The sequence below is a fragment of the Vicia villosa genome, linkage group LG6, assembly GCF_029867415.1.
Source record: "Vicia villosa cultivar HV-30 ecotype Madison, WI linkage group LG6, Vvil1.0, whole genome shotgun sequence".
In the NCBI taxonomy this organism is placed as follows: domain Eukaryota; kingdom Viridiplantae; phylum Streptophyta; class Magnoliopsida; order Fabales; family Fabaceae; genus Vicia; species Vicia villosa.
The window spans coordinates 129,164,580-129,308,758 of record NC_081185.1 but is presented as its reverse complement, the minus strand read 5'-3'; the positions used below and the strand labels follow the sequence as shown (position 1 = coordinate 129,308,758).

At 34.0% G+C, this 144,179-nt stretch overlaps 6 protein-coding genes and 1 long non-coding RNA gene across 8 annotated transcripts in view; 4 read left to right on the top strand and 3 right to left on the bottom strand.

The window, feature by feature from the left end:
• Positions 1-925: 925 nt before the first annotated feature.
• On the bottom strand, positions 926-10,460 carry LOC131609985 (4-alpha-glucanotransferase DPE2-like). Of its 2 annotated transcripts, none has more exons than XM_058881833.1 (23): positions 10,265-10,460; positions 9,799-10,154; positions 8,777-8,894; positions 8,606-8,664; positions 8,318-8,445; positions 8,073-8,199; positions 7,787-7,983; positions 7,402-7,480; positions 7,271-7,309; positions 6,263-6,382; positions 6,021-6,122; positions 5,863-5,946; positions 5,528-5,770; positions 5,301-5,426; positions 5,101-5,175; positions 4,891-4,962; positions 3,856-3,975; positions 3,100-3,197; positions 2,691-2,850; positions 2,418-2,516; positions 1,881-2,078; positions 1,632-1,725; positions 926-1,361 (listed from the first exon to the last, which is right to left on the bottom strand). In XM_058881833.1, the coding sequence occupies exons 2-23, from the start codon at positions 10,150-10,152 to the stop codon at positions 1,144-1,146; spliced, it is 2,910 nt and encodes a 969-aa protein (XP_058737816.1). In that variant the 5' UTR covers positions 10,153-10,154; positions 10,265-10,460; the 3' UTR covers positions 926-1,143. The 2 variants fall into 2 exon arrangements, with proteins under 2 accessions (XP_058737816.1, XP_058737815.1); XM_058881832.1 differs by having other exon boundaries at positions 10,243-10,459.
• A 28,253-nt stretch (positions 10,461-38,713) lies between these two features.
• LOC131609983 (uncharacterized) lies at positions 38,714-44,411 on the bottom strand. Its single transcript, XM_058881831.1, has 5 exons — positions 43,927-44,411; positions 41,843-41,958; positions 41,384-41,752; positions 39,495-40,245; positions 38,714-39,203 (listed from the first exon to the last, which is right to left on the bottom strand). The coding sequence occupies exons 1-5, from the start codon at positions 44,165-44,167 to the stop codon at positions 39,133-39,135; spliced, it is 1,548 nt and encodes a 515-aa protein (XP_058737814.1). The 5' UTR covers positions 44,168-44,411; the 3' UTR covers positions 38,714-39,132.
• Positions 44,412-68,212: 23,801 nt separating this feature from the next.
• LOC131609982 (transcription elongation factor SPT6 homolog) lies at positions 68,213-77,533 on the top strand. Its single transcript, XM_058881830.1, has 17 exons — positions 68,213-68,414; positions 68,520-68,618; positions 69,081-69,207; positions 69,660-69,732; positions 69,822-69,972; positions 70,229-70,364; positions 70,461-70,710; positions 70,805-71,149; positions 71,231-71,350; positions 71,451-71,837; positions 71,923-72,027; positions 72,102-72,881; positions 73,413-73,557; positions 73,638-74,812; positions 75,685-75,894; positions 75,974-76,472; positions 76,763-77,533. Exons 1-17 carry the CDS (start codon positions 68,384-68,386, stop codon positions 77,335-77,337), a joined length of 5,208 nt encoding a protein of 1,735 aa, XP_058737813.1. The 5' UTR covers positions 68,213-68,383; the 3' UTR covers positions 77,338-77,533.
• A 10,482-nt stretch (positions 77,534-88,015) lies between these two features.
• LOC131612364 (nascent polypeptide-associated complex subunit alpha-like protein 1) lies at positions 88,016-90,092 on the top strand. The gene is made up of 4 exons (XM_058884160.1): positions 88,016-88,173; positions 88,647-88,728; positions 89,309-89,439; positions 89,545-90,092. The coding sequence occupies exons 1-4, from the start codon at positions 88,114-88,116 to the stop codon at positions 89,875-89,877; spliced, it is 606 nt and encodes a 201-aa protein (XP_058740143.1). The 5' UTR covers positions 88,016-88,113; the 3' UTR covers positions 89,878-90,092.
• Positions 90,093-97,836: 7,744 nt separating this feature from the next.
• On the top strand, positions 97,837-98,974 carry LOC131612363 (calmodulin-binding protein 25-like). Its single transcript, XM_058884158.1, has one exon. It carries the CDS (start codon positions 97,959-97,961, stop codon positions 98,685-98,687), a length of 729 nt encoding a protein of 242 aa, XP_058740141.1. The 5' UTR covers positions 97,837-97,958; the 3' UTR covers positions 98,688-98,974.
• A 29,990-nt stretch (positions 98,975-128,964) lies between these two features.
• On the top strand, positions 128,965-129,791 carry LOC131612362 (uncharacterized). Its single transcript, XR_009287359.1, has 3 exons — positions 128,965-129,020; positions 129,331-129,401; positions 129,631-129,791. It is a non-coding gene; the product is annotated as an uncharacterized LOC131612362 (long non-coding RNA).
• A 12,354-nt stretch (positions 129,792-142,145) lies between these two features.
• The window catches only part of LOC131614651 (uncharacterized), a 2,427-nt gene continuing 393 nt past the window's right edge, over positions 142,146-144,179 (bottom strand). The window contains exons 1-4 of the mRNA XM_058886212.1: positions 144,086-144,179; positions 143,780-143,998; positions 142,817-143,674; positions 142,146-142,723 (exon numbers count right to left, since the gene is read on the bottom strand). The exon at positions 144,086-144,179 is cut by the window's right edge and continues 393 nt beyond it. Of these exons, the coding sequence (XP_058742195.1) occupies positions 142,146-142,723; positions 142,817-143,674; positions 143,780-143,998; positions 144,086-144,179 (1,749 nt within the window). The remainder of the gene's footprint in view (positions 142,724-142,816; positions 143,675-143,779; positions 143,999-144,085) is intronic.

The window sequence follows — 144,179 nt, the reverse complement described above, 5'->3', positions numbered from 1 at the left end:
TTACGTGACCCTCCGAGTGAAGGGGATGACCAAACAGAACCGATCTATGAAAGAAGATGGTTCGAGAAAAACGTCAAAAATTTGTATTGTAGGCACCAAGAGAACCAGACCCCGACCCTTTGATCGGGTGGGAGTACCTCGGTCGCAACAAAAGAGATGAAAGAAAAAAACTGTAGAAGATGTTCCCTTCAGATACTCACACCAAACTACAACAAATAATGCTTTTTATGACGAAATTTTCACCTCAACCAAAAAAAAAACAAGGTATAATGTCAAGGCACGTCTTATTTTATTTTTAAACACATTTATATTTTTTCATACATTAAAAAGTTTATTGTTCGGCCTTCTTTATTTCTTATTCAATTTTAGTGAGACTGTATTTCATATAATTATTAGAAGGCTAACTTCTATTGCGGCTCCAACCAAAAAAAAAAACTACAAAACAAAACCAAAATTTCACAGCATATAATCTAACAAACCTCAAGTAACTAGATTCACCTTGAAGATGAGACACTCCCTTGTCCACAAGCTTGTACAAACATGATATTAAATAAATGGATTTAAAATCTCTAAATTTAGAGGTAAAACTACCTTAATAATTGGTGTAATGAAAAAAGAAGAGAAACGCCACAGAAGCTTCATAATGGTAAAAGAAAAGTTGCTAAAACATCACCTTGGTGTCCCCCTATGGAGAGGACAAAATGATTTAACAAAAGAGAAGTTAAAGATAGATGTTTTATGGATGAAGAAGTCAAATTGAGAAGATATCCTCTCAAAAGAAAAAAAAAAGTTTGAGAAAATGCCAATGTAAAAAGTTTGAGCAAATGCCAATGTAAGATCAATTTTCAAGATCTATTCTCAAACACTTGTGTTATAAACTGCAAATAAGTTGTGTTATAAGCTGCAAATAAGTTGTATATCCAAACAGAATCAAAGAAACCCCAATTCAAATCTTACATCACTATTCTTTAGAAAAAAGATAATTGAATATTTTATTATAAGAGCTTCAAGTTATAGGCACATATATGCCTAGATAGATATACATACTTTTAAGTGCCACAACCTGGATGAATCCTTATTGTTTTATTCATTGTTCATTGTAGCAGGTTATATAAATCTTAATTAAAGAACAGGTACATGCAATCAACTGACAGCCAAAGGATCCTTCAACGAAACTCCATTAGATTCAGAAGGATTACGGATCTTTACGCCGGTTGCGACAAACTGTTGCTTTTCAGAGACAGCATCTTCAACTTGTGATTCCTCTGGAGGAATTGATCTTCCGCCCCAACGTACAAGATCTTTAATGATGGTTTGGAGTTCATTATCTTTATTTAATGACTCCAGAGTCACATGCGTACCTGAAACCAGTTCAAAACAGTTATATCATAATTCTCCATGAAGAATTTCAATGGTCATAGATTATATTGCTTTTGAAAGAGTTAGCTTTAAAATCATTGGAAAAAACTCGAATCTTGCATCAGCGATAGAAAACCCAGAAGAAGAAAGTTTATAAAACATGAACAATCTTCACTTTGCAATTATTTTTAAAAAATCATTATAATCATATTATCCGGGCCATATCACTAATCAATATATGATTCCTAACAAAGACAAAGCACGATACTTACGGTATCTCCAATAGTGCTTCGGATTTGTAGGGTCGTTGATTGTCTCTTCTGCTGCAGGGCGTGTTGTATATTCTTCTTTTAATGCTAACAAGTCCTGCCCACCAGATTAAGAGTGACGTGATTTTCATGTGAAGGGAAATAACAAAAGTGGGCGAAACCCCGAAAGTTATGGACAAATTAGTGAGATCTGTGGTAGGAAATTAAACAGAACTTAGAAATCATGGTTTTCGAACATGTCGGTCAAAATACCTGAAGAGGGAAAATTGCCCACATCGATGGAGATTCAATATGTTGCCTTATAATATAATGTGCAACTTCTGGAACGCATTGATCAGGTGGCAACTCATCAGACTCCATCACATTCTTGAAAAAACGTTGCCTTCTTTCGTCGTCTTCTTCCCACCAAGCACGCAAGGTGGAACTGTCATGACATGATGGAGCACATACCTGCAAGTTGGTTGCTAAATCAAATGACGATTTTACATAATCCATTTAAACACAGAAACTACAAACACCACACAAGACCAGTAACTTTTCATTATGTGAAGCACAAAACCAGAAAAAACATTTGAGTGTCGCGTAGATATAACCCAATCTGAGCTATGATTTCGGGAAGCTTAATAGAAAGAAGATTTTCTCAGAGTATTTATCATCCGTTGGATTTTTTTTTTAATACGAAACCATGAAGTCTCAATAAAGAGTAAAGAATATAAATATTCTTCCTTTAGTTCCACCATAGGCGGTCCAAACTAAAATAAGGATAAACATGGTACATAGAAACTTTACCGTCATGTAGCTGTATTTAGAAGGAATGCCAAATTCCAGATCAGATTCACTGGGCATCCGTTGGATGCGCAGCCCAACTAATCCGAGTTCTTGCATAACCTGCACTAACAAATTTAAAGTTAAACTTTTCAATGTAAGACCCCCATCCAAAATGAAACAATTCAAATCCTTTTGTATTCTTAAGCATAACTCTGAACATGTATGTTTTGGGAGCCCTGCATACGAGTGAGAAAGAGGTTCTTATTTATAAGAGCTTGAGTATAATTGACATACAGGATGCACACAAGATGGAATGAGGCCCAAATCTTCCCCGCAGGCCAGCATCTCTGATGAATTTAGAAGTGCAGGTAGAGTCTTAAGCGCATTTTGCCTCCAAAGATTCTCTTGACGTTGGAAATAGTAGTCGTAATACAATCTTTTGAGAACATTCTTGCTGTATTGTATGATAAACATTAAAATCTCGTAATATTACATCTCAAGGAAGTCAGAAACAAGAATATGAAATGAAATAATTTTGGTATTAGATGGAGAACAGTTTTCACTGAAATTATTTTCGTATTATACCTCAGCGCTTTTTTTTTAACAGTCCTAGTTTTCAGCGCCAAACAATGATGAAAAAGCAGCATAATAGCTGGAACCATTCCCAGTGGTTTATCCACGTGCACTAATATTAATAAGGTACCTGTGATCATCCAAAGCCTGGAAACTTGAGGTATCTTCAAGGTTGAAACGAGGATAAAAATCTTTTGGATTCTCTGGATCTCGGATAAGAGCTATATTCTGCAAGACACAATAACAAATAATACAGTGTTGGATTTGCCAGATTAAGAGGACACGGATCACAGTTCAGAAGACAGAAAAAGATTAAACATAGATTAAACGAAAAGCCATATAAATACTGAAGTGTGTCAATTTGATCTATTGTCTACTAATAAATAAGAAAGTATCACATCATAGAAATTAAGTTTTCACAAGCGCTGGAATCACAAGTGTAGCTTAAAACATCAGATCTATTTGGTTTACTGATAGGAGGATATAGAATAACGGCTATCTATAGTAGTTACTGTTGACTAGGGAAGTTGGTTAGTTAATGGGGTAGTTAGGATTGTCATGTATAAATTGGGAGGTTTTGGAGTTAGAAAGGGTACCATTTGAATATTGTAAAGTTTGCGAAAAGAGTAGCAACTCTATTGTGAAGGGGAAACCCTAGGAGGAGAGATTGCTCTCCTGCTCTTTTCTATTTCTTAATACAATTGTTCTCTCTTTGGAATCCAATTTTGGGTTTCTAACAATTTTTAATAATGAAATACCCTTCTACGAGTGAATCAAAGTTAAGTCAAAATAATGATATTTACCTTTCAGTGTAAATATCGATATAGAAAGATAGTGGGTGGAAGAGAAGAAGAATATGATCCATGAAGCAAATTTGATAAACTACCTGTATAAGATCGAACAGACTACGCCGGATTTTGTCTTCACTCTCCAACAACAGAGAACTTTCTGCAGAAGTTTTCAGTTTGGAAACAATTTTTTTCTCTGTGTTGCTATCCTCCTTGAACTATAATCAGTCATGAAAAATAAAATTACAACAGCATATATATTTAATGGTCGCAACAGAATTTACAGTAAACTTATGAAAGAAATGCATGCTTAGAAATAACCAACATAAATGAAATTTCGTTATATTTTCACATCTTACATTATAAAGTCCCTGAACCTATCTCAGATTGGTGCCATTAAATACCAAGTTACATTGAGTAGAAATCTTTAATAAAAAGGCAATAAGATTGATACTGAGAATGCACTCTTGCCTAATTACAAGTAATCAAGCAACTCATAGCTGTACTTGCTTGATCATGAAAAAATTTCAACAATCAATACATTAATAAAACATCAAACATATCCTTCTTCATCTACTTAATTGGGAAACAAGTACAAAATACGCGATCAAATTCTACTAGCAACCCCAGCCAAGCCTTATCCATAGACTATAGAGGCTATGAGCTATTACGAAGATTAAGTATTCTTTGGATATCTAAAATAGGATTTGAAGCAATTCATTAAGTTTATATGGTTTACTCATGAAATTTAGAATTTAAATACACAGGAACAAATAAACAAAATGGGGAAATGAACTGAAGTAGGATAGAAAAGATCAGTGACAACTAAATTTTAAGAATCAGTATATTCTCAAGCGGCTAAGTATCAATAGGATATTTATATGATTATATAACTAGCAAAAGTGAAGAAATAAATAATTAACATATATAGAACATGACTGTGTTGAAACCAAGCACAGTTCGTTCATGAAAGTTTATATTCAAATCAAAAGGTAGCTGGTTAGGTTATGCTAAAATTAAAGAAGTGCTTCTCATACACATTTTAATAAGTTGTACCCTTGGCATATGGAATATATGCTTTATGAGAATATATGGGAAGTTAAAAGAAAACCGGCACGGAAAAGTATGATCACCTCATAGCAGTTCTTTTCATATTCGTTCAGAAAAGTTGTTGCAACAAATGTCCAAGCAGATCCAAATTTTTCCTGAATCAAGAATGAAAAAAATATGGTATGACTAAGCACATCTACAAGACATATGAGAAAAAAACCAAATGTATCTTTAAGGAAAATTATTACCACATTATTAAAATTCATTCATTGCGTAAAAGGTACACTTCTAACCTGTAATATTTCCTGTCTAATGTATGGACGGCTCAGGCGATTAAAGTCCCATATCCCTTCTCTTTCAAGTTCTTCCTACAATAGATTTAACAAAATTATAAATTGACCAAAAAAAATAGTTTCCATTGCCAGTTAGAGCAGCTCAGCTCATATTCACTGAATCAAGCGCCCTTTAGATTTATAAAAGAGCATAATGATACCTGACTTAGAGGAATAGATGGTCGGAATTTTCCGACTAGACCTGTCACGGCATGTTCTGGAAGTTCCCAGATTCGGAAGAATCCCAATATGTGATCAATCCTGTAAGCTGTGAAATATTTTCCCATCTGCCATGGACAAAAGTAAAACTAATCTTCAGCCTCTGTACTAAAGTTTGCTTATTATTTTCCAGTTAAAAACAGGGAAAACGAGAATTCTAAACCAAAACCTGTGTCAATCGAGCTCGCCACCAACCATAGTTGTCTTTTGACATCTCTTCCCAATTATAAGTAGGAAAGCCCCAATTCTGGCCATTTTTATCAAAATAGTCAGGAGGTGCCCCGGTAGAAGTGTTCATTCGAAACAAATTTGGATAAACCCAAGTATCCACACTGTTTCTGTCAACTCCGATGGGAAGATCTCCCTTTAGAATCACTCCCTTCTTTCTTGCGTATTCTGAAGCTTCAGACAACTATCAGAATAAGATGAAAGCAAACAGTTAGATATTGTGTTACATGATTTAACGACCGTGTAGAGCTTATAGTAGGGTTCAATATAACTAACTTGTAAATGCAGATGATATTGAACATAGTAGTGGAAGCGAATTATCTCGTAATGCAGACTTTCCTTGGATACAAGTTTCTCCAACTGTAAAACAATGGGAAATATACAGTCTTAATAAGACATATTTGGAAATTGAAAAGAAAAGCTAAGGCACATACCTTATCTTCAGAATAATTAGCAAAACTGCCCCATTGACTTCGTTCCGATGTCTCAAAGAAATCCCGCAGGAAACAGAAAGCAGCATAGGGTTTCAACCAACCCTATTACCATCAAGAACAAAGCTGAGTCAATGTAGCATTTTAAATAAAATTAAAATTCATTATAAAGAAGAGGAAAAGATAAGAAAGATAAAGCATCTCTTGGCAACATATTAATCAGTCGTAATGTGCAGTAGTAAAACCTCATTCTCAGAAAAGAACTCCTGAAAGGAACTCGAATTAAGTATCAAATCTTTCTCTTGATTGAAAACTTTCTTCGCAATTGAGAGTTTAGTAGACAATGTAGCTTCATAATCAACATCCTGTAAAATAAAATTAACCAACCATGAGGAAATTGTCACTCACCAATATGTTTACAGAAAATATAGCCAACAACAATACAATAATAACATCAACCAAGTCTTTTCCCACTAAGTGGAGTCAGCTATATGAATCATTTGACGCCAAAGTCCAATCACGTACTGAGATTTGGCCCATAGTTTTTCTTGATCTCCCTTTATCTCTAACTATTGAACATTCCTCACTCTAATCTACTCTCTTTACTGCTTCTACAAATCTTTCTCATAAAAGTTGATGTCACCTAAGGAGAGATTCTACCATCTCTATTATAAAGACTCCCCCAATTTTCTCTCTAATAAATGTATTTCTAGTTCTATCTTTCATTTCTTTTGCAACAACACATCGAAGGACCATTCTCGTGACTTCAACACTAACCTTATTTTCTAGTAGGTTTATACTTCCCAAAAATCAGTTCCCTACATCATTATGGATCTTATAATAACTGTGATAAAAATTTCCCTTAAATTTTAGAAGTACTTTCTATAACATTTCACACCCAAATAATTCCACCTGTTGAGTCTTGCATTGGATGAGAAAAGACCTGAAAAAGTGTTCATAAGTAGGAGGCCTCTCTCACCTTGCAATTTTAAGGAAATGAAAATTGAGTAGTGACTTTTAGACTGAAAATAGTTCACCATGAATCTTCTCAAACTTAGTTGCACATCCTCTCTAATAAGCAAATTATAATCAAAGTTATAATGGCATTTGTTCAAAACACTAGCAATGTTCTGGCTGTCTAAAAGGACTAATTATTTAGATTTCGTAACAGAATTTTATTCAATGATGCATATGTATAAATTAGATAATGTTTCTTGATGATTTCAAGATACATATAAATATTTGATCATTACCTTCCCATCTAATTGTTGTTTTGCCTTCTCAATCTCTTGCTGTTTAAAGTAAATGCAAAGCATTTCAAAAGTTAGCATTTTGAAGTAGCTACAAATGCTATTCATTAGAGAGTCAAATTGCTAAACATAACCTTGATCTCCTCTGGTAAGTTCTCAGAAAGTGCCTGTACTCTCAGGTACAATGGATGCAGCGCAAATACTGAGAGTGAACTGAAAGACAAACATATGAGATGACAAAGTATCTCAAAATCAGTATATGAATTGTTTGAGACAACAATCAAACACGTGAAGCATTTTTTCCATCAGAAGTATGATAATACTAACATCAGACATATGTTGATATGATGTGTGTTGTTAGCATCTTATCCAAATAAAACTTGACATGATTTTAAACCAGAAAGAAAATATCAAACTTCAGTTATTGCAGAGTAAAAACCATGTTCGTATTTATGATATATTAAAAGGTAATTATAAGTTTATCTAATATCTATGATGATTTTGAAGGTGCTGTTATACCTGTATGGATAAGAATCCCACCACATCTGATGAACAGATGTATCATTGATTGGTAAAAGTTGAACTAAATGGAAACCAGATGCTACAGCCCAGTCAACTAGTAACTTAAGGTCAAGAAACTCCCCAACTCCTAGATCAGAGTCCGACCTAATAGAGAACATAGGAATTGCTACGCCAGCACCACGCCAGGGCGTTTCCTTGAAAAGCAAACCACCAACATATTAGAACCATCAAGTTCTAGAAAACCACAATCTCTACTAGCAGTAGTGTAAATTTAGCTACTTACTCGTATCATGCCATCTGAAAGAAAAATATATTTTGCTTCTCTTCTTGAGGAGTTAATTGAGACTTCTCGATTTGGACCGTTTTCTATAGAAGCGTTCCCAGACCTGTCATATTTACAATATCTATATGTGGAAATAACTGTTAAGGAAGAATGTAAAGTTTGACCAGGGTATTCGTAGCAACATATGAAAATAATAGTCCCACTCTTTCATCTATGACTCAAAATGAAAAGTTCAAAATGGATATCTTATTGGAAAATCACTCCTTTGCATCACACATTCAGCTAGCCATACAAATTCACCAACATAGCTGAGTTTTAGGCCATTTTCAACTTTCCACTGCCCCAACTTTGTATCGCTACCTATCACGTATATCTGCAAAAGTTTGGAAGAAACCACTAATTCATGGAAATTTCTTTTAATCACAAATTTTTGAAGTATCGTTAAATGTTAACAAGCATATATTTTTAAGGCATTCTTAATCCAGAAAATAAACAATGTTAATTGTAAAGGATATATAGATAAAAGGCCTTACTGATGTGTCTTTCTCAATAGTTGGGCAGGAAACTTTGAATTGGATGAGGATGGACTCCGCTGGTCATCAGAAGTCAAAACACATAAGCTATCAGCAAAATAATAAACGGGCATTATATTCACTATAAGAGCCCTAAACAGTAGGCTAAACATGTAATTTGCAAAATTTTACCTTCTGGTTCAAAAGTGATGTGGTTGACTCCTGTGGTTGTGATGGTGCTCGAATCCCAACTTTGCCGAAAAATGACATCTCGGAATGCACTTCTGAAAGGGAGAGCATCTGAGCCTGTCTGAACTTGACGATAAACAAGAACAGATCTTGAGAATATATTTTAACAGAAAAAATAAAACTATCACTTTTATCCAAACTAAAAGCCCATCAAATTATATTAAGAAAGATAATTTATATCCAACTTCTCGATGTAATTTCAATACCGACAACTTTGAGAAGCACCACATGAAGCATTTTGGCAAAACTGAGTAAGAAGAACAAGAAAAAACATATATGCAAGAAGCAACTCAAGCGGCCATATCCTTGTACTAAGCAAAAATGTTACAGCTTACAATCTCATAGAAAATACACACTACAACAAAAACAAAAATGGCAAGTTAGCAACAACAATCAAGCCTTATCCCACTAAGTCGGGTCGGCTGCATGGATCAAACGACATCATGATGTTCTCGTATATCATATCTCTATCCAACTCATCAATCTCCAAATTTTTCTTAATAGTTCTTTTAAAGATTTACACGGACTTCATCGGACTTTCCTAATTTGACTATTATGCTTTCCTCTAATCTACTCTCCTTACTACGCAATCTACAAGTCTTCTTTTGACATGTCCAAACAATTCAAGTCAAATTTCCACCATCTTTTCTTTGATAGGTGTTATCGCAATTCTCTCCAATGTTGTCATTTATCATCAAGTCTTACCATGCATCCAATTGAATTTCTTTGGTTCCTAACAGATTACAAATGCGCTCATAATCGGCACAATTTGTTTAATATGATCCAACCGCAATTTTTTTTATAAATAACGATTGCACTGCAAATATCTACAACTTTATAATTTAACAAACTGTACCTAAGCCTATTATTAGGAAGGACAGCAAAATAGGACATATTTCACATAATCATCGAACAGAAAACTTAAATAGAACTGCTTGAAACTTAAAAGAGAGAAAGGAAGCAACCTGCCAAAGATCACGAAACTCAATCTCCTGACCACTCTGAACACTTTCAGGGAGCCTCACTTCATGTTTCTTCCCCATCTCCCATCTTACAATATTTCTCTTATCGTCCACAACATAATAAGTATACTCACATTGAAACCCTTTCGGCACAGTAATACTTCCACTCCAAACAAGCTCAGAACCTTCATGAAAGGGAGTGAGCAACACACCTTTCTTCACATTCCAAGATCCAAGCACTGGTACAGAGCCAGACACCAGCAAACTCTGACCCCATTCAGTAAAATACGGTACGCGAAAGCTTATCTTCACCGAATTCACAGACTTATTCCCCGAAACCAGTCCCGGAAACACCATAGCTACAAAAATAAATTTGACACGATAATTGAAGTAAACTTAATTTCAAAGAAAGAATGCAGAAAGAGAAAATGAATGGATGAAATTCACCTAGAGAGAGAGATTGAAAGACCTTTGCTTGAATTAGAATAGAAACTTTAGAGAAGTAAAATGAGTGATAAAGAGAGTGAAGAAGACAAGAAGTAGAAGAGAGACGTTTCTGGCTATGAACAAGAGGTGTGAGGTAATATTCAGATTTTTTTTATTGTTAATATGGTCCGTCCATGGGCTCAAACTTTTTTGTACGTGTTGCTTTCACATTTCTAAGGAAGAGTGCTGCCATGATTGCGATGATTGATTTTTATTAAAGGAAACTTTGTATTTTTCTCCTTTTTATATCCCTTTCCTAAAAATATATTTTGTTTTTGTTTTTTTTTATAAGTTAAGATTTTTTTTATTATTTGTTGTCACAATATTTAATCTATCTCAATTAATTCAAATGTGAGCTAAAGTTGCCGCTAATAATTCCATTAAATGGGAGATGTTATTATTAAATTGTACATTCCCATATTATTATATTAAAATTTTTAAATTATTGATATGAGATGGATGAATAATTTATTCCTATTGATTGACTGTATAAAATTATTTTATACTAATTTAGAAAGTCATTTTTGGGATCTTACTTTTATTTTATTTTTTGAAAACTGAAATATCTAATTTTGGGTGGTGTTTTGATCATAATTATCAATTTAAATTAGTTACCTAAATAAAATTTCGCAATTAGAAAAAGAAAATATGGTGTAGGAAAATCAAATTGTTACTACCTCTAAATCTTATTACAAACAAAATTACTTTTAATATATTAAGTAATTAATATATCTTGTTTATAATAATTTATATATATATATATATATATATATATATATAATATTATTCAATATATTTAAAAATTAAATTTCTTTTTTATGATAAGAATTAGAGAGGGTAAGAGATGGGAGAAAATAAGAAGAAAATATGATTCAGTAGAAAAAAATTAGAAATTTAATAGAATTGTGAAATGAGGGCATATCATGTGAAAATGGATATGTTATATGAGAATGTGAGAATGTAATAACAACCATTGAATTTATATTTAATGGTTGAGATTAAAAGATATTTTTTAAAATTTGATTAATCATTTTTCTTTCCTCTTAATGACATATGATTTATTAAAGATCATAATTTAATCTCAAACATTCATTTTTCAATCTAATGGTTCTTATTCATTCTTACATTCTCATATAACTTATTCATTCTCACTAAATATGTTCTCATTGTAAAATTCATGTTGACTTTGATATGACATAAATTATGTTAAAAATGACCTTTTTCATATGTGATATAGAATTTCCAATCTCATTCTTTATTTATTATTCTTTCTCCGCGTATCAAATTGCAAAATTTTAATAAGCTTTATATATATTCCATTCAAATATGAGATGTGTTTATAGCAGATTTAGAAGATAGGTTCATCCAGTTATAAATACAAAAAAACACACGGTTATTAATACTAGCTGGTTATAGGGTAGAATACCAATTGTTAGTTGCATGATTAGCCCGACAATAACTTAAACCAAGAAACACACCCACAGTTTGCCTTCAACCACCACCAAGATATGACTTTGATAATATCAACAAGTAAAATAGAGTTGTTTCTTTGTTAATGAAAATTTGCAAACTTCTTTCTTTTCAAGTGACTGAGATACTTGCCTAGCAGATGATTTGATAACTCTAGCAAACTACCTTTCTAAAACAATGGATTATGTAAAATTTAAGGGCATACACTGATAACATTTATAAGGACACTAAAACCTCTAACAATGTTGCTCCAAATATGCTAAAAAACATATTCAAGGAAAAAGAAGTTGAGTGTTCTCTTTTTTTCATCTACTTATTCATCCTATTGACCAAGTCGCTAATATTCCTCGTCTCTCTAGATTTTTTTAGTAGGGAATTTATTGTTGATCAGCTACCACATAAAACAGAGACATATTCGTAAATGTAATTTTGTTTCATATGATCGTTCGGGTTAACTCAATCTTTCTCATCATATTATTTAAAAACCCTAATTCAAATGAATCATAAGTCTTTTCTAAATTTACTTTATACTAGGATCAGTTATCTCCCTTTTTTTGCATCATCTATGACTTTGTTTGTTTTAACAATACTTTTTAAGATTTTTTGATCATTCACAAAAGCCGTTAGGGCCTTAAAAACAAATATGCATTCTCATCTGATTCACTGAGACCTTAGATAACACTTTATACATACCCTCTACTAGATAATCAGACAACCTTTGAAGATTAGAGATTGTAGGAATCAAACGATGAAGGTGAAATTAAATCATTTCGCTAATAACTTTCCATTTTAGAAGTAGTCTACTACAAATATCATGAAATCAAATTTAACACGTGGCCAAAAATCTTTGATAAAACTGAAATTGACTCCATCAAGACATGGACTTTTGAAAATATCATTATCTTATATTGCATTCTTCACCTCCTCCTTTGAAAATGAACTTTCTAGTTAAGACACCTCACTAACTATAAATATCTTGAAAGTAAATTTATTCATCATGTATCTTTAAAAATTAACGAACTTGAAATGGTTAAACATCATCTCCCTAATTTTAGGGAGTGTTCGGGGAATATTGATAGCATCAATGGGCTAAATATTGAAGATCTAAAAAGATCTTGACACGCATATTCATCCAAAATATTAGTAATTATGTATATGAATCACCTCTTTTATATATCAAATATTTCCTCTATTTCTAGTATATATGGGACTTTCACCACTTACATCACCAACCTGCTGAAATTAAACTCAAACCTTTGAGTAACTCCCTATCACTACATAATGACAATGAAGGAAACAAAAAAGAAAATTTGGGAAGCAAAGAATTAGGTTTACGAAAATAAAAGGAAGAAGATAATGATTTTCTACAGAGTTCCTTTCTGCCCACAAACTATGGAAAATCTCTTATTCACTTGCAACTACAAATTCTGTGAATACTCAACTTCTTACAAAATAAGGGTTACTCCCTCTATTTATAGTTTTAAGTTAGCTTGCTCCCTAAGCCAAAGTCCAAAACTATAAAATCCCAAAATAACTATTCTAGACCCAAGTCGAAATCTGTGTGTAGCAACCTTCTTACAACACTTCGACAACTACATACAACTCGACAGACTAAGTTTTTCGACACAAGAAATTACAATTTGACACAACCATGATCCATAATAAGAGTCCACTTCTTAACCCGTCCTAACCAATGCGTTAATACTATCACTAATGGTCAAGAGTAACCACACAAGTGAGAGAGACACTACATATTAACCTAAAACCTTATGGTTTTTAGGGGATATGTAAAGTCAATGTCTCCTTGGGGCATATATTTAGCCTGTTGATGTTCCAGAAATGTCAATAGGATAAAAAAAAATTATCTATATGACAAAATCAATTCTTTTAGGTTTTTTTATTGAGTTAATATGAAAAAATTAATGTATTTGTATTAGTTTTGTTTCTTAATTTTAGCTTCGTGTTTTTAATAATTTGTCAGTTGGTGAACTAGTGTTGTCTTTATAAATTTTTATATGATGAAACGCACCTCCATAGTTTTAGTAGATTCATTACCTACCTACTTTAGCTTTCTTAAATTGGCTTATTTTATTTTTACAATTTTAAAGTTGTTTTAGTAGTGTTTTGAATTAACATTAAAAAAAATCATATTGATAAGTAGAGATGTCAAAATGAGCTCGATCTATCAGACTGATTTATAAGTTCAATAATTTAGTGCGGGTGGGACCGTAAAATACTTAAAAAAATAAGACCCTATTTTTTGGGTCCAGTCCATCGGATTTATGTTTTTCATGGGCCGGACTGGGCCATGCGAGCTTCGGACCATTTAAAAATGATTTTGATAAATTTTGAGGAAAAAATTGAAATAAGATATGATTGCATAAATGTGTTTTTCAAGTGATAAAGAAAAGTTAAAGAGGATGAACATATATTTTCAAGATGATATGATCAAGGAAATGGTTGTGAGATGAAGAGAAAATTTGATAAGTACTGGTGATAATATTAAGTTACTTTGTTCTTACATGGATGTTGATTTGATGAATATTTTAAATATCACTTAATTAAGTTTATGATGACTTTCGACTTATGTTATGTAACTTTTATCTACTACATCCCTTTTTATAAAATAAAAACTATAATATTGAAATACGGGTCGGGCTGGCCTATTGGGCTGCACAAGCCTTTGAAAACGGGTCGGGCTCGTTTTTGTAGCCCATTAAACACTCGGGTCGGAGCGGGTTAACTCATTTAAACATTTTAGTCCACTAGATCGAAACGGGCTGGATCAGACCGACCTATTTGACAGCTCTATTGACTAGGCAACCCGTTTATATTATTCAAATACAATTTTTGTTGCAAATTTTACAATTAATAACTAATATTTTTGTGTTTAATTGATGGGGACAACTTCTCTATCCATCACAAAAGGTTGGATAGTGTACCTTCAACCAATCACAAAGTTCCATTTAATTTTTACACATTTAATTAATTATAAAATAGTACAATTTTTTGTTGTTTCCAAGAAATTTTACATTAAAGTTAACTTTACTCAACTTTTTGAGTTTGGTAGATAAGAATTCACCTTAATTGATATACATTTTCAATGTAAAAAGTTTTAGGCTATTAGAACATCACAATTATTTAGGTAGCTCTTGGAAATTACGGGTTTTTTCCTAATCACTTAGAATTCACCCATATTTTTACTCATATTATTTAATTTGTAGATATCCTCCTATCAGACTCAATACAATTAAGTTTCTTCATTCACAACCTCGTCACACACTCCTATATGATGAATATTTACTCATAGATTATAGATCCTAATTATACCTTTCTCCCCCTTGTCAAGTCAAGATACCTCTAAATTTTGAGAGTTATTGTCATTGGGAAATTAAGAATTATCACACTTTTAATGAACATTTATTGTTAGTTTGTTATGTCTGTTGGATCTCTTCGTAATCTGATTATTTCTATCAATATAAAAATTAAGAATAGAACTCTAAACTAATCATATGAGTAAAATATCCTTTCAACTTGCTGCCCTTAAATTCATACCATAATTCAATGAGAATAAAAGCATAAGAATACCTGAATTTTTCACTAAAATTGTTAAAGGTCTGCGGGTATGTGATCTTCGATTTATAGAATTCCTTAAGGTTCCTTGAATCTCTTTTGATGGGGATGAAGAGATAATCCTAATGAACCGTGTTTTTCTATGTGTCTGCAAATGGGAATTATAACCCAAATAATTAACCCTAGGGTGATTTCTTAGTTTTCAATATTCTAATTGGTCCCTCCTCAAATTAGATATTGACTTATGTATCTACACAATAATCTTTCATGACATATATGCCCCTAGCCATAGACTTAATATCAATTAAACCACTTTAGTTTTAACTAATTAAATAATGGCCCTAGGACATGTAATATTACATTTATGATCCAAAATTCTAACAATCTTCCACCAGTCACATATGTAACTTTACACAGGTGTTAGACTTTATGAGCTCAAAATTTGTCAGTATATTCATTAAGCATATCCAAATTATCTTGTCCATTATGTTAGAACAAGATTTGTTCTGATCAATTATCTTAGTTTTGATGATAACAATAATATGAATTTTGCTTAAGATAATATGGTACTCTAATCCATTGCAATTTCCTTTTCAGGAAATATATAAAGAGTACGCATAATTCAGCGCTCAGAAGCTTTGTCTCAAGGGTTCAGCATGCAACATCAGAACATGGTCTGGCAAGACATCAGAAGATGGTCGAAGCAGAATCAGAACATGGGTCTATGGAAGCATCAGAAGAACAAGAGAACAGAAGCACTGAAGTTCTGATGGTATCACGCTCAGAAGCACTTCAAGGTCAGAAGATCAGAAGATGCTAGGCACCAAGCTGTTTGACTCTGATGATATTCAAACGTTGTATTCACAAACATCAGATCAGAAGGAAGTACAAGTGGCAAGCTACGCTGACTGACAAAAGGAACGTTATAAGCTATTAAAGGCTACGTCAGTAGACACAGCGTGAACAAGGCTCGAGGTAGTTGACAAAAGCGTATAACATTAAATGCGATGCTGTACGGAACACGCAAAGCATTAAATGCATTCAACGGTCATCTTCTCCAACGCCTATAAATATGAAGTTCTGATGAGAAGCAAGGTTAACGATTCTGCACCAAAACAATTCAAATTAACTTGCTGAAACGCTGTTCATATTCAAAGCTCAGAATCTTCATCTTCATCAAAGCTCACTACATTGCTGTGGTAATATATTAGTGAGATTAAGCTTAAACGATTAAGAGAAATATCACAGTTGTGATTATCGCTTTTTAGAAGCATTTGTAATACTCTTAGAATTGATTACATTAAGTTGTAAGTAACTAGAGTGATCGTGTGGATCAGAATACTCTAGGAAAGTCTTAGGAGTGAACTAAGCAGTTGTAACTAGAGTGATCGTGTGGATCAGTAGACTCTAGAAAAGTCTTAGAGGGTATCTAAGCAGTTGTTCCTGGAGTGATCAGTGTGTGATCAGAAGACTCTGGAAGACTTAGTTGCTGACTAAGTGGAAAACCATTGTAATCCGTGCGATTAGTGGATTAAATCCTCAGTTGAGGTAAATCATCTCTGCGGGGGTGGACTGGAGTAGTTTAGTTAACAACGAACCAGGATAAAAATAACTGTGCAATTTATTTTTATCTGTCAAGTTTTTAAAGCTACACTTATTCAAACCCCCCCTTTCTAAGTGTTTTTCTATCCTTCAATTGGCATCAGAGCGCCGGTTCTAAGGTGCAAGCACTTAACCGTGTTTAGAAAAGATTCAGGAAGAGAAAAACGCTTCAGTAAAAGATGGTTAATGAAAGTGAAAAGTCTACACCTACACCTGCATCTACATCTGGCTCTGCTGAGCAATACAACGGTAACAATGGTTATACTAGACCGCCGGTATTTGATGGTGAAAACTTTGAATACTGGAAAGATAAACTGGAAAGTTACTTTCTTGGTCTAGATGGTGATCTATGGGATCTTCTGATGGATGGTTACAAACATCCAGTAAATGCCAGTGGCGTAAAGCTGACAAGGCAAGAAATGAATGATGATCAGAAAAAGCTTTTCAGGAATCATCATAAATGCAGAACTGTTTTGCTGAATGCTATCTCTCATGCTGAGTATGAGAAGATATCTAACAGGGAAACGGCCTATGACATATATGAGTCCTTGAAAATGACTCATGAAGGAAATGCTCAAGTCAAGGAGACTAAAGCTCTAGCTTTAATCCAGAAGTATGAAGCCTTCAAGATGGAGGATGATGAAGACATTGAAAAGATGTTTTCAAGATTTCAAACTCTTACTGCTGGATTGAGAGTTCTTGACAAGGGATACACCAAGGCTGATCACGTAAAGAAGATCATCAGAAGCTTACCCAGAAGATGGGGTCCTATGGTGACTGCATTCAAGATTGCAAAGAATCTGAATGAAGTTTCTCTGGAAGAGCTTATCAGTGCCTTGAGAAGTCATGAAATAGAGCTGGACGCAAATGAGCCTCAAAAGAAAGGTAAGTCTATTGCATTAAAATCAAATATCAAGAAATGCACTAACGCTTTTCAGGCTAGAGAAGAAGATCCTGAAGAATCAGAATCTGAAGAAGAAGATGAACTGTCTTTGATCTCCAGAAGGCTAAATCAACTCTGGAAGACCAAGCAAAGGAAGTTCAGAGGCTTCAGAAGTTCAAAGAAATTTGAACGTGGAGAATCTTCTGATGACAGGAGATTTGACAAGAAGAAGGTCATGTGCTATGAATGCAATGAGCCTGGACACTACAAGAATGAATGTCCAAATCTTCAGAAGGAAAATCCCAAGAAGAAGTTTCATAAGAAGAAAAGTCTTATGGCAACCTGGGATGAGTCAGAAGATGATTCAGACTCTGAAGATGAGCAGGCCAACTGTGCGCTGATGGCGACAGAAGATGAAGGATCAGAATCTACATCAGAATCAGATTCTGAAGAGGTATTTTCTGAACTTACTAGAGATGAGTTAGTTTCCGGTCTAACTGAACTTCTGGAACTCAAGTCTCAGATTAGTCTCAAGTACAAAAAGCTGAAAAAGCTATTTGAATTTGAAACAAAGAAACTTGAGTTGGAAAATTCTGAATTAAAAGAAAAACTTTTAAAATTATCCAATAATGTTGGATCTCCTTCTGATTCAGAAAAATCCACTCCTAGTCTAAACCATATTCTGAAAGAATATGATTTAAGTTTCAGGAAGTTCTTATCTAGAAGTATTGGCAGAAGTCAGCTAGCTTCTATGATATATGCTGTGTCTGGAAACAAAAGAGTTGGCATTGGTTTTGAGGGTGAAACCCCATACAAACTTGAACCTGTTGATGAAATGAAATTTACATACAAGCCATTGTATGATCAGTTCAAGTATGGCCACTCCCATGATATTAGGCACACTTCACATGCTCAAAGTTTTCACATAACACACACCAAAAAGCATGTGACACAACCTAGGAAATATCATGAAACTTACATTAAAAATTATCATGTTGTTCCTCCTATTGCTCACAATGTTAAACCCAAGTTCAATCAGAACTTGAGAAAATCTAACAAGAAAGGACCTAAGAAAATGTGGGTACCAAAGAAAAAGACTATTTCTTTTGCAGATTCTCTTGGTGACAAAGAAGATAAAAGTCAACATGACATGTCTCCTGGACTCAAGTTGGTCTCAACACTTGAAGGGAAGAAAGACTGCCTTCCAAGTTCTGGTACTTAAATCTGTTGAAGAAAATTTGTCTGAAGGAGATCAGAAAAGATAGTGTATCAGTCTTGAAATCATCTGCTTTGTTTGTTTCTAGAGCAATGATGTTTCGTTCTTGAGTATTCTAAATGCTCTAAATGCTACAGAATATACAATATTGAAATATTAATTGTGGACGAATCAATAAATATCTGGTTCGATGATAAACTTGTTTCTGATGAAACAAAGCGCTTAAGAATTTCTGCAGATACATTTTTGTCGTATCAGAAGCTGCAGAACAAAGAAGTGAACCTCCAGAAGCTTTGTATATCAGAAGTAATGGATCAGAAGATCATTCAGATTTATATCAGCACACTTCAGAAGGAGTGTTTCCAGAAGAGAAAGTTGATCAGATCAGAAGCAGTGATCAGAATCTGAAGGCGTAAAGTCTATTCTGAAATTTACAGCTGTCATCTATTATTTGATGGTGAACGCGTGTCTGTACGGTTAGTACAAAGCGTGCAGTTGAAAAGACGCCGACCTAGGTAACTGTTTTAAATCATTTCATTTACCACGTTCTCTCTCCTCACGTCACTCATCATTTAATAAAATTGATTTCTTTTGATTCTGGAACTGTTCAGTTTATATTTCTTATTTTTTCCTTTTCAAATCCGTCTCTATATATTCTTTTCAAATCATTTCTTACACTTTTTTTTCGCTCCCTTGTCTCTCTCTCTCCTTGCATTCTCTCGTTTGAAAAGTTCTTAGCCGTTTTCTAAAAACCCTAATCGAAAACCCAGTTCGCTCTTCTTGTTCGTTTTTGTTCATTCTGCATCCATGGCTGCCTTCTCATCCCAAAATGCTGAGTCATCTATTCCTCATCATCTCCAAGAAGAAACTTTGCAACTCACTCCTGTTGTTGCATGCTCCATTCCTAAAGATGAATTGGAAGTTCTGTGTGAACTCATGGTTGACTTTGACAACATTGAAGAAAACCAATTTCACCTTAAAGAAGACATCATCTTTCAAGGATGGACCTCGTTGTTCGCTGAGTTCGTTGGTCCAGTTTATCCGGATCTTGTCAAGGAGTTCTGGGTACATGCTGTGGTTGCTCCAAAATCTATACTTTCTTTCGTCCATGGAAAGTTTGTCGTTATTACTGAAAACATCCTAAGAATGATGTTTGATCTGAAAAACCCTGAAGGGGTTTTTGAGCTTGATCAAAGGGCAGATATGGGAGATGTCCTATCCACTCTTTATCCAAATGTCAAGAAAACAAAATACGTCAAGGAATTGAGAGATGTCTACAGAATCTGGACAAAGATCCTTCTTGGGTGTTTCTACCATAGGAAATCAACACATGCTTCGGATTTCATCAGTAATGATCAAAGGTATATTCTTTATTGCATTGCCACTCAGAAAAAGGTTGATGCGATTTACATTATCTTCAACCATATGTGGAAAGCAGTAAAGGATTCCAGAAACGCTTTCAGAAAAGAAAATGGTGGAACAATCATTCCTTTTGGTAGAATTATTACAAACCTTCTGGTGCATTCCAAGATTGTTGAGAGTCTGGAGTCTGAAGGTATTATCAAAAACCTTGCTGTCACCTCTGGAGCCTGTCTGAATGCTTTTTCTTTGAAGAAGATGAAAATTATTGACACTATCCTCAAAGTTCCTAAACCTCTAGCTGGAACAAGAATCAGAAGAAAACCAGTACTAGCTGACTTTGAAACCTTCTTCAATAGTGAGGTACCTGAAGTCATAACTAAGTATCTGAAGTCACAAAAAGAGGATAAGAGTCTTAAAGATCAAGACAAAGGTGCTCCTATTAAAGTGAATCGTAAGAAGGAAGAAAGGACCAAAAGAAAGTTTGATCATCCTGCTGCTACCACCAATAAAGAAATGGTCCCAGAAGAAGTCATTGCAAAGGTTGCTAAGGCTGTCTCTGCTGATTTTGAGAAGAAAAAGAAGGAAGCTGAGAAAAAGAAGAAGAAGTCTAATAACAATGCTGAGATTGTTGGAGTTGTTGAGAAGAAGAAACTCGGAAAAAGAAAGATGATTCTTCAAGAATCTGATGAAGAAAATATCTCTCAAGAGGCTGAGAATCAACCAGAAGTTCTGGCATATGTCAGAAGGAAAGAAATCGCTAGCGGCAAAACAAAGATTTTTGAAGAGCCGAAGAGTAAGAAGCAGAAGAAGACTGAGGATGTGGCCAAAGCTTTTCTGAGAGGTTCCAAAGGTATATGCATTTCTGAACCTAATTCTGTTCCTGCTGTTTGTTCAGAAGCTGCACCAATAGAGGTTGTCCCTACACCTGAACCAGAAAAAGCCACATCAGAATCACCAGTCTTTGTCCATGTTCTTACACCTCCATCTTCTCCTATAACCATTCCTTCCTCTCCACCTACCATAAATCCTGTTCTGGATATACCACCCCTTCAAACTCTCTTTCCATCTCAACCTTCTCTCAATGCCACTCTTGAACATACTCCCCCCACCTCTCAAAACAATCCTTGTGATTCTCCTTTTCCAACCTCTGCATCACATGAGCAGTTGCTCCGTGATTGCAACTACACTCCCAAGCCTCGTCCTGAAGCTGAAGTGGTAGTGTTAGATTCTGATACTGAAGCAGAATCTTCTTATAGGTTGGATAGAGAACCTCATCCGTACTTCACTTCCAACCCTGCCTTTTCAAAAACCCAAATAAAATCCCGCCCTGTATATCCTATTGGTGTAGTTTTTGAAAACATAAAGAGGACTCTCAGAAGTACCTTTGATACTCTCAGAATTGCTGAAAGTTCTGGATTGAATGATGTTGCTATGCGGAACTTCTGGAGGATCTTTCGCAGAGAATCAGATGCTCTGTTTTTAGAACTTCAGGAAGCCTGTGTAGCTGCTGCCCCACGGCCTCGTGGAATTCTGAGGAATTATGAAGACTTCTGGTTTGCTAGTCTCAAAGGAAGACATCTGTTGGAAGAGAAGCCCTTCTTGGATGAGATGGAACAATTAAGATTGGCTGCTGAAATGGAAGCAAATCCATGCAGGGATATTGTTATCTTTATTCCTCAATATCCTGTTCTGCTAGGAGACTTCAAGACTCTCTTTGACTATCTGAGGGAAAACCCGTCTGTGAAAGACCCAAGCTTGGTCATTCCAGAAGTTGTTGACCCACCAGTAGTTGAAGGTCCTTCTTCTCCCAGGAATCTAGCTGCCATTCTTCAGGCACTTGAGAATGGAGACTCAGAAATTCCTGCTGCAGAATATGGAGATGCTTCTATGCAAGAAGCAGATGCTGAAGATCATGTTGCTAAAACTGTTCCTGTTGAGGAAATCCCTGCAAATGATCTATCTATGGAAGCGGCAGATCAACATGCTATTCCTGTGGTTGAAAGCGGTGAAGCTTCTTCTGATGAATCTTCTCGTCTTGCAAGGACTCTGGAAGAAATTCAGAAAAGACAGGATGAGCAAAGCTCACTCAATGCTGAGTATAGCGCTTTCATGGTGAGGCAAGAAGGACACAACAATATGGTTCAAGAGATGCTGACCAAGATCTTGTCAAGACTAGGGCCATCTTAGATTGAGTCTGTGTTGTTTCTTTTTTTTTCGTTGCATCTGTCTTTGTGCATCTGATCTTTCTTGTCTTCATGTACTTCCATACCTGCTGTTTGAACTTCAATGAAATCATCTTCCTTCCTCCGTGTGTTTCGTTTGTTTATCTCTGAATCTTTTTTGCTTTTTTGATGATATGACAAAAAGGGGGAGAAGATAAATGATAAATGATTTGATTAAATCTATCAGTTGCTGGAAGCTCCCACACATTTACTAACAAGAACTGCAAGTTCTATATGGTTTGAGTGTTTTGCAGGTATAAAGAAATGAAGAGAATCTTCAAAGCAAACACAAGAAGCAAAACCATGGAAATTGAAGCAAGCTGAGTGCTGTCAAGCTTCAGGAATCAGAAGCACTGAAAATAGAATTTGATCCATATTTGTCTATTTGAACTGACAAAATTCTATTTGCTCTGATACATTATTTTAGCCTATATGGCTCTGATACATATCATGTGTTCAACTATACATTTTATGTTCTGACTCGTTCATGCTGACTTTTGTCGTTTAGTTTTTGTTCTGTAACATTTCAGGATGTAGAGATGCTCAGATGATGCTCTGGTACATTCAACAATGTTCTGATACAAATCTAGCATGAAGTGATGTTGGTAGAAATTCAAAGCTCTGAAGCTATCCGAGGGAAGCAGAAATCAGTAGCTGCGAATGTTCTAAAGATCCAGAAAACTCAAGTTCTGAAGCTGTCCTAAATGGAAGCAGAAATCAGAAGCTGTGAATGTTCAGAAGATCAAAGAAATTCAAGTTCTGAAGCTGTCCTAGATGGAAGCAGAAGTCAGAAGCTGTGAATGTTCAGAAGATCAAAGAAATTCAAGTTCTGAAGCTGTCCTAGATGGAAGCAGGAATCAGAAGCTGTGAGTGTTCTAGGAATCTAAAGAAATTCTAGTTCTGAAGCTGTCCAATGGAAGCAGAAGTCAGAAGCTATGAATTCTCTAAAGACAAGAAGCTTATATGATCGTCTCTACCGAAATAATCAGGGAAGTCTTTTTATTAAAGTTCTTCGAGTATTTATTTCAGGGGGAGATTATTTATCTCAGGGGGAGATTGTTAATCTCAGGGGGAGACATATTCATATGCTTATGCTATAGCTGTGTAATTTGTCTTTTGCCGTCTATTCTTTCTGATCGCAAATTCATATCATTTATATATGTTTTTGTCATCATCAAAAAGGGGGAGATTGTTAGAACAAGATTTGTTCTGATCAATTATCTTAGTTTTGATGATAACAATAATATGAATTTTGCTTAAGATAATATGGTACTCTAATCCATTGCAATTTCCTTTTCAGGAAATATATAAAGAGTACGCATAATTCAGCGCTCAGAAGCTTTGTCTCAAGGGTTCAGCATGCAACATCAGAACATGGTCTGGCAAGACATCAGAAGATGGTCGAAGCAGAATCAGAACATGGGTCTATGGAAGCATCAGAAGAACAAGAGAACAGAAGCACTGAAGTTCTGATGGTATCACGCTCAGAAGCACTTCAAGGTCAGAAGATCAGAAGATGCTAGGCACCAAGCTGTTTGACTCTGATGATATTCAAACGTTGTATTCACAAACATCAGATCAGAAGGAAGTACAAGTGGCAAGCTACGCTGACTGACAAAAGGAACGTTATAAGCTATTAAAGGCTACGTCAGTAGACACAGCGTGAACAAGGCTCGAGGTAGTTGACAAAAGCGTATAACATTAAATGCGATGCTGTACGGAACACGCAAAGCATTAAATGCATTCAACGGTCATCTTCTCCAACGCCTATAAATATGAAGTTCTGATGAGAAGCAAGGTTAACGATTCTGCACCAAAACAATTCAAATTAACTTGCTGAAACGCTGTTCATATTCAAAGCTCAGAATCTTCATCTTCATCAAAGCTCACTACATTGCTGTTGTAATATATTAGTGAGATTAAGCTTAAAAGATTAAGAGAAATATCACAGTTGTGATTATCGCTTTTTAGAAGCATTTGTAATACTCTTAGAATTGATTACATTAAGTTGTAAGTAACTAGAGTGATCGTGTGGATCAGAATACTCTAGGAAAGTCTTAGGAGTGAACTAAGCAGTTGTAACTAGAGTGATCGTGTGGATCAGTAGACTCTAGAAAAGTCTTAGAGGGTATCTAAGCAGTTGTTCCTGGAGTGATCAGTGTGTGATCAGAAGACTCTGGAAGACTTAGTTGCTGACTAAGTGGAAAACCATTGTAATTCGTGCGATTAGTGGATTAAATCCTCAGTTGAGGTAAATCATCTCTGCGGGGGTGGACTGGAGTAGTTTAGTTAACAACGAACCAGGATAAAAATAACTGTGCAATTTATTTTTATCTGTCAAGTTTTTAAAGCTACACTTATTCAAACCCCCCCTTTCTAAGTGTTTTTCTATCCTTCACATTAGTCATACCAGTATACAGAACCAAAGTGATCTTCGTTATATTGATTATAACTAAAAACCCATCTGTGATTACCAATAGTGACATAACTAAATGACATAGATTCATCATAAAATGTGTAGCATGAAAATCACATGGAGTTGGTATGTACATGTAGATTTTCAATTGACCCTACTTTACTTTATATGGGAGAGACTTGTATCATGTTAAGCCAAATATTCTTAGGAATTGATGAAGAGGCGTATTTAATAGCATAAAATAAATTAAAATTTTAAATGATAAAAAAGTATTCTCTTTTATCCTTTGGGTGTACACTAGAGGTTGACATATTCGAATCACCTTATTGAAACCTGACCGACCCATTGTTTTTTTGTACATACGAGTCGAGTCGAGTTAAGTGTCTGGGTAATTCAGGTAGTATAGGGTTGTTTCTGTCGGACTAAGATAATTATTTTAGACCCGTCAAAAATTGAAATCGACCAAATCTAATTAATATTTATTTTTTATTTTGATTATCATATGACTGACTCAGGATTCTGTATTCACAAGAATACATATGCAATATGAAATTTTGAGTACTATTTAAATTATGGTTTAAAGTATGATAATGGTCAAATTAATGTCAAATGATATTTGAAATATGGCTTAAATAGACCTTTAGTCCCTGTAAGCTAGCTTGTTTTAGAACTTGGTCCCTAAATCTTTTTTTTTGTCAGAGTCCTTATATCTCACTTTCTTAATTGTGTTAGTCCCTAACATTAGAAGTCTGTTAAGAAAATATTGAGATGTCTAATGTCGCTGACGTGGAAATGAGTTTATATGTTCTTTTGTATAGTAAATTACACATGTGGCCATTAAAATGTTCCCGCCAAAAATTTCACTATGTTCAGAAATAGTCTTTTACTTTTAGTCCTTGTAAATTAGGGTTTTGTCTATTGGGAGAAAAAACAAACGGTGACATTTTGGGAGGGAGGTGACGAACGAAGACGATGAGAATCTCTTATGCATGAGCAACTAATGCATCTTCATCAGATTCAAGCACGATTCAGTAAGCGATGAAATTCAATTTGGTTTTTTATTACGTGGGTAGTTTTTTTAGGTAGTGTTTTACACGGGGGGCATGAGCATGAAGTAGAAATTGATCCAGACAGGTGGAGCTTATTTGAAGCAACTGGTATTGTGAAAGAGATAACTGAGCTTGAACATTTAGAATATTGGTTATGGTGGTATAACAATGACGCTGACAAGTACAGTAGAATGCTTAGTGATAATGATGCTAAAAATGTATATCAATACGCCATGGAAATTAAAAGTACAGTGCACATATATGTTGAGCATAAAGGTAATGTTCAAGAAGATGAAGTACGTGATGTTCAAGAAGATGAAGTAGGTGATGTTCAAGAAGTTGATGTATGTGATGTTCAAGAAGATGATGTAGGTGATGTTCAATGAGATAAAGTATGTGAAGTTCAAGAAGATGAAGTAGGTGATGTTCATATAGATGATGTAGGTGATGTTGATACAGAGGATGTGGATGATGTTCAAGAAGATGAAAATAAGGATAATGGTAGTGGTGAAGATAGTGACTTTGAAGTTGATGGTCTATCATTTGATGATAGTGAGGATGAAAGAGCTCTTGGGTTATAATGTAAATCCTATTAATGGACAAGACATGTGTCCATAGGTTGATACAAAAGAGATGTTACCTATAAAAAAAGGACCTGGAAGACCAAAGAAATTGAGGAGGAGAGAATTTGATGAAGACCCTAATAAGGGAAGGACACAAACAAGTTATTGTTATACAAGATGTGGTATACCTGGCCATAATGCAAGAAGTTGTACAAGTCAATTGGTTGATCTTAATGCTCAAAAAATGAAGGTATTGAACATGTCCATACTTTGAATATGTTATTAATGAAATTGATATCTTGCCAATGTTGTGAATTTTATGTCAAGAGAAAACCAAAGAAAACTGCAATAGGCAACCCAACCATCTGGTAATACAACCCAAGAACAAATTCAAGCACATACTCAACCTACTTAAGGACAGCCATCTGATATTACAACCCAAGAACAAAGAAGAAGCCAATCAAACCAAAAGTTTCAAGTAAATTAGAGTTAAGGAGAAGTGATAGGACGAGGGTCCTTAAATGTAAAAAACTCAAAGGAGAGGTAAGTGGTCCATCATAACCTATGGATGTGTAGAAATTAAACATTTTTTATGGTTCTGTCATGGTGTATTTTGTTATGGTTATGTCATGGTATATTTTTTTATAGTTTGATACTTTATTATGATGTGTATTTGTTGTATTTTGAGACAAATTTGTATGCCTATTGGCTTTAAGTAATTTTAAGACATGAACCATCATTATATTATCTATATGCCTAAATGTACTATAGTGTTATGCAAACAAACCACAAACATAAATGGATGACATACAAACAAATCATTATGAAACAGGGATGAAATACAAACAAATCATTATGAAAAAGTAATGAAAACCAAAATGCCAAAAACATAGAGGGCTATACTTCATTAATTTAAAATTTTCTTATCCATTCAATAACCAAACATTACAGGGATGACATTCCATAATTATCCTTCTTCTAGGGACTACAACTACAAAAACAAAAATACAAACTCCATGAACATCAATCTCACTACCATTTCTGGTAAGCAGCGAACAGACACCATGATACAATCAACAAAACTTTAAACAAATTGGCCTTCTTCCTTTCGTTTTTCAACTTCAATCTCATCTTCCCTTTTTTTTTGCTTCAAGGTCTTTAATGATGCAACCTAATTCCTGCACTACCTCTGTGCAATTGTAACTGGTTGAATTTTTAGATTCATTTGATGTTTTGTGTTCTAGCTCATCATCCCAAGTGAATAACTTGCAACTTGACATTACATCCGAATTTGAACATTTCCATAATTGTCGTTTAGGGTTTTCAATTGAATTTGAGATGAACATCTATTGCAACCACAAATTGGAATTTGAGACTGAGAGCAATTACCTACTGATGATGTTGCCATGGATGAATGCGCAACGACCTTAACACTAATGTTGTCTGGATAGGAAGAATTTGCAGAAGGTCGAAGAGAGGAAGAAAATGATGCAAATAGTATACTTTTTTGGATTTAGTCCTTCTTTTCAACCCCCTTCCACTAGGTATTCCACATGTGTAATTTATTATACAAAAGAACATATAAATTCATTTCCACGTCAGCGACGTTATACATCTGAACATTTTTTTAACAGACTTCTAATGTCATGGACTAACACAATCAAGAAAGTGAGATATGGGAACTCGGACAATATATATATATATAGGGGACGACTCAAGTGAGAACACTTGGTTATTATGAGAAATGAGAACAATGAATCACGACCATTAAATTTTGATTTTGTTGATTTTAATGAACTGGATTGATTTCTATTTCTATGATCCTTAATATTTATTTTAAATCAACATAGAAAGAAAAACCAATCCAGTCCATTAAAATCAACAAAATTAAAATTTAATGGTCGTGATTCATTGTTCTCATTTCTCATAATAACCAAGTGTTCTCACTTGAGTCGTTCCCTATATCAAGGATCGGACGAATAATGTAAAGGCTGATGGTTGAATCAATAAAAGAGTTAATAAATATACATATGTTAATTGTCATATTGTTTAAAATATCAGAGTTGAAATAATGAAATACAGAATTATTATTAATGTAGACAAATATGCTCAAAGACATTTTTATTTAAAAACTTATTTAAAAACTTACAAGAGTTCTTGCTCAGGGAAACTACAATTGTAGAACAAGTATGTTCTCCAAATTTCGAATGCCCTAAACAGACTCACAAACCTCCTATATATAGGAGTAAACTAAGAAGTCCGGACTTCAAACTTATTACAACCGGATTTCAAAAGAAAATAAACATACAAAGTGGCCGACAAACTTAAATGGCCAAAAGCAAAAAGTAAAATAAGATGCCAACATGGCTACATAATACATCAAATAACACCAAAATAAATAATGTAGTGGATTCCTTTGAGCTGTAAAGTAAAAATAATGTCATCTTTTTTCAGATAATTCCAACGAAGCTTTATCTCTTCTTATCTTTATCTCTTTTTGGCATAACAACTTTATTTCGTCCTTATCTTCATCCCTTTTTAGGCATAAGAGCCAAAATGACTTTAAAGTTGGACAAAGACAACTCTTAATTTGAATAATAGTAATTTTATCTTGGTAAAAGTGTCTTGTAACATAATAGATTCTCCTTAGAGATCTGGAATTCCATAACAGTCGTCTTCATTTTCCGGGACCATATCAGATGTGTTGGAAGCACTATCACTTTCGGAAAAGGCAGACATAGCATCTTTTAATTTCTCTATGAATTCCCTTGGATCTGTCGTAGAGGATAATGTGGCTAATACCTTGGATTTGTCTGCTAAAAAAGAAGTATCTTCAGAAGTAGATGAAGTTTTACATAATCTTGGATGATCTTTAAACCAGTTTTGTAAGGTTTTAGGTGATAGTAATTCAGGGTTAAACCTAACCCACCATTTAATAGATATCTTTTTGACTAATTGCTGGGCGGGACACTCTGCCCATATTTGTTCAGAGGAGAATGTCCAAGAAGTAATCCAGTTAATTCCAAAAACGGCACAAAAAGCCAATAAAGATTTGTGTTTAGGGCACGTAACAGTGGAAGTAAATTCCCTATAAGCTTTAGCGGCATAATCTGGAAATATATCTTCATTGAGTCCATACACATTGAACCACTGTATGAACCAGTTAGGAAAAGATAATGAAATATTCTTATTAAACCAGATGAACCAGGTATGTTCAAAAGGTTTAACACAGAGAAAATTGGACCAAGCATCCATGTGATCAAGATAGCTGTAATGTTAAGGAGTGTATTGTCTTGAAAATGATTTAACAGTTGTTGGAGGAAGATTCCAATCAGCGGGTGATAAGACCTTATTAATTTTAAACTTTGAAAATTTAATAACTGAGTTATCATATTCATGAGTGAGAGTAATGGAGTCTGAGTCTACTAGAATAAACTCATAAAATTCTCTTGTTTTTAATGTATCTTTTGGCAAAAAGAAGAATCCTTGAGGAAATATTTTTGTAATAACTTGTGTCAAAGAAGAGCCCTGAGGGCAGTAATGCTGTTCCAGAGGAATAATAGGCAATGAAAATTTTTTTGTAATAAAAGTTGTCCTCTCCGTAGGAGGAGGAGTGTAATATGCTAACTTTGATGGCGAATCCTTCTGAGAAGAAGAGGAAGCCGTAATTTTCTGGGTGAACTGTAAAGGAGAAACCAGTTCAGTTTTTACTCCAGACCCCTTTGAGGAGGAACTAGGAGGGCTAATCTTTGATAAGTAGGTGGGTGAACCCAAAATAATCTGCCTATCATTTGAGGGTAATGGGGGGCCATAAGACGCTTTAGTATTCGTCTTTTTGTTGTTCATGGTTACCCTGCAGAAATTCTCCTGTCAAAAAATCAGGTAAAGCATTTTTAATTCCTTCAATATGCATGATTTCAAAATCAAAACATGCAAGTAAAGATTGCCATCTGGCAAATATATGTTTAGAAACTAAATTTTTTACATCCTTTTGTAAGACATTTTTTGCAGATTTACAATCAGTTTTTAATAAAAACGATTTTGAAAATAAATCATCTTGAAATTTCATAATACATAAAACAATTGCTAAAATTTCTTTTTTAATAGTACTGTAATTTAATTGGGCAGAAGACCACGTCCCAGAATAATATCTAACAACTTGTTCCTTATCTGAACCCGGAAGTATTTGTTTTAAAATTCCTCCAAACCCAAGGTCAGAGGCATCTGTTTCAACTATTAATTTGGCACTAGGACATGGGATTCCTAGACATGGTAATTTTTTGACTATTCTCTTTAAATGAATAATACTTTGAGACATAGAGTCATCCCAAGGAGGAGGATTTTTCTTGAGACGTTTAAATAATGGTGCACAAATAGTCCTAAGCTTGGGAATAAAATCTGAGACATAATTAAGAAAACCTAGAAACCTTTGTAGCTGGTTTTTATCTTTTATTTCATTTGGGAATTTACTAACAAATTCTAGAGACCGGCTAATAGGAGTGTACTTCCCTGGCTGATATCAAAACCCAAAAATCTAATTTTTGATTGGAATATTTTTAATTTATTTTCAGATAAAACTAGACCATTAGTCTTAATTATTTCATAAAATTTATTCATATGACTTATATGTTGATTAATAGAATCTGAGAAAACTAAAATATCATCTAAATAAACTATGGTGAAGTGAGAATAATTATTAAATATATTGTTCATAATATTTTGGAATTCTTAAGGTGCATTCTTTAATCCTAAAGGCATAACATTCCATTCATAATGTCCAAAAGGTACTACAAAAGCGGTTTTGTACTTATCTTCCTCTTTTAATTGAATTTGGTAATATCCAGATTTAAGGTCAAATTTAGAAAATACACTTTTATTATGTAATCTATTAATTAAATATTTCTTATTAGGAATAGGATACCTAATCCATTGTAATGCGGTATTTAAAGGTTTATAATTAATTACCAAACGAGGACTTCCTCGCTCTAATTCAGAGGCATTGACAACATAAAAGGCAGAACAACTCCAAGGAGACTTGCTTGGCCTAATTAGGCCCTTTTTTAAATAATCTTGTATTTTAATTTTGCAATAATCCAGATGTTGTTTATTCATATGAATCGGCCTAGCTTTAGTTGGTATATTCATTTCCTTAAAATTAGGTTCATAAGGTAAAGATACAACATGAACTTTTCTTTTCCAAAAAGCGTTAGGTTGTTCTGAACAAAGGTCTTTAACAAATTTATCTTGTATTTCCTTGATTTTTTCTTGAATTTTCTTAGATTGTAATTGTTCATCTATTCTTTTATAATGAATTTCTTTATTAATAAAATTAATTTGTTTTCTTTTTATATCTATTTGATTTACATGGAATATACTTTTTTCTTTAATGGAACTAAGATCCCTAATTTTTTGCTGATTTAAAAATTCAAATTTAATGGTTCTTCCTAGAGCATTTGTAGTTATTGTGGTATCGCTAACAGTAAAAGGATATAATAAGGTTAGAAATGGTTTCCCAGTATAATAGTTTCATGAATATTCTTTACTAATAAAAACAAAGTTTTATAACATATTTGATCTTTGCGGATCTTAGCACTAGGTAATTTATAAGAAACCTATAATTTACTACCATTTGCTCCTCGCAATGATTCTTTTGTTTTTTCATAAAACTGAGTTGGGATTAATCCTTCTTGAATACAATTTAAATCTGCTCCAGAATCAATTAACGCAATTAGTTCATAAGTTTGATTTTGAACATTTAGTTGTACTCTTGTATACCATTTATGGGATATAATCCTAGCAATATTATCTATGTAATTCTCAGAATTATTAGTATCTGATATTGAAGGACTCTCAGTTGGTCTACTCTTTTGTTCTTGACTAATAATAAAGTTTCCTTGTAGCTCTAATAATTTTAATTCTAGATTATCTCCACGTTCTTTTAGATATCTAATTTCAGTCTTTAATATTTTTATTTCGTTATTTAAATCGTTAATAGTAACTGTTTTAGGTGGTAAAAACATTTTCATAATATCTTTAAATTCTATTTTATGAATGTCATTTTTATGAACATCATTATCATTAATAATATCTTTAATCTGACGCATGAAAGCTTCTTTACTTTCAGAGTCTTGCATTTTATCTAATATGGTGATTAATGTATTTGCTTGACTATTTGTAAGGACATTAATTCTTTTTGAACAATTGTTACAACTACAAAAATCTAACCCAAAACATTCATCAGAATCAGAGGCAGTTTCTTCCGAATTGTTTAATTGATTCACATCATCATAAGCTGATTCATAAGATGATTCTTCGGAAGACGAAGAATCCCCATTGTTTAGCATAATATTTTCTAAAGTTTTAATAAGACTTTCTTTTAATTCATCAGAAATATCTAAATTACTGATTTGATTGATTTTTTCTTTAACATTACATTTATTAGAGTAATGACCAAACCGACCACATTTAAAACATTTTACATCTTTGTCTTTGTTATAAGATTTCTTAAAAATTCTTTTATTCTATGGTTTCTTACCATGATTTCTCTTGTACGGCTTGTTATAAAATTCTTGATTATCTTTTTTATAATGTTTTTTATGGTAATGAGAGTTTTTCCTTTTATAACTAATTTGCTTTTTACCTTTGGGGTTACTGGGAGCCCTTATAGGGGCAACTCCATATTGTTCACAAAATGTTCCCATTTCGCGCTTACTATTCATTTTTTCATTTTTAATTTTATTTTGTATTTTATAATCAGTACATATCTGTATACCTGTTTCTATTATATAATTGGAAATTTCTCCCATAGACAAAGAATTGTAGGGAACAGTCCCATTACAATTTTGTTTAATATTGGTTTTAACTTTTTCAGCGGATAATCTAGGTAAGCCACTAATAAATCTCTCTTTCCAATAATCCGCCGCTCCGTCTGATCTAAGGCAGAGTTTAGAAAGAAACATGTCTTTATACCAACGATAATCAGACATGGTTGGGCAATAAAGGTTTATTAATTGATCAGAGGCTCTTTGTTGAAGTTTTAAAGGTTCTCCTACAAAGAATTTAGTAATTGCATAAAGGAGGGTTGTAACACAATTTTCTTCATTATTCTCTCCTTTGACTGCCATATCAATTTTTAACTTATCATCTGGGACAATGATGTTATCCCACCAACCTTTTAATTGACCAGTAAAGCCCATGACTATCATGTCTTTGGTCTTCTTATCGCTATTTCTTCTAATTTTAAAAGCTGTAGCAGCCATTGTCATTTGTTGAATGGTATCTAGAATTTGTTGCTCTGAAGCACCATCTATATTTCATTCAACTATAGATTCTCCAGAATAACTATCTCCTACAAAACTACTCCTTTCTTCAAATTGGAAATCAGCAAATGAAGGTCTAGGATAATAATTTCTAGTTTTTGGCCTAGGGCCTCTATTTCCCAATTTATTTAATGTACTACTACTTTCTCCTTTGTGAGAAAGGGTGTGTAATGTAGATGCGGATCCTAAATTTAAACCATTTAATCTTTTAATTAATTCATTAATTTTCTCATCAGACTCTTGTCCTAGCAGCATACCTTGTAGTTTTTCTTTTGAGGGAATATCATAATGATATATGGGTCTAGTAGGATCAAGTGTGTTGGAAGGTATATCAGTAGTATGAGGAATAGACTCCTCAATTCTTTCTAATTGTTTTGACATAGTACTTAAAATTTGGTTGGTAAAGTTAAGTTGACTATGAACGTTATTAATATCTTTTCTAGTTTCATCAGGACGTATAATGGTTTTAAAAGGAGATGCTTCTATCTCAACATTTTCTTTCAGTGGTGTTATTTTAATAGCTTCTAAAGGTGGGTGTATAGAGCTAATAGTTTCTTTTTTAATTGTTTTCCACTGAGTAGTAATTCTAGTGTTAACATCTAAAAACATCTTATTAGCGTATGGATTTTTAATTTTTTCTTCTAAACAGTATAATTCAAACCAAGTAAAGAAATATGTATTAATTTCATGATAACTTAAAAATTCACAAAAAATTTCTAAATATACTTTTGTTAATTTTTTATCAAAAGAAGAGAAATACCAATCTCTTTTTTCTTTATTATAAGTTGAGTTAAACTCATTTCTAATCCATGTTTTATCTATAATAAATGGATCTTCTCTAGTTAAGGTACCTAAAACTTGTGAAGCAGTAGGTGAAGGTGATCTAGAGGTTTCTTCTTGATAAATTGGGATAGGAACATCAGGATTGAAATCCACACCAGCTAAATTAATTCTAATGGTGGAATCGGTTGATCGTCTAGCAGCTTAAAGCTTGGCGCTAGAAGAGGCACTAACACTACTCGAAGCATAGTATCGGTGGGATTGACTCCTATTCATTCTAATTCTAACCGATCCATCAATATCTTGAATAACATCTCTAATAGTTCTAGCTTCTATCTTGTTAGTTTTAACAACATCTCTTAATATCCATTCCTCTGGAAGTTTATCTATTATATCAGAAGCAGTTAATATTTTTGGGGTCATATTTGCTTTACTCAAATTTGCTTCTATAATACAAGTCTCGTTTCTAGGGGTTGATCTTAGAGATTTAAAATCATAATTAACCTTTGATATTTTGTAGGTTATCCTACTAATGACATCTATGTTAGCAACTCCAGGATTAAAAGTGTCTCCAAGAGTTTGAACATAGATAACTAAAGAGCTTGAAGTAAACTCATTGGATAAGCTCATACTAAAGTTGGGATGGCAATTAAAATAAACTGGACCATCATTTAAGTTTGACTCAACTACAGCTATAGTTGAATTATGAAAATCTTTTATTCTAGTATCTCGTAATATTAGAAGGATTGGAGTATTCAAACCTAATTTATGTAGAGGTTTTATAGCCACTTGTATTAATCCTAAGTTTATGTACTTGTAACCTTCACGATGATGATTTTCTAATAAGTTTTTATTCAATAAGTTTATAGTTTTATACTTATTAATGATAGAAGTTGCAGATTCAGTTGTATGAATAATCTTTTTAATATTAAGCTCGAAGGTACTAATCTTATAAATCTCTTTTAATTTAATTTCTGGCATAGACCAGTTAGCTAAACGACTTTCCATTTCTTGAATTTCTAATTCATGGTTTTGGAAATTATCTTGATTTAATTCATAATTGGTACTACTAGAGGACGCGTGACATAAAACTCGATTATTAGTGCTTCTACGACTGCTAATTCTTAACTCGCTTAAAGCCCTTAAGATTTGTGACATGATTCAATACCAATTATTTTACAAGAAGACTTTTTAAAACAGACAAGTATCTAAAAGTCACTAGATTTCTTCTTAACTCTCTCTCACCCCCTTATAGTTTGTTTCTCGGACTGTAACTACAATGAGCTAAACCACAGTTTTACGGCCTCAACACACGGGACTAACGACCGGGACCACTCACTACCAGCAGGTACACTAACAAGATTCAAAGGTCAGGGTTAAAGAGTGGAGCAAATAAGAAATATGTAACTTTAAAATACTAAATATGTTTTCAAAAACTCCTTTTTTAATAATTGTATTAAACCACTATATCAGCTCCTTTTCAAGCTCTGATACATACATATATATATATATATATATATATATATATATATATATATATATATATATATATATATATATATATATATATATATATATATATTCGAAAACACGCTAACTTATAATCATAAAATTTTGAGTACTATTTAATTTGTGGTTTAAAGTATGATAATGATCAAATTAATGTTAAATGATATTTGAAATATTATCATGTATTCATAACTTTTTTTCAATAATAAAAAAAAATAGTTTTTCTTTATGTTATTCTAGTGTTTTTTAAAAAAACTAAAAATAAATGTTTGTGAATTTTATAAAAGATGAGTAATTTTTATAGATTTACTCAATAAATATTAAATCAATTAAATCGATCTAATTTATCTCTGAGGAGAATTGCTAGCAACACTCTCTTTTAAACACTCTCTCAAGCACTCATTTTTTTATTGGTTGAAACATGTGTGGATCCCCTTCACTTTGAAAATAGGTCTCACATAAAATAGTAGAACTCACACATGTTTCAACTAATAAAAGAGAAAGTATTTGAGAGGAGTGTTCAAAAGAGAGTGTTGTTAACATTTCTAATTTGTCAGACTGCTATAATCGAATCTATCAAAACTCACAATTATATTGGTCAAAATTATATCTTAAAAATGAAACTGCTACTTACATTAGATTTAAGTTTTTGATCCAAGATCGGTCGAACCCAACCGATGGTCCAACCCTTTGTAGTGTGTACAATATAGTAACTTAAAAATTAAATTATTTCACCTCAATTCTCAAGTACAATTACTATGGAGTTGAATTATCCGTGATTTCGGAACAAGTGGGCATTACCTCATCCCATTACGCATTGAAAGGTGGCTTCATTCAATCGTCCTATAAAAGTCAGAGCCAATTCACATGACAGGATCTTTTCGCCTCGGTGTCATATCTTTTCAAAATATGACTAAATATTTTCATTTTTTTATTTTATATACTATTCTTCACGAGCAGAGATCATGTGCAATTTACGACAACCTTCACATGAAAGGTGGGAGCTACTATAGTACCATGCTTCAGAAATAAACCACCTAAAAAAACTAAAGTAACTTTCATTTCATTTATGTAAAAAACTACTAGTACTAGTTAACACCAAAAAACCTCTATTTTGATTAAGTCAATTTTATCATGAAATTGTCCAAATAATCTAAAGTGATCGATTTTTTATTACATAAATCATGATAAAATATCGATAACTTTTATAAAATAAAATAAAAAATCCAAACCCTATTATTTTGCATACATATTAAAAAGTAATTTTCAAATAGTTAAATATACAAGTGACAAACTAATAAATCCGTCCCCGATCTGCAAAAACATTTAAAATAAATTGGACGAAAGGGACAAAATAATTGAAAGTGCAAGACTAAAACCTTGACTCGCCCAAAAAAAAACGATGGAACACATAGACTTGCGTAAATTGTATCTTTAAAACTTAAAAATTACAAAAATTTATGATGATAACTACCCTCAAAGAATCAGGACGGATTTATGAGGATAACTACCCTCAAAGAATCAGGTCTGACACATTAGAGAATGTGAATCTAAAAATCTGGTCTATCTCACGAAAAATGAATCGGGACAGACACATTAGAGAATGTGAATCTAAGAGTGTGTTTGGATGAGGTAATTAGAAATTTTAAAGCAATTTAAAATTCAAAGTAATTCAAATGATTCAATTCAAATCCATTCATTTTAAAATTATTTTGTTTGGATGGAACATTAAGATAATTCATTGTTAGATTTTTGGTGTCATTTTTTATAAAATTTAAATTTTTTGGACCAAATCAAAAAATGAAAAAGTAGGGACTAATTTGCAATTTTTAAAAATTTGAAGGACCAAATTGTAAATTTTAAAAATTATTAAGGACCAATTTGCAATTTTTTGAAATTTTTTGGGGTCAATTTTATAATTTTGGAAAATATGAGGACCAATTTGTAAAATTTGAAGAAATAATAATAACAAATACATTCTATGGAACATGAGAGGAATTTCAAATTCTTTGGTTTTTGGTGTCATTTCAAAATGATTAAATTTAACTTAGATGAAATACTCCATAAATTTCCATCATTTTAACAATTCTTCATTTTTGTATCCAAACAATGGATTTTGGTCAAATCATTTTAAATTTCCTCAAAAAATTACTTTCCCTCATTAAAATAAAATGCTCCATCCAAACACACTCTAAAACTTTGGTCTACCTCACGAAAAATTGCAAGCAAAACAGATATGTCAGACATACGAACCCATTTTAGCACCCCTAACTGCAAGAACATCCAATTACAGAAGCCCGGCATCTAATTTACTATATTTAAATAATAAAATTATGATCATTAGACTACTCTAGAAGGAAGAAAAAAAACATAGTGATTTCCAAATAGATATTAGAAAAAGTAGGTTCTTTGGCAATGGTTACAAGTTGGCTATTTAGCTCGTGAAGATAGAAAAACAGAGGAAGAGATGAGCTAGAAGCATTAACATTGCAACAAAATAACCGTGATTTCAATTGCATTGGTGGAACAATTTCCTTGTCACCTCATGCAACATTAACTTTTTACCTGACTAATACAACCATACATAGAAATTTATTGAAAGGATTAGAGACTAAAAGAAAACTGTTACTTTCTTCTCTCTTTTTTTTCTTTTACTTTTTTTCCATCTTACATAACAAAACAAAGGTAATGCATGTAATCAAGGCCTGCCACTTATGGACTTTGACCTGAAAATGGGTACATACACCATCTGGATATTTTTAATCAACTATTTACACGAATGATGACAACTTATATCCACTCATATATGTGTAGCTCACACTTTGCGTAGCTCACATTCATAGTAATCTAGTTTTATCTTTCCAAATGGTACAAGTTTAGCACTTTGTCACACATGTAACACAAGTACAACAAATATTAAAGATGTCCACTTAACACTTCCAAGACAACCTGCAGAAGCTGCAAAAAAACAAGATATCAGTGCACAATAAATAATAATAAAAAAGAAATATGTACAAAAAGATGAGATAAAAAATAAACCAAACTTCATTAAGCTAACTACTTATAAATTCATTCATAAACTGAGTAACCACTATCCACAACCAGTTTTAATATTAGTAATAGATAATGAATGTTATAAATGCAAGTGCAAAAAAATTGTAAAAGAAGTTGCCTCTATTTTGTGACTGACAAGTAATTAAAGCATTAGCATTGAACAAAAACTACTTTTATATCATTAAGCTTACTCACATGGTGATATTGATGGCCCGTGAAACTGTGTGCTCGGTTGTTCTGCAGCAGGGCCGCTCGTAGGTGGAGGCTCAGCATGAGCAAAAGCTACATTTGGCAAAGGACTCAAAGCAGGTACCGAATGAGAGGTATGGGTAGGGGGAGGGGGTTCAACCTGTGGTTTTGGTGATGAAATAGGAACATGGTGATGATGTTCAACGCTAGGGGCAATGGCAGGTGTTAGATAAGTATGTCTCCCAGCATTACGCCTAGATCTTTTTCTACGCTCAAATGGACAATCAGGAGGATGAGCTTGAGAACTTTTCTGAGGTGTAGGTGCACTTTTTGTAGCAGGGGGGGAAGCAACTTCAGGTGGAGCTACCCCCTCCCAGGGATTATGTGCAGGTGCAGGTATAGGAGAAGTTGCAGGAGTTAGATGGGTATCATGATGGTGGTGATGGTGATGATGATGGTGATGGTGGTGATGATGGTGTGAGGAATGAGGCACAGGAGCAGGAGCCGGTGATCTCGCGGAGCGAGTATCACTGCCGTTAAGGGAGTGCTGCAAGATAGTTGAGAGTCTGACTTGCTTAACCCTACCAAATTCAGTGTTATTCAAGCCAAGATTATGAGGTCCCATGATGGTTTGCGCCAATTGCTTTAGCCTCTGTTTGGATGGAGGAATCCCAACCGCAAGTAGAACCGAGGATTGAATAATCGTGGGAGCATCTACTGTTGAACCTTCAGAATTTGATAAGACGACTTGCAAGTTCTGCAACCAACCAGTAAACCCAATCAATATCAGCATGGCATAGCCTATGATCTATGAAGCACCGATACTTCAAAATCCCTGTCGTATCGTATCCGATACGCTCCGATACGCCGATACGCTCCGATACGCTGCCGATACGTATCGAAGGAGTATCCGAATTTTTTTAAAAATAAAAATAAAAAAAAAATCCGATACGGCTGCGATACGCTTCCGATACGTCCCGATACGTGATCTTCAATTTTTTTGCAGATTTTATTTTTTTAATGACTCTTCATTTATTTTTTTATTTTTTAATAGTCATTATTTATTTCATTATTTAATTCTTTCCTAATATTTATATTCCAATAATTTGTTTTATCAATTTTAAATATCTTATTTAATTAAATTCATCATTAGTTGGGACTTTCTATTAGGCATATTAGACAATAGTTGTACGTTATCATAAAAGTAATAGGCAATAACTATTAATAATAACTATGCTAAGTTTTTAATTCCAATAATATTGATCATTAGTGGCTATTATTAGTGGCTATTTATGTGACTAACATTTTCCAATTTTTCAATTCCAATAATATTGATCATTAGTGGCTATTATTAGTGGCTATTTATATGACTAACATTTTCCAACATTGAGACTATACCAATATCTTAGATTTAATATTTTTTTAGTAATATAGTTATGTATTGAAAGTTCTATTATGAGAGTGGTTTTGTTAGACTATAATTTAACTAAATATTTTATTTTAATCTTTATATGCGTATCTTAAACGTATCGTATCTTGTATTATTCAATTAGTAACGTATCGCCGTATCGGATACGTATCGTATCCGATACTCGTATCGTGTCCGTGCTTCATTGCCTATGATTAACATATAAGTGGTATCTTGCGCAAGAGTAATGCTAAATACACGGATACTTGACAAGGGTAATTTAATAAAAATATTATTGTCTCTTTTTCATTTATATATTTTTCTTATTATGTGTGAAGTGATCAATTATTGTGAGACAGAGGCAGTAACATAGAATCAGAATTGAAAGTTGAACTCAAATGTATGAAAAACAAAGTACAAACGAAAAAATGATTACAATAAAGAACATACCATAGAAGCAATAAGAAAAGAAAGAAGTTCGACAAACCTCATAGGATGTCAGATGTAATCCAGACTTTAGCTGATTTGTCAGCTCATTGAAATTTCTTTGTATTTGATAAATGGGAAAATTCAAAGAAAAGTTGAATTTTGTTTGCACTCTCTGCAAAGGAAATGCATTCTGTTGTGGAATTATAGTAATTCCTCCTTTGAATTTCAGCACTTCAAAAAAGGAGGGATCTCCAAATGAAGTGAGCTGCAGATCTGATTGGTGAATTACCAGGGATGTAAATAATGATCTTATCAAACTTATGGAGGCAGAAGACGTTTCTGAGTATTCACCACCATCAGGATCGACTGCAAATACCACTTTTGTCTTGTTTAGCCGGGATAACTGGTCTAGAGACAAGATGTTCACCTGAATTTTTTTAAAGAAAAAAGGAGAATGACATCAATATGTGAATATTAAGATAGGGCATTAAAGGAAACTACTAAGAGAGAGGTGTACTGTTGTAGTAGAGGGAGCTTCTATCTCCTCAAAAATTTCCCTTGCGAGCTGCAATTTGTTATCTTCTAGCACAGTGACCGGCTTATTAACAATAAAGCTTGCAACAATATCATGACCTGCAAAATTAATAAAATTATCATTGAGCAAGTAGATTTTATAAATTGTCATTATCATTGAAAGAGCTTGATTTTGTCAGTATTTGTTGGTATAGTCAAAGCCTTGGCAGTATTTGTTGGTATAGTCAAAGTCAACCTCTTTTAGTGGTGTGGCAAACTGGCAATGTACAACTAAGTGATAGAACTTTAACACTACAGCGGGTCAAAATTTATTCATAAATGAGACATATAGGAGCATACAAGTATTTAGAAAATTCAGTAAAATAGTTTAAATTTGGTGCTGACAACATGTGAGGAGACACTGAATTTGTTTATTTTAGAGTACGGAATAGAAATTGAATAATGAGATTTAAAGTATAATGTTATGCAGAGCCACAATACAAGATTCATATTATTAAGGAACTACAGTTATCCCAATTACCAACAGCTTCATCTAATATTGAAACTGAATAACCAAATTTCCAGTTGCCGCTTGTTGATTGTCCCTATCTCCACAACTCCTTTTAATGTTACACGACTTAATATTGCTATTTCATTTCGTCGCTTAAGCTCTTGTTATTCTTCAAGCAATCACTTACAATTTATAATATGCTAATCCCTAAATTTGTAAGAGAAATTGTGTGGCAGTTGGACATAGAATCTCCAATGGTTAAAAAGTGTGCTGAGTGCAACAGACTTATACGAGGTAGAAGTTTGTAATGAATGGAATATCAATGAGAGCTAACTAGTGGCCGGGCATATGGTATCGCATTGCCGTGGCAATTCGATGGGCATAATATTGAAAAACTTTCTCATCAAACATAAAGCTTTAAAATTTTAAGATTACAGGATTTAAGTTTGATTTCTCATTCCCAGCTCAATCACAGCTCCCTCCATACGAGGTCCAGGAAAGGCCAGATCCAATATCATTATCTATCTATTGTAGATAGTCTTACTTTGCACAACTCAATCTGTGGCCTTCTAATCACATGAATTTTTGCCTCATGACTGATAAGTATTCAACCCCTTGGGGAAGAACCAGGTCAGTTAGATACTCCACCAAGCATCTCATATTACTTGATGATCACCCCATAATATCCAAGTCTCTATCATAGCACCGCTCAGAAAGCCAATGCCTCTGCTGCTACAGTGTCTACAACGCTCCACCAATCATCTCAAACTACTCAATGTTGAACTTGAGCACCCCACTATACCCAAGTCTCTATCATCTCTTCATAATACCACTTATCTAAATTCTTGCGCATTAGCCAAGAGAGTCTTACAAAAGGGGCCAGAGTTACAACAAGTAATATCAACTCAATTTGCTAGAGATAGCCTAATGTTACACCAAAATTGCAATATTTCTAAGATAGACCATAAACTAGTCAGCTGATTCATGTCAGAAGTAAAAAAACCTGTCTCACACTCTAAAACAAGAAAACTATTTTATTCATAGGAGCTTATAATGAGATAGAGAATCTATTTCTTGTTATCATTCATACCAAAATTGATTTTAAACATCCTAAAACTATAAAAAAAAAAAGTAAAAAGATAATGTTAAAACTAGGTAATGCAATCCCAAAACAACTTTCAAAAGCGCAAAATCAAAATCATCAAAACTTACTAAAAATAGGTATTTTGAAAGTAATTACCAAAATAGAAAAAATAAATTTAAAAAAATAACATGATCCTACAAACAAGGTTACCTCTTTAATTAGCTAATAAACAAAACTACCATAGTAAAAAAAAAATCATTAATACTTAAATTATCCAATTAATAATCACTTCAAAAGCAAAATTGTTAATAAGATTATCCCTAATTAAACGGAATTAAAAAATTCAAATTAACGAAAAAATGTAAACTTTAATTCTTGTAAAACCAAAAACAGAAACAGATCTACTAGTAAATCCACAAAACAATGCAGCCAGCGACAAATCGAAAAAAGAGGGCTAAAAATAGCATAAAATTGAAGAGAGAAAAAAACGAACCTTTATATTTGGAATCATCGTGCAGATTCTTGTGATCTGCGAATCGAAGAAACGGAGGCAACCAGAACAAAGCAGAGAGGAACAAAGCAAGAGAGAAGAGGAAAACGAGAATGCATCTGAAGCCAACGAGTTTCTGAATCTGAGAACAACAACACCGCCGACACTCGGTTTCCGCATTCTGCGGTCGATCCGATGAGGTGGCGCCACGTGGCAGGTGTTGTTCTTCTTCGGATTTTCCCATTGGAAGTACAATGCAGTGGAAGTGGGAGAGGAAGTTCAGTGGTCATTCTCTTGGGGCGTGTTTGGTGAACCCATTTGAGAGAATACACTGAGAAAGTGTTAGTGAGAAAAGTGATTATTTTGTTGGAGAATTTTGTTTGATTTTGGGTTGGGATGAGGAAAAAATAGAGAAATGTTTAGGGTTTGAAAGAGGAAAGGAAGAGATAGTGAAGTAACTCGTGCTGCAAGATTAACAACAAGTGTCATTTTCTTTTGGAGAGACAATGCTTTTATTCATTTTTGCTTTTTGTTTTTTATTTTTTGAATGGTAAGAAAATATGTTTTATTTTTAGGAATCAATTTTTTTGTCATTGTGTAGAGTACTAGTAGTTCTTATAATTAAGGGTTTATTCGATTATCACCGATTTCAAGAATCAGAGAATATTTAGGTGAGTCGAACTCCGAAGACTCATTCAAGTTAGGATAGATTTTAAGAGTTAATAAACCATTATAAAAATACTTATCGGTCATCCGTTAAAAAAAAAAATTCACATTTATCGAGTACTGTAAAATTTAAATTCAGATAATATTTATATATTTATTATAATATGTTTATTTTCAAAGTCTTTGAATTAAAAAAAAAAAAAGTAGAGATTGTTATTAATTGTGGAAGTGTCCACTAGCATGGCACTAAGGTGAAAAAATTAAATAAAAAGAAGAACGCATTGTGTGGTGTCATGTGGAGGAAAGTATTTGTGGGGTGGTGGTGAGGTAAGGTTTGATGAGTTTGACTCTTTTGCTAAGTTGAAAAGCACCCGCACCCTCATTTTATATTTATCATGCTTTGCTTGTTGTAAAGGATAGTATCAAGAAGTGATTTACTACTAAAAAATAAAAGCGATTTCAAGTGTTCTTACATATTTATATTTATTAGCAAGAACATGTTCTTATATTTATAACAAAACAATAAATGTTAATTGTTTATTAGAGGTGAGAACAAATTTTACCAATAGGAATTTACGACAAGTAAAAATTAGTATTTTTAAATTGAGAAAGTTAAAAATTTAGAGAGACTCTTAATTCATTCTTTGGTCTCTTATGCATTATGTGCGTTGCCAAAAATACTCTCTGTTTTTATATATGTATCTTCAAAAGTATCTTTTTTTTAAAAGCGCATTTGTTTCGTAAATGCACCTATGGAATTCTTTCAGTTATGCATTTACGAAAGCATTTGATATTAAACACGCGATAAACTGCTCCCCCTCTCTCATTCGCACACTTTTCATCTTCTACTCTCTTAATCTCTCTCAACCTCAAAAATCAAACTTCCACCAAACCATCTTCAAATCCCTCGAGTTCTGCGGTGAACGTCAACATCAAAAATCAACACATTCCAACAACTTCAAAATTCAATTTAATCTCTAAGTTTTTGAATTTTCGAGTTTTCGAGTTATTTTCGAGTATTTCTCGTAATAGAGTTTGAATACACTTTTAGGTGTAGAAATCATTAGTTAGTTTTAGAAACATAGTTTAGAGACAATGTAGGTATGTTTTGATGAGGAAAATGGACGATCAAGTCACCAAAATGGGGGATTTTAGTGGTTGGAACGGTGACAAAGGTCATTGTTGTGTTTTTGAAGTTTCAGAGCATTCCGTAGGTGCATCTACGAAATAATTGAAACGTTAGGTAGTTCTGTAGATACACCTATGGAACAACCCCAGTTTTTTGAAATGTTGGGTGCTTTTGTATATACATCTACGAAAGACTTCCATATTTGAACTTACGGAGTTAAATTTGATTTTTTTCCTTTTCTTTTAATAAGTTAATTGAATCTAACTCGACTTTATTTCTAATACAATGCAGACATTATGATCGACCAGTCAGACTGACTTATACGTGAGAGGGTTGCACAGCATGCCTCCGTACAACGTGCACGAATACAGGTAGTCTCACATGTGATGGATGGATCTATCGTTCCAACAGATGTACCTGACGCCTCTGTTCCAGCAAAGGTAATACAATTTTCATACTACCTATATACACAGGTAATACAACTATTCCATAGTTAACTTCCATCATGGGTAAGTTTCCTTGATTATTTTGTAGGCTCGTCGTATAATCCTTCTCCATTTGGTCCTTCTGCTCTTTTTCCTAGTCTCTCTTCCTTGGTTGTAACAACAACTTCATCATCCTTGAGAGCAGCATTACGATTATCCTTCATAATGCTCTTCATGTTTGCACTGAATGTGTTACTTGGTGTCGCTACCGCAAAAATCAACAAAGTCGCCACTAACATATTTATCCTAAAGGTAGGGGAATGCCAGCAAACCACGAAATAAAGTGCAATGGTCTTACAACCAGAGAAGATGGTAAGGGAGTCAGTTACGCGAGAGGAAGGTGCTAGCACCCCTCACGTCCATCGTACTCGATGGGATCCACGCTTGTTGTCTAATCTATGGGTGTGTAAAAAATTTACGCCTAAAACTGAACTAGTATGCATGCAAAATGTAGGGAAAAGAAAGTGTTATACTCGCACGGGCCTTACCCCACTGCCTACGTATCCTTTTTGAGGAATCAGAGGTACCGTAGCTCGACTAACTAATTTCTGTTTGTTTTATGTTTTTTAAGTAAACAATTACATTTGCACTCCGCTGCTCGACCTTTAGAGACTTAAGCTGGGAATGGAGCGGAAATAATGTGCTCTTAAGAAAAGAAAATCAAAGAGTTTGGTTTGTGTTTTAAACAATGCATGAAAGGATACCTAGAACAAAAGGAAGGAAAGAGTAATTTCTATCTAAATTAGCATGCAAAGGGAATGACTACGCTAAAACTAACAACCTATAGGGGAAAGCGAATGCAAGAAAAAGTATCACACGAACGAGTCTCGCTCGTAAAGCACACACCTACAAGGCGCAGGCCAAGTAGTAGAAAAGCGGTCCCGCCATAGCTAAGGGGAGCGGATCACCCGAGTCAACCAAGCATCAGACTGAAGAGCTATGAGTCCTTAACCACGACATTGTATTACAGGGGAAAAAAGGAGCAGAGGAAAGATGGTGCGTGCGTACACCTAGCATCAGCACCGGACGACGCGAGCTAAATAAAACGTGGGGATCCGACTGCATGGTCCTACCACTTGTCATACTCGATAACAGGGTCTTGGGCTAGTTCAAAAGCAAGCAACGCGTGGCGTGCGCTAACTGAACAGACTCTGTGAGACTGGGCGGAGGTTGATTACGAACTCTCCCCGCATGCCTTCCATGAGGACTTAACGGTGTGCCTGTAAAGAGGTATTGTCGCACTGTGACTCTCTGCCGCAAAGCACAAACATAAACACACCGACAAATATCGAGCCTCCCACGAGGACTTCCAGATGCAAGATGTCTAATCCTATTTCTCATGTTATTAAATGATCCGAAAAGCGATAACGTGCAGAAAGAAAATAAAATGAAAAGGAATCAATACCAAACGGATTATGATCCGTAAACAGCAGCACTAGAAGTAAGAAACCTGACAACTTCACGAGCAAGCTAGCATTAAGCAACAAGCAAACAGACAACAATCTGATATACCGCGCAGTTAAGCAAGCATCAACGTTGTGAAATAAATCATGCGCTAATATGTGCGTCGAGCACAAACATACAATACACTTGCAAGGGAAACAAGTAATCCAAGCAAACAGGTATAAAGTAATACACGGGTCTCAAGAGCGCGAATCAGAGAAAAATAACACTGTCTCCCACAAATAAAGCGGAACACTAATGAATGAACATCAACCGGGAATTGCCTTCAAAATGCCTTGCATACTAGCGCACACGTTAGAGATAACAAAAAGCCACAATCGGAATTGCGTTAATGCATTATAAAGCTAAATTGAAAATGAATAATGGAATAAGAAACGAAAAATAAGCGAAAGAAGTATAAGCCCCGGATGGGGCAACAATTACATGGGTACAAAAACACATACAAAACGTATCACACATGCACTAACATCACGATAAGTATTCACAAGCGAACAAACACGAGTACAAACGCAATACATGACTTTAAATGCACAAATTGGGTGTTAAACACGTTATTAAGCATAAAAGAAGCAACAAAAAAGATATAGGAGTGAAATGACACACAAATACCAACCAAATATGAATACAAGATAAATGGAAATTAAAGAAGTTATTTACATGTCAATCGGATCAAAGAAACATCAAAATCGGGACAATTGGTAAAAAATTAAACTTGTCGAAATTAAACGAAATTTACACGGTAGCCTACAAACATGCCAAGGAACTCAAATATGCGATCGGGTTTTATTAAATTGGCCCAGAAGCACGAATTTCGAAATCGGATAGAAGCAAAATCGACAAAAAAAATCGGATGAAACCGAAATAAAACCTCACCAACAGCTCGGGAAATATCATTTTACTTGAGAGACATTATTCACATTCGCAAAAACTCAAAACGGTTAAGATATGACATTTTTATCAAATCCAATGTGATTACGCCTCTTACGGAAATTTGGCGAAAACATACATCACAAGCATGCACAATCAGCCAGCAAACTTCACGTGTCAACACAAATCAAAGCACTTGAATTAATCGGCAACAAGCATCCACAATATAGCATAAGCAACAAAGAATTTTCTATGAATCTCACGAGTTAGCACACAAAAACAACTATATTATCAACCACGATTAAGCACTGCACACATGTTAAAAGGAATCCGAAGCAAATTAAAAAGCATCCAGAAAATTAGGAAATAAAGCGCACAAGAAACATGCCAACGGTTCCACGGAAAACTATTCAGTTCGGCTAAATTTCGCTTTAAACGGTAACTTTCACACACAGTATAGCAGTGGTAAAAACAAAGCAAAACTTATCCGAATCAAAAAAGTATTCGCTTGGGGAGATTCTGTTGTTCTGAGAAACTCGATTTTCATTAAGTAAAGTCGGAAAAACTCAACACGGATCAAAAGTTATAGCAAAAATAAGATTCTAGCATGTGTCGGACTTTAACAAGCATTTTGATAAACACTTAGAGTACATAGTTTTGAACAACAATTATTCTTCACCAATTATCATTAACAACTCCAATTAATTTAATATCAAAATCAATTAACAACAAACATTCAACTCAATTTTCAATATCAACATCAATTTTCATAATTCAAAAACACAACAATTAAGTTCAATCAAAGTTCAAGAACAACTAGTAGAAAACTCGTGCGTCCGCACAGGTTCTGGTGTGGACCGCGTATATGTCACCAGTTTGTTATGAGAAATCCAACAAATTGGATAATATTAAAATATTATTGGAAAAAAATAGACTGCTAGATAATTGCATAGCTTTTAAAAATTTATATTGTTAAAAAATGTCAATAGTGAAAAACTATTAAACATGCATATAATAAAAGATTGTCACATATTGTTTCCATAACAATGAAAACCAAAATCAAATCATACAAACATGCACCTGATCATATTTATAACACAATTTGAAAACTTCATGTTTCATCAATATGCATATCGCAACAGAATAATAAATTCTCAAGCATTTCAATGATTACATCACATACTGTAATCATCTACCAAAATCGTAATAACATTATCATCTCATTAAATGTCATACGAATCCAAAATACCTTGTCGAATACAATAAAGATAACAATAATCCAAACATCCAAAACATGAGTTCAAATACCCCTCGTATTACATGATCAGAGCATTGACTCGCTACCTAAATCAAAATGAAATTATCGATAAGCTCCTCGGCTAAATCCTCGTGCAAGCACGCTACTCGTCGAAACCCACATGATGTCACAATGAACATCATTCAAACAAAAGGGTGAGAATTCACATCATAATTAGGGATGGCAACGGGTGCCCGCGGGTGCGGGTTTCATACTACCCAAACCCGCACCCGAAATTACCACCCGAACCCAAACCCAAACCCAAAAGCTATTCGGGTGACAAAATAACACTCACGCCCACACCCGTTGGGTTCGGGTTTTTTCACCCAAACCCGTACCCGCAACAAAATACATAAAATATATTTTTCCTACAATTTTCTTACAACTTTCCACAATTTATATATATATATATATATATATATATATATATATATATATATAATATTTTATATATACTCCCTCCGTTCCTTTTTAAGTGTCATTTTAGCAAAAAGCTCTTCAACCAAGATAGTAGATTGTTAGAGTTATTTTTCCTATCATACCCTTATTTATTTTTCTCTTTCCAAATAAATTTATTCATACACTCTCTTTTTCCAATAACTAATTGAAAAATGTGAGGTGGAGTTATTGAGAAAATAAGGGTATAATTGAGAAAATAAGGGTATTATATATATATATATATATATATATATATATATATATATATATATATATATATATATATATATATATATATATAATCGGGTGTGATTTCGGATTTTGGGTGCGGGTTTCACACTACCCAAACTCGCACTCGAAATATCGGGTGGCACCCAAACCCAAACCCAAACGCAGTCAACTCGGGTTTTCACCCGTTGACTCGGGTTCGGGTGGGCCCCGCGGGTTTGGGTCTCTTTGCCATCCCTAATCATAATGGATACATGTCTTATGAACAATGGAAATAGTACACTACAATCCAACAAATTCATCACACTTCATAATTAAATGAGTTTCACAATTATTGCACTTAACACAACTTTTCAATTATCACATAAGTACACAATAATCCAAATATCACATAGCAAATACGACTACAAATGCAACTAATGTGACTCAATGCAAGTGGTACCATGTGTGTATCAAGCTCACCGCTCCTGATTCCATACTCAAGAACCAGAGTCACGCTTCCGATCTGGATAAGACCAAAGCCCTCAAAATATGAACACACAGTTCACCGCTTCCAATGCACATAAGGGACAATCACGCCTCTATTTCCACACAAGGATCAAAGCCAACCGGAGTTCCAACTCCCAATGAATGCATGCGCAACAATTCACAATATATGCAATTAAGATTATGACACAACCTTAATTATCCAAGCATATCACAACAATTCGCATAGTTCGAATTATCCACCAAACATTGCACAACACCCATTTATTATAAAACAATCATTCACATATTATGTAATGATCACATATAACATATAGCATACAAGCCAATTCATGTATCCACCAATTCATATTATACATAATCAAAACACAAGTTTCATATATAAGTTCATTTTTTATTCAAAACCTATCCAAACATTATTGAATAAATTATTAAAACACAAGGAAATATATCTTAAATCATAAGCATACAAGATCTCAAGCCAAAGAATAAAAAATCACAAAATTCCATGTCAGGTTGCGCTACGCGCCCTGACTACCGCGCTACGCGCACTTGGTTTGTAAAATGGTTCGGGCAGTTTCCAAGAGCGCGCTAAGAGCCCTTCCCCGTGCGACGCGCTCTCTGTGTTATTTTGAAAAAAACAATTTTTTGACAACAGTTCCGAAAATCACTTTCATCCAACCAAAGTTCATTCAAACAACAATTAATCATATGTGTAAGGTTCCTAATCATGTTTCTGTTAATAGGTTATCATCATAACATCATTAAACATGATTAATTCACAAAATCTCATAAATTTACACAAACCCTAACATAAAAATTATGAGGAATTTGAGAGATGAGAACCTAAGCATACAACTATTGCATATATATACCCATAATAATGAAGATTCTTCCCCTTACCTTAGGTTAAATCTCATTCTTCTTCTTCTTCTTCTTCTTCTTCTTCTTCTTCTTTTTCTTCTTCTAGTTTCCTTCACTTTCTCCCTTTTTCTCTTTTTTCTCTTCTTTTGAGCTATCTCTTTTTCTTTACCAAATGAATGTGTTATGAGGCTAAACCTAACTCCTCTCACTATCTCTCACTAATTAGATGGGCTTAGTAACACTCACCCCCCCTGATTACTTCTATTTTAATTAATTAGATCCAATAACTATTTACCTCATTATTCTACTAATAATTCAAATAACCAATTAGCTTAATATCTCACAAATAAATAATTACCACACCAAGTAATAGTAAAATAATTATACTAATAATATACTAACTATTTAAATAAATAAAATAGAAAATCGAGATGTTACACCTATGGCTAGACCTAGCGAGCATGGTCTTTAATATATTTGCTCTGGTTTGGTCTTTGCATGTTGAATCATAGTTTTCCATTCCTTTTTACTTGTTTCTGGATAATACATAATAGAAAAATCCAAACATGTATTTTCTCACTTTTCATAGATAAATTACAGGGATTTGTATTAATTCCTTGTAAAATAAGTTAGTAAGTGTCGAAGTCTTTAACGTAAATTCAACACTTATCAATTTGTTGGTATTAGGGTCAGATATGGACAAGATCAAAAATTTGAAAATGCAAATTCCAAAAGAGTTTGACACTAAGGACTTAGGTCGTGCAAAAAAGATCATTGGTATGCAACTCAAAAGAGATAAGTAAAAAAGAAAGGAGTTTTTTAATCATCTAAAACATAATACATATATACACATTTGGAAAGTTATTTTCGCTTGTCTAAGGATCAATCACCTCTAACGAAGGAATAAAAAAATCCATGGTTAAAATTCCATATGCTTTAGTCATTGGAAGTCTGATGTACACAATGGTCTTTACAAGGCCAATCATTGACCATGCAGTAGGAGTTGTTAACATGTTTATATCAAATTTAGGTAAATCTCATTTGAAAGTGAAGGTGGAGAAAAACACAAGAAAGGGGAGATTGAATTGTGTTCTTTATCAAATTAAATTTGCCTTTCTTAAAATTCTTTTCTTTCTTTTAGTATCTCATCTTTTGGATATGCTTTTGATGTTGCGGAAGCATAATTGGAATGGAGTTGAATAACCAACGAGATATTCAATTTAACTTCTTTATATTATCAGAACTTCTGACTTGTCTCAGTACAGCTCTGAAGACATTCTGCGTGAATGTTCTGAGTTAAATGAAATGTACAGAAAGTAAAAGACACATTCATTTTTATCCTTGTTCACCTTTTGAATAAGGCTACCTCCAGTTCACCCTCCTCAGGTGATTTACCTCTCAATAGAGGACTTAATCCACTATAACCAAACTTAATTACAACTGCATGATCAACCGTCGTGACTAACAACCTGCACAGCTAACTGTTGTGACTAACCCTGCACAAGCTACCAGTGAGTGACTAACCCTTAGATGACTGAACCGTTTAGTGATCTCAGCGAGATATAACATTCATCAATCTAGTAACCTGCACAACCAATTGTTGTGACTAACAACCTGCACAAGCCAACTGCTTGTGACTAACCCTGCACAACCAAATTGTTGTGACTAACTTCCTGCACAAGCCAACTGCTTGTGACTAACCCTAGATAATAAACCGTTCAGTGATCTCCACGAGATATAAAGTTTATTGACCTAGATCCCTCCAAGAGTCTAACCATATATCAAGGACTTCTCAAATATCCATATCAGAAGATATTCAAGGCACAACAATTCTATCAGAATTGTTCTTCTGGAGATTACAAATGTGCTTCTTAGTCAAGCAGATTTTCTCCTATTTTAAGTACATATGTTTATGACACACTGACTAGAAGTAACTTCTGGTGCCTAAATAATCTATCAGGAGTTTCCTAAGATGTAACACAATACGAGCAACAACTCTATATGTTCTTACAAATATTCTTGTAGTCCTCTTTTCTTTAACTTCTGGATGAGATATTCTTCTTTTTAAAGCAGATTAAGAACAACAGCTCTTGTATTGCTTCTTTCAGTTAGGTCTCTTCTTGTCAGAGTAAGGAGATTAGAGATTCGGCTCTTTGAAATTAATTCCTTCTTGTAAGACCATCTTCTTTTCTTCTTCATAAGCAGATATGGAGCAACAACTCTATGTTGATTGCTTCTTGCGCGTAAATCTTCATCTTCTTCTTGAATACTGATCATGAAGCTTGTTACAGCTGATAACACATTTAATGATCGTAAACATGAAACACTATCGAGCAGCAACTCAGTGTATTCCGTTTCTCTAGTTATTCAATGTGAGCAATATGAGCACTGATCAAGTATTGTGTATCTTTCTTAAGTGTGTTTCAACTTCTCATTACTCCAATGGAGAATACATCATGACTTGCATACTTCTATTTTTCTCACTTAAGATTTTCTTCTCATAGGCTAATTTTGTATAATTCAATATACGTATTTTCTCATCATACACTTCGTGTATGTTGCCTCTTATTGGTGCAACAGATTTTTCTTATGTTGTTTGTGCTTGCACACTTGCTCTCATACACTCTTGCACCCACACATCTTCTTTCAAACGATTTTGTTCTTTATATATAGTTTTGGTATGTTACCGTTGGAGACTTAGCCGTTTGAATCATATTTTGACAAGTAGTTAATGCTTGGTGTATACTGAATCAGGAAAATAATAATTACCGAGGCGAATATTATATTTGGCATTGGTAGCGTGTCCTCTTCAACTTACTTATTTCAAGATCGTTGCTTACTGGTGGCGTGTCTTGTTTACCAAATAGTAGACCAAAATATATGTCACAATTTTGTCTTTACATTGAGTGTCGTGATGTGTTGCATGTGATTTTGTTGGAGCAGTTCACGATGTTCTTCTAGTCTTCTGAAAGCAGAGTTGCAATTGATATGGCTTGTACTCCTGATAAAGCTTATTGTTCTTTGTAGTGTCAAGCTTTTGTTTCTGAAATGACTTCAGTTCTTGTGTCGCTGATTGTTGAATTCTTGCGTTATGTTTAGAACTTCTGATCATCTGACTTCGTGTATCTTGATATTTCTGTTTAATTATTTGAAGCTTGTCTGAGTTTCTTTCTGATGTTGTGCTTTTCTTTCCGATGTTGTCGTATAAGGCTTATAGCATAATATCTGCACACTTAATGAAAACATTAGTAGTAAAATTGTTACTAACAAAATATATGTTTGTTATCATCAAAACCAGATTCTGAACATAGATTCTCAATCTTATTCTAACAGAAAGCATTTAAGTGGATTTTGATGTATCTACGAGGCATTACAAATAAATGTTTTCACTCTAGTAAAAAAGAAATTAAAATACAAAAGCTACGTTAACACAAACATTGATGGTGATGTTGATCACAGAAGAAGTATAACTTGCTCAATTACTTCAATTGGCTTGCTAAAATAATAAATTAATAAAGATTGTTGTGTGATTGAAGTGTAAAAACTAATTGAAATCAGTGTTTAAGTGGGGGATTGTGAGTCAACAAGAAGAAGAAACAAATAAGAAGAAATAAAAGAAAAAAAAATCAAATAAAAAGAAAAGATATGAAACGAATGTACGGAGAACGAAGGAGAAAAACTTTCCTTACATTTATAATCATTTACTTATCTTTATATATATATATATATATATATATATATATATATATATATATATATATATATATATATATATATTAAGATTCTCTCAAATAGTCACGGTCTCTGCCACTAATTATATAGATATTACTATTTTTTTTTTGTCTTTTATAACATAATCGTTAACCTGTTTTATTTTTTAATTAATAAATATTTATATAATTTATTTATAAATATGATGTTATGTATTCCAATTGATCTATTAAGATATTGGAATTATACTTAATAAATTATTTTAAGAATCCAATCTGACAATCCGCATTCTGCAGAATGAAATTTTATTTCTAAAGTTATTGCAAGATCAACCACGTAAGGCATGGAACCTTTCAATTAAGTCATTAATTTTTATTTAATTCAATCTTTTAAAATTATAAACTTAATTGTTTTTATATAGTCTTTTATTAAAATACGATGTTATGTATTTCAATTGGCCAATTATGTTTAATAAATTATTTCAAGAACCCAATCTAATCATCATCACCTCAATGAAATTTTGTTTCGAAAATTATTACAAGATCAATCAAATAAGGTACGGATTCTTTCAATTGAATTATTAGTATTTATTTAATTTAATCTTCTAAAGTTCTAAATTTAATAGTTTTTTATATTAATGTTGACTATTATGAAAAAGAATCCCTCTCCTTCATGATATCATTACATATGATACGTGAGTTCTCATACACCTATCATGCGCCACAAAAATCTATTGTATACATTTATTTAAAACAAATATTGCATGAAAAAAATGACTTTACTAACCGCAAATATTCCTTAATTTAGAAATTTTATGAATAAGATTGCACAATTATAAATTTATACACATGGCGTTTGGGCATTTGTTTGGAAGGTTGGAATATTAGTTGATTATGAAAAGATAAAACAACCCTTTTGGTTTTGTAAATTTAGAAAGAGAAAAGTATATTTTAGGTAGAACGGTGACATCTTTCAATAATAGTTAGATAATAGACTAGATAGTAGATGAGAATAATTTGAGTAGTTTTCCAATAATTATCTCAATTATTACACTCTTAATAAAAATTAATCGATAGAAAAAAAAACATTAACAATCAATTTCTAATGTTATTTTTAAAAGATATAACTAGTCAAAGACCCGTGCTGTCGTCCGGGTGCATTATTTGTAGTGTAGTATTTTTTGAACGATACGAAAAATGTGAAGGAAAGAAGTTTGACCAAATTATATATATAAAATAGAAATTAACCATTTAAAAAATACCAAAAAGATATTAGTAGTATGAAAATTAGGTTCTAAGTTAAAATAATGATCCAAAAAAAAATTAGGTTCTAAGTTAAAATAATGATCCACAAAAATAAAATTTACTAATAAAATATTAATATTATGAAAATTAGGTTCTAAGTTAAAATAATTTCACATGTAAACATTTTAGAAAGATATGAGAATCTACTTTGTTCATTCAGAAAAAAAATCATCTACCAGTGGTGAAAAGTGTAACACCCCATATTTTCCGTTTATTAATTTAATTTGGATTTAAATTAAATAATTGGAATTTTAGTATTTTATTTGGATTTAATTAGAAAATGATGGAATAAGAGCTATTGGGCTTATGGTGTGATGTTAGTAAAAGAGGGTTGCTATTTGGTTAGGCCTTTTTACTAAGTGGTGTTCATTTTTATTTTATTTTTCATAAAATAAGAAAAGAACCAAGAGAAGAGAAAGAGGAAGAACACGTGAAAAGAGTAAGAGAAGAGAAAGAGGCAAGAACGTGAAACCGGAAGGAGAGCATTCAAGAAATTCATCGAGGTAAGGGGGACTCTTCCTTTTAGTATCTCTTATGTGGTCTTAGGTAATAAGTAGATTGATGTATGGTCTGGTTCAATTAGATATTGGGATTGTTAGGTTAGGGTGTATAATTTGAATTGAATTGATGAAAATTGTGTGAACTCTTTGGTTAATAATGAGTTTAAATGATGTTTTGTGGTGTATGATTGAATATATGATGATTATATGCCTGTATATGATGTCTGGAATCGTTTTTGGGTGAAAAGGATGTGAAATCGCAGGTCTGTCGCAGACCTGAGAATTGGTAAAATCGCAGGTCCGCTGAGCGGAGGACCCGACCTGGTTAGCTTCTGTCTAACGTCGCTAGAGGTCCGCTGAGCGGAGGTCTGAAGGAATTCGCTTCTGCATTGCATCGCTGAGCGAACCTTGCTGTGCGGGAATTTTTCTAAAACTTTAAAATGACGTATCTTTTGATCCGTGAATCCTTTTTTAGTGCCGTTTTGGGCGTTGTGCACGTAATTAAATCACTACTAGAAATACTCGATTTACCTGCGGAATTTCCTGGGACAATATTAAATAAAATAAATTTTCCTGCGGATCATGAGCTGGTAGAAAATTCCGCAGGAAAACCTGCGGATTTTGCTGCGGAAAATATATTTCCAATAAAATATCTAACTACAATACAAAATCCCCAGGTAAGTTCGCAGGAAATGTTTCTGTGGATTTTGCTGCGGAATTCCAATTTAATAAAACTAAACCACCATACAAAATGCGCAGGTAATTCTGCAGGAAACTTTCCTGCGGATTTTGCTGCAGTTTTGACTTATTTAAATTTTTCCTAAAAATAATTGTAATTTTTGTTTAAATTTATAAAAAAAATTAATCATTATTTTTTGTTTTATTAATTATTTTTATGGTATTTTTTATTTTATTTAATTTTAGTTTTATCTATGTTATTAATTATTTTTAGGATTTAATGAAAAATACACCGACAATGTAAAGCAGTTTTACACTGTCAGTGAAATCATAATTGTGTAAAATATTTTACACTGACAGTGCATTATCTTTATGTTCTTATTTTTATGATATATTTTAATTAATTTTTAATTTAAATTTTAATCTTAATTTTTAAATTATTAAAATTCAAAATAACTAAAATCCTGAAACTTTAACTCATGAGAAAAGGTATAAGAAAATTGAAAACAAAAATATGATAAAATTTCTAGAGTAGCAATCGAACCTACTATCTACCTTATATTGGACCATATAATCTAATATTAGAATAATATTTAAATTTGTGATAAGTTTGTAATAAAAAATTATTATATATTTTCACTAAAGTTTTGTAGATTTTTTTATGAATTTTATGATAATTTTAGTACATATTAATTTTATTTAATACATATTATTAAAGATTTCATAATTGTTGCAAGAATTTTTTAAAAATTTAAAACTGAAATGATGTAATATTGTTAAAAAATTATAAATTTAAACAAAAATATAATGTTATGTATGTAAAATACAATGTATAATTTATAATCTAGTTATTTATTATAAGATTTTCTTTAAGATATTTTGAGATTTCAACCGGCTACCACAAATTTACTCCATGGCTTCCCCTCAGTTTTACCAATTTGAGTCCATATTCAAACCTTACAAATCAAATTAAATATAAGAGTGAGGAGTATCAAAATTAACATAACGTGGCCTAAAATTTCCATTTAGAAAAGTAACACTTAACATAACGTGCTAAATATATGGAACAAAGACAGAAACATACGCTCTCCTATTTCTTATTGAAATTGCGTTTGGATAAGCGATTTTTCTAAATCACTTTTAAGAGGTGTTGTTGGGCCAGTTTGTTTCAGCTTTAAAAAAATAGATTTTTTCTTTGTATTTTTGAAAATAGATTTTCTAAAACTGTTTTTCAAAATATTACAAGTTTTTTTATATTCGTTTTTTTAAAAATGAAACACTTAATTTGACATCCTATAGCATAAACATACATAATTGAAGATCAAAATTTAGTCAAAATCATAATTTTTTCAAAAAGTTGTATTTTAAAAATGATTTTTATGAAAATCTATTTGAAATAGCTTCAAAATTAAGTGATTTTTTGAAATTTTGATATCCAAATTTTTTCTCCATAAATAGATGAAATACCTAAAATCACATTTTAAGAATAACTATTCAAACAGATTTTTTATTTGAAGCTTTTATAAAAAAAAAATTTGTAAAAAAATTTTTCGCAAAATTTGATAACACTATAAAAATCATTTTTAAAAAAAGCCAAAACAAACGGGCCCAAAATTTTCATTCCAAGATCACTTGTTTCCAAACGCCATTCTATATGTTCTCGTGAAACTATGCTAATAAAACTCTAACAACTTGATTCACTAACGAAAGATTGCCGGTGAAACCAAATGTAGTTGTGGCGTAATTCCGGCCGGGGAAGCGTGTCCGGCGGCATGCTCGGTTGGTAGAAGAACGGTGGTCAAGACGGAGAGACGCGCGGATCTTGGCGTGGTGGACTCACAGTAGCAGCATTTCCGGTTGTTCTTTTGCGTGTTTTGGTGAGTTCTCCTTTTCTTGCGAGTTTTCCTCTTCTTCACTTCTGTACGATTCTATGTTGCAGAATTGTTGTTGTGTTGGTATTATTGTTGATTGATACTTTGTTCTTGCTATTTGCTTTCAAAGTAGAGTTTTTCACCTTGCACACAAGGTGTTTGATGAAAAGTCTCAACCAAATTCTTTCACTTTTTTCTTTTTCAGTTTGGCTTTTGCTTTTGTTTTTTCATATTCATATCAGTTTCATTTGGAATGAGATTTGATACATATTTATGAAATTTTGAAATATGAATTTGTTTAAGTATGCGATTTATATGCATTGCCGCATCCATTCCAACGGCGAAACCTTGCTAGGTGGCAGTAATTGCTTCTGATGCGCAGTTGATACCAATAACATTATCCTTAGTATGTAGTAAACAAATAAATCGCATAACTTAAATATGTTTTATGTTCATGTTTGTGATCCTCGAGTTTGGGCTCATGGAGTGATATATTTGATGGCCTTAGCATTTCCTTGCTTCTTACCTCAAACCCTGCAATTCAGGTAGCTCAAGCTAGTTTCTATCAACGATAACCCTCGTTTTTGTTCTTTTTAAAACTTATAAGTTACATTGTATTTGGATGGCTGGATCTAAGATAGATATAGCTTAATTTTGAAATTTATTGTGCTACAGTATACAGTGTTTGATCAGCTGAAACAACGAGTACTGAAGAATAAACAAAAAACCGCTGATAAAAGAGTATCTCCAACATCATTATCTGCGTTTATGGCCTTTCTTTTAGGTGCAATTTCGAAGAGTATTGCTACCTGTCTAACATATCCTGCCATCAGGTGTATAATTGTTCCATCAGACTTGTTTTGATCCGTAAACTTAGTTTCAGGGCAACTGAGAGCTGTTTTTCTTTGTGTAGGTGCAAAGTCATCATTCAAGCTGCAGAAGCGGATGAAGAAACTTCCGGAAAAAAGATTAAAACACCGAAAACGGTATCTCTGCCACTACCTGGGTCCACATTCTTGCAATTAAACGGTATCTCTTAATCCCAGAGGGCAGGATTAAGAACTTGTAAGTTTTACAGAGGAAGAAGTTTTTTTTGCATGGGATGTAAGTGAAATGTTTTTTGCTGGCTGTTTACTGTTACAGTAGTTGAATTTGTCTTTGACTCTTTGTTTGTCCTTAATTTACTTCTAGTCTTATTTGTTTTATTGTGCTTTGATGCAGTGGCTTGATTAACTTCGATTACGCAGAGCTGAGTCAGTTGTATGAGAAATATAGAGAGGTTTCTTTTTTCTCTCTATCTTTTGTTCTTTACCTGATGCTTTTTTTTGTGTTGTTTTGTTTTGTTTTCCATGTTTCTTTTTTTTTGTCCTTTTTATGTTTGAAGCAACTAACTTATTATGGTCTTCTGCCGTGTTTCCGAATTACTTTGTTGTCTTTATTTTCAGGTTTGAAAATTCTGGCATTCCCATGCAATCAGTTTGGGGCACAGGAGCCTGGATCTCTTGAAGAGATACAAGACTTTGTCTGTACTGTCTTCATAGCAGATTTTCTCATTTTTTACAAGGTAAAAACTTAGCCCATCTCTTGAATATACCAATCTTATTGCTTTAAACCAGTTTCGGACCTTATATGAACCATAAACTAATAAGCAGGGATGAATAAATTGGACTCAAGATTTTGAATAAATTGGACTAATGGCAACCATCAATCTTAACTACTTCACATTTGATATTTCTACTCTGCATTAAACTTGCAGAGGAAATTTCAAAAGGAACCTTGTCATAATTAAGGAATAGTCTTGCTCTGATAAATGAATTAAGGAATTTGTGGCAGCATGTTTGGAGAAGACAATCGGTAAGACTAACCACCACTAACTTGTAGTGAGATTTGAACTTAATGTTATTGTTCATCGTTATGTTCTGCTATGGATATTAGTATCGTGTGTATATAAATAATTTTTTATTATTATAATTGGCTTATTTATTTTTTAATTTGATGCAGAACGTAGTCTTTATCTTATAATAATGCTTTATCTTAATGCATCATTGGCTAAGAGTTGTCACCTATTTAAAATTAATAAATTTGAGATAGAAATTACCTGCGGATTTACCTGCGGATATTTCCTGCGGATTTAGCTGCGCGTTGTTTTCTGCGGATTTAGCTGCGGAATTACCTGCGGAATTTCCTGCCGAAAATATTACCCACGAAGGTTTTAGCTGGGGACGAGAAACCGCAGGAAAATCCGCAGGTAACAGGTTTCCTGCGGAAATTTAACTAAAATCCGCAGGTAAATCCGCAGGAAATTCGAGTATTTCTAGTAGTGAATGTTTTATATGATGAATGATGAATATGGGCAGTAGTCGACTTTATTTCTTTAAAACCCGATTTAATTACTTGATGAGAATTGAACATTGTGTGCATATGAGATAGGTGTGACAATGTAATTGATGTGATGATAAACTGGTTGTGATTATTACTATGACTGTGATAAATGCATGAATATTTGAATGATGTTGAAAACATGTACATACTTATTCGGTGATGTGGTGTTGAGATGAGTTGTTCATCGTGATTCGGTGATGTTTTTAAGTATGTTATGTGTGTTTCATTCATTCATATGCATTTGAGGATGGATCCCGGTGATGTTTTGGATCGTTGGTGGACATATTTCCCATGGTGCGGAAATTGTGTCGGTGGGCCGTATCTCGATGAGGCGTAGATCGGTTAGGTGGATTGATTCCACGGTTTATTGGTACCACATGCATAGTGTCAGTTGTGTTATATGCATTTTGTCATAACATGATTGTATGAATTTCTGTGTTATGTGTTGTAATCTATTATTGTGTGAATCGATGAATAATAGATGTGAATCTGAATATGTATAATTGGGTGAACGGTATATTATGATGCTTGTTGCTTATGAATTGCATAATATTTACTAACTGCGAATGAGACTCACCTTTACATGTTGTCATTTTCAGATTGAGGAGTAGCAGCATTAGTGCTCGGTGAGGATGACTCGTAGAGTTTATCCGTTATGTTGGGTCGTGTCGGTCATGCTCTGATCTTGTAACACTGGGGGACGATAGTTATAGAGATTTATGAGATTACTCTATTTTATTTGGTGTTGAATTATATTTCCATTTGGTTATATTGATGATGTTTCTTATTCCGTTGTGATAAAAATGATTGTGTTTTTGGTAAATCGTTTCCTAATGAAGCATGACTTGACCATGATTGGTTTATTTTTATTTTAAATAATTGTGGCACCCTTGTGTTTATGTTTTTACTCTTATATATTTATTTAATTTGCCGCGGGGTTTAGAAGGGTGTTACCAAAAGATTTTATTCAATTGTGCACTCCTTTCTCCTTTCTCAAACAGGTGAATTTATTTTAATTTTGACGTAATAATTATTTTAGATATACATATCAAAAACTCATTTTTATTGAGAAAGTACAATGAAAAATTATGAAATCAAAATATTACAACAAATAATATGATTTACAAAATATACTGGTAAACTTGACAAATGATGTATTTAGATACACATGCGAATTTAAATAGAATTACATAATTGTAAAATAAACAATTACTTATAAAGTACAATTGTAATAAATAATAATAAAAAACTTGTTACATGGAGAAAGAAAAAAATTGTCATTTGAAAATAAAAAATTTATCTTCAAATAAAGGTAATAATTTGATAGTGACCCGTAAGATAAAAAGTTAATTGTTTGAATGATTATGTAATATTATCCAATTTGAAAAATATTAAATTATTTTATTTGAAAATATTGATTATAAAGAATTGTTTATGTAGTTACATATAATATAAAACCAATTACAGTACTATAAAGGCCATACATGTGAAGTTTTTTCTTCATAATGAGGAATAAAATACTTGAACCTGCTACCCCTTGATTTGTTTTCAAAAATTCTTTTGTCTACAACCTGTCTACAATACCGCTTTTAAAATAGTATTTTAACCAGCATACAAAACAAAGTTGACAAATGAAGAGGCATATGTTTAGCTTCTTATTTCAATATATATATATATATATATATATATATATATGTTTAGCTTCTTATTTCAATATATATATATATATATATATATATATATATATATATATATATATATATATATATATATATATATATATAGGTTAGCATTGACATGTCAAAATAATAGGTATAACAACATGCTTGCACGATTGAGTTTATTTTCTACAGCAGTGTAAATCAAACAATAATTGTAGAGAAAGTCTACATTTTTTTGTATAAATATAATAGAAAAATGATGCAAAACAACCTGATATAGAGTACTGTGGAGCAATTAGGATGTCAAAGTTGTTTAAAATATTCTAAAGACAGTACATCATAGTGTCTATAGAGAAAGATGTACTATGTGGAATTAAAGAATCGTGATTAAAGATGGAGAACAATGGAATCGATCTATTGTCTACTCAACCTAGGGGTGCTCAAAACCAAACCAACCCAATAGAAAACCGCAAACCAAACCAAACCAAAACCGCAAAAAACCGCAAAAAACCGCATTTGGTTCGGATTAGTTTGAGTCATTTTTAACAAAACCGCACGGTTTGGTTTGATTTGCGGTTTGTATTTTGTAAACCGAACCAAACCGAATCAAACCGCATTATGTTACAACCTAAATTTTACTTAACTCACATTCAACCCAAAATTAAACCTACTATACATTAGCCTTATGAATACGAACAATTTTCTCATCCTTACACATGTAATTTCAGTCCCGATCTTCTCAAATCTCTAATAACATTATTTCACCTTCTTTGCCACATACATCTTCTCTCTTCTTCTATAATCTTTACTCTCCTATATTCTTTCTTTTTCACCTTCTCATTTTTATGTAAATGTTCCGTATTTCAGTTTCATTTTTATCGCACATCTTCTTCTCTAATCTCTCAACACTTTTTCTTTTTCTTTTTCACATTCACTAATCTTTCGTCTCTTCTATTTTTTTGTTTCATTATAATAATTTTATATTGTTTTATGCTATTATTTTATGTTTAATATTCCACTTTTGTCTAATTTAATTTTTACATATTACATGGAAAATTGTTGTCAAAATATGACGAGTTTTGTTGTTATTTGTTAGTGTATGAATGTCTAAATATAAAATTATGTTGTCATATATATGTGTATGTATGGCTCAATAAAATATTTGTAAAAAACCGAACCAAACCAAACCGCATTAGTTTGGTTTGGTTTGGTTTGGATTTTTTTAAAAGTCAACCGAACCAAACCAAACCGCACTATTTTTTCTCTTGCGGTTCGGATGATTTTTTTCGTCAAAACCGCCCAAACCGCACCGCGAGCACCCCTAACTCAACCACACCATGATTCAAACTGCTAACACATTAAAGTATAATAAGAGTTTAGTGAAATTTACCTCTGTTTGCATAAATTTGAAAACATCCTGAAAGAAAACACCAAAACTAAAGTTAATTAGTTACGAAAACAAATGAAAAGTGCATAGATAGACCAAAAATAGAATTGTAAAAAGAACACAACTTAAGGGATCAAACAACTGTGTCGGTGGCTGAAGCATCTCTTAATGCTTGAAGGGAAATCTTTTGAGCCACTTCTCTTTGCTGCACAGCTTCCTGTCGTGCAACATAAAATACATATTATATGATTATAGTAGACAACAATCGAGCTACCCGGTTCTATACAATATCATAGGACACAATTGTAGTTTAAAACGTTTAGGTCTTAGAGGTATTCAAAAATAGTACAAAATCAAATAATACCTGATGTGCAAACACGCTAGATATGAAGGACAAAGCTGAGTTAGAAAACCTCTTAAGTCACTGTCTTAATCAACCAAGAAAACGAATTATAAAATCCTTAAATCGTGGTAAAATGCGCATAAATCCAGCCACAACAAAAATTCATCCTGAAAACAATAGAACAAATAGACATGAAACAAATGCTAGGGCAAAATCACATGAAATAGACATTGAAAGCATTATTAATTTTTTTATCAAAAATAAAAAACAAAAGTTGTAAAAAGAGAAAGACAAGGGGTTCGTTATGATTCTTCACATGAAGAGTTCGGGGGACGATGCATATGAGGGTTTGCTCAGATAAACTACCCAGGTTTGACATGAATGCCGAAGTATCTCAAAGCATTCTACGATTGCCATCAATAAACTAAGTTTCATCATAGCAACACAACATGAAAATACAAATCAATCTAACAAAGTGGAAAACAAAAAACAGTAGACAGAAAAAAAACATGAATCCAAACTCAGTCACTTCTCTTAGATTCAAATACCAAAGGGAAAGGAAAAACAACCTGTAAATTAATCTTTTCAAGGAAATCCAACGGCAGGCTTTCTCCATCAGAAGGCAACTCTTCCTTTGGTTCTTCATTCTCCACAATTCCATTGTAGCCATTTTTATCAGCCTCCAAAGTAACCACACCATCACGGAAATTACATTTCTAAGGAAAACTGACCCTGAAATAATTCACAGCACAAATTAAAACTCAACACTTTACATTCAATAATAACCAATTAAAAATGCAATTTTGACAATAAACACACGAAAACACAGTGAAAATGGAGAAAAAACGAAACTCGATTTCATGTTAATGAGAGAAAGAGAGGGGTTTATAAAAAACAGTCAAATATTAATGGAATACGAAGAGATGCACGATCGGAGAAGGAGAGGCGACGGTCGACGGCGAGATCGCTCGAAATAAAAATCCAATCGGTTCCTTGTGACACCCGTGAGATGGAGAATATGGAAATGGGCTTAATATTTTCATTTAAGGTGGTGGTGGCCGGAGAAAGGGCCGACGACGACTATGATTTGATGGAGAAGAGAGGGGAGACGAGAGAAAATGGAAGAGAGAGAATGAAAATGTATTGAAAATGTATGGAAGTACAAAACTATTTGAGTTTGTCCAATGAGAATCACACAAATGGCAAAGACCAATTTTTAATTTGTTAATTACTTAGATAGCCTTTTGTTAGTGTAATAATTTTATGAAGGAAGGGTATATTAGTCAGTTTGGGCAACATTATAGTATTGGGTAGATAGTTGATTTAAAAATTTTAACTTAATTTAAATGGAAAAAATACTATATTTTTTGAATTTAATTTCTCTAAAATTGATTTATGTATCACAATATATAATATTTAATAAAAATATACTCCATGTAAACTAATATTTTCAAATAGAAAAATTTATTTATTTACATAAACAAATCAGCTTCTTATCAATATTTTATCATTACTATAATTAATATAAAATTAATAATGAAATATATTTATTAATTTTTATTAAGTTAAGATGAAGTGATTGTATTATTTTTAAATAAGATTTTAATAATTGTTTAAAAATTAGTTTGACCATACATATATTCGAAGAGCATAATTGATGGAGGAATTAAAAAAATATTGATTGAATCATATGGTTGATTCGATTTAAATCAGCTAACTTGATCGCATAATCCTCTCTGAATAACAAAATTATATAAGCATCAAATTCAAATGAATCAAGAGATATTGTTTAAAAATGTTTTAAGAAAACTATAAAACCTAAAAAATGTCAAAATTATTATAGATTAAATTGATTTTTCATATCTATTTTTTTCTATAAAATTTTTCATATCTATTAAATATTTTTTAGATTTTTTTACATACACATATACAATTATGATTGATGCGATTTATATTTTTTTTACTATTTTAGAAATTTTATTTTTTAAATAAAATATATTTTCTATTTAATTTTTTAAAAAATAAAAAATATATATTATTATACACAATTATTTTGACATTAAAAAAAAAGTAAATATATGAACAATTGATTAGTAAAAATCTCATATTAAGTATTTTTATTAAATTTTCTTTAATTTTTATTGGTTTGTTTTGATTCTTTTCAATTTATTTATACGATAGATTCTATAGTCAACTCATATTAGATACCCTCCCGATTCTTATTTAACCGGCCTGTCCGAATCTTTTTCTACAACATTTTTTTATGCCTAGAAACAATTATTGAATTTCTAATTATAATGTTTTGTTTTTCTCAAACATATAATGTTTAGTTTTTGTTTTAAGTTATGTAATTTTATTTGTTAGAAATTAATTTTTACATTAAAAAAAAGTCACTTTTACCCTGATGTAACTTATTGGGCCACGTGATATAATTTTATTGGGCCTTATATGATATATAGCACAGTAAAAAAGAAAAAGAAAAACATTAAATTTATATAAATTACTACCAAATAAAAACACAGAACACCGTATTCATAGATCAAAATTTTCACTTGTTAATTCGGAAACTCTTTCGTGTATCGTTTTTCTTTTTCCGATTCCCGTTCCTTACTCCAGAACTTCGATTTCTCATTCTCTGCTTCAAAACTTGTTTGATTTTGCATTCCTTCACCCACTTTTGCAGCACTCACTCTCCAATTATGGCCAAAGGCGTAATATCTGACGACGAAGGTGAACCCTAATCCCTATTTCATTCTTAGTATAATGTTTTCCTCTTCTAAGTGCTTCTTGGTTCTTATCGAAACCCTAACTTTTTCGGTTGTTCTATGGGTGCAGATGAGGTTGAGATGGACGAGAGAGAGCCCGTTGATGGTGAAGAATTGGAAGAGGGAGGTCGAGATATGGACGAGGATGATGAGGATGAAGAAGAAGAGGGTATGAACTTTGATTGTTCCGAGTTTATGTGTTATTGCTGTTTACGATTTTTTTTCTTACTTTTTGTTGTTCTCAGTGGCTGCGGACTGCGGTGTTTTTTGGGTATTTTTTTTAGTATACTGGGACTTTCAAATTAGGGAAATTAGGGTTTCTCAAGTGGCATTGTTTGATATTGGTATGAAACTCGGCTTATGTAGTGCTGGAAAGTTGTTTTTGCTAGATTGATGATGTAAGTTTAGATACGAAAACAATTTTGGAATAGTATTTCTGAGTTGTGTCTGTGCTATGTAAATATGAACTAAGGTCGAGGTCGATAATCTGCATGTTTCTATTTGGTAGTTTCATATGGAAATTGTGATGCTTATTTTTGAGTTATGTTTTAGTTCAATTGGTGATGGAATTATCTCTACATGGGGTGCTATCTTGTTGTGCTTATATTTTTTTCTTTTCCCCTTACTTCAGAAGGGCAAGATGAATATGAAAAGGATGGATTTATAGTTGATGAAATTGAGGAAGAAGAGGAACAGGATGAAGAAGAAAGAGCAGACAGTGACGAAGAGCGTCAGAAGAAGAAAAAGAGGAAGAAAAAGTTGGTTCTCTATCCTTTTTGTGTTCTTTCCGCATTTGCTTATGTTTGATGTTAATAAACATATTTTCAGACAACAAAGAACAATGTTTGATGATATGTAGATAGCTTTTTAGTTAAACTGGATCAGTTGTTTTTGGAATACATATATGGTAATCTCTCTTGCATCATGTAGCTAACAACTTTTTTTCTTCTAAAACTTTGTGGTGTTTTTTATCTTATCTAAATCTTTGTCCTACTATTTATAAATCCATGTCATGCATGTTGATAGAAATTCACATGGTCTAGGGTATGCCCTTGTTCTTATTCTCCCTGTCCCTCTGAGGACAGATGGGCATGTGATTGAAGAAAATTGGGTGTGTTTTCATATCTATCTTTAATTTAAAATTGTAACTCACACACGATGCTACCGTTATCAATTTAATTTTCTTTTGAATTTATTCTTGCTATTTTAGGGAGGAGTATGTCCTTGATGAAGATGATTATGAACTGTTGGAGGACAACAATATCAATATTCATCGTCGGAAGGTTTTTCAACTCATATTTTCATTTTTAATTAATGTTGGCCTATTAGGTTTCTAAACTTTGCTTAATAATAATATTCTTAAATTTATCAGGAAAGCAAAAAGTTCAAAAGATTAAAAAAGGGCCAGAGGGATGAGGAGGGGCAATCTGGACAATCTGACGAAGAAGAGTTTTATGGAAGTGGTAAGGTTGGGCGAACTGCTGAGGAGAAACTTAAACGCAGTTTATTTGGCGATGATGAAGGTACGTCCTAGTTGTGGTTATTGTCTTTGGGTTTCTATTGACATCATTTGATAGTCGGTGAGAATTACTTCTGAGATGAATGTGATATATTTATATGTATCTCTCTGGAAGAATAAGTTATGGTATTGGAATTGTTCACCAGAAAACGACAAGTTAAGGGATGAGATTTGAATTGTGTAGCATAATTTTTTAGTGTAAAATTACCTGAACTAAATTAGTATTATATTTTGAAATGCATTTTTGGACATGCTGTCAGGAACTCATCTTGAAGACATTGCCGAAGAGGAGGAGCAAGGAGAAGAGGAGGAGGATGCTGACATCGGGGAAGAAGATGAAATGGCCGACTTCATTGTAGATGAAGAAGAAGTTGATGAGAACGGAGCCCCTGTGAGGTATTTTTAATGCATGCTTTTATTTTATGCTTTTATTTTATATCAATAAGAATATTAATATTTGATTTAATGTTCTGTTACTGCAATTCTTTATAGGACTAAGAAGCCAAAGGGTGTAAGAAGGACTAGGCAGGCACCGGGAGTCTCGTCCTCAGCTTTACAAGAAGCTCAAGAATTATTCGGTGATGTCGATGAGTTGCTTTTAGCTCGCAGTCGTAGTCGAGGATCCGATGATTACAAAGAGACTAGACTTGAAGATGAATTTGAGCCTATTGTTCTCTCTGAGAAATATATGACAGAGAATGATGACCGAATAAGGGAGTCCGATATTCCAGAGAGAATGCAGGTCTTCTAAGATTTCTATGGAATAAGATTAAAAAACTCCCTAGTTAATTTCGGTACATTCTTGTAAGATGAGTTTTTTTTTCTTTCCCTTGTAGATATTAGAGGAGAGTACCGGTGCTCCTTCACTGGATGAAAATAGTATAGATGAAGAGAGTCAGTGGATAGCTACTCAAGTTATAAGTGGGGCAGTCCCTTGGATTCCAAAGTTAGTTTCAAAGTCAAATTCAAAGTTAGATTCAGACTCCAAAAATAATGGGAAGGATGAGGATCTACCAATTGACAAGGATGATATTGTCAGACCTAATAATGGGATGGATGAGGATCTACCAACTGACAAGGATGATACTGTCAGATTTAAGGATCGGAAGTATGAGGATCTACCAATTGACATGAATGATATTGTCAGATTTTTGAAACTGCATCATGTCCAAAAGTTAGATGTGAGTATTACCTGCATCTTGAGATTTGCATATGTAGTTTACATCAACCTTGTTTTCCTAATTTGGAATTTTGTCTTTTAGATTCCTTTTATTGCCATGTATCGGAAGGAGGAGTGTTTGAGCTTATTGAAAGACCTACCTGAAGCTGGAAATGATAATTGGGATAAGAATAACAAAACACCTACTCTAAAATGGCACAAGGTCTGTTATGATTTATTTTTGTGTCTTCTATTTTGTTAATATATTGTTTGATACTGATAACGTGATAATAACTCTTCAAATTGATTTTGTGCAATTTTAGACACTTTGGGCTCTACAGGACCTGGACAGGAAGTGGCTGCTTCTTCAGAAGCGGAAGAATGCCCTTCAATTATACTACAACAAACGGTTTGAAGAAGAGTCTCGTCGTGTATACGATGAAACAAGACTAAACTTGAATAGGCAATTGTTTGAATCAGTTATGAGATCACTGAAGGAGGCAGAATCAGAGAGGGAGGTTGATGATGTTGACTCGAAGTTCAACTTGCATTTCCCACCAGGTGAAGCTGGTGTTGATGAAGGGCAGTACAAAAGGCCAAAGCGGAAATCAATGTATAGCACTTTCAGTAAGGCAGGTCTGTGGGAAGTTGCAAGCAGGTTTGGGTCTAGCTCTGAGCAAATTGGATTATGTCTATCTGTAGTTCAGCTGGTAAGTATGCTTGAATTTAGAACCACTTTTTGTTTAGACCATAAACATAACCTAAAGGTTTTGTTTTGTCTACTCTCTTCTACAGCATGAGTTTGTAGATCCAAAGGAAACTCCAGAAGAGGTGGCTTCTAACTTCACATGTGCCATGTACGATACCCCCGAAGAAGTTCTTAAATGTGCTAGGCACATGGTATGCATCTGTAACTTTATCCATAATCATTAAAATTTGTCCTTTGTTTGATCATTTGGTTATTTTTGTTCCAGGCAGCTGTTGAGATAAGTTGTGAGCCCAACATAAAGAAATATGTTCGTAACCACTTTATTGACCACGCCGTGGTGTCAACCTCCCCAACTCCCGATGGAAATACAACGATAGATTCGTTCCATCAGTTTTCTGGGGTGAAATGGCTGCGAGAGAAGCCTTTGAATAAATTTGAGGATGCCCAATGGCTCCTTATACAGAAGGCAGAAGAAGACAAACTCATTCAAGTTACTATTAAGCTTCCTGAAGAACATCTTAATAAGTTAATAGACCAATTCAATGAGTATTACATCAGTGATAGTGTCAGCAGGTCTGCTCAACTGTGGAATGAACAGAGGAAGCTGATACTGCAGGATGCAATTTTTCGATTTCTTTTACCATCAATGGAAAAAGAAGCAAGAGGTGTCTTAGCAAGCAAAGCAAAGCACTGGGTACTTACTGAGTATGGGAAGGCTTTGTGGAGTAAGGTTTCTGTGGGGCCTTATCAACAAAAGGAAAATGATCTTAGCTCGGATGATGAGGCTGCTCCTAGGGTTATGGCCTGCTCTTGGGGCCCTGGAAAGCCACAAACAACTTTTGTTATGTTAGATTCATCGGGAGAAGTGCAAGATGTGCTATACACTGGGTCGCTTACTTTAAGGTCACAGAATGTCCATGACCAACAAAGGAAGAAGAATGACCAAGAACGCGTATTGAAGTTTATGACAGATCACCAACCACATGTTGTTGTTTTAGGAGCAGCTAACTTGTCTTGCACTCGTTTGAAAGAAGATATTTATGAGGTTATATCTTGGTTTCTAAGTTTACATTTATATTTTGGTAAATTTTGTGATACAATTCCTATACATACAATATAATGAATGCTTATTTCCATTTTAATTTCATTCACCTTACTGAACATGGAAAAGATATAGATCAGTTGTCCGTCATATTCCTATTCCATTACTTTCATCCCCATTCCATTCTGGTCCCTCCAATCTATCTTTTACCAAGTAGTTTGGTTTACTTAACAAACCTGAATACTATCCGAAACATCACACATGACAATATATACTTTTGTATTGAATTTTAAAATGATTTTTTGTGTTAGTAAGAGCCGGTATAAATTTATTTGATGAGGACAATCAGTACATGTTTATTTTTTATGGGGTAACATGTGATGGTTACTGTTAAGCCGCATAAAATGGCATGGTCATTGTGTCCTCAGTCAGAATTATGATTAATTTTTTTTCCCGCCCTCCCCCGGTTGAAAAAGACTTCTGCTACTGTTGTATTGTTGGTCTCATCTGTTGGTTTCTACTTTCTTCTATCAGGTTATTTTTAAGATGGTTGAGGAAAATCCTAGAGATGTTGGGCATGAAATGGACGGGCTCAGCATTGTGTATGGTGATGAATCTCTGCCCCGTCTTTACGAAAATTCCCAAATTTCCTCTGAACAACTTCCTTCGCAGCAGCTAGGTAAATATTGTGTTAGATGTATGCTACCCATCATGTAATGCATCCTATTATAACTAATCCTACTTTTGTTGCTTTGACAGGTATAGTGAGGCGGGCTGTTGCTCTTGGTCGATTTCTCCAGAACCCATTAGCAATGGTTGCAACATTATGTGGGCCCAAAAAGGAAATATTGTCATGGAAACTGACCCCTTGGGAGAGTTTTCTAAACCCGGATGATAAAATTGGGATAGTTGAGCAGGTTATGATAGATGTGACCAATCAGGTGGGCTTAGACATTAATTTAGCAATAAGTCATGAATGGTTATTTGCTCCGTTACAGTTTATTTCGGGGCTTGGTCCGCGGAAGGCTGCATCCTTGCAGAGATCGCTAGTTAGAGCCGGCTCAATTTATACCAGAAAGGATTTTGTGACAGATCACCAACTTGGTAAAAAGGTGTTTGTCAATGCGGTTGGTTTCTTGCGTGTCCGGCGAAGTGGATTGGCTGCTAGCAGCAGCCAATTTATTGATTTGCTGGATGATACACGAATTCATCCTGAATCATATGTTCTTGCTCAAGAGTTGGCCAAAGATGTCTATGACGAAGACGGCACGGGTGATGCAAATGATGACGATGATGCCTTAGAGATGGCCATAGAACATGTGAGAGATCGGCCTAGTTATTTGAAAAATCTGGCCGTGGAGCAATATGCTGAAGACAATGAACGTAAAGACAAAATTGAAACTTTATATGATATAAGAAGAGAATTGATTCAAGGTTTTCAGGATTGGCGTAAGCAATATGAAGAACCAAGTCAGGATGAGGAGTTCTATATGATTTCAGGTGAGACTGAGGAGACTCTCGCTGAAGGTAAAATGGTCCAGGTTACAGTTCGCCGAGTTCAAGCCCAAAGGGCAATATGTGGGCTTGAATCTGGAATGACCGGAATCCTTATGAAAGAAGACTATGCAGATGACTTGAGAGATATAATTGAATTATCTGATAGGCTACATGAAGGTGACATGCTCACTTGTAAAATCAAGTCAATCCAAAAAAATAGGTATCAAGTCTTCCTTGTTTGTAAAGAAAGTGAAATGAGAAGTGATCGATTACATCACAACCACAACTTTGATCCCTATTATCACGAAGACCGGAGTTCCTTGCCGAATGAGCAAGACAAAATTCGGAAAGAAAGGGAGCGTTCAAAAAAGAATTTCAAGCCTAGGATGATTGTTCATCCTAGATTTCAAAACATAACTACCGATGAAGCATACGAGGTTTGCTTTTTAGTAACTTCATGTTGTATTGACCATTTTCTAGAATCTTAATATTTTCCAAAGTTGTGATTTTTTCTTAATTCTGCGAATATACATATCAATCTGTTGGACAAAATAGCATTGAGTCTATGGCTACAAAAAGTTTTTTTTTGCCTGATAGTTAACTCCTAAACTTAATTGGATTGATTCTTTTTTCTTTGTATGTATGATTCTTTGGATACTCACGGCATATTGGTAATTTTGGTAACATATTGTTTGGATCTATAAATTTTATTTTATTCTGAATTTTGGCGAAAATGCATACGTTTTTGCCATTATTTCCCTAGGTATATCTTTCCATAAAATGGAAACAAGGGTCCTCCTCTATTGGTTTCTTAATAATTGTTTTCCTTTAGCAGTACATATTTTGACATGCTCTTTTCAATTAGTCAGACTTATTACATATTTGGTTAAGAACCTAGAACAATTTTACCCAATAAGTGTGAAAAGAGTATTTCCTCTTGCTTCTATTATTCTAACTTATCTTTTTGTTTTTATCGAAGAGGGAGCTGCAATATTTACCGAAATAACAAATTTTCTTATGTTGAATCTTTGTAATTAGATGCCATAGATTCGAATAAATCATTCGTAGTTCTAGTTCCTAAAGTTGGTGTATGTTCTTGATGTAAGAACTACTATTAATATATTAACAAATAAGATGATAAAAATAACAAAATTTAGTGAAAACATTTATACAATACTGAGATTTCATCTCTTTCATCTCTAAAGCACTATCTTTTAAGTGGCATGTACTAGTTACAAGGAAAAAAGGACAAATTGAATTTGTGTATAATGATTTATGTGCATGCTTAACTTCGCCTGTCTTTACGCAGTTCTTGTCAGACAAGGATCCTGGTGAAAGTATTTTTCGTCCTAATGATAAGGGTCCATCATATCTTACTTTGACTCTTAAAATTCATGATGGAGTATATGCCCACAAGGAGATAATTGAAGGCGGGAAGGAACTGAAGGACATCACAAGCTTACTTCGAATCGGAAAGACGCTTAAAATTGGAGAGGATACTTTCGAGGATTTAGATGAGGTAAGGTACTCCACCTGGCTTTCTGGACCACCTTTCTTGTGACATTATGACTTACTCTTTCCTATTAATTATTGCTTAGGTTATGGACCGATATGTTGATCCCTTGGTTACTCATTTAAGAACAATGTTAAATTATCGCAAGTTCAGGACGGGTTTGAAAACAGAAGTTGACGAACTTTTGAAGACCGAAAAGGAAGAGAATCCAATGCGTATAGTTTATAGTTTTGGCATCTGTCATGAACATCCTGGCACATTTGTATTGACTTACATAAGAAGTACAAATCCACACCATGAGTACATTGGTCTTTACCCCAAGGGATTCAGGTTCCGCAAAAAGATGTTTGAGGATATTGACCGGCTTGTGGCATATTTTCAAAGGCACATTGATGATCCACAAAATGATTCAGCACCTTCCATTAGATCAGTAGCTGCAATGGTGCCAATGCGAAGCCCTGCTACTGGTGGCTCATCAGGGGCATCTGTGGGTAGTGGCTGGGGTGGTTCGAACAGCGAGGGTGGTTGGAGAGGAGGTCACTCGTATGATAGGGATCGATCTTCTACTCCTGGTTCCAGAACAGGTATACGAGATTTTAAATTCAGCTCTAGTTTGAGGTGAATTTAATTATTTTGTTTGGATTTCTTCTGCTAGTATTGCGCCTGCTTTGACTTTAAATATAATTAGTTACCATGAATCCTCTCTTGTTATTTACATGTTGATTGGTTTCTTCTGTGCATTTTGTTTGTTCTACGTCTACCTGTTCTCTTTGTCTGCAGTTCACATATCATTCAACTAATTGCTTCCACTTGTCATTTTCCAGTTCTTTTTATTCAAAACTTTTACCCTGATCTTGTTTCTTTATTTTTACAGGACGACCTGATTACAGAAATAATGGGAATCGAGATGAACACCCTAGTGGATTGCCGCGTCCATATGGTGGTGGACGAGGGCGTGGCCGTGGTTCTTATAACAATAGTAGTAGAGGACACAACAACAATGAAAGGCGTGCCGGTGCAACCAGATGGGGAGCTGCCGTGAAAGACGGGGATGACAGTTTAAGCAACTTCCCAGGGGCTAAGATTCAAAACTCCCCTGGAAGAGAAGCATTTCCGGGTGGTTGGGGTGGAAGTAGTGGTTGGGGAGGTGGAGCTAGTGGTGGTGACAAAAGTGGCTGGGGAGGTGGAGCCAGTGCTGGTGACAAAAATGGTTGGGGAGGTGGAGCTAGTGGTGGTGACAAAAGTGGCTGGGGAGGTGGAGCTAGTACTGATGACAAAAGTGGCTGGGGAGGTGGAGCTAGTGGTGGTGACAAAAGTGGCTGGGGAGGTGGAGCTAGTGGTGGTGACAAAAGTGGCTGGGGTGCTGGTACAAGCGATGCTGAACAGGGAAATTCCGGCTGGGGAACTGGATCCAAGAAAGCTGGCGACAATGGATGGTCTGGAAACTAACCGAGGGGGAATCCTCAGAACTTGGTATTAGGTTCCAGGAGTAAAATTTTGCTGTGTTGTGCAATTCACCCTAAATGAATATTTAGTAGTTTATTTTTGTGAAGCGCCACGTTTGTTCATAACTACATTGAATGCAATCATTAGTTGAGTAATATTTATATAGATCGACATACAGATGCAGTTTTTCTTCTGATTAGAGTTGTGCTTGCTTACCAATTACCATGTACTATTTGACTACCAAATAGAGAAATAGTCCACCTTATAAAAATAGGCAAAATTACTGTCTCTAGGTCTTTATGTCATTCACTTGCTTAGTTGTCTGTTTAATTTTCAATGTTATCATTGTAAAACATGCGCATTACTATTATTATTAATTATTAATATCATCTATTTTTTTGTTAAATGAAAGCAGACGGGTTATAAAAACACTGATAATTTTCTTTTTAAAATGTTTTTTTAATAAATATATAAATTTAAAATTAAATTTTTAGGGTTTTCTAACTTTGAATTTTTGGATTTTTTTGTTCTCTAGTCCAGATAAACAATCAACTGAGGAAGGATCCACTCCGTTATCTTCTTTTCCTTTTGAATATACAATTCTTCCACGCCCTTCTGCAATCGCGGAAACAAACTATTCTGTTTTGCGAAATATCAATCTTAGTATTTGTCTTCATTTTCTATTAGTATACAAAAATCTAACCATTACATTCCTTTAAACTATTAACATTAAAAGCCAGAGATTTGTTCAAGAAGCAGCTTCAGCGACTTTACTATGTTGTAATTCAGGTCATTTTATAAAATGAATATATAATAAAGGTTAAATATGTTTTTGGTCTCTACAAAATAGCAAATTTTATTTTTGGTCCTTATAAAAACAAATTACATGTTTTGGTCTTTACAAAATTATTATGAACGTAGTTTTAGTCCAACTGTTAAACCAATGCGTATTTTTTAATGATTCTTTTGGAGACATGTTAAGAACGTCTTAAAAAAAATTTTGAAAAAAAGTGAACTCCAAATTTAATTTTTAAGTCGAGATTTTCATTACTTTTATCATTATTTTTTGAAATTTAAAAAATTCATATTTTACTCTTGTCATTTTAAAAAATTCTAAAATTTGATAAATAAATATTTTACAGTATTCTAAAATTGCAATTATCCTTTTGCACAGTTTGAAAATTGACGTTCTGATGCACTAAAATACAACAATTTAAGATATATATATATATATATATATATATATATATATATATATATATATATATATATATATATATATATATATATATATATATATATATATATATATATATATATATATATATATATATATATATATATATATAGGGAATGTATCAAGTAGGAGGGTTTTTAAATAAGAGATAAGAGCATTCAATGCTAACCATTAGATTAATCAAGAGAGAGAAGTAATAATTATATTAATATTTTAATTAATAATTTAATTTCTCTCTCTTGATTAATCCAATAGTTAGGATTGAATGCTCTTATCTCTTATTTAAAAATTCCTCCTCATCATGACTATTGATTTTTCTCAATCTAATGGATAAAATTAATGAGTATTATTTTTCCCTCTCCATATTTAATTACTTATTAATTTTAACCATTAAATTGAAAAGAATCAATGGTCATGATGATGAGTAAGTCTTAATAATTTACTATTAGAGTAAGAATCAATGGAATTTGAATTTACTTTATATATATAAATAATAAATTCAAATTCCAATTTTCGGAGACACCTTTGAGACTTGTTGACACATTTTTTGTGTATGTGATAACATACATAAATTTGAATTTCAATCTTCAGATGCACTCTTGGGACACTATTTTTGACACATTATTTTGGTACATCTGGTAACATAGGGAATAAATACTAATTTTAATCTACGAATATAACATTGAAAACTATCTTTGACCTATTCAAATTCAAATCTCCGGATGTACCACTGAGACAATATTGTTGACATACGTTACATAGATAACTTTGGATAACATAAATCACAAGTCATTCATAAACCAACCATCATTTCTAAAGATAAGTGTTTTTTTCACAAGTGATACACACATTAGTTATTTATACAAGTCATTCACACAATAATATCGTTTGCATAAAACATGCATGATTCATAACCTAGTCATTAAAAATGTTCACATTAAAATACAAATTAAAATATAACTACCAGGTATGTCTAATGTCCTTGTTCCTTCTCTATCTCATATATTGTAATGCATATTGTGTTTTGATAATATCACATCCAAAGTGACCATCCCAAGAGTGTCTTCTTGAAACTCTTCTATAGTTATTGCAACTCTTTCAAGCGCAGCAATTATGTGATATATAGACAATATATCCTCAACAGGATCCGCCTTTACCTGTTCCTCTTTTAGTATCTCCCGATAAGTTGGACTAGAGAGATCTCCATCTGGAACATGTGTCATATAAAAAAACACTATATAAAACAATTAGATGTATCTGAATACCGTATTCCATGCACGAGAAGGTGGCACGTCACATACATCCTCTGACACCAAATACTAATGGTAGTCGAAAAATATCCCACCAACAAATCTCTAGAGGAAAGTGGATGGAGCAACAACTATGGGGTCCTAGATATACCTTATAAATATTCAAACTGTCATAATACTCACCTACGTAGATATGGTTACATAGTCGAGACCCGCGAGACTGCCATTTGTAGGGATGTCAATGAGGCGGGCAGGAGCGGGAGATACATTTCCATCACAATTTCCGCCCTCGAATCAACGTGGTAACCATTTAATATAATCAAAAACATATTTCCAATCGATAATGTGTAGGAAATGTTGGAGGATCCATGTTGGATTATAATTATATCAAACAAGTTTCCCACCAATTTTACTTGTGAACCCCCTTCAAGTTCATAAACGACTTAAGGTAAACAACATCAACATAGGTTACACTTTTATCCATAAGAATGTAAGTGCCAACCAAAATTAGAAAGTATGTCTTCAATGCACATTCTCTATGGTAGACAACTTGTTCATCATCACCTTTAACATTTATAGTTGCGTTCAAATGGCCAATATATTTTTGTGTTAAGAATGAAAATTTGGCATAACACTCTCGAGTGTCTTCGATCTCATTTTGGGCCCCACTCGCATCAATTCATAATTTTGTTATTATTAGGTCGAAACGCCTTAGATTTATGAATTGTAGAGGAAAGTGATAATGAGATTGAGGAAGGTGATAATGAGATGGAGGAAAATGATAATGAGATTGAGGAAAGTGATAAAAAGATTGAGGAGAGTGATGATGTGGTTGAGAAGAGTTCTAGTGAGAAAAGAGTGGAGATTGATAAAAATCCACTAACACCAACTGAAAGGGAGGTTGTAGAAGAGGTAGAGAAGGAAGCACCTATAGTTGTTCCTTTTCCCTATACCCCACTGATTTCTTTCCCGCAAAGTCTTATGGAAGCTAAGGTAGACTCCAAATCCATAATGTATGTGAAGGTATAAGAAAATACCAACACTAATGCACCCTTATTTGAAGTCTTGCATAAAAAGAGAAATTTAGATGACCATGAAACTAAGGATATCATTAGTGATAAGAGGGTAAGGTTAACCTTTGAGGTGGTGGATAATATCACTAAGCCCGAATTTGAAAAACTTATACTTAGGATAGATCCAAAACCGCCACCCCGATTTCAAAAGAATGAACCACCCCACAGAAGAAAGAAAAGAAAAGGTGAGGGATATGTGAGATGGTTTGATAAGTGGCCATGGAAAATGAGGTTTGCTAAAAGTTCAACCGAGGAGTCATTCTCGAGAGAACCACCTTGAGTGCTTGCACTCTTAAGCCGTCGAGCTATCGACGTTAAACAAAGCGCTACGTGGGAGGCAACCCACGAGTTTTCAGTTTAATGTTTTTCTTTTATCATTTGAACTTGCAGATAATAAAGATATGGATCGCTTGTCGCGACTCGGCCATATCTAGGCGAAAAATCTATAGACGATCATCTCAAAGATGAGCTGGTCTCCACGCACATTCCTACGAATGTTGCTGCTGGTGGTGACACCGTTGATGAGCATGATAGGAGAAGGTATTTCCTCCGGACGCGGAGCGGATTTGGTCGTGATAGCCCGCCGGTAGCATCCATATAGGTTCTGTCTTTTCTTCTCCACCTTGGATCGAAACATTGAGGATAATGTTTGGTTTAAGTGTGGGGGAGAAGCTTTACCGCTTTAATTTGTTGTTTTATTGTTTTCTAGTTATGTTGTCAAGTCTTTATATATGATTTTCTGTTGTTATCAAATTTCCCCGAAATTTGAAAATTTTAACCTCCAACAAAAATTTGAATTTTGACGCATGGCATACACACTCTGGAAGTATAGAGGTTGTCACACTTTAGGAATTGTTAGAAAGACTTGGAGATGTTTCAACAACATCGATACCGTCCTGACACCCTTAACCCCCTCATTATGTGATATCAATTTGGATGCCCATTATGTCGAGACCTTAGGCTCAAGTTTTCAAAGTAGCTCTTAAGTAGTTTATATTAGCAGTCGGCACCATCTTAAGCACAAACTACGTAGGGAGTCGATGAATATAAGTGAATGATCCTGTTTTTAATAGATAAATGATTTGATTGAAAAAAAAATAACCCTCTAAGTTAGGTGACCCTCACCCGGTCATTTAGCCCAACGGTTGTTACGCATATAAGGATTTAATAATTAGCACCCACTGTTGGTTGGCCTAGAGGTCACTGGTACTGGGCTTGGTAGGGTGGACTACGGTCTGATCCCCCGCAACCGCAGTTGGGAAATATGGGGCTTCGCCATTTAAAAAACCAGAACCCCGTGCTAAAGAAAAGAAAAGGATCATAGTCGCTAACCGATTTCCCTACTATGTGCGTGTACGGATAACGGGCTTAATGTGATTGCGCTTGAATGAAAAGAGTGAAAGGAAAAACGAGAGATATAGGTTGAGTTATAATGGCATAATTCGAATTGGTTTGTATAAGGAGGGAGTTTTTGAACATTGTGTCGTTACGGTATCCTTGGTGTTGATATCTATTACCTATCGATGTAACATTTGCCTAACACAAATATGATTAGGAGTCGTGTCATGCCCTTGTTTCGAATCGAGCTTAACTATTTTCTTTTACTGTGTGGTTGATTGCTTGAGGACAAGCAATGGTTTAAGTGTGGGGGTATTTGATAACACGAAAATGTATCACATATTTGGCTTGATTTACATATATTATTTCCCTATTTTATCTTAATTATGTTGCTTTATGTCGGTATTATGCTGGTATTTTCATTGTTTCAGGTTTTATGTTCGTTTTGGAGACTATTTGTGAAAAGGAAAGAAATGGAGCTAAAATCACTACTATTTGTGCCTAAAAGATGGAAAAGGGATGCTGAAGCAAGAAAGGGGTGCAAAGAAAGCCCAATTGTGCAAACTAAAAGCTCAATCCACGAAGATAGAGGGAGATGCCCATCTCCAAATGGAGACCCCCGTCTCCAAATGGAGACCCCCGTCTCCAAAGTTGAGATGCCCATCTCCAAAGGCCCAAAGCCCACAAATGACCACGTCACAAATGGAGACGCCCGTCTCCACCTCTCCACTATTTTCTCCACTTCTTTCTCACACAAGGCGCACGTCTCCAACCCTCCCTAAAAAAGCTCCACTTGAGACGCACGTCTCAAGTCTGTTTGCCTAGTCTTCCTGAAGAAGTGGAGACGTGCGTCTCCCAAGTCTGCGTCAGAAGGTGCTATATTCACGGAACGAAACTGCCTACGCTCAGCTATAAAAGGAGACTGATACTTCAGTTTCCAGTGTCCGAGTTTTTCAGCAAGGATCAACATTTTAGTTTTAAGCTTTCGTATTATTTTTATTCCAGTATTTTATTTCCAGCATTATATTTCCAGCAATTATTTTCTATCCCGTTCATCTTTTCTCACAACAATTTCTCCACCGGAAATTGTTGTGAACCTTTTACTGGATCTAACCTTACGTTAGATCATAGTATTTTATTTCCTTGTTTTTATAATTATTTGATCGAAGAATTTATCGAAGAACAATCCAACCGATTTGTGGTGGAGGTTCGAGTACTTGAAGATCTAAAGATTTATTCCAGATTAATTTTATTCAGGTTTATTATTTACCGCCTTTATTTATATTTATTGCATGATATATTATATGCCAATTAATATGCCTAATATTATGAACCGAATTTATTTATGCATGTTTAACCATATTAATATGTCTGGCTAATTTATTTAGATGTCGGTATGTAAAGTAATTTAACCGTAGGGATCCGAATTAAATTGGCTTAATTATGTTTTATTAAATGTCACTTGTTTTTGGTTTGTATGTCTAATTTAATTAGTAAGTCTTAAAACCAATAGAGCGAAAGTTTGAGGGGTTAAGACGGTCAAAGGTTAAAATCAATAGAGCGAAAGTTTGAGATCTTTAACTGGATAGTATACATAGGACATTAGTTTTAAGGATGGCGAAAGCGTATTAGAACTAATTAGAACTTATTTATTTTCAAAAAGTGTTTTTAAACCCGCGCGGGATGGCGAAAGCGTACGTTAGGGATATTAGCATGTTCCGAGTCAACAGAGCGAGAGTTTGAGATTAGGAGATTTAAGTAGATAACGACTTCATAAAACAAGCATTTTATTAACTAGGTTGTTTTCAAAAAGCGTTTCTAAATCTGGTGGGATGGCGAAAGCGTACATTAAGAGTTAGGATCGTAGTCTGAATCAATAGATCGAGAGTTTGAGAGGAGGACTTTTAAATAACATAGTTAGTAAAGATCTTTGATTTAATTAAAATCTGGCCAATGGAACTTCGGATCACCTAAGTTTGATGAAATACATACTGATATCCGTTTGTTATTATATTTTTACCTAGATTTAAGATTTTAGTTTCCCCATTTATAAAAAACCCAAATATCATTAGCCTTAGCTTTACATAGTAACTTTAGATAACGGTAGGTCGATTTATAGTCCCTGTGGATTCAATATCTTTTAAAACTACACGACACGACTGTGCACTTGCAGTTATCCCGACTAATAGACACGTAAAGTCACGATCAGAGGCAGAATCCCCTTCAGATTCAGAAGTATCTTCAGAAGTTAACTCAGCTGTTGACACAACACCAAAGTTAGATTGAGACTTGCTTCAATCCCATGCTTCTGATCCTTTCACAACGACGTCTCTACTGACTTCAACTTTATTAGTGACTGGGCAATAAAACTTATAAGCACATGTACTGTGGTACCCAATCGGTAACATTACTATGCTTCTATCATCCATTTTCTTTCTAATAGCACCTAGAACATGTTTGTAACAAACTGAACCAAATACCCTGAAATGACTTGCACTATGTTTATCTCCAACCCACTTCTTGCAAGGAACAATTTCCTTCAGCTTTTTCTTTGGACACATGTTAAGCATATATGTTGAAGTGGCAACAGCTTCTCCCTAAAAAGTGTGAGGCAAATTCTTCTCTTTCATAATGCTCCTTGTCATACCAAGCAAAGTTGTAGTTCTTCTTTTAGCAAGACCATTGTGTTGAGGACTGTATGGGGCAGTCACCTCATGCTAAATTCCATTCTCCTCACATAACTTCTTGTACTCTATAGAGTTATACTCACCTTCACCATCAATTTTGAGAACTTTCAACTTCTGACCACTATGTTTTTCAGCCTTCAGCTTGAACTTCTAAGATGCAGTAAACACTTCTGGCTTAAACTTGATGAGTGCTACCCATATTATCTTTGTGAACTCATCCACAAAAGACACAAAGTACTTATTTCCTCCAAGTGAATGTACTTAAAATGTTACACATGCATCAGAATGCACTACTCCCGAAGTATGTTATTTTCTTGGGGCCACTTCTGATGCAAATGGCAATCGAGGTTCTTTCTTTTCATGCATATCTCACATGACTTCTCAGGCTTGACAATCTTAAGAATTCCATGTACCATCTTTTTAGAACTCAGATGCCCTAAGCTTATGAAGTTCAGATGCCCCAATATCTTATGCCATAACTCACTATCACCTTTAGCACCTTTTGCACTGAATGTTCAGTTGCTTCACAATCTTAGGCATTTAGTTTCAGCTGTCTCCATATTCACCTTGAATGTTCTATTGCTTTCCTGTTCAGATTGCATAATCAGCTTTTGATCAAAATCATACAACTTTAAGAGATTGTTATTCCTAGTTACTAAAAAAACCTTTTTCAATGAGCTGACATACACTCATCTGATTGCTCTTCATACCAGGAACATACCAAACATCCTTGATCAAAACGGTTTTACCATTCTTCACTTTAACTTTGACATTTTATATACCTTCAACATTAAGGTATTTATCATTAGCATATGTGATATTTGTCCTATTTCTAAAGTCAAAATTAATCAGCCGTTGTTTGTTTCCAGTTAAGTGATTTGAGCAGCCAGTGTCCACATACCACCATTCAACCAAATATCCACCATCAAATTTAAAATCCATAAATAGAATAGGTTCATCACCAGAATCTACTTTGGCTGTGTTTGATTCTTCTGATTTCCTTTCCTTGTTTGACCAACAGTCCTTGGCAAAGTGACCAAACCTATTATAGTTGTAACACTAAACCTTTCTCTTGTTAAGCTTCTCCTTTCCCTTACGATGTTTCTTTTCATCAGATTTAGAGGCTTCTGACTTCTGTGAACCACTATCATGTCTCTTTGTGGCTTCTGACCAAGACTGATTTTGACTATTCTTACCAAAATACGCATTCAGAGTTTGCTCTACCTCTCTTTCAAAGGTTCTCTTAGTCAAACACAACTGTTGTGCCTATAGACTACTCCAGAGCTCTTCCATTACGATTCCGATCGTGAATTCAAGAAACAAAATGAATCACACATGCCTCACGAATACTCATGTTTACATGCGAATCAAACTATAACTCTAGATACCAATTGTTGGTGCACAAGGTTGATGATGAGGATGAAGATGGAGAGAGAGAGAGAAAGAGAGAGAGAGAGAGAAGAGAAAAAATAAAACAAACTCTTAATGGTGAAAATTCAGTTTTGATTTCACTGTGACAAACTTGTTTAAATACACAAAAATCAAAATGCCACGTAAGCAAAACTAACTATGCTAATAAAACTCAAAACAAAGTTTTGAACATGGAACTTCTCAGCTAAGCTAAGAAAGGTTATGAAGCATGTAGCTTATGACTAAACAATCTCTACACCTTTTGACTAATGCAGAGCTTCTGACTAACAATATTAGAACCTTCTGACTCTAAAACCAACTTATGAATATGAATTACTTTTAACAAATACAAATTTTGAAACCCAAGTTTTCTTGTCATCTTACAAACCAAACAAATAATGATTCAAACGAAATATGTAACTTAATATAGCTTAAGTAGTTTCTATTGGATGTGACCTAATGAATTTTAATGAAAATCATTTAAAGAATTATAGTCCATGTATAAAAAATTGGAAAAGCAATAATGAATGAGAATTTTACCAAATGTGAGAGATAGAACTGCTTGTCATGAATTAAGAGGAGTAGAGTTTGATGAAGATGTTTGGTTTGAATGAACAAGAATAGATGTTGAGAGAAAATATTGGACCCAAATTTGTGAAAGCTCTGTTGTTTTCGAGAGAGATGTTTTTTTTTTTTTTTAAAATTTGAAATGTAACGAAACAAAAAGGGAAAACTGTCCGCACCACTTAAATGACATAATCTAGATTTTAATGTCCATTTGGGGCATCCTGCTTTTTTGATCCAAACATATTCTTTACTTGCCTTTGGCGCGATCTTAATATTGAGTTTGTAGTGTTGATTTGTGTCAGAATGTCAGAATTTCAAAATTCAAACATTGTGAAAGAGGTATATTTGATTTTTCACAAAACTAAATGAGTAATGATATGAGGTGTAAAGAACAATTTATTCGTATTTTTTACACAAAGCCATTTAACCAACTTGGAGGTTTGATGACTTTAACGAGCTCTAACATTCAGGTCTAAAGATAACTTTCTATTAGTCTCACAATATTTTAAGATTTAGAGTTTAAACTCATATTTGTGGATTTATTTTGATATTAAAATATCATAGAATTTTATCATATATTATTTTTTAAAAAAACTTATTAAAAGAATAATTGTGTAAATATAATCTAACATAAATGATGAATTATATAAAAAAAGGGCAAAATATTCATTTTGATCCCTTAATTATACTCTTAAGTTAAGATTGGTTCTTTAATTTTTTTGTGTCACTTTGGTCCCTTAATTTTCAAAATGTTTAATTTTAGTCTTTTTCTTTATCTAATTAGCGACAGAAAAACTTTGAAAAAGGTCGCTAATTAGACAAAAATGACTAAAATAAAACGTTTGAAAAGTTAAGAGATCAATGTGACAAAAAAAAGTTAAAGGACTAATGTGAACTCAAATATATATAGTTAAAGAAACAAAACGAATATTTTGAAAAAAAAAAAAAACTCAAAGGGCAAATTCAAAATTTAAAAAAAAATGAGTAAAATAATTTTTTTAACTAGTAATAAAGTGTTTTTTTTAACTAGGAAGGATTTTCAGTAAGAATCGCATTGAAAAAACAAGACTGAGAGACAAGAAAGAACCGGGTTATAACCGGGCTAACCCGAATAAAGGGTATAAAATCACCCTAGTTATGTTTTAGGGTTTTTAGGTTGCTGCTTGTGCTGTGTTGGATCTATTACCGCCCCAAAATCTACTTCTCTCTAAGCCACCATGACTGCTCAAACTCAAGAAGAGCTCCTTGCTCAGCATCTCGAACAGCAGAAGATCCACGTAATTCACCTTCTCTTCTTCATACTCTAAACCATTTTTTCACTTTTAATTTTGTATTTTTTGTTGATTTTTAGTTTAGTCTTTGGTTGATAATAGTTTGATTTGAAGTACTTACCCTTTTATAATTCTGTGTCTTCTGTGTTCTAGAAGACTGTGTATGAAATGAATTAGGGTTTTAGTTGTTACAGTATTTTTGAATAATTTTGGTGTAGTAGTTTACATGTTGGGTTTTATATTAGGGTTTTTGGATTTGATTAACTGTATCATGATTGTTCATTTCATATGCAATAAACTTTGAGGTTTTAATGGTGCTGAAATGTTACTGAAATTTTGTATGAATAACAAGAGTCATATAATTTTAAAAAGCTGAAAATGTTCTTGTGATGAAAATCTTATGTAAGTGTAGAAACTGGATACTTTGTTTGCTGGATTGCTGCATTTTTTTTGAACATTTGAGTGATATGTTTTTGCAGCATGATGAGCCTGTAGTTGAGGACGATGATGATGAGGAAGATGAGGATGACGATGATGATGAGGAAGATGATGACGTTGAAGGTATGCCTTTAAATAAGATTACTTGCTGTTGCTCTTGTGATTTGCCCCCATTTTGCATTTGGCTAAGGTTTACTGGCATTCCTTGGTTAATTTGATAGGAATTAGTTCAAAAAATGAAAAATGTGCAGTTAATTAGGTTAGTTTTGCTTAAAATGTGTGCTTGAAAATAATGGTCTGCATTCTTTTTAATTTCATTTTTCCATTTGCATTCTTCCTTTACAAAGTTATAGTAATGTTCATGGTTAAATATCCTTCTTTAATAGTTCACTTGATTCTTTTTTGTTGTTTTGATTCAGAGATCACTATCAGTTTAACTGTGATGTTTCACATGATTAGATAGTAGACATTGAAGTCAATCATGTGATGTTGCACATTATTAGATAGTTGAAATTGAAGTCAAATCTACAATTTGTTCTCAGCTGTCGTGTCTTTAGACGTGAGTTGAGAGATGTGATATTTCATTGTGTGTTGTGATATGTAGATTCCTCAGTTCTGTATGACTGTTAAATTCTGCTAATGCTTTTGGACTTGGATTGAAGCTATAATGATGGATACAATCTCTAAAACTTTTCTATTGCAGGACTAGAAGGTGATGCATCTGGTAGGTCCAAACAGACCCGAAGTGAAAAGAAGAGCCGCAAGGCAATGCTTAAACTTGGAATGAAACCTGTTACTGGTGTCAGCCGTGTGACAGTCAAGAAGAGCAAGAATGTTAGCACTTGACACATTTATTTCATTTGAGTGGTTTTTATTGACAGAGTTATCACTATTTAGTATTTGTCTAAACTGAATGTTGGTTTTGTATTTGTTCATCAGATCTTGTTCGTCATCTCAAAGCCAGATGTTTTCAAGAGCCCAACTTCCGACACCTACATTATTTTTGGAGAAGCTAAGATTGAGGACTTGAGTTCGCAGCTCCAAACTCAGGCAGCAGAGCAGTTCAAGGCTCCTAACTTGAGCAATGTCGGAGCCAAGCCAGAATCCTCTGGTATTGCTACGGAAGAGGAAGATGTAGACGAGACTGGTGTTGATCCCAAGGATATCGAGTTGGTGGTCACTCAAGCTGGTGTGCCAAGATCAAGAGCTGTTAAAGCTCTCAAAGCTGCCAATGGAGACATTGTTGCTGCCATTATGGAGCTTACAAATTAATGCTCAGAATTGCAGTGTTTTAGATTTTGGATTGTGGAGCAATTTTTCTTTGTTGGTCAAATTTTTTGCGCTTGTTCGGTTTGAAATAGTGGTTAATCTTTATATTTGCTTTGATCTATTTTCTGTGTAATTGCACTTGCAAAAAGAAAAACACTAGACTTTCTCTTAAAAGCTCATTTTAATGCCAATGCAAGGATAACAGTCATAAGTATCAATCATCTATCTGGTTATTGACCGTGCAAATCCATGTCCTTCAAAACATGGTTAAAGGTAAATCTGTTTCATATCCTGGTAAAAATGTCTATCTTTTTCGCAAGATGTTTTTTAATCACAATTGAGAGTGGAAAAACAGAATGTTTAATCACATGCTTAACACTCAGCTTGTTTCTTTTGTTGTTACATATACTCTTTAATTCAGCATTATCTTTAATGAGGTAAGTAGTTCCTATTGTTGTTTAAATGAAGGTTTCATAGTTGTGTGTTACTGAATGAATTGAAAATAATTGTTTCTCCAGTTATTCGGTCAAAAGTTGTTAAATATTTTTGCTTGTTTCCTGGCAAAATAATTTTCTCTAAAGTTATATGTACCCAACAAAAATGCTAATTGTATTTGCAAAAATGCTAATTCTCTATATATCAGTTAACTTTTTAGTATCAACGTCAGTTTTTATCCAGAAAAAAAAAACTCAGTTTTTATGGTTGTTTTAATAAAATAAATATTTTTAACTAAAAATAAAATTGAAAGAAAAATTACGCCACAACTTAATAAAAAAAGTTAAACAATATGAATTAGTTGAATTGAAAGGATACTCGTTTTTTCTGGACTACTTAATTCATTGTTTGTCTTTAGAAGAAGTGCATATGCATAAACCCGTAATTTTTCTTTTATTCCACTCTTAAATTTGTTTTGATAAATTCATAATTATTGAGTTTGTTAGTAATATAAATGAAATAAAAAATAAAATTTATCTAACAAAAATGCTTAGAAAAATAAAATTATGTACATCTCAGATGTATACAATTAAGAGATATAATATACTATAATTTTACATTAGTCAATCACTATAACTTCATAAATATCTTTCAAATGATATAAAAACAGATTAACTCAACCGTTTATTTACAGACTTTAAAAATGCAGACAACATAACAATATCAATGAATCAATGATATACTCATATAAATAAGGTTAAAATTTTATTTAACGATTTTCAAATTTCTCCATTATTAAAACATATCTTCATTATTTTTTTCATATAAAACTTAAAATTAATGTTTTTATTACTAAATGAAACTTAAATAACAAGTATTTGACTAAATTCCAAGCTCTTATAGTCAATGAAACAATATTTAATAACAAGTATTTGACTAAATTCCAAGCTCTCATAGTCAATGAAACAATATGTTTAATTCAAGACCTATGTTTACTCCAATTAGTCAATGCTCTACTTATTGAAAAAGACTATTTATATTCAAATAATTGTGTAAAGAATAAAAACTTTTTTGATTTTTAGTTTTTAAAAGTTGAGTATGATAAAATTTATTTGGTAAGTGAACGCGATCGATTTTTGTTAATCCAGTTCCGTCAATGATACGTACCACTGCGACTATAGAAAAACTATAGTTTCCTTTATATATGTCTACTAAATTAGGGTTACAATGTTACAATCAATATATAATAGAGTTGTGATAGTTTGACACCGTTTTGTACATACACCGTATGATGCAACAAAGCAAAATGACTTACATAAATCAAAGTTAAAATAAATTATGTATCAAATTACGGCGTGGTGTTACAAAATGATGTAAAGATAACTTTTCTCATATATAATACTATGATTCAATTTACAATAATAATCATGAAGCCCTTGCACCTCCTAGTTACCTATCCATAATAATCTTTATAATATGAGTCATACTCAATAATACCCATAATAATCTCCACATTATGAGCTATACTTAACAATATCCATAATAATCTCCACAATATAAGCCATACTCATCTATATCCACCTTGACGAATATCAAATCTCTACGGAGATTTCCTATTGGACGATCCCATTCTAGAAAATGGGAAGGCACACCTCTTGTTTAACACAGAGAAACATGTAACAAGTCCAAATAATAGTTGAGATTGTCGTTGATAACTGACTTGTTCAACATATCAACTGCATTATAAGAAGTATGAATATTTTCAAGTAATATACGTCAAAATGCAAGTAACTCTATGATATTGTTAAACCTTACACCAATATGGTTGGTCCTAGCATGATACACCTGATGTTTGTCAAATAAATGGAACTTTGACTATCAGAATGCAACCAAACTCTAATTTTCTCAACATATTAAGAGTCCCGCATCAGACAATATATGACATGAACATGTGCTTATATGTGGGAAAATCCTCACATACAAGCTGATTTTGTAGAGTTAAGACCCAACCACACTTTGTTAACATGGTAATAGAGCTTAGTTTAAGACCCGTTGGACCACTTGCTACCAAGTTTATGCTATCGGGACACCCACCACTTATTTCTCTGCTCTAGATATTCAGCTTTGGGTGTGAGAGGGTGTGTTAAGAGTCTCCCATCATATAAAACATAGCTTGAGCATGTGCTTATAAGTGGTGAAAATCCTCACATACACACTGGTCTTGTAAGGTTGAGTTAGGCCAAACCACACTTTCTTAATACAACACCCAATTCTCTCAAAAATCTGTAAGCTATAAGGCTTCTTTGGCTGCTTCACATGACTTCATGTACTCTGCTTAAGTTGTCAACATAGCCATTATGGATTGAACCAATCATTTCCAACAAATAGGCCCTCCTGATAAAGTAAATGCATATCTCGTTGTAGACCTCCTATCATCCAAATCACTAGCATATTATGAATCAACATATCCTACAATAGAAAGATCACTATCTTTACTGCTAAATATGATACCTTTACCTGTTGCCCCCCTAATGGATTTGATTCGAGTCATGGTTTTTGTATGATTTGAGTCGCACACGTGAAATCTCAAATTTTCAAGTTTTTTGAAATAGTTTGAGATTCCACTTTCTACATAATTGAACTGGTATCAAATACGGTTCTTGTTCCATTAACTTAACCAATTAACTAAAAACATAATGATTATACTCAAATGCAAACACTTTGAACTATAAATGCTAAAACAAAAAGATTCAAAACTTAATCCAAAGATGTACAATTAAATATGAGAGTCGATAACAATTAATAACAAAACAAAAAAACAAAAGCTTAAGAGACAAGTAACAAAATCATAATGAGGTTCTCCCCCTTAATGTATTAGAGACATGCAATTTCACCACTAACCTTTCCGAGGATAAGATAAATTCGTAGGGATGTTATAAATGTTGGAATCATGATCAAAATGATCTGGGGACCAACACCTCTAGATTAAGTCTGTGCATATAGCCCGCGCCAAGCAAGCAGCGGCCGAGTATGCAGAATTGTAGCCTGGAACCTAGTAAAAATCGTAATAGGTGGCCGAAATAAGAAGAGTCACTAGATAGTAACAATTCTCGAAGTATTTATAGCTTCCAATGCATACATTGATGATTATATTGTACTAGCACAAAGAAATAAACCCTCTGCCGCGCCCCCTTTCCTCAACACGCACGAGACCGCAAAAATATGGATAAAGAGGTTTACCAAAGCATAACCTTTTTGCTTCTTATACATATACCAATGCTGAATCATCTTGACGAAAGTCAAAATAACATGGTGCACTTGAGAATGAAAAATCTGTAAATGCTCGAGCACTCCTTTCTTAAACTTAGTGAAAGAGAGTCTCTACTTCAAATTTTGGATCAAACATTTGTAGATGAAAATGGAACCCCCAACAAATTACAGATTCTTTTGTCATTGTTAATGGAAGAAACATAACATTCTAATGACATACCTATATCCACAAAGGAACCTTTGATGCAAGTATCTTTGTTGAAGCTCGAAGCTATCCCTTAGAGTTTTGAATATACCCATTGGTATTGAGCGACATCCGATGCCTCCATCGGTCATCTCGGTGCACCATGATTGCTTGAATATCAAGGAAAAACAAACTACTATAAGGATTGGTAGAAGGATTTTAAAATTCATTATAAACCTTAGCCTCTGTATTGCTAGAAACCCATCCAATCACCCCTAAAGGATCTGAGGACCAACACCTCTAGATTAAGTCTGTGCATATAGCCCGCGCCAAGCCAGCAACAGCCGAGTATGCAGAATTATGGCCTAGAACCTAGTAAAAATCATAATGGGTGGCCGAAATAAGAAGAGTCACTAGATAGTAACAATTCTTGAAGTATTTATAGTTGCCAATGCATACATTGATGATTATATTGTACTAGCACAAAGAAATAAACCCTCGGTCGCGCCCCCTTTCCTCAACACGCACAAGACCGTAAAAATGTGGATAAAGAGGTTTACTAAAGCATAACCTTTTTGCTTCTTATACCTATACCAATGCTGAATCATCTTGACGAAAGTCAAAACAACATGGTGCACTTTAGAATGAGAAATCCGTAAATGCTCGAGCACTCCTTTCTTAAACTTAGTGAAAGGGAGTCTCAACTTCAAATTTTTGATCAAACATTCGTAGATGAAGATGGACCCCCCAACAAATTGTAGATTCTTTTGTCATCATTAATGGAAGAAACATAACATTCCAATGACATACCTATATCCACAAAGGAACCTTTGATTTGAGCATCTTTGTTGAAGCTCGAAGCTATCCCTTAGAGTTTCGAATATACCCATTAGTATTGAGCAACATCTGATGCCTCCACCGGTCATCTTGGTGCACCATGATTGCTTGAATATCAAGGAAAATCAAACTACTATAAGGATTGGTTGAAGGATTTTAAAATTCATCATAAACCCTAGCCTCTGTATTGCTAGAAACCCATCCAATCACCCCTAAAGGATCAAATAGAACAACTAATCTAACACTCTTATTGGGCAGCCAAAGTAGTTCCAAAATTTGAATAAGCTTGGATGATGGAGGTAATATGAGAAGTGACTACACTTGCATTAGTATCACTACCATCCAATGAAGAATTCAAAATAGACCAAGGGCTATTACAAAGTATACTTGTGTCGTAACAGGAGAATGAACCTCTAGAGGGTTCCCATAAATTTTTTCTAAAAGTTCTGGGTAGTAAATCTCAGAGGAAAACGAAGAATCTCCATTGTCATAGTCATTCAGCGTATTTGCAAGAACATTCCACATGTTGACCATTACTCTGAAAGGAAAGGTACAATATATGGGTAAGGGGACCAAAAAATATATGAAGAAAAAGGAGAAGAAGTCGAAAGGGTAGAGATAAGACAATTTTTTTTAGAGATGTAGTGACTCAAAGATATGTGCGATAAAATTGCAAATTAATGATTAGATTGAAGGTCGTCCGCGTTGGCAAGAGAAACGAGGTTACAAGAGAGCATCAAATTCCATGGGATAATGTTAACAAAAAAATCTTTTGAAAACAAGTCATCTTTTATAAGAGAATGAGGTAAACCAATCAACAATCCAAATCACTTGGAGGTACATAGAAACAGACAATCAAATTTGTGCATTGGAAATGCACCGAAACTAAAGTGCCTTAGAGTACCCTAACCTACAAAATGGCAAGCCGCATGTGTTGAATCATACGAAGCAACATAACGATAAGATCAACTTTTGCAACCATATCAAAAGCTCTCCACGGTTATCGACAAACAACTCAACACTTTGCGGAAGACAACAATTCAAAAGACTCCCCAATCAACACTTCATGAAACATTTTGAGGAAACTGTTTTTAGCTGACCAAATTCCTAATGAAGGAAGACCAATAGTTACTTGACTCAAAGGGGTGTGTATGTTTATATATATAGAGCGTGTTTTCTCAAAATCTCAGTTTATATTCCGTTAGGTGCAAATAATTCCTATATTGAGCCATATCCTTATATATATATATATATATATATATATATATATATATATATATATATATATATATATTATTTGAATTTAAATTTATGTGTTGGAGTATTAGTCTTACCGATCCACCGCCGTTTTTAGCCGCACTAATGACTTGTATATATCAAGAGTCTAACGCTAAAATCCATACCTAATTTTGATTCCGATTCGGAACAAGTATATTTGGGAGAACATATATGAATTGTAATAAGTAAAACATATTCTATTGTAAAATATGTATTAAAGAGAGTTATGATAACATCATTCTAAAATTTTAATTCATATACACCATTAACTCATAACTTATAAAATTTTAAAAATATTTGACTTTTATTCTAAATATCTTCATGTTCATTGATCAGTGTATTTTGATGCACACTCTTTTATTATTGTGCCTCGATAATTCTATAATTTTCTATGTTATTTTTACTATTTTAATGTGTTTTCTAAGTTTAGTTTATTTCTAATGTCGTTTTAACTATGTTACTTATTTTCTGAATAAACAGTTATTTACACATTCTCATTGTGCAGATCATAAATTGAGCTATGAGATGCCATTTGACGCGTTTTGATATGAGTTGAAAAGTTGAAAGGATCTACAAGTTTCATGTTGAAGTCATAAGCCAATTCAAAGTGCAGAAGAGTTGAATAATTTGTTTTCAATTGAGAATTAAGAAAATAATTAGTTTTGGTCCGATTTTCATATTTTATGAGTCGGTTTCTCTTAGGGCCCAATTTCCTTTGTTTTATTTTAAAAAAAAAATCGCAGTCTTAGGACATTTATTCAGTTTATACGAGTTAGAGTGCATTAGGATTATATGGCCGATTAAACTCCCAGATTAATTTATTGTTTCAAAATTTCATCAAGACTTTGAGGTTATTATATTATCAGTTTTTATTCAATTCCTTTTAATTCCATTTTGTGTATTCTTGTTTGCTTAATTCAAGTTGCATATATAATAGTGTTGATTCAATTTGGTTGATCACACTTGTTAATCGATACTATAATCAAATAGGAATTGAACCCGCTTAGAGAATTGATAGAATAATAATCGATGATAGGTTTGAAATTATCGAACCAATAGATTAATCCGTTAATCATAATTATAATTGTTTTATTTATTTTTAATCGTCCAAAAACCTAAACCCCGTAATTCTGTTCTTTATTTTGGTTAATTTAAATTTTACGTCGTCCTTACTATACAATTCGAATGTCGCTTTCGTTTTACTATACCTTAATTACTCGTTTTGACCCGTATACGACAGCGAATCATTCATTATGAATTGTTGTGATAATTATTTATACGCATAATAATTAAAATCTTATTTTTTTAAACTAATACTAATATTAACATGTATTCTAAAGTATCCATTTAAAATGTTAGCATTTAATTCTTTAAAATTATAAACATTGATATTTTCAAGTCATTTTATCTTCTTTTAGAATCATTCACTTGCGTTGTTAGAACACAATGAATACTAATTTATTCAACTTAAATTTTCTTCTTTTACATTCATTAACTTGGACCATACAAGATAGAAAAATCATTAATAATACTCCATTTATTTTTTATCATAAGCATAAAATTCGTTTTTAAATTTTTTAAATAAAATATATAAGGTATACTATATATTTAAAAAACCATTTTTATATTTATAACAAGTAATGAAGGGAGTGTATATCTGAACATACATATAAATTATGATTAATTAATACAACAAACAAAAACTAAGCAAAATAAAAAATACCGTTACACTTGTTTGATTTGATTTGATTTTTGATAAAACAAAACCATGGTTGGGTTAAATTAAAAGGTGGGAGTCCGCCAAGCTCAGCATCAACATCAAGCTTACCTCACTCCCAAGTACGGACAAAATGACGCGTGTATTCTCGTCTCTCTAACAACGCGCTTTCTTTCTCTCTCTAACTTTTTTCTCTCTCTCCAAAATACCCTCCACCGCCCTATTTATCACCCTTTGTCCCCTTCCTTTTTCTTCCCCCATTTCACTCTCTATATTCCCCTAAACACAACACACACTACTATTCTAAACTCATTTCACAACTCTCTTAAACGCACCGTTTTCACTTTCTCAATTTCACTTGCTATGGCATCTTCCGATAATTTAACCGGCATTGAACCGTGGATGTTTCGTCCGACGGTAGCTGACACGTGGCTCGCCGAGTACCTATCTCGCGACGCCGATACCATAACCAAGGCTCTTCACAAAACACTCTCCACCTCGCCGGAAGATGCTTTCTCTCCTTTCTTAAATCTAACCGACTCAGCCGTTACCGCTACCACTACTGCTACGCCAACGGTTTCCAGTCTCTCCGGCTCAGACCAGGACTCCGCTCCGAAGCGTCAACGTGTTGCTGCCGCCGGGAAGATCTCGAAGAGAAAGTCGCGTGCCTCGAAGAGGTCGTTAACGACTTTCATCACGGCGGACCCTGCTAATTTCAGGGAGATGGTGCAGCAAGTTACCGGAGCGAGATTCGGTGCGGGTTCGAATTTTTCAATGGCGCCGATTGTGAAGCCGGAGCCGCATAGAATGGTTACCGGAGGAGGGAGGTTTTCAACCGAGGGTTGTTTGCCGACGCTTGACACGTCAGCTTTTTTACTTGACCATAACCGTCAACAGCAACAACAGCAACCGCATCAAATAATGGTTGGGCCTAACTCTGATGGGCCTGATAACTCTGGGCCGGGCCCGTTTTCCTTTGGGCAGCCCATTGGAGGGTTGGATGACGATGCTGGTTTTGTTTCTGCTGGTTTAGATTTTGAAACTTTCTCAAGCTGCTTTCCCACCTTGGAATCGTCGTGGAAAGTTATGTAAGAGATGAAATGACGAGATTGTCCCTCAATTTTCACTTTTTCCCTTTTTGCCCCCATCGTGGGTTCAGGATTGGATATTGGGGTTAGTAGGTAGGATATGATTGTAAATTAGGGAAAAGGGAAGGGAATGGATATGGAAATGCATGTAGAATTTCCTTTTTCTACATAGTTGTTTTATTATAATTATTATTATGATTATCATCTTTATGTACTAAAAACCAATGTTGTATCTTTGTTTAGTTTAATTAACCTAATTAATGCATTCCTAAGTGTGTTGTTATCATCTCATCATATTGAGTTTGGTTGATTAATTTTCTCAAATGTACATATTTATTAATAGATGATTTATAAAAAATATTGAGCTGAATGGATAACTTGTGAAATTTGTTGGGTTTAATTGCTAGGGGAAGTAGAATTTGGTCTAAGAAAGAGAGAAGACTTGGTCTTTGGTGGTGAAGGGTGTCTTGGTGTGTAAGTTTGAATTGAACTCAGCTGTTTTCTTTCTATTTATGTGGGTTTGCCTTATTTTGGGTAGTGGTATTAATGCTATTTTGTTGTACTTTCGGTTTTCAGCTGCATTCAAGTTTGTTATTCTATCATTCTATGATGTGGAGGGGTGGGTGTCCATGAAATTTAAGATTTAAATAGAAGTATTAATTTTCATTTAAAGAATGCCTAAAATACATTAAAACTAAAAACACAATAGTATTATGGTTAAAATAAGGGTAGTTTTCATCACCATTACCGTATCATGCACATGAACACGACCCTCTTTCTAATCTCGATTTTATGGTTCTTCTTGCTCTACGGATATTGCACGAACACAATCTTCCTTTTAATTTCAATCTTATGGTTCTTTATACTATTACTCTATGCTGAATAATTGCACATAAATACAATCCAATACAATCCTTTTTTTTATCTCGATTTTATGGTTCTTTATGCTCACATTGCACAAACACAATCCTCCTTTTAATTTCAATTTTATGGTTCTTCATGCTCACATGGCATAAATACAATCCCCCTTTTGATCTCGATTTTATGGTTCTTCATGCTCCATGCTGAATAATTGCACATGAACACAAACTTTCTTTCGATCTCGAGCTCACATGGCATAAATACAATCTCCCTTTTGATCTCGATTTTATGGTTCTTCATGCTCCACGCTGAATAATTGCACATGAACACAAACTTTCTTTCGATCTCGAGCTCACATGGCATAAATACAATTCCCCTTTTGATCTCAATTTTATGGTTCTTCCTGCTCCACGCTGAATAATTGCACATGAGCACAAACTTTCTTTCGATCTCGAGTTCACATGGCATAAACACAATCCCCCTTTTGATCTCGATTTTATGGTTTTTCATGCTCCACGCTGAATAATTACACATGAACACAAACTTTTTTCAATCTCGAGCTCACATGGCATAAACACAATCCCCCTTTTGATCTCGATTTTATAGTTCTTCATGCTCCACGCTGAATAATTATACATGAACCAAACTTTTTTCAATCTCGATTTTACAATTCTTCTTACTTTAAGTTGAATAATTAGAAGATAATTTTAACCGTCATTTTTATATATTTTCTATTTATATGTGTTATCTAGAGTTATTCAGGTATACAAATTCAATTTCTAATCAACTTTTAAATTATAAAATTTATCGTTAATTGCAGATTAACTTGAGTAAAAAAAATTTTGCATGTACCTTTTTCTATCATTGAATCATCACTGCATTTTTACATTGATTGTCATCAATTTAACGTTGATTTTAATAGGTTTGAAATAACTTACGGAGGAAAAATGCCAATAATATCTTGCAAAATTAAACAACGTTTCTATAGCTTTGATGTCACCAAAATTATTATTCAAAATAAATTTAAATAGCTAAAATTTCTTTAAAAATTAATAAATCTAAATAATAATTTAACTCATTTGTGCTCACTTTGTAAGTGACCTTGCTCATTTCCACTAATTAAATCCCCAACACCAATAAGCTACCCGTCTCCTTATCACTTTGACCGTTTCTTTTCTTCTTCTATACTCTATCATTTTTTTGCATGAAATAATTTTTTTAATATACAAATAAAAAGAATGAAATAAAGAATCTTGGCATCAAGTCACTGTAGTGTATTTGACTATTTGAAATTTTCTTCTACAAACATACCCATGTGACCATGTGAGAACTTGCTAATAGATTATATAGATAATTATTTATTTATTTATTTTTTATCTATAGTACTAATACATGTTGATCTTTAATAATATGCGATTATGCTCTGCATAGAAAATCTAAAAACGACCAAGTCTTCGATACGTGAGTGCTTTTTATTTTTAACTATTTTAATTCAATACTATTGCATATTCAAATTAATTTTACCATACTTTAAATATCTAAAGCATGTAGGGTTCTTCATCAAGTCAAATTAAAAAGATTAATAATGGTAACAAAACACCTAATTGTATTAGGTAAGAGAATAGTCTAACCCGGGTCTTAATGGCATGCATCTAACTTATTTTCTATTAATTCATTATGGACAGCTCAGATAATTTTCTTCAAAAAGAATGCCAAGTGTCGATCCACTAAGAATATAAAAATCTAGAAAAATATATATTTTATTAACAGGATATATATCTAACTAGATGTAACTTGAAAGAGAAAGATTGAATACGTTAGGGTTTCTAGAAAGGGAGAAAATAAGAGAAAAAGGTATGGCCATTATTAAAAATAAATAAATTAATTCAGATAAATTATTAGATATTTATATTTTTTTCAGTATTTGGAATCTTTCTCCGTCACTTATCCCTAATCTGTTTACTTAATAGATATCACCATCATGATTGGTGTGGAGTTATTTCCTTTTTTGTGATGTAAACATGATTTTGAAAATTTTGTATTTATATTATTAAATAGGTGAAAAATAATATTCAAATTAATTTAGGTTTGATTATTCAAGGAAAAAAAGAACGGCATAGAACACTTTATAAGTTACGTATTAGATTTCAATTAAACCCTTCAAAGAGGTCCAATAATAACTGCGAAGATAGAATGGAAACAACAACCAGTATAAGATCAAAAAGAAGTGATGAATGCAATTACGTAAGCAATATATATATATATATATATATATATATATATATATATATATATATATATATATATATATATATATATATATATATATATATATATATATATATATATATATATATATATATATATATATATATATTTGAAAGTTATGGTGGGAGAAAAAGAAGATATAGATGCTTTTGTGCCCCACAACCAGATCATTTTATTATAAAAAAATGATTTTCGTCGAATGTGGGAGTAGGGGGGATTGGAAAGGGAAAGAAGTAAAGTCGTGTATGAAGATAGGAAACACCCCCCTTATACGTTATTCTTTTCTTTTCCCAAATTATTTGCACTAATTGTGCCAATTTTTTTAGTTCAAGATAGGGTTCATTAGTGGGTTTAGAAATTTATAATAGATAAGATATGGATATTACTAATAGATTATAATTATATGTTAAACAAGAAAATTGGTGTAAGATAATTCTTTTATAATTATTATATTGATGAGTACTGCTTTTTTATTGTAATTTATAGCAAATTAGGTACTATTTCTAATTTGAAATGGTACTATTTAATTTGTATGATTGAAACATAATCATCACATCAAAAGAAAACAGGATTTAGTATATCACTTTTATTTACAAATAACTCATAAAAAATATAACACTTTTAATTTTTATTTCTATAAAATGTTATTTTACATTTAGTTTTTGTAAATATATTATAATGAGTGACTTTTTTTATTAGTAATTGTGTTGCATCTATTTAATAATATATCAAAAATAATATTTAATTATCATTTTTAATCTTTAATATTTTGTTTTAATCTCCAACATATTTATGTAAGAATTGATTTTTATAATATACAGTAAACTTTTGAGTTTTAGTCTCCTGAGTTGTATAAAAATTAAATTAAAGTGGTTTTTTTTTCTAATGTCAGTTTGCACACCGATGGTTCTTTCCAAATTATTGCCAGTTTGTTATCCCAAACATTTTTTCTCTTATATTAATTTTTCGAAGCACCAAGTCTTCTGTCTGAAACTCTCTTGGTTGAACTTGTCGGTTATATCTAGAGGTTGTGGTCTACTTGATGACGATGTTGGTGAATGCGACATATGTTCTTTTTCTTCCAAGAAGTCAATTTTTTCTTTAATTGATCGGTTGTTTTCCTCTCATGGCAAAGTCGTCTTCCAACTCACCTCTTCAACTTCCATCAGAATTACTACTTCAATGTTGTATGTAAGACAAAAATAAGTTTTCATCGGTCGTCGATTGAAGGGTTGTATGATATTCCCACAAGACGCGCGATTGTTAGTCCTTCTAGTTGTCTTTGGCTTCTTTGAGACTTTGTTTTAGACCCCTCAACAACACCCAATTAGCTTCTTTTGTTTCCCTTTTTTTTAGGGGTGATCTACCTATGTGAAGTATTGATTGATCTTTAATTCCTACTAAGCACTTTTCAACCTCATATTTATAAATTGTGTTTCAGTGTTCGTCACTATGACTTGAGGGACTCCAAATCTAGCCAGGACATTTGGTTTGAAAAACTTGTTGACATTCGTTGGTGTGATGTTTGCCAATGCTTTTTCTTTGACCAACTTTGTGAAGTAATATACCGTTATTATTAGGCATTTGAGTTGGCATATAATTGGCATGAACGGACCCTGAATATCTAACCCCAATTACAAGAAAAGCCAAGGTGTCATCAAAACATGTAGCTCTATTGACGGGGCAGTAAAGATGTTGCCATGCCGCTGACATTAGTCGCATTTCTTTGCGTATTCTTTTGCATCTTGAATCATGGTCGGCTAATGATACCATGATTTTAAAACCTTGTTTTTCCAATGCCCTAACCCGAGGTGATGCTCGACTATCCCTATGTGTACTTCTAAGAAGAGGGGTAGATAGTCCATTTTTTTACAAAGTTCCATCAATCATGGTATACAAACTACTTCTTATTTTTACAAATTAAGGCGGCCTTGACTTGATCAAATGGGAGAATCCCTCGCTCAATATAGACTACCCTTAACCACCCCAAGACCTCTAATACACCCACACTCTCCAAAACAAATATTTAACTATCTCTCAAACCACTCTAAAACAAGAGTATAAGAGAAAATATAAAAAGTCTAATACATGCTGAAAATAATTTTAACGGTACATCTCGAAACAAAGAACTTGAATCTTATATATACCCTTTGACTCTCTCTTCCTTCACAAAACTAAGCGATGTGAGACTTAGAAGAACTTTAATCCTATATATAGTCTTGGTCTCCCTCTTCCTTCACAAAACTAAACAATGTGGGACATCTTCGACATGTATATTTTCAACCAACCCTAACAATCTTCACCTTGATTGAAAATAATACATTAACTTTCATTGTCTTTACTAATAATTATACTCCACCATAAAGAGTATAGTCACTAGAAGCTACACACATTGTCTTCGCCAACAATCATAATTTTAAAAACTATCATACTCCACCTAAAGAAGAGTATACTTCACTTGAAGCTAAACGACTTCAAGAATCTTCGCATATCAAAAACCAGGTTGAAACTTTATGGTGCAAGTTCCATATTAGTAGGAAGCTCTTCAACCGTCGACATAATCTCATAAAACATTGCTCAATGTCCATGTGTCAATCCGCCAATAACTCGTCATTTTCCATGACAGTAGAAATGTTATGAGGATACACTTCTCAATTTTCAGAGTAGATCATCCTCTCTCACAGCGAGAGAGACATTGCTAGCATTTGACTCAGAGCCCTTCTCCGACGTTTCCCCATTAGGGAACTTATACTTTATAAGTCTAATCTTTCCATAGTTTCATTTCACGCTCGTTTCATTGTTTTTCTTCACATAAGACATTGATCTAGCAACCAACATTAAGTTTGGTGAAGTATTATCATCATCCTTTAATCTTATTTCTTCAGAAATAATTTTACTAACAACTTCTTCAAAACTCAAAGTTTCCTTTCCAAATATCAAAACATGTTTAATATGCTCATAGGAAGATGGAAGAGACCATACGAGTCTCAAAGTTTTATCTACATGTTTAATCTTGACTGCAATAGTTTCTAATTTATAAACAATACCATTGAGAACACTTACATGATCAAATACTTTTGTATGTTCATCCATACACAAGCTATGAAACTGCTCCTTCAACAACAACATATTTGATATACCCTTTCTCCCAAAGCTTGTTGGCTAACGACGTACCAAGAACATTCGCAAGAATATTCTTAGCCAAAGACACGCGGATTGTACTCGAAGTTCTAAAGTCTAGTTCATTCTACTTCCGTTGTCCATGTTGGAAATGTTTCCCTTCAACGCCTTGTGTAATCCTAATTGTATCAAAACATATTTGACTTTAATTTTCCACAAGCCAAAATTGATTCTTCCATCAAATTTCTCTAAGTCAATCTTCACCACACTTGAAAAACTTGACATTGCTAACAAAACCTTTCCTGCAACAAAACAAAAATTTTCCAACCAACACGAGTATAAAATTTATTTTCTGATATGGAAGACTAGACTAAACTGCAACCACAAAGCATACTAAAAAGAGGGACACAATAACACCACAAGAGATCAACGTGAAAACTCCAAAATTGGAGAAAAAATCACAGTCGTTGTCAAATGACAATCAAAGAATAACACTATGTAAAAATTGTTACAACACATAGACTACCCTTAACCACCCCAAAGCCCTCGATACACTTAAACTCTCCAAAGCAAATATTTAACTACCTTTCACAACACTCTAAAACAAGGGTATAAGAGAAAATATAAAAAGTCAAATATAAGCTTATAGTGCTTTTGACTGACACATCTTGAAACAAAGAATTTGAATCTTATATATAGCCATGGACTCCCTCTTCATGCACAAAACTAAGTGATGTTGAACTTAGAAGAACTTTGTTCTTATATATAGTCTTGAATTTCATTTTCCTTTACAAAACTAAGCGATGTGAGACTTTTTCAACATATATATTTTCAACTAATCCCTACATTTATTGTTTCGTTCTATCTCGCAATAAGCAATAAAGAATGTAAAGGGTAGATACTTTTGTTCATGTCAAAACTCCTCTAATTACCGAGTTTCAACACATGATCTGTCATAGTTACATTGCGATTATTTAGGACGAGATTTGTGTTGTGTTATTTCTTATGAGTCTACCTTTAAATTACCGTCATGGACATGGTCATTGAACTTTAATATTAGATAATTTTTTGTCAGGTCTTACAATGAGCGTCATTGTTCTTGTGTAAATTTAATAGCAAATTGAAAATTGGTTGAATTGCTGCACTTGAAGGGAGAATCTCCTACTTATAAAGTAACTGGACTCGTTTATGCAATTATTATTTCAACCAAAGTGATCTCTAAGATCATTAATGAATAATCACGATTTTATTAATACAACTGATTTTAATATTAATGGTAACACATACTGTATCTAGTTTAAATATCTTCATATAGTTTGGAATGATGTGAGAACATCTTTACTCCTAAATGCTTCATCTTTTTATACCAATGTGAACACCTCGAATCCTATGATTTATTTCTAAAATATAGCAACAATTATTTATTTGACATACAAGATTCGCACGCCCACAGAAATACACATAGATCACTTTCACTGAGCTGCCATGCATCTGACTAACACCGCGTCCGCATTCATACTAATCAATCAACGGAGTCAACTGACGGTGCTGCTTCATTCATTACTCATAACGGTGACATTGTTTGCTTCGTTGGTCCACGTATATAAAACAAACAAAACCATACCACTTTGTCTTCATCTTTATCCTATTACTACCTCTTTCAAGAATCGAATATTCTTTCAAGTAAATGTGGTTTAATGATTTCTTTTTACCGATAAGTGTGATTTAATTATTGATAATAGAAATTTAGGACCTATTTTTTCATCATAGAACAACTTGATTTTATTTTATGTCAAACTAAAGATGATACTTATGACACATGATCAGTTGAATGTTTTGATTATTCAAAGAGTTTTTAGTATTATTCTTTCATTTTGGTCAAAAGATCACTACCTACTAATTCAAATCACATTACGTAGGGTATGCTTCTAGAATGGAGAGTGATAGAGTAGTTGATTTTTTTATTCAACTTCAATCAATACAAGTGTTTTGATTAAGTTTGACTGGTTGTTATAACAAGTCAAGTATTCCTTTAATATTAAATATAAAAACTTAATTTAAATATTACAATGATTCAATTTTAATATATATGAAAATTGTGACCCATAAATTCAATTAATTTTATAAGTTGACGTTGTTAGAGTATATTTTATAAGGGGGGTTAACTTAGTTAACCAACCTTGTGTAGGCCCAATAAGAATGTACTCGTTTAGCCCATCTCTTGTATCAACTTCATTATATAGTTCTGCACTATTCCATTGGAATAGTAAGAGTGAATAATAAACTTTACACAGAGTGTAAATTGTGATTGTAATGCTTTTACATGAATCAGAGATTCAAGAATAATATTCAATCACCAAACTTCAATATGGTATCATTCGCGTGTTCCGATCTAATTCGCTTCCGCTATCAGTGATTCATCACCATGTCATCGTCTTCACCTCGAAGCTCTCTCTGCGTTCAAGATTTGGTGCGTATCAAGGTTCATCAATGGCGTCCCCTGAAAGTGATGGATTCGGTATCAAAGATACAGAAGTCTCCACCATCTTTGCTTCCACCAAAACAAGCAATATGTTTGGACCAAAATTGTCAATCAAACTCCAAGAAAACAACTACCTACTCTGGAATCAGCAAGTAGAAGGAGTAATCCTCACTCAGAAGATGCATAAGCTCGTTGTCAATCCTCAGATTCCACAGAAGTACAAAACGGATCAAGATCGTATGACAGGTACGATTTCTGAAGAATATGAAGCTTGGATAGTTCAAGATCAAGCTGTGTTCATATGGCTCCTATCCACAATTTCTGAAGCAGTTCTACCTAGGGTTCTTGCCTGCAAACATGCGTTCGAAGTTTGGGATCGCATTCATCAATACTTCAATGCGCAGATGAAGGCTAGGGTACGTCAATTGAGGGTTGAACTCAAATCAACCAAGAAAGGTAACAAGAATATCACTGAGTTTGTGCTACGCATCAAAGCCATTGCAAATTCGTTACTTGCAGTAGGAGATGTCATCACTGAACAAGATCAGATTGATTCCATCCTCAATGGCCTCCCGAAAGAATACAGCCCCTTTGTGATGCAGATGTATGGGTGTCCTATTCCTCCAACGCTTTGTGATGTCGAAGCTCTCCTCTATGTGCAAGAAGCACAACTCGACAAATTTCGTCAAGAGCTAGCAGCCACCACAGTCTCAGCCAATGTAGCTCAAGCTGGCCAAAGAGATGAAGGTTTTAGAGGTTCCTATGGCAATCGAGGTAGAGGACAAGATTTACTCGAGGCCGTGGCCGTGGCAGAGGCAGAAGCAGCACTGGCACCACAGGTAATCGTCCCACTTGTCAACTTTGCGGCAAATATGGCCATGCTGTGTTATCTTGTTGGCACAGGTTCGATGAGAATTTTGCACCTCAAAGCTCAGACAACTCAAAAGGAACTAACACCAACTCTTCTCAAAACCATGTCTCAACACAAGAAGGAGCTCAAAACTCAAAGGCAATGGCAATGATGGCAACTACAAGACATCCAGCTGAATACACTCAAGAGTACTCTCTCCCAACAGAACTGGAGTCTCAATCTTGGTTTGCAGATTCAGGTGCATCCCACCACCTTACTCCTCATGAATTTCTGTTGCAACACAAAAAGCCCTATGATGGCTCAAAATGTGTGTATGTTGGCAATGGCCAAACTCTAGCCATAAAGTCTATAGGTTCTTCACAGTTCCACTCACAATTTAATTCAAGTCACAAACTCAAACTGTCACACATTCTACATGTCCCTTCTATAACTAAGAATCTTTTATCTGTCTCCAAGTTTTCTGCTGATAATCATGTCAATTTTGAATTTCTGGCTGACAAGTGCTACATTAAATGTCAGGCTTCTAAGCAAGTACTTGTTGAAGGAAACCTAGATGCTAGTGGTCTCTACTGCTTCCCCCAACTTCAGTTGGAATCAGCAACTCAAACCAGCTCAAATAAAAGCCTTGTAACTGGTACTAAAGTACATACCTATGTAGCTTCTCATTCACAAATGCACACACCAAATAATTGTAGCAGTAGTACTATCTGACACCATAGGCTAGGACATGCTAATTTTTCCTCAGTTGCTTCTGTTCTCAAATTGTGTAATATTGATGTTTCTAATAAATCAAGTTTTGAGTTTTGTAATTCTTGTCATATTGGTAAAGCACGTAGAATACATGCTCCACTTACTAATACTATCTATCACAAAGCCTTTGACATGGTCTATACTGATCTGTGGGGACCCACCCCTAATCCATCTAAGTCTGGGTTTAGGTACTATATAGCCTTTGTAGATGCCCATACAAGATACACCTGGCTGTATTTCCTCAAACAAAAGTCAGAGGCTTTATATGCTTTCAAACTGTTTTACCAATTTGTCAAAACACAGTTCAAAGTCACCATTAAATCTGTTCAATCAGATTTTGGAGGAGAATATAGACCATTCACTAAATACCTCACTGAGTTAGGCATCACACATAGACTGACTTGCCCTCATACATCACACCAGAATGGGTCTGTTGAAAGGAAACATAGGCACATAGTGGAAATGGGCTTAACCATACTTGTTCATGCTTCAATTCCCTTAACATACTGGGACCATAGTTTTTCTACAGCTGTTCATATCATAAATAGGATACCCACCTCCGCTCTCCCTACATCTAACTCTCCATACCATGCCTTATATAACACCCAACCAGATTACAAAGCTATGCATGTGTTTGGATGTTCCTGTTTCCCCCTACTCAGGCCCTTCAATAAGCATAAATTTGAGTTGAGAAGTCAAGAATGTGTATATCTAGGACTGTCACCTCAACACAAGGGATTCAAATGCCTTAGCAAGGAAGGAAAAATCTTTATCTCTAAAGATGTAACCTTTAATGAACAACAGTTTCCCTTTTCTAAACTTTTTCCCACATCCAACTGCTCTAACTCATCAAAACTCTCTGTCAGTCCAGCAAATAGCTTGTCTCTCTCTTTTCCTCCTAGTGTCACTACTGAAAATCCCAAGCAGTCTTCAGTCCAACAGTCCAATAGAAACACCACCTATGAACCTTTGGTTATACCTGATACCCCTGAGCAACAACACATCAATATTGATGCTGACAATCAAACTCAGGTTAGCCATCATGACCAGTCCAGTCCCAGTCATGCTATTGGTCAGTCTGCCCAAAGTACTGCATCAAGGTCTATAAACAAAAGTACTCCTACCAGTGCTACTATCTCAGCATATGGAGATGTACTGCTGGACAATAACCAGAACTTCAGTCCCTCTGAACACAATAATTCTGTGGATCAAAATAAAAACCCCCATGTACCAGAGGTGCTGCACCATTCAGAGGGCTATCCCACAGATATATCACCATAAGGTGAGACAAATCTACAAACTAACCAAAATTCAAGTAACTCAACCCTTGATGCCCCTCACATCCCCAAGTTCACAACCAGTCAACAGACTTCTAAGACACCTCCTGCTTCAGTCAGTCCTGTGTCTACTTCATCTCTCTCTCCCTCAATTAAGTCCAGTAGAGCTATAGAGCCTCTTGTGGAGAATGCTCACCCCATGCTCACTAGAGCTAAGACAGGGCATTCCAAACCCAAAGCCCTTCTTGCTCACACAGAAGTGGAACCAACTAGTGTTAAACAAGCAATGTCCAAACCTGAATGGCTTCAAGCTATGAAAGATGAGTACAATGCTCTCCTGATCAATAACACTTGGACACTCACTAAATTACCACCTGACAGAACCCCTGTAGGTTGCAAATGGGTATTCAAAATTAAAGAAAATGCAGATGGCTCTATACTTAAACACAAAGCCAGGTTGGTAGCAAAAGGTTTTCATCAGGAGCATGGGTTTGATTACACTGAAACATTCTCTCCTGTTGTAAAACCAACAACTATCAGGGTAATTCTTACTCTAGCTATCACCTACAAATGGGACATTCAACAAATAGATATCAATAATGCTTTTCTGAATGGTAGTCTGAAAGAAGATGTCTATATGGTACAGCCTCCAGGTTTTGTGAGTAGTGACAAGAACATGGTATGCAAACTGAATAAGGCTATCTATGGTCTTAAACAAGCACCACGAGCCTGGTATGAAAAGCTTACTCAAGCCTTACTTCAATTTGGTTTTTCTTCTTCAAAATGTGACACTTCATTATTTGTGTACTATAAGCAAGGGGTTACTCTTTATGCTCTGGTCTATGTAGATGATATTCTACTTACAGGTTCCAGCTCTTCTCTCATACATGATCTTATTAGTAAACTGCACAGCAGGTTTTCACTGAAGAAACTTGGTAAACCCAAGTACTTCCTTGGCATTGAAGTTCTCTTCTGCAACAATGGCTCTATGATATTGACACAGTCAAAATACATTCAAGACCTTCTAGCAAGAGCAAATATGTCAGCTGCCAATGGAGTACCTACTCCCATGCTTAGCACTTGCAAATTGAGCAAACATGGCACTGATCTCATGTCAGATCCTCAACAATACAGATCCATTGTAGGAGCTCTACAATATGTTACTCTAACAAGACCAGACATCGCATATAGTGTGAATAAAGCTTGCCAATTCATGGCAAATCCTCTGGACACTCATTGGGCTATGGTTCGAAGGCTTCTTAGGTATCTTAGTGGCACGTTTCAGTATGGTCTGCTTCTATCACCATCTGCCTCAGCTCCAAAATTTTCCATTCGTGCTTACAGTGACTCAGATTGGGCAAGCGACCCAGATGACAGACGTTCCACCTCAGGATCGTGCCTCTATTTTGGTTCAAATCTCGTTGCCTGGAGTTCCAAGAAGCAGACACTTGTGGCTCGTTCAAGCACTGAAGCTGAATATAGAGCTCTAGCTCACTCTACTGCTGAATTATCATGGTTAGAATCTCTTAATGAGCTCAGGATTCCATTTCATGTTCCAGTTCTGTTATGCGTGTCATACCCCAAAATTTGCCTTCCATATTCCATTTACAATGATTCAAAATCCAAAACCAACCCCCATGATTAATTTATTTTATTTGATATTTTATTAGATTTTTTTTATTCATTAAAATATGTTTTTTATCAAATAATTGAAAAAATATGAAAGGATTTGGTTATGATTTGGTTTCCAATCAAAATTACTCTCTAAATGACACATATTGAATGCAAAATTCGTGTAAAGAATGATTGGCATGAGATTGAGTTCAAAAAAATCAATTTTAGAAAGATTTGGAATCATATTTGGACCAAGAATCATTCTATGGATTTATCAAGATTGTATCCATATTTGATACCCTAATTGAGTCCACTATATATGCCATACAATCCTTATTCACGAGGGAGGGTTTTTGGCAAACAAAACTCTGTTGTGAGGCACAAAAAGAAAACGTGAAACAAAGAGAGGAAGGGAGAAGAGTTTCACACGGATTCAGGCCAAACAAGACGTTAATATTGATTCCTGGATGCTTCTTGAGTGAGAATCAACTTCCATAGTCGACCAAAACGATCTGGAACCTACTGCAATTTTCACGTTTTTTCTCTCAAATATTCTTGGATTTGAATTTGTTCATAAACGCATTATAAATCATGTTTGAGGGTATAAATGTATTCATAATCTTGTTTGCAAACTATCTGGGCTGTTTAATTTGATTTTCATTGCAGATTGGGGAATCCACCATTGTTAGGGTTTAAAGGATTGAAATTGGGATTTTTCCATGGAGGTGAAATTAGCCCGAGTTAATGGTACCATGGTGTTCATAACATGATTTACAATCGATCCATGCCTTTAGAATTTATTTATTGGTGGTATTCTGTGAGATTCAAATTTGCAGGGATGACCATGGTTGTTCACGAACAGCTACGACGAAGAAGCATCAGCACCGCGCGCGTCTGTTTGGATTTTAAAATTTGGCTCGTTTGTTTTTTATATATGATAGCTTTGTGTCTGAGTTTTAATAAGATACGAGTGCAGCGCAGTTGGCTTTACACCGAGACCTGCATCCAAGTGGTTGTGAGTTCGAATCCCGGCCACAACGCTTATTTTTTCCATTTGCAAATTATATGAATTCAGTGTTGCGCGCTCACGCAAGCCTATGATGCGTCGTTGCCTTTCCACCACCAGATCGCAGCCTAAGAAGATCCAGCGTCTCAGAATATGTTGGTGCACCATGGACACTCAGGATGCACCCACACACAAACAGGCGCCCAGGTTTTTTAGTATTTTCAATATTTGTTTATTTGTTTATTTTATTTTGTTAAATCATTTAATTGAACTTGTTATATATAATTTGATTTAAAAATTGAATTATTAATTAAATTAGGGTTAGGATTATTATTAGGGTTAGAATTATTTTCCTCGACTTTTCGAGTTAATTTATTTAACTATTTTAAATAATTATAAATCACAACAACCCTAGAAAAGTGGTAAGTATTAGGGTTCGCTCCATCCCATTTAGCCAAATATCAAAGATATTAGGATTTAATTTATTATTCGTTTCGACCGTATTAATCGGTTGCGATGGGTAATAATCGATTATTTAATTAATATAATTCAAATACATAATATTTGGCTAAAGGGTTTCAACCATCGTATTGGTTGCGATGATTAGCCTATTTCCTTTATTCTAATTCATTATCATTTTTAATCGAATCAATCGATTACGAAGGGTAATGATATAAATTAAATCATTAAAACTTCTAAAAAATACTATAATTCATTATTAGTGATAATCGAATCAATCGATTAAAATTGGTGATGATACAACTATTAATCTGTTAACTATGGTAATTGAATCAATCGATTATCGCGGTTAATAGTACAAATTAAAATCAGGGTTGTACGCCCAAATTCTAAAACACTCAAAACACTTTTCAAACCTTTCAAAACCACAAACTACGGATTTTCATCCTTATTCAAAACTACGATAGGCCATTCAAAAAGCCTTAAAACCACTTCATCTCAAATTCAAATTCTAAGGCGTACAATCCTGTCCCCGAACTATGTTGACTCTGATTCTCCTTAAGGAGATACGTAGGCACTTGGATAACCAAGGCGAGTCCCCTTCCCAAAAATCTTAATTTTTCCCCTTCTCATTTCCTTAGCTATTAACCTCTCTAATTTTGCTATAAACCTTTACCTTAGATTCAAAGCCAATAGGAAAGGGTTGAGGGTGCCTAACACCTTCCCTCGACCTGAATATAGTATCTTACCCTGATCTCTTAATTGCATAGGTTTCCTATTCGCCTTGGTAGAATAGGTGGCGACTCTCTAAGCTATAAATTTTTAGGCAGGTTGCTACAGCTGGCGACTCTGCTGGGGACAACTTAAATGGTGAATACTATGCTCCTATAGGTCTTAGGTTTTGGCAGGGTTTAGGTTCGACAACTTTTTAGGGTTTGGCTAATTCGCCTTTTTTAGGGTTTGTAATTATTTTTTTTAATTTTTTTTAAAAAAAAATTTGTTTATTTATTTTTTATCTAAAAAATATTTAATTGTTTATAATATGTTTATATTTAATTGTTTATGTTAATATATTTATATTTAAGTGCCTAATTGTCATATTTTTATATGCACTGCTGACATATTATGTAATGTTAAAACCCTAAGTGTGGGAGTTAACCTTGAGATCAATAGGGGAGTATGAATCGCCTACGAGTCTCATTTATAACTCCACTCGGAGTGGGTTGAGTATTCGGAAATGTCCAAAACGAGGCTTGACTTTGTTGAGGGTAGGACTGGATACTTGGCTGATCTCTCCGAGAACCTACCCCAAAAATTCGAACCTCATGGATAAAATGAGTTGTTCTAAAATCCGAAGAGACAAAAAGTCTCGGAGGTTACGAACGACCCCATGAGACCTTCTAGAACCCCCCTATAAAAAGGTTGGCTCCCAAGAGCCGCTACGTCGAACCTATGAACTTATGTGATTATGTGCAATATGTATATATATGTGTTGATCATTATTTTTTTATTTATTATTCCTTTTTCCATTCATCATACATCATGGGCATTCTTGCATCATATTTTATTCAAAAAGAAAGAAAAAAAGATATCATACATATCATGCATGGCATACACATCATTTTCATGGCATTAAGAGAAGATTTCTCTTCTATCTCCAGAACAAGGGACCATTGGGAAGGATAACCTAACATCCCGACCGTCTTATCAAACAAGGTTTCAGCAAAAGAGATCAATGGATCAGCTGGAACAAAATCAAGCCGCCCCTCGTGGAGACGTGGATCAACTTAAGGTTAGTATGGAGGAGGTTAAAGGAGGTATGGCTCAGATGCTAGAATTCATGAAGGCCCTCCTGGATAAACAAGAAAAAGCTAAAGAGGTTCAGTCTGGGGATACCCTAGTTCAGGATGAGATCCCTAACGATGAAAACCCGCTGCTAGGATTTGTTTCAGGCTTTGGCCCAGCTAAGGATAAATCTCAGGCCCGATCTGTCAGGAGAGCTATTCAGTTCCAAGAGAAAGGAGAGACCTCCCAAGAAGGATTTGTCCCCACTCCACAAACGAAAGGGACAACCCGCACAGTTCGCATTCCTGCTAGCAATGTCCCTAGGGATGATGATTACCTGGATCTACAATACGGAGTGCAAGAGGTGGACAACACAGACCAAACACCTCAGACATAACAGTCTATCCCTAACTCTGGGGAAGACTCCAAGGACAGTGAACAAATCAAGGTGGCTAGAAGAAGGATTTCTTAGATCATTAGTTTTGTTTTCATTCTCAATTTCTTTCCGTTTGTTTAAACATTAGTCTTATGACATATGCTATGTACTTTACAACAATCATTAATGCATTGCTTACGTTTGTCTTGATTCATTCCTAGTGTTCTCACTATATTTAAAACTGTGTTTTTACTCGGTTTTCTTCTTTGTGATATTCAACTCTCGATTAAAGTCGTACACCTTTAGAGGGAGAATGACGAAAACGATACCACAATTTCATACACTACGCTTTCGAACAGACCGTGTTGACGATGTACAGGCATTTGTTCAATTCCTAAATAAGGGAGATATAAGGATGTTAGTCCCTCGTCAACCCCTTTGAGCCTAAAGAAGTGGGAGTTTTCCTTCATATAAAATAAAACCCTTCATATATAACCTGGGGTAGGGTAGCTGCTCAGTTAACTTAATCATTCCAAATTGTTCCTTTGAACATAATCGCTGATGGTTCTCCGTCATCAATTAAGTCTGGCAGTCAATGTCCGCAAAGAAAAAGAAAGCAATATAAGGGCCTGCTAAGTCAAAACCTATTAAGGATACTTAGGCAAAATTGGGGCATCCCGCTGACTGTAGTTTTAAAACAAACAGTTCAGGCAAAGTTGAAAAGAGGTCACTACATACCCTCACAAAAGAAAAGAAAGGAGGATGATTGCCTTTGCAAAGTAAACTTCTGTTTTTTTGAACCATCATAAATGCCAATGTCATAATTCCCAAAGTCTTTTGGAGCCTAAACGCATAGTCAACTGAGCATAGGACTGGAGAACATCACGAAGATGGGGATGGGTACAAATGAACTTTGAGCCTCTATCTTTTGTTTCTTTAAACCGTGAACCAGGCCACATTACAACCCTTAAAAGTCCTAACTGAAGCATGGTTAGTTCGAAAGCATACCGTTACCAAAGGTATCCCGACTCCTTAAGGTCTACTATAACTCTTGAGTTGATATCACTTTCTTACAAAAAAAAACTTCGTTTTACTCAAAAAATGTTTTTAAACTTTCAAGACAGACATATGCATTCGCATCTTATGAATTTCATTACAAAGTACACTTGTCTATATAGATTTAAATGTTAACATCAGGGAGAAGTTGCATGGGGCATGGTTAATGGCTAAAAATCCTACTGACTGACGAAGTTGCTTTAAAAACTCGTCAAAAGAAGAAACATCCCTTACTCATGACTGGGATGGCTAATGTGTACACATGGCATAACTCGTCATTATCCCATTTACATGGGGCAATCTAATCAAGATCCATTGGAATCTCTCAAGGACGCTGAATAGCCCATGGGGCAAGTCCATTACCTAGGGGCATGTTTCAAAGGTCACTCAGTATTAGATGGTGTCAATGCCAGTCTCACATCCTTTCCAGGAACCTTTATAGGATACTTTTCAATCGGTCCATGTAGTCTTCTTTAAGACTGTTCAAATACTTTTTACCCTTTCTAGGAGCCTTTTCAGACAGTCTTTTAAAAGACCCACCTTCTTATCCTTTCTATTTTCAAACCCTTTCAAACAGTCTTCTCTAAGACATATTCCTCACTAAGAACCTTTTCTAGGTAGTCTTCGGTAAGACATCTCTTAACTTTTTCAGTTAGTCTTTTTAAGACATATTCAAACTTCTCTTATACTTCCAAAAACCTTGTCCAACTTTGTTTAAAGTACAGAGTCTTCTCTAAGACAGTTCACCATCCTTTCTAGAGTGATCTTCTTCAAGATGTCTTTCCCTAAGTTTTGTTTAAAACACCACAAAAAAAAATAGTCTTTATCCTCTATAGGAATATTTTTGACCCTCTGCTCAAACACATCCCTTCGAGCTTTGTTTAAAGCGCAGTCTTGTTTAAGACAATTTCCCATTCTTTCCAAGGACCTCTTCAGGTAATCTTACAAAAGACATCATCTCATTCTGAGCACTCAGCAAATCACTGTCCGTCGGGCGCAACCGAAACGCATGACTCACTCCGAAAAGCATCTGCTTCACATCCAACACTTACAATCAAGAATCCTATTGACTAGGGGCATTCCTTTTCAAGAATTCAAACACTGGGGCAATGCATATCAGGCAAGACATGGTGGAACTCGAGTTCTCTCTAAAGGTTCCTCCTTCAGATTAAAGGGCACGTCTCTCAAAATTTCTGATATTCGGGAGGTCACACTGGCATCATACAAAGAGCATTGTTGCATAATTGATCTTCCCACGCTTGTACTATTTACATCCCGCAGTGTGGGATAGGCATACATGCATAATTCTCATTTATTTTGAGAATCTCATTACATGACACATGCATCATGACATTGCATAAAACTAACACGGCCTTTCAGGTCACTTCATAATCAAGAGGATGTTATCATCACATTACAGCACCAATACGATCGTATCGACGATTTAATCTCAACATATACAAGTCTAATACCTCATTCCAAGTCTTTCTTCAAAGACAATCCAGAAGCAACCAAAGAATTTCTTACCTCTCCAGGTAGTCTTGTCCAAGACAACTATCCTAATCTTTCCAAGCAGTCTTGTTTAAGACATATCCTAACCTTTCTAGGTAGTTTTGTTTAAAATATTTCATAGCCTTTATAGGAACCTGTCTAGGTAGTTTTGTTTAAAACGTATCGCGTCCTTTATAGGAACCTTTCTAGGTAGTTTTGTTTAAAACATATTGTTTCCTTTATGGGAACCTTTCTAGATAGTTTTGTTTAAAACATATCGTTCCCTTTATAGGAACCTCTCTAGGTAAGTCTTGTTTAAGATATCCCGTATCCTATCTAAGAGCCTTTCCAGGTGAGTCTTGTGTAAGACGTAACACACCATTTCCAAAAACTGTTCTAGGTTAGTCTTGTTTAGGACATATCATTCCTTTCTAGGTAATCTTTTTAAAGACATGTATCCAGTCCCTCCTTATCCTCTCCAGGAGCCTCTATAGGTCAGTCTTGTTTGAGACATATCCAAGTTAACCTTATAGTCTTATTTAAGGCGTATCGTATCATTTCCGAGAACCTTCCAGGTGAGTCCTGTTTAAGACGTACCATAACCTGTCTAGGTAGTTTTGTTTAAGACATCCCATATCCATTCCAAAAGAACCTCTCCAGGTTTCATATCTTTTTAGTAGCCTTTCTAGGTGAGTCTCATTTAAGACATATCATGCCTCTCTAGGTAGCCTTTTTAAAATGTTTATCCAAACTTTTCTGAGACACACCTAGTTCTTTTAAAGAACTCCTCAGTTAGTCTTCTCCAAGACATTCTTCCTAAGCATTGTTCAAAGCCTAAGCTTCTTCGCATCAACCTTCGATACACCCTATTCAGGAACCTCTTCAGGTAGTCTTATGTAAGACATTACTCTGTGTCTTTTCAGATACAATCAAATGATCCAGGTATGAAAAGCATATGCTTTAGACAAATAGCCTGCCAGGTAAATGGGTGGCATCTATAAGCCCATCTCCCGCGGAACTCCTTCCCTACACAAGCAAATTTCAGGGCATTTCAGTGTCCAATCATCTTCTACCTCTTCAGGTTCAAGAAGATTGAACAGGGGCAGCTGTCATACCCCAAAATTTGCCTTCCATATTCCATTTACAATGATTCAAAATCCAAAACCAACCCCCATGATTAATTTATTTTATTTGATATTTTATTAGATTTTTTTTATTCATTAAAATATGTTTTTTATCAAATAATTGAAAAAATATGAAAGGATTTGGTTATGATTTGGTTTCCAATCAAAATTACTCTCTAAATGACACATATTGAATGCAAAATTCGTGTAAAGAATGATTGGCATGAGATTGAGTTCAAAAAAATCAATTTTAGAAAGATTTGGAATCATATTTGGACCAAGAATCATTCTATGGATTTATCAAGATTGTATCCATATTTGATACCCTAATTGAGTCCACTATATATGCCATACAATCCTTATTCACGAGGGAGGGTTTTTGGCAAACAAAACTCTGTTGTGAGGCACAAAAAGAAAACGTGAAACAAAGAGAGGAAGGGAGAAGAGTTTCACACGGATTCAGGCCAAACAAGACGTTAATATTGATTCCTGGATGCTTCTTGAGTGAGAATCAACTTCCATAGTCGACCAAAACGATCTGGAACCTACTGCAATTTTCACGTTTTTTTTCTCAAATATTCTTGGATTTGAATTTGTTCATTATAAATCATGTTTGAGGGTATAAATGTATTCATAATCTTGTTTGCAAACTATCTGGGCTGTTTAATTTGATTTTCATTACAGATTGGGGAATCCACCATTGTTAGGGTTTAAAGGATTGAAATTGGGATTTTTCCATGGAGGTGAAATTAGCCCGAGTTAATGGTACCATGGTGTTCATAACATGATTTACAATCGATCCATGCCTTTAGAATTTATTTATTGGTGGTATTCTGTGAGATTCAAATTTGCAGGGATGACCATGGTTGTTCACGAACAGCTACGACGAAGAAGCATCAGCACCGCGCGCGTCTGTTTGGATTTTAAAATTTGGCTCGTTTGTTTTTTATATATGATAGCTTTGTGTCTGAGTTTTAACAAGATACGAGTGCAGCGCAGTTGGCTTTACACCGAGACCTGCATCCAAGTGGTTGTGAGTTCGAATCCCGACCACAACGCTTATTTTTTCCATTTGCAAATTATATGAATTCAATGTTGCGCGCTCACGCAAGCCTATGATGCGTCGTTGCCTTTCCACCACCAGATCGCAGCCTAAGAAGATCCAGCGTCTCAGAATATGCTGGTGCACCATGGACACTCAGGATGCACCCACACACAAACAGGCGCCCAGGTTTTTTAGTATTTTCAATATTTGTTTATTTGTTTATTTTATTTTGTTAAATCATTTAATTGAACTTGTTATATATAATTTGATTTAAAAATTGAATTATTAATTAAATTAGGGTTAGGATTATTATTAGGGTTAGAATTATTTTCCTCGACTTTTCGAGTTAATTTATTTAACTATTTTAAATAATTATAAATCACAACAACCCTAGAAAAGTGGTAAATATTAGGGTTCGCTCCATCCCATTTAGCCAAATATCAAAGATATTAGGATTTAATTTATTATTCGTTTCGACCGTATTAATCGGTTGCGATGGGTAATAATCGATTATTTAATTAATATAATTCAAATACATAATATTTGGCTAAAGGGTTTCAACCATCGTATTGGTTGCGATGATTAGCCTATTTCCTTTATTCTAATTCATTATCATTTTTAATCGAATCAATCGATTACGAAGGGTAATGATATAAATTAAATCATTAAAACTTCTAAAAAATACTATAATTCATTATTAGTGATAATCGAATCAATCGATTAAAATTGGTGATGATACAACTATTAATCTGTTAACTATGGTAATTGAATCAATCGATTATCGCGGTTAATAGTACAAATTAAAATCAGGGTTGTACGCCCAAATTCTAAAACACTCAAAACACTTTTCAAACCTTTCAAAACCACAAACTACGGATTTTCATCCTTATTCAAAACTACGATAGGCCATTCAAAAAGCCTTAAAACCACTTCATCTCAAATTCAAATTCTAAGGCGTACAATCCTGTCCCCGAACTACGTTGACTCTGATTCTCCCTAAGGAGATACGTAGGCACTTGGATAACCAAGGCGAGTCCCCTTCCCAAAAATCTTAATTTTTCCCCTTCTCATTTCCTTAGCTATTAACCTCTCTAATTTTGCTATAAACCTTTACCTTAGATTCAAAGCCAATAGGAAAGGGTTGAGGGTGCCTAACACCTTCCCTCGACCTGAATATAGTATCTTACCCTGATCTCTTAATTGCATAGGTTTCCTATTCGCCTTGGTAGAATAGGTGGCGACTCTCTAAGCTATAAATTTTTAGGCAGGTTGCTACAATGCGACAATCTCAGTGCAGTGATGGTTTCACACAACCCGGTTCTGTATGCTAGAACAAAGCACATTGAGCTCGATATCCACTTTGTTAGAGAAAGAGTAGTAGCTGGAAATATGAAGATACAACATATCCCAGCTGCAACACAAATTGCCGACACCCTCACCAAACCTCTAGGCACAAATGCTTTTCAAGATCTGCGAAACAAACTGAAAGTTGTTCATGTTAAGCACTACTGTTCAGTTTGAGGGGGGGTGTTAGAGTATATTTTATAAGGGGGGTTAACTTAGTTAACCAACCTTGTGTAGGCCCAATAAGAATGTACTCGTTTAGCCCATCTCTTGTATCAACTTCATTATATAGTTCTGCACTATTCCATTGGAATAGTAAGAGTGAATAATAAACTTTACACAGAGTGTAAATAGTGATTGTAATGCTTTTACATGAATCAGAGATTCAAGAATAATATTCAATCACCAAACTTTAATAGACGTCAACCATAAACTATTGAAAAATTATATGACATATAATCATTATATAATATTGTAGTTTTAGGAATATTTATTAGAATTTAATTAATATACATTTTTAAATAATATTTCATACTAGAATTAGAGTTTGTTACAATTACTTGAAGTTTTCTATGTGCAGTAGAGAGGCGGATGACCTGCAAAAATAACATTCTAACGCTCAAGTTACTAAGCGGTAAAAACTGTATTCTCTTAATTAAATAGGAGAATTAGTCAGCAACCGAACGCGTATGATGGAGCGTGAGATGTGGCTAGCCGTCATATCAATATGGACGTCAGTGATAGCACGTGCGGGGAGGATTACTCTCTTGGTGTGGAAAAGGGCCCCTTATTCAGAGCCAAACATTGCCCTTCATCATTATTGTATTTCCAAATCTTTAGGCCTTATGGGCGGCCCGCGAGGGTTTGCAACATGTGTCTTTGCACGACCGCACAGTCTAGGGACATAGAGCTTTTTGATGGGACGTTGTCACTCTTAGACATAAGCACATTAAATGTTTCTCTTGTAATATGTAACATGATGTTGTGAATGGTTGATATGTCTCTCTACGATAATTAGTAATAATATTTCTCCTTCTTTTAGGGCACTCAAGTGCTTTTTGAATCATTTCAAGAAAAATCTCCATTGTTGGTAGTGCAAAGTGATAGTTTGATTTTCAGTGCTCAAATAGGGTATATAAGTCTTTCAAAGCGTCATTTTTCCTTTTATGTTGTTATTGAAATGCAAAATAGAGTGTTTTTAATCTTTATCGTTCCTTGCTAGAAACGTTTTTGTTTCAAGCATTGGATCAAGTTCAGGCGAATTCATTTGTTGGCATTGACCTTGCATGTATGATTGTTCTTTTCACCGAGTTCCAACGTATAAATTCATGCCCTAGCTTTTGTTCGACTTCTATAAGGTTTCTAAGATAACGAGTTTTTGAGCTTTCTTGCTTACTGGCTACACTGTACATGCACTTGTTTTCTGTTACAACATATTTAATAATGGTTATCGTGTCAAATTTGACCAAGAAGGATGTTAGGGAAGTTTTAGATGATTGGGTGGGTCCAACGTCTAACTAGGGAGTGTTCCCCTGGGATGAAGATAAAAGGGCCTACAGTCAATAGGATAGGTGCATGATCCCTTTGCAAAAATTTATATTCTCTCTCATTGATTATAGTCACCCCTTCAATGAGTTTGAAGTTGGTGTATTGAACCACTTGATAATTTCCCCTTCATAATTACATCTAATGAGTTGGGAATTTGTCAAAGTTTTCCAGCACTTGTGCGAATATAAGGGGCGAGTCGTTATTGACGTTGTTCTTCCATCTTTTCAAAACTCAAAATAACTTCAACCATGCAAGTGGATCCGATATGCTTTCTCAAAGGAAAAACATATGGTATTTCAAGTCTTATTCTGATAGTGTGAAACATTTCAAGGATCGCTTTTCTTGGTCACTTCCCTTAGTCGGGAGGCGCATGCGAAGATATGTCACTTAGAGCCTGGTCCTTCACCCTCGTGCACAAATGTCTTTCACAAATACTAGACTCAGACACTACTTGATAAGGGTTGTAATGTATCGCAAAAAAGAGGATGACATGTCCCAGAATAAGTTATACTTGAAAAACAAGTTGACGGATTTCTGTCAGGAGCTTGGTTATGTTGGTGGAGTTGTCCCATTATGTGTTAAAAAACTGATAAAAAATGTGCATTCATGCCTATTGGGTGGTGGATGCCAAACCGAAGGAGGAAAGGAAAAAATATTTTGTAAGTGGCCCCAGGGTTTTGTCTTTTCCGTTTCATTTTCTTAATCCTTTTCTAATATCCCATTTTTAACTATGTAGAGGCAATAAGGAGCGAGGATGCTATGAGGCGATTACATAAAGAACTTTGAGTTGCAGGTGCTGTGGTCAGAATTTTAAGAACACCTTTCACTAGGGGGCTTCTACCTTGGGAACGCCTTCTGGTCCAATTAATGGGTAGGTCGTTCAAATTATCCATCTTTTATCTCGGTATGAATTTCAGGATTTTGTTGATAGAGTTATGGCAGATAAAATCTTGCCATCCCCATGGAAGGGTGCTGGAAATGTTGTCATTCATCCCAAAATTTAAAGAGATTTAAGTTAAGAGACATGTTCATAAACATCCCTAGATTAGGTACGAAAGAGGGGGGAGTTTCTACTCTAGTGAAGTTTAACCCTGTGTTTCTAGCTCGTCTTAACCTGAGTACTTATAGAGTAATTCGATTTTCAGTTTCTGGTGAAGATTACACTTATTTATCGGGTCTTTCTCAAGAAGCTAGGTAAAGGGAGTTGACCAAATTGGATTATCTTACTCATTAGGCGTCATCTATTTGGGCATTCGGTTCTGTTGGCCAGAGAGTGACTTTTTTACTCGATCAACTTTGTCAAGAGAGGGAGAAGGTCACAAAACGGCTCAACAACCCCAAAGTCAAGCAGAACTAGTATATGGAGGATATATGGGATCATTCTAATTCATTCTTTACTATGGAGGTTTTCATGGATCCTTTGGAGTACCTCGACACTCTGGTTTAAAAGGTGACACTCTGGTTCATACATCATTCTAATTCATTTATGCGATGTATGAAAAGAATCTTTCTCTCTCTAAGAAGCTAGAAAAATTGTCGCAAGAAGGTTTTTCCGTTGCAAAGGATTTCATTAAGAGTACTTTGAAGAAGGTAGAAAATTTTTATCCTACCGTGCCTTTTTTCCAAAACCGAGTTTGTCTTAATTAGGCCAATGAGATCAGGAAGGTGGTTTCCTTGGAAGACTAGTGTGTCCATTTTTTTATCGGGATGATTGTACATGTCAAATATGCAATTTTTGGATTTTTTGTCTAGTAATGTATATATCCTTCCATTCATTATTTATTCATATTTTATCTGATTTGTGGCGTTGTTTCTGGTCTCGAGTTTTCTTCTCTATGACTCAACTTTCCCTCAGAGTTTATGCTCGAAGTTCATTGAATGCCTTTAGGGACGGTTCCCGACTAAGGGTCGGTACCTCTTCATATGCCTCTAGGTGAAAACCTGGACTAAGGTTGAAGAATTGGCGAACCCGCCGCAAAAAATATAGTGTCTAACTACCAAGACGGGGGGTGAGCCACTTATTTTCCATTTTGAGGATTGTTTTCGTTGTGTGTGTGTATGGGTGTGTCTGTGTGTTGGCATCATGGGGTTTTGATTGCTTTTGTCATATTCATGTGGCGTTTGTGACAATACCCCCGAGTCTTTGTGATGAGGCTTTGGTCTTTTAGTCTTACCCCAAACTCATAATCCCTTTCATAATCAAAAAGAAAAAAATATAGTTTTGTTGAAATTTCTTCTTTCTTTAGTCAAGCAATCACGATACACTATAATGACGAATAATTTCTTTTTACAAAATAAATTTTTAAATAACCAGGTGGCAATCCACCATTTGTTGACCACGAGAAATCATGGTAGTTATCTTCGTCATTGTCTGGGTTAGTCATTTCCACTTGTTTGGTCGGGGAAGATTCGTTTTTCTTCCAAAAGGTTGGATAGTCTTGTCTTTCAGTTGCCCGATCAAGGAGGCTACATTGAACTCCATAGATTTGCCATTGGCTTATTCCAGGTCTTGTTTCAATGCGTTGTAGATCCTATTGGCTCCAAAAAATTTGGCGCTTATCGTCACCGACTCATCATGGATATTGTGGTACTTCTGCTTGAAGTGGATTAGGAAAGACACTGCATCCGAAGTCCTTGTTAAGGACCAACCTATTATGTAGTTGTAGACACTTCTCCATAAAACTATTGGGAATTGGGAATCAATGGTCTTGGTATCCTTTCCTTCTCCCAAGGTAACCATCGGCTCTATGTATCCCTAAGGACGAGTTACCGTGCTCTTAAAGGCATGTAGGTCAGACCTTTTGTAGGGCCAGCACTTTTCCTTCTTTAGGCTCATCTTCTCAAAGAGGTTCGAGTGCATGATGTTAAAAGAGCTACCTCCATCAATCAGAACTCTGGACACGTCAAAGGTGGAAATAGTGGCCTTTATTACCAAAGAAAATATTCATTTGGTATTCCCCATATCTTCTCACTATCACAGAATATGAGGATTTTCCTTTCTAGGTTTGTGGATGGAGTACTTACGTTCTTCTTGTTGATGACTGTCAACTCAACAATCTTCCTCTTCATTGTCTTCTTGGAAGGGTTGCTTTCCCTCGAGGAGCCTCCAATAATGGAAGTGATTTACTGGTGCTTCCTCTTACACCCTTCATCTTCTCCATTACTCATATTTTTTCTTTGCTTTTGGCCATGACTTCAACAATTTTCTTGGGGGATTGCTTTCTCTTTGGAGAGTTTTCCTGGTACATTGTTATGTCCTTGGTATACTCAGACATTTACCCTTTTTAATTATCCCTTCAATTGAATCCTTTAGTTGGATGCAATTGTTGGTATTGTAATTATGACTCTTATTGAAACATGAATATTTGAATATGCTTGTCCGAGTAGACTCCTTAATTGGGTACGCGTTCCTTATATCGGCTTCTTTGAACTTAGTGTTTGCGCAGTCCTTCAAGATTATTTCCCGTGAAGTTTTCAAAGTAGTATGTGCATCTAACTTAGAGCGGGATATGCGCTTATTATCTTCCTTGGACTGTCTGGTGTCTTTTTCTGATGGTTGACTAGGTCCTGCACTTCCTGATACTCGGCTAACCCGTTAGCCAAAAGTTTCTTTTTGTAGTTGATGTAGGGTTGGACCCTACTCAACAATTTATTTAGATTATGAGCTTCAATGTGCCCTAATTTCTTTCATTAGAGCCTCATACAGACATGACTACTATGGTGAAGCGGTCAATGTATCCGTGCAAGGTTTCCTTATTACCTTGCATGATTTTTCTAAGTACAACAAGGTTAGTTGGTTGCCTCTTCATGGTGGTGACATAGGTGGTGAAAGCTTTGCATTTGTGCTAAGAGTTTATGCTTACATGGTAGAAACCTGTACCAGGCCACAACTAATTCGATCAGGGTTAGTGCAAAGAATTTGCACTTTATGGCTCCGTCAGTGTTATAGTAATCTAGTCGACTGTATACATGCTCGACCTGTTCATCTGGATCCCCTGTCCTATTATAGATTTGGAGTTTCGATAGTTTCTCTTGTAATTTTAGGGTTCTTCTATCTAAGATGTGAGCAAACATTGGGTTTTTCTTCCGCGTTTATACGAAAGCATATTTCTCATACATTTCCGTCCTCCTAGGGCAGCAAACCTCAATAGGAGTGTTATTATCCCCTTCCTCATTTAGAACCAGGGGAAGGAGAACGGTGCATGTGTCGCTGGCAACTTGATGACTTTTGGACCTCTTATGGATCCCTTCTTGGTTCAGGAATGGCGGTTTTACGTAAGGCCTCCTCATACACAATGTTATTATTTGGATTAGCATTGTGCAAGCTATCTTCAATCCGAGTTAGCCTCTCTGCCAAGGCCTAAGAGTTCTGGTGCTGCACCATTTGGTAGACGTTTTCAATAGGTCATTGATTTCTTACGAACCAAGATTAGCTTTCAAAAGTTGAAAACCGGGAATCATTTCTCGCCCTTCCATTATAGGCAGTGGTGGAGGTTTGAACGAAAGTTTGTACAGGAGAAATTGCGATGTGCATCTGGCTAATAGATGAGGTCAAACTTCTCCATCTTCCTGCATATTAATTCAATTCAATATTAATTCCATTTTTTGATTAGACGGTAACCTTCACTACAAGAAACAAGCTCTCCAGCTGCTTAATATAGTGACGTGATTATCACGTGTTAAAATTATGGCTGTTCCGACGTGATAATCACGTCACTACATATTATATTCATAAAATATTACAGATGACATTACAATTGTGTGTGTCAGCGTTTTTATTTTAAAAAAAAAATACCGATGTGCATAACACGTCGCTAACTGGAAAAAAAATGGGCGGTGGATTTCAAATGGGGGGAGTTTGAAAATTTTGAAATTCAAACTAGCGACATTAAGTCCACGTCGCTAATAAAGTTGTCTGACTCAAACAAACAATGATTAGGCTTTTGTTGACCGTTGCCTTGGTAGCGACGTGACGTGATTTACATTTCACTATATTTGTGACATGTATATCACGTCGCTAGATGCACTATAAAAAAAGTTTGTTTTGTAGTGGCATGTTTCCCACGTCACTAATCAGTGGCATGAAAAACACGTCACAAACTTTCTCCGTTAGTTGTGTCATCCCTGCAAACCTGCTGCATGCCTGCTGTGGCAGAAATTTGAGTTGGATAGTGTGTAGGATATAGTGACGTGATTTACATGTCACTGAATAGTGACGTGAAAACTATGACACTATTAGTTTACCACCTTTCCCCCTGCGACATAGACTCTCACGTCGCAAATTTTGCGGGGTGACATGATATTCCTTTTTGTGGCGTGGGAATCACGTCGCTGGAGAGAACATTTTTTGTAGTGCTTGAATACTATGATTCAAATTCTAATGATGACATTGATTTTTGTTAAATGAATTAAAATTTTCAGACATTTCATATTTTTAATCATTTATCCCTAGAATAAAATTTATCTCTAATATTTTCTAAAGAAAATTTCTTTGCCAACCTCCCTACCTTCTAGTCCACCTCTGGTGAAAACCCCATACTACCCCTGACTTCGGAAATGCATTTTCGAAAATGCAAGAAAAAGGTGTTTTCGGAGATGCATCTCCGAAAACGCCTTTTTTCTTGAAAAAATTGTCTTATTTCGGAAGTTCATTTCCGAAAACAGCATTTCGGAAGTTCATTTCCGAAATGCTGCGCGTTATGCAGATTTATCAAAACACTCCCCCTCCCCCATTCATTTACCCTAACTCAAATAAAAAACAAGCAAAGGCGAAAATTTGTGCAAACACACTTCCAAGGTTGCATCAAGGCTCCAATCACATTGCTATACAACATTCAAAAGCCCACAAATCACTCAATTTGTAAGTTTTAAATTTGTTAGATTTATTATTCAAATGCATGTTATTTAGGGTTTCAATTGCATAAATGATATATGGACTGGTTGTTAGTAGTATTTAGGTTGTTTAGAAGCTTTTTGAATTTGTTTTATGTTTGATTTTGGGGTCTGCCATGGAAGTTGCAGAAAACTCCATCGCAGGGATGTTTCGGAAGTTCATTTCCGAAAACACCTCCATCCCAGTTTTCGGAAATGAACTTCCGAATTGTATCAGATGTTTAAATTTTTTAGTTTTTATTTTGTCTCGCATATTAATCGATTTCAATTGTTTACAGGAACATGTCAGACAACCAACCAGCACGCATCAGACAGGGTAGGGAGACCCAGACTGCGTCGGCTAGAGAGGGTAGGGAGTGTCCGTTTTAATTTGCAAGTACTTTATTTTTAACGCCTTTGTTTATTGTGCCTGTTTCTTTGAAGTTTGTGTGCATGCGTTCTGACTTCTTTGACGGCGTGTCGCTGGTTTCCAACGTCTTTGTTCTTTAATGACTTGTCTGTTTCCCAAGCGTTTTTGTCCCCTTTCTTCTTTTATAAAAGGAGGTCTCATGGACCTTTCTTTCTTCAATTTTACGCAGGAATGGGTGGCGCTAAGGGAAGAAAGGGTTCTTCAACCTCGTGCTCTCGCGGAGTGAAGGAGGTGAAGGAGAAGAAGAAGGTTTTGACTGGTTCTGCTTCTCGTCCCCTGGGGGTCCATGGCTCGGACGTGCAGGCTCAGTCTTCAGGCGTGAGAGTCATGATCAACGCTGATGGTTATGAGACTGAGTGGGATGAGGATTGGTATAATTATCTTCATTCGGAGGAGTTCGCTCGTCGGGCAGAATAACGTGTTTTTGTTTTGTTTGATGTGTATTTTGTAACGCTCGTCGGGCAGAATAACGTGTTTTTGTTTTGTTTGACGTGTTTTGTTTTGTTTTGTTTTGATTTTGGATTGTATCTTTCGCACAGTGTTTTTGGATTGGATTTATCATCTTAGTATTTTCAGTTTATCTGTTGCTTATTTTTATTTGGCGTTTGCGTTTAATTAAAATGCGAGACAGTTTAAGAAAAAACATAAAAAAAAACACAGTTTCTGCATAATTCGGAAGTTCATTTCCGAATTCACCCCCATGAGGTGTTTTCGGAAGTTCATCTCCGAAGACACCCCCATGAGGTGTTTTCGGAGATGCACTTCCGAATTGTGGAAATTTTTTTAAAAAAAAAAAAAGCGCTTCGGAAGTTCATTTCCGAAGCAGGGGTATTTTGGGATTTTCGCTGGGGGTGACCCCATAGGAAGGTGGCTAAAGAAATTTTCTTTTCTAAAAGAAATCTCTTAACACACTGCCTAATGATAAGCTCTATTAATTAATTAATTAATTAATTAATTAATTAACCTGTACAAAAAATAGTCAAAATCATTATCTTAGCACTGTGCCAACGGAAAACAATGTTTTTTCTTTTGGAATACTATTAAATAAGGAAGGAAAACGATGGTTAATAAGCACATAGAGATAGAGATTATTTCCATCAGAAAATAAATGTATTCGTACAAAAAAAAAATATTATTCAACGGAAAAAGAAAGAGAGATAATTTTAATAGATTGAGATTAGAGAGAATCTAATATAGCATAGGAAAGAGTATAGAAGGTTGTTACTTGTTGACCAAAGTAGTTATCGTAGCTTTGTAGGGTAACAATCCTTGACGTGTCCTACGACTTTTAAGGTCATTGTCAAACTTGTCTGTCATACTTGAACACATCTTTTGTCTCTTAGTTAAATGTGTTTGGACGATTATGTCCTCATTTCTTTCTCTGACCTCATGTTTGCTTCAGCATTTCGTAATAAAGCATATGGATATATGATATTAAAAAAGGTTAATAAGTGTTTTTACTATATTTAACAATCAAAAGAAATAGTGATTTTTATTTAAAAATAATGTAATTATTATTTTGAAAAGTACGTATATTTTATATTCTGTTAATGAAATTATTTTTATTTGTAGTTTTTTTTTTATAAAATACTCTTAAAAGATTTGTTATATCTTGTCCTTAAATTTAGTAATAGTAATTCCATACTTCTGCTAATGATTGCAGTAAATAAGGATAATTGTTATCAATATGGATTCACTTCTTTGTCAGTTTTTTGTGTAAGCTTCTTTGTCAGTTGATTTTTTGACTAATTGCAGACGTTTCAGGAAATTTGTAACATGATTAAATTTAAAAAAGATATTAACAAGTGCTTTAACTAATTTTTGACTTTTATGGTTAAGTAAGATCACTACTAATCTTTTTTATATGCTGCTCTCTTTCATGGTTATATATCCAATTTCTTTTTTAATGTTTGTTTAACGCCTTAGATTGCTTGTGCGCTAGGGAGTCAAAATAAGAATCGAATTTGAGACCTTCCATCAATATGTGTGAAGTTGCACTGGTATTTCAACGTTAATTTTTTTTATCTCTCCGTATCATAAGTAGGGGTGGAAATAGGCCAGGCCGATAACAGAGGCCTACAGGCTAGCCTATATAGGTTCAGGTCAGGCCACACATTATTTTTAAATAGAAAATGCCTAGGCTTTTTTATAAGCCTATTTAGTTAAAAAGGCTAGGCCTCAGGCCCTAAAAGAAGCCTTTTAAGCCTATCAGGCCGGCCTATTTAAATAAATATGAATACTTTTTTTATTATCATTATGTTATGTTTTATACTTTGAATTAAAATACATAAATAAAATTTGGTTATCTTAAAGAACTTGTAAAAATAAGATGAAAACATCTGATGAACATTGTTTTCATAAGTTCGCTTAAACAAATAGTTTTGTAAAAATTATACTAAGAGATAAGTTAGAATAAGTCAATGCAAACAAATTTTTAGTCTCTTGATCTTTTAGTTAGTTAGTCTATTTAAACATTATTTTAATTGCTTATATACATATGTCTAAAACAAATAGGCTTTTATATAGGCTAACAGGCTAACCAGGCCTTCGAAAAGGCCAGGCTCAGACCTAAAAAATAAGCCTACAACAGGCCACAGGCCAGGCTTAGGCTTCAGTTTTTTTGACAGGCCAGGCTTAGGCTTGGCAAAGCCTAGCTCGGCCCAGCCTATTTCCACCCCTAATCATAAGTGTTTTATTTATTTATTTTTTCTATGTCTTAAAATAAGTATCTCTTTAGAATACTAATATAATACTTTTTTTTTACTATTATATCCTTATTTATTAAGATTTACGCTTTTCAATTACTCAATTACCTATAATAAATAAGGATATTTTAGTAAATGATACTCCCTCCGTCTTACAATGAGTGATCCATTTAAAATAAAATGATGTCCGAAAATGAACGACCCATTTCAATTTCCAATATATTTTATCCAATTTTACACTCTAATTAATAAAAATTTCACCATTCCCAATACATGATAAGAGTACTATAGTAAAAACAATATTTTCTCTATTACTTTTACACACTCTTTTTAATCTATGTGAAATTGTGTGCTGAATCATTCATTGTGAGACGGAGGGAGTATTAATTTTATCATTAAAACTAACACATCTAATTATTTTCTTAAGAACCGCGTAGAGCTCAAATAAGACACTTATTAATAGACGGATGGAGTAAAACATTTATAAAAAAGTTTAATGACTTCTCTTGTCTTTTCTACGATTTTATGAACTTCTGTGAAGGTTAGAGAATTACTACAAAATGCAATTATTTTTAGTTTTTCTTTGAGAGTTTGGAGGGAGGGAAAAAAAGTTTATGAAAATTAATTTTTGTAAAAATATAAGAAAAATATTTGATATTTTTCAAAGAATAATTTTGTATAGAATGATAAAAAAAAATTATTCATTATTTTATTTTTAATTTTCATAATACTATAATAACTTAAAATATATTTGAAAATTTATGTAAGCCTTCTAAAACTCTCTTTCAATACCAATTTTAAGTTCTCCCAATTTATGGATTTTTTGGTATTATAATAAAAGCAAACCCTTCAAAATCCTTCTAATCAAAATTCTCTAATTCTTTCCACTCAATCATTCCCCATATTCAAAGTCTTTCTCTTCCTTCTTTTCGAAGCTCTCGAAGCTCCCAAACAGACGCTTATAATACAGGGGAAGACGGTCCACTTTAGAGCGTCACATGTTCATTGAAGTTATATTCCAGTGTTGAAGAAAGTTATATGTTTTGTGGATCCATTTTTTCTCCATACTCCTTTATTGTTGGAAGTCGAAATCATCTTAGTATCGATTCCTTATTTATTTGAAATGAGAATGGGAGTTGAAATATGTTATTTTTTTTATATATTTTTTTCGACGAGCATGATGATGTGTTACTCCTGTATTCGAATTGCCGACAATGATATGTATGTCGTTCTCCGGATATTTTAGTTTTTCTTGGCTACGTTCTACCTTTATAGAGTTAGTTTTTTTCTAGATGTGTGTTTGCTTTCTTCCAGACAAGATAATATATATTTTGATGATCTTTAATAATTTTAAAGGATTTAAAAAATTAAAAAAAGTTAATTATTTTAGTTTTTAATACGCTAAATACGCAAAATTTTATAAAAACATACTTTTACACCGTTAAACAATACTTTATGGCACACTCATTATTAGTAGTAGTATTTCTCATGAGCTAAAGTTTTCTGACATGAATTGGCCAAAACATTAGAAGTTCAAATTTTGCAAAATCGTATTCACATTGTTGTATGTTGTCCACAGATCAGTTGGATAACAAATATGTAAAAACCAAATTGAAAATTGGAAGGAAAAGATTACTAGTGTATTTCACCTTATAAGTTTATTTTTTGTAGTATGAATATAATTAAAGTAAAAGAGCAAATATATGATCCAACATTCACATCCTTTTCAATTGTTGTCATCATCAGTTTGTTCTTTTGAAATTTTATTTTTGGGATCATCAAATGATGAAAAAATCCATCCTGCATGCGTGTGCCAAACTAAGAAAATTCGGTAATAATGTGAGTTTAACTTTTTCCTACATGCATCTCAGAAAAAGATTGTGATGATATATTTCTTTAAGATAAAGTATTGGTCTATAATAATCTTTAATGAAACAATGAGCGTGTACACGTATGCAAGGGAAAGAAAATGTGCTAGATTCTTTAGAAACCGTGCAATTAAATTTATTATGATGATGTTGTCTTCTTTGATTCCACCATGGCTTGTTTATGTTGGGCTGTATGCCAATGCAAAGAGGAGGTTAGTGCTAGCATAGATCTCAGTATCATACTGCTTGTTTCATATGGACGGCGGCGTAGCACATTCAGCCTTATTCTTAGGGGCTTTTGCCCGGGTATCACCCTTGGCTTAGTCTTATGGAATAACAATCTCCACAAACATTACGTCCTTGTTCTTCTGATCTGGGACATAGAAGAAACTTCTTCTAAGTCGTTCATGATCTTATTGGCTTTGAGATTCACAATGACATTCTCGGTATCTGTCTTGCCGCCCTTAATTATGATGCGGCCTAAGTAGCTTTTAGGGTTGTTTAGTTCATTATTCGTTTTGAGCAGCCTTTTTCTTCGTCAGGGGTATTTTTGTCTTAAGTGACGTTCGTGGGAGACATTTTTTATGCAAAAAAGAAGAGAAATAGTAATTATAAAATAATAAGAGAAGCGTAATTGCGAACACATATAAAAAATAAACTTATGCAAGTACTTATCAATTTTGTAATCATTGCCTCGATCAAAGCTCCACAATTTCCCTAGAATTCATGATATTAAACTTGTCCAAAACATTGACCACATCTCTCTTAGCGAGGATTAAGAACTCAAAATCAAAGTCATTGATGGCCAATAGATTCTTCAAACGATATAGGGGAATGCAAACGACACCATTTTCCTCGGTGGTGATCAAGGAAGCCCCATCTCGCTCTTTCACTCTCACGAACCTAATTTTCTAGTTTATGCAATGGTTATATTAGGGTGAATGAGACTCTTCCCGATAGAGTGCCTATAGTCACCCGACACTTTTTGGTGCCTTAATACCATAGAGCGGAAAGAAGATCCCTATGTCAGGGTTAACCTTAAGGCATCAACAAATAATCTTGAATGCCCTTGTTTGTGAGGGAATGATGTTAATGGTCGCGAGAACCTCTGATTCAAAATGATTGAAATGTATGCAAGGTCGTAAAAGACTAGAAGATACATGTAGAATATGGTGTATAGGGAATCCTCTAGGGTGATCATGTTAGCTTGTTTCGCTTCAGAGCAAGGCTTTAAGATGTTTCTTAAAGGAGGTTACCCTCTTCTTAGAAGGATTATTGATTGGTTGACACACAAAATCATGAGGAGGAGGAGGAGAGTAACTTGTTAATAAGATAAATAATAGTAGAAAGATATGGTTCCAATAGGTTAGGGGGAAAATTAGGTCATTTTCCTAACTTTAACATACAACGTCGCGTTTACTCTGAAAAATTTGAGTACATACCAAAAAATCATTGACATTGTGAGCATTGATGTATGGCTCAACCTGTTGACGCCAAAAATGAAAGTTTTTTTCATCAAATTTCTATGAAATCTTAAGAGAAAAGTGAAGGCAACTAGACTCTTTAATCAAATTCGAGTTCGACGACGCAAGAGTAATAGAGATATAAGCGAAACATGGAGATGAGGTGTAATATGAAAAAGATATTTAAAAGGTTTTGCTCCTTTGTTAACATACCATAACAAAATTTATGTAAAACTCGGAAGCACGCAATCCCCCGTCTCATACTTCATTAATCCACACAACTTTTGTGCATTTAAAATAAACTGTTAAAAATGGAATGTGAAAAAATAAAAGGTTTTGTTAACTTGTACTCCCTCTGTCCCAAATTATAAGAGAAACTAGTAAAGGACCCGTGCGCCCGCACGGGTCACGTAAAGTCGGTATAAATATTAAATAAATATAATATTGTTATGGTTAAATAATTATATTAAAAAAAATGAAATATGTATAATAATAAAAATAAAGAAATCATAATTATTAAGAAATAAAAATGAAATATGTATGACTAAAAAAAATAATAATAAATAAATAAATAATTAGAACAAAATAATAATAATTATTAATTATGAAAGAGAGAAAAAACATTTGAACATCAATGTAATAGTTTTTATATTAAGAAATCTTAAACGTGTGATAATGTATCAAAACAAATAATTTAAATTTTTGGATTACATTATAAAATAAATAAACATCAGTATATTTCTTTTCCATACAATTAACAAATTGACTCATATATAAATAGTGTGGAAATAATTATTACTCTTAAAAAGAGTTGACTGTAATTAGTTCTGCATGCACAGAAAAAGGGCATTTCAACAGTTTCCAAAATCTTTTGCACGTTTACCTACTAAAAAGAAGTCTAATAGGTAATAGGCCTTTGTGTATATATGGTGATAAAAACTTATTAAGTCCCACACTTCAAGTAACAAAGCACGAACCCTAAAGCATAAGTTGGAAAAAAATGGGTAGTTTCTCCCAAGTAGCCAAAACTTGCAGGTGGTTGATCTTTTTCTTTTAATCCAATCTTTTTCTTTCGTTTTTTTCTATGGATTTTGACTCTGGTTGATGCTTGTTTCTTATTATGTAGATCTTTGAAGTTTCTTGTCGTTGAAGACCCTGTGGAACGATTCGCGATAAAACGGAAGATGAAGCAAAGAACCAAGCTACTGCGAATGAGGTTGAGGATGAAGAAACAGCGGATTACCAGGTTGTGCAGTGAGTGGGCTTTACATGCAGTCAACAGTATTGCATGCGGCTGGGAAAGGGGGAGAAAGATTAAGAACATATCAAGGGTGTGGCAGAATGAGATGCTTGGAATCAAGTGGTCGAGGAAGCATCAGGAAATGAGGGCTGGTTTGGGTTTTGCTTTGTTGGAAGACGTTCAATTTGTGGCTGATGTTATGGGAAGTGTGGGACTGCAGATAAATCCCAGAATGGTAGAGATATCCAATTCAGTGTATATTGGGAAGATCGGCTTTGAAAATGAAAGGTATAACATTCTTATTCAACGATTGTCTTGAAAGAACATAATATTAGGTTAGATGACTTTAATTCGATTTCACGTATTAAGTCTATGTTTGTCTTCTGGATGACAGTGAATGGATGATATGGACAGAGTTGGTGAAGAAGCTAAAAACAATGGTTAGGAATATCTCTGTACACACAAAATCTATTGTAATATCTACATTAAATGATTTGTTTGTTGATCCGTATGTTTCTGGTAATTTTGTTAATTTATGATTGTTGTGTAATGCAGGTTTAAGTGATAATATAATGTTGAGGTGTTGATGGCTAGACTGGATGAAGTGGTTTGGCAGTTTTGGAAGAGCAGCAGTTTGTTTTGAATGATGTTGCTGGGTTATTTTGTTTTAGTTCTATGAAGTTTAATGCAATGTTTGGGACTTTTTTATTTAATATTCATAGTTTCTATTTGAATTGTAACAGACAATGGTTTGATAGCTTTTTTGTAATTTCAATATCATACTTGTATGATTTTCACTGATGCATGGAAATTTAAATGATTATCATGGTTTACATTTAGTTTAATCTGTTGTTGTTATTGTAATGTGGTTATGTTTCAGTTTTTATTAATTTGTGTAAGATATGTAAAGTTAGTATGATACAACTGTTAATAATATATTTGTTGAAAAATAAACATAAGGATATCATTATGTGTAAGTAATATTGTAACAACATTTACAGTTCAATATAATTGATAATAATAAAATTTTAAAGAAAAAAGCATATCAGAGCACAAATTATTTATAAATTACGTTTATTTTTGTAATAAAATATTAAGTGTTTAAAATTATTTATACTATTTTTTATAAAAATAAGATCTGTAGGATTTTTTAATTAGTAGGATAAATAATAATAGGAATATTATTAGAATGGAATTAAATATAAATTAAATTTAACAATTTCGAAAAAGATATTAAAATTTAATAATTTTATGACACGGCCCAATTTAAAATTCCAAGTGTTAAGGCCCAATAATAAGTGTGTTAATATAATATTCTTTTGAAATATAAATTTCATGTTATCTAGAGTTATTGATTCCTAATTATTATGTGAGTGGAAAAAAATAACTTGACAACTTTTGTTTGAAAAATTTGTTCTAACATGTACATAATAATTTTAAAAAAATTATATATGAAGTATTTATAAACTAATATGTGACTTAATTTCTGCATATGATAAATTTTATTTTGATTATTAAATGTGATGACAAAAACTAATAGTTCATTTAAAAATAGTTGATAACATATAATAATTGTCCCTAAAAATTGGATTCTACTATAAAGGTATAAATAAATAAAAAATATATAGTTTTTTACTGTTTTGAAATGCCAGAAAAATGGATAAGAGGAAGTAATAAAATACAAAACAAAGGAGAACTGAATATAAAAAACACTGCATGGTATTGGTAAAGCTAAAAAAAGTAGTGTATGCATGTATATTTGAAGTTAACGGATAAAGATAAGTTAAATACATTTTTTTAGTTACAATACAAAGCGTTGTTTCCAAATGGTTTAGTAATTGCTTTGGTTACACAGTGGATAATAGGCAACAGTTATGATTGATTGAGATAGGTGTCATTTATTGAAGAAGTCTAGGGAAACTGAAGCGTGCAAGGTAGAGTCACAATATATTTTGGACTATTCACATTACATCACTTTTCCTGTTTTCATTCCTCTCGTTTAGAAAAAAACAGACATTTCTTTACCTGATAGTAAGAAATGAAGACATTGAGGGGTGGACGAAAGCCAACGCATGGGTGGATATCAGACGACGAAGAAGAGGTCATCAGGTCAGAAACATGAATTCCTGCTCTATTTCACTTGTTGGGATTTTTTCCATGCCCGATCTATTTAGGTTTTAGGGTTTTTTGATTTATGCTGCATGGTAAAATGGATTTGTGTGAGTTTTAAAAAATGATGTGAATGGAGTTTTTTTTACTGTTTCTGAAATCCACATTTCGGAATATTGTGAAAGTTTGATAAATCTTTGTTTGCCTGTTAGTGTTACTCACTATTTCATAAGAGTTTCATTTTCGGTCCAGATTGTCATCTTATATATATTTTCAAGTTGTTAGTCTTTCAATTTTTCGTTGTTTTAAGTAAGACTTAGGGTTATTATTGTTTATTTCGCATTCATAACGTCCTAACGGACTTACAACTGTTCTTCCAGTGAGGAGACAGCAATGAATGAAATAGAGAAACTCGTGAATGAGGTTGCAGATGGTTCTGAAAAACAATCTTGTGCCAGGTCTGTTAGAAAAGATAGGGCAAAATCGAAGAAATCTGTTACATTTGCAGAAACTTGCAAGAATGCCCCTGAAGTTGTTTCAAATGTCATCAACACAGCTGTTCCTATAAGGAATGTTAAGGTTGAAGAATATGATGTCCCCCTTGTCTCTGGGAACGATAGTGAACCGAGTAGCAAAACCACTGAGAACTCCAACACTGTTGTTGAGAAAACAGTTGGGAAGAAAGCAACTGTCCTTGATAAGAGTACAAATAGGCAGGCTTTGTGCAGGACTGCCAACAAAAGAGCTGTTACAGATGGGAATCAGAAAAGAACAATGAAACTTGCAAAAAAGGGCAAAAATGTTTCAAATGTTAGGATAAGAATGTGGGGGGGAAAGCCAACTTACTGCTGGGATATTGCTATAAAGAATTCAAAAGTAAAGAAGGATAATGTCCAGGTAAGCATACTCGAAATTTTCCTAGTATTTTAATACTTTGCTGATGTCAAGTGTTTGATCAATGAATCTCTGTGTTGTTGCAGCATTTCCCTAAGCAGATAGCAGTAGACTGCTTGGCAAGTAATCAGAAGGAGGTAACCATTAGAGATTGTGATTTGTATCAACAATTCAAGTGTACTGTGAAGACGGCATATCGTAACGGGGTTCCAAGTCCATCTGAGAAATACATGACTCAAGGATGGTACGCATATGTGAAGGCCAAAGGGTTTAAGAGAGGTGACAAACTGACATGTCAATTGGCGCGACATGGTACTTTCATTTATGTTACGATGAAGAAGAAATGATGGGTCTTGGAAAAGTTGTGGAAGAAACTTGCTTACTATTATGTTGTTTAAGTATTTTCAGTTCATAAACTCTTTTTCCTTTATGTATGGGGTAATTTAAATCTTGTTGTTGGATGACATTATGTGTTTGAACTTTTCCTGCAAAGCTCCTTAACTCTATGAAAAGTTAACTATCTTTTTTGCAAAATTTCTAATGGTTACATCTTTTTTATAATTCTGATGTTATGGAATCTATAAGTTTATTTGTATGTTATGGATAACTCTTGTGACATCTAACTTTAATGTGATTCATATGTCTGGAATATGAAAACTATTATTTTGTTACAATGCTGTCATTTAAGATATGAATTCCTTTTTACTGTATTTATTAAGAATGTGAAAATATTTAAAAAATAGATAAGTCCAAACTCTATTGGATTTTTAAATAGATGTTTTTTATAATAAAAAAAACTATGGGAATTAATTATGTTGTATTGCAAGTAAAATAAGATTTATATTTGAAACATAAATAAGAAATTAAAAAAAGTAATAATGTATGGTTTACAATATATGTATACATGTTACAAAGTATAATGTTGAATATTATTTAAACTTGTTTTGGTTTTTATGTCATATGAAATAAAGGCCCATCAAGTTCCACGGCCCAAAATGTAAGTGTGTACCTATGAGCATATATAGGAAGTTGTAGAGAAATGGAAATATCATGCTCTATTATCACTACAACTTTGGAGATGGTGAAGTGGGGTGTACCATTTGTTCCTTCTCCTTCCAGCAGGTAAGTAGACTGTGCATGCTTAAATAGAAAATTTATGAAAGACATAACAATATTTCAGTTTTCTCTACTGTTGCATGCACTGAAAAACTTGATCTCATATAGGGATATATAGTTGAAAACTAAGTATTTATTAAAGATTTTTGTTAGATCTGTACTAAGATGACTGCTGTTCTGAACAACAACAAAAAATGCATAGTTATATTCGAAAAAATTATTTTATAATTTTAAAATAATTATACTGTTGTATATAATGTTTAAGTGATCCGGAAAGAGACTCCCTTGAGTGGGCACGTCAAATCATTAAAGAGTTCGACGAAGAGCAAGATAAAATGTTAAAACTCTCATAAACGATGGATTTCTTACTGAAGTGGAATGCATGGCTAATTATAGTGGTGAAGTAAAGTGGAGGAAGCATGTCACAGAATCAAACATGCTTGGACAAAATGCACTGGTAAATATCTTGAACAATTTAATGCATTTATGTTTATATTTGTAATTATATTTTACATATCATGCATGTTATAAATTCTGCAGAATATTCCAATGGAAATATCAAAGACGTGTTTTGTTAAGACGCAGAATGCAATAAGGATGGTAGATCTTGTTGATGGAAAAGGATATCACTGTGTAATTCTTAGGGCCGAAAGGAATCAGTATAAAAAACATATTGGGCTTGGATGGTACTCTTTTGCAAAAGAGAAAAAACTTAAATCAGGAGACGTGCTTGAATTCTCAATGATTCCATTTTCAGATCTGATATTTGTTGAGTTAGTGACCAGGAATTGATGTTGCTGGTATGTTTTAATACGAAGGTACTGTGTTGGGTTGGTTGTTTTTTATCTTTAGTGTTTGTGTTGTGAAATGTATTTGTTTAAGAATATGGATTTTATGTTGACTGTGATTTAGTTTTACCACTGTTAAATTCTATGAATGATGATGCAAATGTTACATTGTTTGATAACAACGTGAATTACGGTGTCGTGGTCTTATTTTATTATAGAGTGAATCTTTTATGATGTAATTCTTTTACAGCATGTTTATGTTTCTCTAAATCTTTATATTAATGATTTATAATTGAAGAATGTGTGAATTGAAAAAAAGAAGATATACATGAGTTGCATATATTATCTATTGCAATTACAAAAAAATGAAGATTGTGCATCTACAATAAAATCATAGTATCCTTCAAGATCTTCATTAGAAACCCCCGAACTTGAAATGATTAACGTGCATGGCAATTAAAATTTCAAAATACTATTTGAATACAACATTTAAATGTCCAACTATAAATTTTCAAAGACTTCTTTGAAAACGACATTCGTCGTCACCGACAATGGTTGTTTGTCTTTGTCGTGAATTAAAATCTTTAGACCCTTTTTGCTCTTTACTCTTGAAACTGCCACATAAAATTGACCATGGCTGAACACGCTTCTTGGCAAATATATACCGACAAAATCTAAAGACTGACCTTGAGATTTGTTAATTGTCATAGCGTAGCATACCGTTATAGGAAACTGTCTTTTGGTCATTCGGAAGGGCCATGGGGATTGAGTCGGAGTTATGTCCATTCGTGCAATGTATACGACACCACCAATGTTCTTTCCAGAAATAATTTTTGCTTCGATAACATGATCGGCCAATTTGGTAACAATGAGACGTGTTCCATTGCAAAGACCTTCTGCTTGATCAATATTCCTGAGAAGCATTATTGGAGTACCGATCTTCAATTTGATTTTATGATTGGGGACACCGGAAGCTTGCAAGGCATTCAAAAATTCAGGAGTTAAAACATCAAAAGATTCATTGCCGTCACCGTCTGTGGTATCAACTGAATCCGAGCTTAAATACTCTTTCTCTTGACCTGCAAGTTGATAATATTATTTGTTGTCGTACATAATATTGGGCATGAAAAAATAAAATACACAACGAAATCTTAGAAAGAAATGTTGATTACCGGGAACAAATTCTAAAATATACTGATTGATTTGATCAACAGTCTCTATGGTTCCAGCTAATATTGCCCTTGACTGTAGAGAATCTACATTATTGAAATTAACATCAAAATTTGGGTAAGTGTTTTCAAATATTGCCTCAAGGGGATCATCAAAATCAGAAATCAACAGATCTTTAGGAACGTCGATCTCTGCGTAACCATCATTTGGTTCTGATATCTTCCCATCTCCAACAGTTAAAATCCAATCTGAGAAATGTCTTAACTCTGCAGAACTGCTGGATGTTGCCGACTGCTGTAGTCGCATGTTCTTTGTAAGTTTCAAAACCTTGCAGTGATCCCATATGTATGATGAATTTATTGTAGCATGAATTATATCTGAGCGGCTGCCTCTTGGAATAACCGGAAGAATTTGCCTGAAATCACCGCCGAAGACTATTACCTTACCTCCAAATATTTTCTTTGATGCTTTGGATCCACCCATGATATCCTTCAGAGTTTTATCCAATGCCTCAAAACAAAATTTATGACACATTGGAGCCTCGTCCCAGATTATCAACTTTGATAGTTTTAGTAGATCACCTCTATCGCTCCCTTTGTTTATGTCGCATGTGGAAGATTCAAGCGTGGGAATCGGAATTTTGAATTTAGAATGCACCGTCCAGCCACCTGGAAATAATAGTGAGGCAATTCCAGAAGAAGCAACTGTCAAACATATTTGTTTCTTTGATCTTATATAAGAAGCTAATGTTCTCCACATATCGGTTTTGCCTGTACCGCCGTAACCATAAAGAAAGAACACGCCTCCATTCTGGTTATTCACATCCATCATGATTTGCTTGAATACATCCCTTTGTTCATCTGTTGGTAATTAGAAGATTATTCTAAATTAAATTAAGATACTATGCATTCATATATAATTTGGTTTTACATTTATAACAAAATACAAATGGACAGTGAAGAAACCTGTGAGATTCTGATACAGCATGTTAAATTCTTGAAGTTGTTCAACGGGATTGTAGTTCCGCTCTTCGTAAATAAGCTTGTTTCCAAATTCTTCGGGAACATATCCTTGTGGTTTTGGCATCCCAGGAAAGTCGCTTAGGCTCTTACGATTGCGTTGTAGTAGCTTTTCTATCTCAATCAAAGTCAGATTGTAGATTTCTTGTTCTGATAACCTCAAACCTATTTTAACATAAGTGTGCAATAGAATTATTTAAAAAATGAAGTTAAGGAAGTTGATATCTACTTTTTGCTTCAATGACATGTTACCTCTGTTGTTGGCAATAGTCTGCTGAGAGTAAAGAATTCCATCGGATAGAAGATGCCGTGTTTTGCTCCATACATGCCTTGGTCTGTTAATGCT

What these genes read in the sequence shown, in the direction of transcription:
- LOC131612363 (XM_058884158.1), top strand. Translation starts at nt 97,959, where the DNA reads ATGGCATCTTCCGATAATTTAACCGGCATTGAACCGTGGATGTTTCGT.
- LOC131612364 (XM_058884160.1), top strand. Translation starts at nt 88,114, where the DNA reads ATGACTGCTCAAACTCAAGAAGAGCTCCTTGCTCAGCATCTCGAACAG. An exon ending in GGAAGATGATGACGTTGAAG is followed by an intron (nt 88,729 to 89,308) that starts GTATGCCTTTAA and finishes TTTCTATTGCAG; the next exon opens with GACTAGAAGGTGATGCATCT. An exon ending in CAGTCAAGAAGAGCAAGAAT is followed by an intron (nt 89,440 to 89,544) that starts GTTAGCACTTGA and finishes TTTGTTCATCAG; the next exon opens with ATCTTGTTCGTCATCTCAAA.
- LOC131609983 (XM_058881831.1), bottom strand. Translation starts at nt 44,167, where the DNA reads ATGGGAAAATCCGAAGAAGAACAACACCTGCCACGTGGCGCCACCTCA. An exon ending in TACATCTGACATCCTATGAG is followed by an intron (nt 40,246 to 41,383) that starts GTTTGTCGAACT and finishes GGTTGGTTGCAG; the next exon opens with AACTTGCAAGTCGTCTTATC. An exon ending in CGGGCCATCAATATCACCAT is followed by an intron (nt 39,204 to 39,494) that starts GTGAGTAAGCTT and finishes GTTTTTTTGCAG; the next exon opens with CTTCTGCAGGTTGTCTTGGA.
- LOC131609982 (XM_058881830.1), top strand. Translation starts at nt 68,384, where the DNA reads ATGGCCAAAGGCGTAATATCTGACGACGAAG. An exon ending in GTCTATCTGTAGTTCAGCTG is followed by an intron (nt 71,838 to 71,922) that starts GTAAGTATGCTT and finishes TCTCTTCTACAG; the next exon opens with CATGAGTTTGTAGATCCAAA. An exon ending in ACTTCCTTCGCAGCAGCTAG is followed by an intron (nt 73,558 to 73,637) that starts GTAAATATTGTG and finishes TTGCTTTGACAG; the next exon opens with GTATAGTGAGGCGGGCTGTT.
- LOC131609985 (XM_058881833.1), bottom strand. Translation starts at nt 10,152, where the DNA reads ATGGTGTTTCCGGGACTGGTTTCGGGGAATAAGTCTGTGAATTCGGTG. An exon ending in AGTTCTTTTCTGAGAATGAG is followed by an intron (nt 6,123 to 6,262) that starts GTTTTACTACTG and finishes TGATGGTAATAG; the next exon opens with GGTTGGTTGAAACCCTATGC. An exon ending in AATATCATCTGCATTTACAA is followed by an intron (nt 5,771 to 5,862) that starts GTTAGTTATATT and finishes TTATTCTGATAG; the next exon opens with TTGTCTGAAGCTTCAGAATA.